Here is a 121896-nt window from a genome sequence, read left to right on the forward strand (position 1 = left end):
GAGTTTTGACTTAACCTTGATTTAATCTTGATCAGGTTTAATTTCAAAGGCTGTAAATTTCACATTTTCAACCATTGTGGTCTAACTAATTTTGATAAAACATTGTTGCAAAGTCTACTAATTATAATATAAAAACTTAGATACTTGCAAAAGAATAGTAGTAAATACTGAAAACACTCAGCAGGTCAAGCTATGGACTGAGAAACGGTTAATACTTCAGGTCTGAGACCCTCTGTCAGAACTGTGAATGAAAGAAAAACATGCAAGGTTTCAGTCAGTGTGAAAGGAGAGGAATGAACATCTGACGTTTCAGGCCAAGACCCTTCATTAAGACCTGATAAGGCCTCTGCTTTATAAATGATGTTCAGGATGGTTTACACCCGGCAAGCAGGCTGAGGTCTCCACATCTGCTTGTCATTTACTGCTGGGTGCCCGATGAAAGCTCTCTGCCCGAAACGCCGACTGCTAATTCCCCTCCATAGATGCTGCCTGACCTGCTGAGACCCTCCAGGGTAACACAACCATTTGGAGGGAGAGAGGAAATTTCGAAGAAGGGAAATTAAAACAAGGCATGTCACATGTCACCATATACTACCTATAGATTAATTTTCTTGCAGACATTTGCAGGAAAATAAAGGAAAACAAAAGAATTTATGAAAATGTATACACAAACAAAGTCTGACAAACATCCAATGTGCAAAAGAAGTCCATTTGTGCAAATAAAACTGAGAACCAGGTAGAGTCCTTGAAAGTGTAGGTTGTAGAACTGGTTCAGAGTTGAGGTGAGTGAAGGTCTGAAGGCAATTAAAGGTAATGGTGCTTTGGAGCTCAGATACTTTGAAGGGCCAGAAAGCAGCCTCCACCAGGGCCTGGTGAGAAAGGTGGGGGGGGGGGGGTGGGTGGATTAGGAGCCAGTAAAGATAAAAGTGAAAGTGAACTACAAGCTCACAGTTGACCAGTTCCATCAGAAGCAATGACTATCTTGTGCTCCATGGGAGCAACAGATACAGTACTTGTACAGCAGATGGCGCCACTTTGTATCAGGCCTACCAAACCAGGGCCTGAGTGCACAGTCAGATAGTGGGGTATGAGATCTGGTGGTCTATATCATCATTGTGGGAGTGCCACGGAGTAGTTCCTTTATTACTATTGAACTTCTGTCTTTTGTAGGTATTCCTACCAAGGAATTTTTATATTATTGGAGTCAAACTGGGCGACACAGTAGCACAGCAGTTAGCATAACACTTTATAACTCCAGCGATCGGGGTTCAATTCCTGCTGCTGTCTGTAAGGAGTTTGTATGTTCTCCCTGGGATCGTTGGTTTTCCACCCTGTCCTCCGACATACATTCCCCACTCTCCCGCGACCACTTGGTTTTCCACCTTGTGCTCTGGAGTCCTCTCACGGACATTCCAAGGACGTTCTGGGAGTGAGTTGTGGGCAGGCTACGTTGATACCAGAAATGTGGTGACACTTGCAGACTGCCCCCAGCAGAACCCCAGACTACGCTGGTCGCTGACACAAATGATGCACTTCATTGCACATTTCGATGTTCTGATGGCATCTGACAAATAAAGGCTATCTTTACTTTTATATCTAATACCGAGTTATAAATCCATACTGATAAACCTTTAAAAGTCCTCTTTACGTGCCTCATATCCTTTTATCATTTTAAGCAGAGAATGATCTTTCAGTATCTAGAAAAATATCTAACATAAAATATCGAGCAAACATAACCCTCAGAAGGAGGATAGCAAGAAATATGAGCAGTAAATGGAGGAAGATAAGTAAGGATACTATAGACCATAAGATATAGGAACAGAATCAGGCCATTTGGCCTATCAAGTCTTACTTCTCTTCTAATATTTGTGTAACTGTGCATTTCTAATGCTACTGTGACGCTGTAATTTCCTTTGGGTTCAATGAAGTATATATCTATAGCAGCAGACTCAGGCCATTTGGACCATCAAGTCTGCTCCACCATTTTATCATGGCTGATCCAATTTTTCATTCAGCCCAATCTCCTCCCTGCTCCCCGTATCCCTTCATGCCCTGACCAATCAAGAATCTATCAACCTCTGCCTTAAATATACAAACAGACTTGGCCTCCACTGCTGCCTGTGGCAACAAATTCCATAGATTCACCACTCTCTGGCTAAAGACATTCCTTCTCATCTCTGTTCTAAAAGGACGTCCCCCTGTTCTGAGGCTGTGTCCTCTGATCTTAGATTCTCCCACCACAGGAAACATCCTCTCCACATCCACTCTATCAAGACCTTTCACCATTCGATAGGTTTCAATGAGGTCACCCCTCATTCTTCTGAATTTGAGTGAATACAGGCCCAAAGCCATCAAACATTCTTCATGTGACAAGCCGTTTAATCCTGGAATCATTTTCCTGAACCTCCTTTGAACCCTCTCCAGTTTCATCGTACCCTTTCTAAGATAAGGGGCCCAAATACTCCAAATGAGGCCTTACCAGTGCTTTATAAAGTTTCAACATTGCATCCTTGTTTTTATATTCTAGTCCTCTTGAAATGAATGTTAAAATTGCATTTGCCTTCCTCAACAAGAGTCAAACTGCAAATTAACATTTAGGGAATACTACACAAAGACTCCCATGTCTCTTTGCACCTCAGCTTTTTGTATTTTCTCTCCATTTAGGAAATAGTCAATCCTTTCATTTCTTCTACCAAAGTGCATGATCATACACTTCCCAACACTGTATTCCATCTGCCGTTTCTTTGCCCATTCTCCTAATCTGTCTAAGTCCTTCATTAGCCTCTCTACTTGCCCAAAACTACGTACTCCTCCACCTGTCTTCATATCATCTGCAAACTTTGCTACAAAGCCATCAACTCCATCATCCAAATCATTGACATACAGCATAAAGAATCAGTCCCAACACAGACCCCTGTGGAACACCATTAAACACTGGCTGCCAACCAGAAAAGGCTCCCTTTATTCCCACTCTTTGCCCCCGCCAATCAGCCAATGCCTTCTCCATGCTAGATTCTCTTTCCGGTAATACCATGGGCTCGTAGCTTGTTCAACAGTCTCATGTGTGGCACCTTGTCAAAGGCCTTTTGAAAATCCAAATAAACAACATCAACTGAATCTCCTTTGTTTATCCTGCTTGTTATTTCTTCAAAGAATTCCAACAGATTCGTCAGGTAAGATTTTTCCTTGGGAAACTATGCTTTCTATGGCATATTTTATCATGTCCCTCCAAGTACCCTGAGACCGCATCCCTAATAATCAACTCCAACAACTTCCCAACCACTGAGATCAGACTAGCTGTCCTATAATTTCCTTTCTTCTGCCTCTTGAAGAGTGGAATGACATACACAATTTTCCAATCTTCCAGAACCATTCCAGAATCTAGTGATTCTTGAAAGATCATTACTATTGCCTCCACCATCCCTTCAGCCACCTCCTTCAGAACTCTGGTATGTACACCATCTAGTCCAGCTGACTTAACTACCTTCAAACCTTTCAATTTCTCAAGAACTTTCTCTCTAGTTATGGTAACTTCACACACTTCATGCCCCCTGACACCTGGAACTTCCACCATACTGCTAGTGTCTACCACAGTGAAGACTGATGCAAAATTCTTATTCAGTTCATCCGCTATTTTGTTGTCCCCTATTACTACCTCTCTGGCATCATTTTTCAGCAGTCTCATATCCACTTTTGCCCTTCTTTTACACTTTATGTATTTAAAGAAACACTTGGTATCCCCTTTAATAACATTGGCTAACTTTCATATTCCATCCTTATCTTCTTAATGACTTTTTTAGTCGCCTTCTGTTGGTTTTTAAAAGCTGCCCAATCCACGACCACTGGACTAAGTGTGTAAATGTAGGAGGGGACTATGTTGAAAAATAAATGTGCTAGGCTTTCTAAAATTGACTCCTTCTGCCCACTAATTTTTGCTCTATTATATGTCCTTTCTTTGGCTTTTATGTTGGCTTTGACTTCTCTTGATAGCCATGGTCGCCTCATCTTTCTATAAGAATACTTCTTCCCCTTTGGGATGTATATATCCTGTGCTTTCCAAATTGCTTCCAGAAATTCCAGCCATTGCTGCTCTGCCGTCATCCCTGCCAGTGTTCTTTTCCAATCAGTTCTGGCCAACTGCTCTCTCATGCCTCTGTAATTCCCTTTACTCCATTGTAATACGGATACATGCCACTTTAGCTACAAGGGGTGATTGATAATTTCGTGGCCTAAGGTAGAAGGAGTCAATTTTAGAAAGCCTAGCACATTTATTTTTCAACATAGTCCCCTCCTACATGTACACACTTAGTCCAGCGGTCATGGAGCATACAGATCCCTTCTTTGTAGAAGTCGGCGTCTTGGACCTCCAGAAAGTGGTCCACAGCAGGGGTGATTGATAAATTCGTGGCTTAAGGTAGAAGGAGATGAGTTAAAACGCAAACACGAGGAAATCTGCCGATGCTGGAATTTCAAGCAACACACATAAAAGTTACTGGTGAATGCACCAGGCTAGGCAGCATCTCCAGGAAGAGGTACAATTGACCTTTCAGACTGAGACCCTTTGTCAGGAGTGAGTTATACAGTCAGGAGATGAGTTATAGAGCTCTCGTTATGCTCACGTGCAATTCAATTTTTTGAGCGATTATGCAGAAAGTTTGAAGTTAATAACTCATCTCCTTCTACCTTAGGCCACGAATTTATCAATCACCCCTGCTGTGGACCACTTTCTGGAGGTCCAAGACGCCGACTTCTACAAGGATGGGCTCCGTATGCTCCATGATCACTGGACTAAGTGTGTAAATGTAGGAGGGGACTATGTTGAAAAATAAATGTGCTAGATTTTCTAAAATTTACTCCTTCTACCTTAGGCTATGAACTTATCAATCACCCCTCATCCTCCTTCTCAAATGTCAGGGTGAATTCAATCATATTCTGGTTCATTGCACAACACAGAATAGCTGATCCTCTAGCAAACTTACCCACAAGCTGCTCTATAAAGCCATGTCATAGGCATTCTAGAAATTCCCCTTCCCGTAATCCAGCATGATCTGATTTTCCCAATCTACCTGCATATCGAAGTCCTCCATGACTATCGTAACATTGTCCTTGTCCATGCATTTTCTATCTTCTTTTGTAATTTGTAGGCCACATCCTTACTATTGTTTGGGGGTTTGTATACAACTCCCATCAAGGCCTTTTTACCCTCGCAGTTCCTTAGCTCTAACCACAATGATTTCACACCTTCTGACCCTACGTCACCTCTTTCTAATGATTTAATTTCATTTTTTACCAACAGAGCATCTCTGCCTTCCTGCCTATCCTTTCAATACAATATGTAACCTTGGACATTAAGCTCCCAGCTATGATCTTTTTTCAGCCATGATTCAGTGAATCATACCTGCCAATCTGCAACTGTGCTGCCAGTTTGTCTACCTTATTCTGTATACTGCACGTATTCAAACACAACACTTTCGGTCCTGTATTCACCCTTTTCCATTTTATCCACCTTTTACTTGCAACTCATGTTGCTGATTTCCATTTTACCCCATCAACATCGTATCCTCACTACATATTGCCCTTGTTTGTGAACCATTTTCAGCACTATTATCCACCTTTCCTACCGTATCTCTTGCATTAAAATATATGCAGCTCAGGACACTAGTCGCACCATGCTCAACATTTTGATTCCTAACTTTGTCCAAAGCCTTGCCAACATCTGCCTCCACAAACTCTCTACAATCTGTTCTGGCATTCTGGTTCCCATCCCCCTGCATCTCTAGTTTAGACCCCACCGAGCAGCATTAATGAAGCTGCCCACTAGGATATCCGACCCCTCCAGTTCAGGTGCAAACCGTCCCCTCTGTACAGGTTTCACCATCCCTGGAAGAGAGACCAATGATTCAAAAACCTTATGCCCTCCCTCTATCACCAACTCCTTAGCCACATATTAATATGTATCATCTTCCTAGTTCTGGCCTCACTAACACGTGGCGCGGGTAGCAAACCTGAGATCACAACCCTCTAACTTAGCACCTAACTCCCTGAACTCCCTATGCAGAACCTCATCACTCGTCCTACCCATGTCATTGGTACTACACAGACCATGACTTCTGGCTGTTCACCCTCCATTTAAGGTTGCTGACGACTCGATCAGCTGTATCCTGGACCCTGGCACACGGAGGCAACATTCCATCCGGGAATCTCATTCTCACCCAAATGGATACATGGTTATAGCAGTGAGAACTGGTAAGAACATGGTCAAAGGGTAGAAGAAACCTCAGTAGGGGGGCAGTGACAGAGATCTCATGGAATTTCCATGGAGACATAGAGGTTTCCCTCTCACAAAATATCCCTGGTATTAAAATGTCTCTGTGTGTTACCCTTCTCCATTTTTGACATTTGGAAGCTGAAATTCAGAGCGACATTCAGTCAGAAATCATGTACTTGCATGTTAGCAGTGCCTGTGTGGATAAGGTCTAACCACTGGCTGCACGCTGATCTTAGTATTCATTTCCATTGATGTCAATGGATTATACTGGAGAAAAGATAATCACAACGACAATGGTGTGCAGGAAATCATAACTGACAACTCACACATATGCACTTAACAGCAGAGACTAGCAACTAATTTTTTCCCCTTGAAGTTTCACCTTTAATTAGCAGATGCAGATCTTGATTTTAAAACAGAGAACATAGAATACTACTGCACACTAACGGCCAGTCGGCCCACAACGCTGTTCCAAGATCAATCTAACACTTCCATCTTACATAGGCCTTCGGTCTTCTACTACCCATGTGACTATCTGAGAGTCTCTTAAATGGTCCTAATATAGCTGCTTCTATCACCACCCCTGGCAGGATGTTCCACACCCACCACTCTCTGTGAGCAGAACTTCCTCCTGATATCCCCACTATACCTCCCGTCTATCATCTTAAAATAATGCCCCCTTGCCATTTCTACTCTGGGAAAAGTCTTGGCCGTCCACTTGCCTCTTATCATCTTGTACGCCTCTGTTAAGTCACCTCAGTTTTGCAACGTGTTTATTAAACAGTTGATTATGAGCTGGACATCTATTTCACATTTCTATTAAATTGTATTGATCTGATGGTGGAAGGTTGTTTTTAAGCTTGAGGCCTGTGCTTAAACATGCCTCCCAGGACTCAGTGCTAGGCCCATCGCTATTTCTGATCTAAATTGATAGTTTGTACAAGGGGGAGGGAGGGAACGTCGACTCAGATGATGAGAGGCCTGCGTCGGGCATTTTCATGCCTTACAAGGCGCAGATTGGAAGTCTGTGTGGGGCGCCACTCTTCACACAGACACTAAAGCAATGTGTGGTTAAGTGCCTTGCTCAAGGACACAAACACACTGCCACAGCTGAGGCTCGAATTAGCGACCTTTAGATCACTAGACGAACACCTTAACCACTTGGCCACATGCCCAACTGTACAAGGCATGGTTAATAATTTTGCAAATGATACTAAAATGAAAGTTGACTTTGACAATAACAATGGTTTTCAGGATTTTACAGAAGGATCTTGATCATCTGGATAAGGAATGGCAAATGGAGCCTAACTTGGATAGCAAATGCAGTTTGGGAAATTAACTGAGGGTAGGACTTTCACAGTGAACAGCAGGGTGCTGGGAGCATTGTATAACAGAGGGGACCAGGAGTAAATGTACAAAGTTCCCTGAAAGTGGTGTCGCAGGTAGACAGGGTAGTGAAGAAATTTTTGGACAAGCTGTCCTTCATCAGTCAGGACAATGAGTATATAAGTTGGGATGTTATGTTGCAGACATTGGTGAGGCCACATTTGGAATATTGTGTTCAGTTTTGGTCGCCCTGCTGTAGGAAAGATGCCAGTAAGCTGGGAAGAGTTCCAAAGGATGTTGCCAGGACTCGAGGAATTGAGCAACAGATCGAGCAGGTTGAGACTTTTTCATTAGATTGTACATGTATAAAGGGTGACCTTATGAGGGATGTAGATAGGAAAAATATGCTCAGTTTTATTTCCAGGATTGGGGAATCAAGAACTAGAGGCATACTGTAAATATAAGGCCAGAGTACGGAGATTTAATAGGAAACTGAGGGACACAGGTTTCACCCAGAGAGTGGTCCATACCTGGAAAGAGCTGCCAGAGGAAGTGGTTGAAGTAGGTACAGTACATGAACAACATTGAAATGGTTTTGCACAGGTTCAGGGAAAAGAAAGATTTAACAGTGAAATGCACCATATGCAAGCAAATGGGTCTAGCTGCGATGGGAATCTTGATCAGCATGAGAGAGTTACACCAAAGGGCCAGTTTCAGTGCTGTATGATTACAGCTCTAAAATATTCACAACATTGCTAAATTTGGCCAGTTGGCTATCCAAAAATGTTAGAATTAAAAAGAATGCTATCTGAAAATGATTCCAGTAAGTAATGTGCCTGTTATAGTAACCCCCAGTCAAGTGATAAATATTGCTGTGCTGCATTCTTACATGAGTACTACTCGAGAGCTGTGAGCGCATTAAAATGTAGGTCAATGCTGAGTGAGTAGTGTCGAGTGTGTAGTGTCGTGTGGGTAGTGATGAGTGAGTGGTGTTGAGTTGTAGAATTGAGTGAGTAGTATTGAGTGTGTAGTGTCGAGTGAGTAGTGTCAAGTGAGTAGTGTCGAGTGTGTAGTGTTGTGTGGGTAGTGATGAGTGAGTAGTGTCGAGTGAGTAGTGCTGTGTGGGTAGTGATGAGTGAGTAGTGTTGAGTGTGTAGTGTCGAGTGAGTAGTGTCAAGTGAGTAGTGTTGAGTGAGTAGTGATGAGTAGTGTCGAGTGAGTAGTGCTGTGTAGTGTTGAGTCAGTAGTGTTGAGTGTGTAGTGTTGAGTGTGTAGTGTTGAGTGAGAAGTGTCGAGTGAGTAGTGTCGAGTGAGTAGTGTCGAGTGAGTAGTGTCGAGTGAGTAGTGTTGAGTGAGAAGTGTCGAGTGAGTAGTGTCGAGTGAGTAGTGTCGAGTGAGTAGTGTTGAGTGAGTAGTGTTGAGTGTGTAGTGTTGAGTGAGTAGTGATGAGTGAGTAGTGTCGAGTGAGTAGTGCTGTGTAGTGTTGAGTCAGTACTGTTGAGTGTGTAGTGATGAGTGAGTAATGTCGAGTGAGTAGTGTTGAGTGAGTAGTGTCGAGTGAGTAGTGTTGAGTGAGTAGTGATGAGTGAGTAGTGATGAGTGAGTAGTGTCGAGTGAGTAGTGCTGTGTAGTGTTGAGTGTGTAGTGTTGAGTGTGTAGTGTTGAGTGAGTAGTGTGGAGTGAGTAGTGTTGAGTGTGTAGTGTTGAGTGAGTAGTGATGAGTGTGTAGTGTTGAGTGTGTAGTGATGAGTGTGTAGTGATGAGTGTGTAGTGATGAGTGTGTAGTGTTGAGTGAGCAGTGTTGAGTGTGTAGTGATGAGTGTGTAGTGATGAGTGAGTAGTGATGAGTGTGTAGTGTCGAGTGAGTAGTGATGAGTGAGTAGTGATGAGTCAGTAGTGTTGAGAGTGTAGTGTTGAGTGTGTAGAGATGAGTGAGTAGTGTTGAGTGAGCAGTGTTGAGTGTGTAGTGTTGAGTGAGTAGTGATGAGTGTGTAGTGTTGAGTGTGTAGTGATGAGTGTGTAGTGATGAGTGTGTAGTGATGAGTGTGTAGTGTTGAGTGAGTAGTGTTGAGTGAGTAGTGTTGAGTGAGCAGTGTTGAGTGTGTAGTGTTGAGTGAGTAGTGATGAGTGTGTAGTGTTGAGTGTGTAGTGATGAGTGAGTAGTGATGAGTGTGTAGTGTTGAGTGAGTAGTGTCGAGTGAGTAGTGTTGAGTGAGTAGTGTTGAGTGAGTAGTGATGAGTGAGTAGTGATGAGTGAGTAGTGTCGAGTGAGTAGTGCTGTGTAGTGTTGAGTGTGTAGTGTTGAGTGAGTAGTGTGGAGTGAGTAGTGTTGAGTGTGTAGTGTTGAGTGAGTAGTGTTGAGTGAGCAGTGTTGAGTGTGTAGTGATGAGTGTGTAGTGATGAGTGAGTAGTGATGAGTGTGTAGTGTCGAGTGAGTAGTGATGAGTGAGTAGTGATGAGTCAGTAGTGTTGAGAGTGTAGTGTTGAGTGTGTAGAGATGAGTGAGTAGTGTCGAGTGAGTAGTGTTGATTGAGTACAGTCGAGTGAGTAGTGTCGAGTGAGTAGTGCTGTGTAGTGTTGAGTGAGTAGTGTTGAGTGAGTAGTGTCGAGAGTAATGTCGAGAGTAATGTCAAGTGAGTAGTGTCGAGTGAGTAGTGTCGAGTGAGTAGTGATGAGTGAGTAGTGTCGAGTGTGTAGAGATGAGTGAGTAGTGTTGAGTGAGTAGTGTTGAGTGAGCAGTGTTGAGTGAGTAGTGTGGAGTGAGTAGTGTTGAGTGAGTAGTGTTGAGTGAGTAGTGTTGAGTGAGTAGTGATGAGTGAGTAGTGTCGAGTGAGTAGTGCTGTGTAGTGTTGAGTGTGTAGTGTGGAGTGAGTAGTGTTGAGTGAGTAGTGTTGAGTGAGTAGTGTCGAGTGAGTACTGCTGTGTAGTGTTGAGTGTGTAGTGTTGAGTGTGTAGTGATGAGTGAGTAGTGTTGAGTGAGTAGTGTTGAGTGAGTAGTGTTGAGTTGTAGTGTTGAGTGAGTAGTATTGAGTGAGTAGTATTGAGTGTGTAGTGATGAGTGAGTAGTGTTGAGTGTGTAGTGTTGAGTGAGTAGTGTTGAGTGTGTAGTGATGAGTCAGTAGTGTTGAGTGTGTAGAGTTGAGTCAGTAGTGTTGAGTTTGTAGTGTTGAGTGAGAAGTGTCGAGTGAGTAGTGTCGAGTGAGTAGTGTCGAGTGAGTAGTGTTGAGTGAGTAGTGTCGAGTGAGTAGTGATGAGTGAGTAGTGTTGAGTGTGTAGTGATGAGTGTGTAGTGTTGAGTGAGTAGTGTGGAGTGAGTAGTGTTGAGTGTGTAGTGTTGAGTGAGTAGTGTTGAGTGAGTAGTATTGAGTGTGTAGTGATGAGTCAGTAGTGTTGAGTGTGTAGAGTTGAGTCAGTAGTGTTGAGTGAGAAGTGTCGAGTGAGCAGTGTCGAGTGAGTAGTGTCGAGTGAGTAGTGTTGAGTGAGTAGTGTCGAGTGAGTAGTGCTGTGTAGTGTTGAGTCAGTAGTGTTGAGTGTGTAGTGTTGAGTGTGTAGTGTTCAGTGAGTAGTGTTGAGTGAGTAGTGTCGAGTGAGTAGTGCTGTGTAGTGTTGAGTGAGTACTGTTGAGTGTGTAGTGATGAGTGAGTAATGTCGAGTGAGTAGTGTCGAGTGAGTAATGTCGAGTGTGTAGTGTCGAGTGAGTAGTGATGAGTGAGTAGTGTTGAGTGTGTAGTGATGAGTGTGTAGTGTTGAGTGAGTAGTGTGGAGTGAGTAGTGTTGAGTGTGTAGTGTCGAGTGAGTAGTGATGAGTGAGTAGTGTTGAGTGAGTAGTGATGAGTGAGTAGTGTCGAGTGAGTAGTGCTGTGTAGTGTTGAGTGTGTAGTGTTGAGTGTGTAGAGTTGAGTGTGTAGTGTTGAGTGTGTAGTGTTGAGTGAGTAGTGATGAGTGAGTAGTGATGAGTGTATAGTGATGAGGGAGTAGTGTTGAGTGAGCAGTGTTGAGTGTGTAGTGTTGAGTGTGTAGTGTTGAGTGAGTAGTGATGAGTGAGCAGTGTTGAGTGTGTAGTGTTGAGTGTGTAGTGTTGAGTGAGTAGTGTGGAGTGTGTAGTGTTGAGTGAGTAGTGTTGAGTGAGCAGTGTTGAGTGTGTAGTGATGAGTGTGTAGTGATGAGTGTGTAGTGATGAGTGAGTAGTGATGAGTGTGTAGTGTCGAGTGAGTAGTGATGAGTGAGTAGTGATGAGTCAGTAGTGTTGAGAGTGTAGTGTTGAGTGTGTAGAGATGAGTGAGTAGTGTCGAGTGAGTAGTGTCGAGTGAGTAGTGTTGTGTAGTGTTGAGTGAGTACTGTTGAGTGAGTAGTGTCGAGAGTAATGTCGAGTGAGTAGTGTCGAGTGAGTAGTGTCGAGTGAGTAGTGATGAGTGAGTAGTGTCGAGTGTGTAGTGTTGTGTGTAGTGTTGAGTGTGTAAAGATGAGTGAGTAGTGTCGAGTGAGTAGTGATGAGTGAGTAGTGTCGAGTGAGTACTGCTGTGTAGTGTTGAGTGTGTAGTGTTGAGTGAGTAGTGATGAGTGAGTAGTGTTGGGTGAGTAGTGTTGAGTGTGTAGTGATGAGTGAGTAGTGTTGAGTGAGTAGTGATGAGTGAGTAGTGTTGAGTGAGTAGTGTTGAGTGAGTAGTGTCGAGTGAGTACTGCTGTGTAGTGTTGAGTGTGTAGTGTTGAGTGAATAGTGATGAGTGAGTAGTGTCGAGTGAGTACTGCTGTGTAGTGTTGAGTGTGTAGTGTTGAGTGAGTAGTGATGAGTGAGTAGTGTTGAGTCAGTAGTGATGAGTGTGTAGTGATGAGTCAGTAGTGTTGAGTGAGTAGTGTTGAGTTGTGTTGAGTGAGTAGTATTGAGTGTGTAGTGATGAGTCAGTAGTGTTGAGTGAGTAGTGTTGAGTGAGAAGTGTCGAGTGAGTAGTGTCGAGTGAGTAGTGTCGAGTGAGTAGTGTTGAGTGAGTAGTGATGAGTGAGTAGTGATGAGTGAGTAGTGTTGAGTGAGTAGTGATGAGTGAGTAGTGTTGAGTGAGTAGTGCTGTGTAGTGTTGAGTCAGTACTGTTGAGTGTGTAGTGATGAGTGAGTAGTGTGGAGTGAGTAGTGCTGAGTGAGTAGTGTCGAGTGTGTAGTGTCGAGTGAGTAGTGATGAGTGAGTAGTGTCGAGTGAGTAGTGTCGAGTGAGTAGTGTTGAGTGAGTAGTGATGAGTGAGTAGTGATGAGTGAGTAGTGTCGAGTGAGTAGTGCTGTGTAGTGTTGAGTGTGTAGTGTTGAGTGTGTAGAGTTGAGTGAGTAGTGTTGAGTGAGCAGTGTTGAGTGAGTAGTGTTGAGTGAGTAGTGTCGAGTGAGTAGTGTTGAGTGAGTAGTGTTGAGTGAGTAGTGTGGAGTGAGTAGTGATGAGTGAGTAGTGTTGAGTGAGTAGTGTTGAGTGAGTAGTGTCGAGTGAGTACTGCTGTGTAGTGTTGAGTGTGTAGTGTTGAGTGTGTAGTGATGAGTGAGTAGTGTTGAGTGAGTAGTGTTGAGTGAGTAGTGTTGAGTTGTAGTGTTGAGTGAGTAGTATTGAGTGAGTAGTATTGAGTGTGTAGTGATGAGTGAGTAGTGTTGAGTGTGTAGTGTTGAGTGAGTAGTGTTGAGTGTGTAGTGATGAGTCAGTAGTGTTGAGTGTGTAGAGTTGAGTCAGTAGTGTTGAGTTTGTAGTGTTGAGTGAGAAGTGTCGAGTGAGTAGTGTCGAGTGAGTAGTGTCGAGTGAGTAGTGTTGAGTGAGTAGTGTCGAGTGAGTAGTGATGAGTGAGTAGTGTTGAGTGTGTAGTGATGAGTGTGTAGTGTTGAGTGAGTAGTGTGGAGTGAGTAGTGTTGAGTGTGTAGTGTTGAGTGAGTAGTGTTGAGTGAGTAGTATTGAGTGTGTAGTGATGAGTCAGTAGTGTTGAGTGTGTAGTTGAGTCAGTAGTGTTGAGTGAGAAGTGTCGAGTGAGCAGTGTCGAGTGAGTAGTGTCGAGTGAGTAGTGTTGAGTGAGTAGTGTCGAGTGAGTAGTGCTGTGTAGTGTTGAGTCAGTAGTGTTGAGTGTGTAGTGTTGAGTGAGTAGTGTTGAGTCAGTAGTGTTGAGTGAGTAGTGTCGAGTGAGTAGTGCTGTGTAGTGTTGAGTGAGTACTGTTGAGTGTGTAGTGATGAGTGAGTAATGTCGAGTGAGTAGTGTCGAGTGAGTAATGTCGAGTGTGTAGTGTCGAGTGAGTAGTGATGAGTGAGTAGTGTTGAGTGTGTAGTGATGAGTGTGTAGTGTTGAGTGAGTAGTGTGGAGTGAGTAGTGTTGAGTTTGTAGTGTCGAGTGAGTAGTGATGAGTGAGTAGTGTTGAGTGAGTAGTGATGAGTGAGTAGTGTCGAGTGAGTAGTGCTGTGTAGTGTTGAGTGTGTAGCGTTGAGTGTGTAGAGTTGAGTGTGTAGTGTTGAGTGTGTAGTGTTGAGTGAGTAGTGATGAGTGAGTAGTGATGAGTGTATAGTGATGAGGGAGTAGTGTTGAGTGAGCAGTGTTGAGTGTGTAGTGTTGAGTGTGTAGTGTTGAGTGAGTAGTGATGAGTGAGCAGTGTTGAGTGTGTAGTGTTGAGTGTGTAGTGTTGAGTGAGTAGTGTGAGTGTGTAGTGTTGAGTGAGTAGTGTTGAGTGAGCAGTGTTGAGTGTGTAGTGATGAGTGTGTAGTGATGAGTGTGTAGTGATGAGTGAGTAGTGATGAGTGTGTAGTGTCGAGTGAGTAGTGATGAGTGAGTAGTGATGAGTCAGTAGTGTTGAGAGTGTAGTGTTGAGTGTGTAGAGATGAGTGAGTAGTGTCGAGTGAGTAGTGTCGAGTGAGTAGTGTTGTGTAGTGTTGAGTGAGTACTGTTGAGTGAGTAGTGTCGAGAGTAATGTCGAGTGAGTAGTGTCGAGTGAGTAGTGTCGAGTGAGTAGTGTCGAGTGAGTAGTGATGAGTGAGTAGTGTCGAGTGTGTAGTGTTGAGTGTGTAGTGTTGAGTGTGTAGAGATGAGTGAGTAGTGTCGAGTGAGTAGTGATGAGTGAGTAGTGTCGAGTGAGTACTGCTGTGTAGTGTTGAGTGTGTAGTGTTGAGTGAGTAGTGATGAGTGAGTAGTGTTGGGTGAGTAGTGTTGAGTGTGTAGTGATGAGTGAGTAGTGTTGAGTGAGTAGTGATGAGTGAGTAGTGTTGAGTGAGTAGTGTTGAGTGAGTAGTGTCGAGTGAGTACTGCTGTGTAGTGTTGAGTGTGTAGTGTTGAGTGAGTAGTGATGAGTGAGTAGTGTCGAGTGAGTACTGCTGTGTAGTGTTGAGTGTGTAGTGTTGAGTGAGTAGTGATGAGTGAGTAGTGTTGAGTCAGTAGTGATGAGTGTGTAGTGATGAGTCAGTAGTGTTGAGTGAGTAGTGTTGAGTTGTGTTGAGTGAGTAGTATTGAGTGTGTAGTGATGAGTCAGTAGTGTTGAGTGAGTAGTGTTGAGTGAGAAGTGTCGAGTGAGTAGTGTCGAGTGAGTAGTGTCGAGTGAGTAGTGTTGAGTGAGTAGTGATGAGTGAGTAGTGTTGAGTGAGTAGTGATGAGTGAGTAGTGTTGAGTGAGTAGTGCTGTGTAGTGTTGAGTCAGTACTGTTGAGTGTGTAGTGATGAGTGAGTAGTGTGGAGTGAGTAGTGCTGAGTGAGTAGTGTCGAGTGTGTAGTGTCGAGTGAGTAGTGATGAGTGAGTAGTGTCGAGTGAGTAGTGTCGAGTGAGTAGTGTCGAGTGAGTAGTGTTGAGTGAGTAGTGATGAGTGAGTAGTGATGAGTGAGTAGTGTCGAGTGAGTAGTGCTGTGTAGTGTTGAGTGTGTAGTGTTGAGTGTGTAGAGTTGAGTGAGTAGTGTTGAGTGAGCAGTGTTGAGTGAGTAGTGTTGAGTGAGTAGTGTCAAGTGAGTAGTGTTGAGTGAGTAGTGTTGAGTGAGTAGTGATGAGTGTGTAGTGATGAGTGAGTAGTGTCGAGTGAGTAGTGCTGTGTAGTGTTGAGTGTGTAGAGTTGAGTGAGTAGTGTTGAGTGAGTAGTGTTGAGTGAGTAGTGTCGAGAGTAATGTCGAGTTAGTGTTGAGTGAGTAGTGTCGAGAGTAATGTCGAGTTAGTGTCGAGTGAGTAGTGTTGAGTGAGTAGTGTTGAGTGAGTGCTGTACGGATGGGGGCAATGGTATTCTGATCAGATATTGTATCAAAGCTCTGTTTGCATTTACAGGTGAACGTAAATGATCGCCTCCCAAAGGATCACAACCTTGTTTGGAGGCTTGCGTACCTCAATTACCCGGAGAGCTTTGTTGGCTGGAGTCAGGGCTTTGCTCCAAACAGGTCAAAGGGTAAAGGCCAGACTCAGAGCGGTCCACTAGTCCTCCAGGATCGCGGGGGGGGGGCGGGGGTTCAGCTCGGAACTAACAACCCTGACGGGTAAAGCAAAATAGTTACAGAAACAACAATGAAGAATCCCCATTTGAAATCAATGGTATTCCTGAGTCTCCACCGGGGACGCATGACTGACAGTAGTGAGGACTGTGAGGAAGCTACTGACACAACGAAGGAAGCCCCGAACACCACCAGAGATGAAAGACCTTCATTGCTGCCCTAAACGTCAGTGGCGTAACAGGCGGAAAGTATAAACGATCTCGCAGAGTTGTTTCAACCAAAATCCCTGTTCTCTGGTGGCCATTTGTTCCTCAAAATTATATTTTGTTAAAAACAATGCCTGTTGTGTTGGAGATGGGCGGGGTAGGTTATCCATACTGACAGTGAGCCGTCCAGTCTACTGCACACACACAGGGAAGTTTACTCAGAAACCAGAGTGGATATAAAGTCCAGAAATACATTACTTTGGTAAATGTAACTCATGTGTGTTCGCTGTTAGACGTATGTAATGCCCTGGTTCACATCTTTACTGTCATGCTGTAGGTATTTCGTTTAGCCGCTCTGTAAGAGCTGCTGTTCTGCTTTCAGCCTGTTTGGATTATTGGTGAAGATGAGGGATGATGTGGAACATGTGCCATCCAATTAGCGGGAGGTTTTCTTGGTGAGGGACAATAAGGTTGTTTTTGTTTTGTAGAAGAGGAGATGAAGAGAGAAGATGCTGGGGAGAACTAGTCGTTGCATACGATCAGTGGGATACCCGTTTGTTCGAGATGGATCGTGAGCGACATTCGGAAGGTGGATGTGCTTTCATGTTGACCGAGGGCCCAGTGCGTGAGTGACAGAGAAGTTCAAGATGAACTCCAATTTGTGCATGTTTGACTGTTTAATTAGAATGGGCCCTTTTCTTTTTGTTATTCTTTACTAACCCTTTTGTTAAGATCCATAAATACAATCTTTTAATCATATGCTGTCTGTTATTTCATGGCGTCAGTTTGTAACAGGGTAGCAAATGACACAGCATCCACACAAACCGGGGTTAGGGGTGGCATCAAGCCTGCCTCAGTCCCTTAAGTTCGGCAGGGTCAAAGGTTGTTTTCTCTGAATTTATGCAGCCAAGGAAGCCAGGGTGTTTCACCTAGCTGTTACTTTAAAGTTATTGGGTTGACCATTACCTTTTCAAACTCATATAGTGAACTATTAAAATATTGTTACCCATTTAAACTATTATATTTGTTGTTATTATTAGAAAACTGGTACAGCTGGTCGAGCCACCACCTCACAGTATCCATATTCAATCCTGACCTTGATCTGTGTGGAGTTTGCATGTCTTCCCTGTGACTGTGTGCATTTCCTCCATATCCTCCAATTTCCTCCCTCCCATCAAATACGTAGGGCCCGAGGGCACACCCTCAAAACAGCAGGACATCCCTTGAGAACAGAGATGAGGAGCAATTTCTTTAGTCAGAGGATGGTGAATCTTGTGGAATTCATTACCCCAGATGGCTGTGGAAGTCAAGTTATTGGGTAGAAATTGGTGGGTTTGGGATTAGTAAGGGCATCAGAGGTTTATTTATTTTTATTGACATACACCACAGAATAGGCCCTTCCAGCCCTTCGAGCCATTCCACCCAGTAACCTCTGATTTAATCCTATCCTAATCACAGGACAATTTATATCGGCCTGTTAACGGAGCAACCAGTACGTCTTTGGACTGTTGGAGGAAACCAGAGCACCTGGAAGAAACCCACGCAGTCACGGGGAGAACGTACAAACTCCTTACAGGCAGCTGCGGGAATTGAACCCAGGTCGCTGAAACTGTAAAGCGTTGTGCTGACCACTACACTACCCAAAAAAAAAGGGAAATGGGGTTGAGAGAGAAAATAAATCAGACATGATTTATTATGGTAGAGCAGACTCAGTAGTCCAAATGGCCTAATTCTTGTCTGATGTCTGATGGTCTTTTGGTAGGTTAGTCGGACACTGTAATTTTCATCTGTGTGTAGCTGAATGGTAGAGACTGGCAGAAGAATAAAATGGGTTTGGAATGTAACTATTGGTTATAACAGAACTACTTACACGACCCCCCCAAGGCTCTACTGCGTGGACTGTGCCTCAGGAGGGAGTTTCCTTGCCACAGTATGTTGTCATGAAGTTCCTACTTTTAATGAATTATGTACTAAGTCCTGGTCCAGTAGAAGAACTCAAAGAGACCACAAGTACAAATGACAGAATCTACAGCATCTTTCAATAAACGCAGTGAGATAGTTATAATTATGTGCAAAATATCAATCTCAGTTACTTGCTGCAAGTGATTATGAGATATGATTGATGGTATAACTGCTTGATTATTTCCACCCAGTCAGGGAATAGTGAGGTCACTACATATTTAAAAAGCTGCAATTGTTCATTCACACAATGCTGTTTGTCAAAATTGTTTGTCCACAGATTGGCTTCCAGGTTTCCTACACCAATGGGTATGTTAGAGCATTTTTGGGTTTAGGACATATTGCAAATAACTTCAGATCTGAATATGGACTGTAGATTAAATTTAAGATGCAGCTCTGGACAATGGGATCCTAGAGCTGTGAAGACAGCAGTTGATTGAAAGACCAGACAATGTTGTCTGGAGTGTTGTGGGGGGGGGGGGGCTGTGAGAGTTATGTGTGGTTCAAAGAAAGCATTGGAGATACATTATAAATATAGAATTGTCCTTTGATCTTTAGCATATAAAATGCCATGTAGTGTTGGGTCGAGCAGGTCCCTTCCTCCAAAAGGGTCTCAATATGATGTCTGCTGTGTCTTATTTTGTTGAATAAAGAGACTACTTCATACCTACCAGCTACTTCTCTCCAGCGACCTTGCTCACGCGACAAAAGGGTACACTTGTTGAGTACGCCAATGCCTTTAAAGCACTTTGAGATCTAAGACCATAAGACATAGGAGCAGAATTAGGCCATTTGTCCCATTAAGTTTGCTCCACCATTCAACCATGGCTGATTTATTATCTCTCTCAACCCCATTCTTCTGCATTCTCTCCATCCATATCAACCTCTGCTTTAAATATACCCAAAGATTTGGCCTCCACAGCCATCTGTGGCAATGAATTCCACAGATTCACCACCTACTAAGAAACACCTACTTATGTCTGTTCTAAAGGGGTGTCCTTCTATTCTAAAGCTGTGTCTTCTGGGCCTAGAATCTCCACTACAGGAAACATCCCCTCCATGTCCACTCTATCACGGCCTTTCAATATTCAATAGGTTTCATTGAGATCACTCCTGCCCCCTCTATCCTTCTAAACTCCAGTAAGGACAGGCCCAGAACCATCAAATGATGTCATGAAACAGATGTGAAAAATCACAATGTGAATGCTAATCTTCCTTCCATTAATACAACATACATTCAGGTCCCTGGGCACTAAGAGGCTGAAGGCTTTTACAACAGGGTTCTTTATATCACCTGAGGAAAGTCTACTAAACTTCACTTCATTCTCATCACCATAGGCTAGGGTGATATAATGTCATGTAATGAAACAGAACATAAAGTTCATGTGCATGGATGTAGATGAAGAGAAACTTTTCTTTTGTTGGGATAATTAATCAAAATCTTACTTAAAAGAACATACACAACACACACGGTTCATTGTTAGTGTCAGGACTGCGCCCTAATTTGGCACATTTTCCCTGTACCAATCACAAATCTTTCAGTTTGATAATTTCACTTTAAAATAAACATTCCATCTTACTTGCACAGCTAAGCGAACTTCTTGGAAACACGGTTTTAGAAGAGATTTACAATTCCTCTGCAGCTGACAATTCTGACGAAGGGTCTTGGCCTGAAACGTCGACTGCACCTCTTCCTACAGATGCTGCCTGGCCTGCTGCGTTCACCCAGCAACTTTGATGTGTGTTGCTTGAATTTCCAGCATCTGCAGAATTCCTGTTGTCAGCTGACAATTTGTTTATTTCAGGTCAGAAGATCTCTGTATTTAAGTATTCTCTGATTTGCTCTCAGTGGCCATTTTACCAGGTACAGGAGTGCAACTGGTGTGGTCCTCTACCACTGTACACCATCCACTTCAAGGTTTGAGGTGTTGTGCGTTCAGAGATGCTCTTCTGTACACCACTGTTGTAACAGTTGGCTATTTGAGTTACTGTCACCTTCCTGTCAGTTTGAACCAGTCTGGCCATTCTCCTCTGACCTCTCTCATTAAGATGTTTTCACCCACAGAACCTGCCACTCACTGATTTTTTTTGTTGTTGTTTGTCGCACCATTCTCTGTAAACTCTAGAGACTGCTGTGCACGAAAATCCCGGGAGATCAGCAGTTTCTAAGATACTCAAACCACCCCATCTGGCACCAACAATCATTCCACGGTCAAAGTCACTTAGATCACTTTTCTTCCCCATTCTGATGTTTGGTCTGAACAACAACTGAACCTCTTGACCATGTCTACGTGCTTTTATGCACATGGTCAGCTGATAAGATATTTGCATTAATGACAGCTACAGGTGTACCTAATAAAGTGAGCACTGAGGTAAATGTGATTTAAGTACAAAAATAAGTGATTTTGTAAGTTATTCACAGGAATTCATGTCAACAATGGAGTATGTAATCTTTCTATCATTTCTCTGGTTATACTTTTGATTAGCATTTATGTGGTGCCCAGAGCATCCTCTAACAACTCAATAAATATGTTTTGTGATATGGCTGCCTGGAAACCTGATGCTTTAATGCACTAAACTATATGCAGCTTAGTCCAATTGCTTAAAAGTTGTGGAATTTCTCAGAAGGTACTTTGATACAACAACCCCGACCCAAGCCCAGCCATGACAGGACAAGGGAGTAGAGCTAACAACCCCATCCACAATCCCAGAGCCACGGAGACACCAGCAGAAGCTCCGAAAACCTCATCCCTGGAGAGGAAAGATCTTTGAAAATGGGCCCACCTGGGACAACTTAAAGGACTCTGGTGAGCTGCTGTCCGTGGCTTATGCTCCTATAGGGGCGGCAGGCTAACTAACTATTTTAAAACAGCACTTTAATCCCTACATCTTTAGAACATAGAACAATACAACACAGTACAGGCCCTTCGGCCCACAATGTTGTGCCGACCCTTAAACCCTGCCTCGCATGTAACCCCCCCACCTTAAATTCCTCCATATACTTGTCTAGTAGTCTCTTAAATTTCACTAGTGTATCTGCCTCCACTACTGACTCATGCACCAACCACTCTCTGAGTAAAAAAACCTTCCTCTAATATCCTCCTTGAACTTTCCACCCCTTACATTAAAGCCATGTCCTCTTGTATTGAGCAGTGCTGCCCTGGGAAAGAGGTGCTGGCTGTCCACTCTGTCTATTCCTCTTAATATCTTATATACCTCTATCATGTCTCCTCTCATCCTCCTTCTCTCGAGAGAGTAAAGCCCTAGCTCCCTTAATCTCTGATCATAATGCATACTCTCTAAACCAGGCAGCATCCTGGTAAATCTCCTCTGTACCCTTTCCAATGTTTCCACATCCTTCCTATTGTTAGGCGACCAGAACTGGACACAGTACTCCAAGTGTGGCCTAACCAGAGTTTTACAGAGCTGCATTGTTACCCTGCGACTCTTAAACTCTACCCCTCGACTTATGAAAGCTTTCTTAACTACCCTATCTAAAAACTTCCCTGAAACAGGTCTTGTACATTTCCCAACGAGTGCTGCAATAGTCCATTGTTATTGGGGTTGTCTTTGTAAGCTGTGGGCAAAGATGGCCCACTGATCATGAAAGACCCATTTCCATCACAGCCACTGACATGCTGCATTAGAGGTTGCCATAGTGATGAGGGAAAATGCAGGGGAGTAGAGAGATGGCTGTCCTCAATGTATGTACCCGCCAATATGCACTGCCCTGATGGACTGCTGAGGGGGAGTAGCCCAATTGCACAGCACAGTATGCGATTATCAGTGAGGCCGAGATTACTGCGCAAAATACTAAAACAATGAAGGAGCATGAAAAGTGATAGGAAAATACTAGATTAGAACCTAAATTGTTATTTTTCTTGGGGTTTAACTTTCTGTCTGCTTGTGTACTCCCCTGTTGTACAATCACCTGCTGGCAAGTGTTCGGTGGACTTTCAGTAACTTATAATGTAGTTGGTTCTGTATTTTTTTGTAATGTCTTTGCAGTCTCTAACACACCATCAAACTGTTTCAGAGGCTGTTCTTACAAAGGAATTTTCTTATCGGCCTAGTTTGAGGTAGCTTGATCACAGCTCTTTTCTGATTTGTCTTTCCTTTGTCTTTGTCCATCAGTTCTTACGACAGCGGAGTAAGTTGTTCACTGTTATGAACGCTTAATAAGCAGCTTTGATGGTTATCCGTCATGTCCGACGATGACAGGAAACCTGTTGTGGGTGAGTTTCTAAAGTGGAAAAGCCGTTCTGTTGGATCGGTCCCACTCCCGTGACCTCAGAAGTCCAGGTCCAGTGGGATGAACAAGCATCACAACTGGGGTCTTCCTTGGTTGCAGTGGATAACCATGATGTCTTCTGTGCCTTGTCATGCCCTTCGGTGCCCTGCCCACGGAGCACTGTAGGACTGCTTTCCTGGCCGTGGGACCTCACTGTAGATCGCTTACGGCCAGTCCGCCGGAGCTGGCTTTGCTTGCTGGGACAGGCATGTCCCTGTCGCACCGGAGTATGAGACCACCGAACACCCTCACCTGGTGTAGCCTGCCTGCCGAAGCGGTGTACCGGGGCGTGGCCGCTGTCACCTGCAAACAGCTAATTGGAGCCACGGGAGAGAGCCGAGTGTCTGATGGGGACCAAAGGTGAGTGAGCTGCCCCAGAATGGACACAACAAGCCCCTTCACCAAAGGTGCTACACCTCCCTGGATACCCCATACACCCCTAAAAACTGTAACCTCATGGTAGACACCTCATTCTTGACATCTAAAGAACAATCTGGAAAATACTCTGGGGCAGTGCATTGCTGCAGCGGTTGCATAGAGAGCTAGCAATCCGTGTCCTGCTCCATCACTTTCTCTAAGGAGTTTGTATGTTCTCCGATGACCACATGGAGCTCTCAGTCCATCAGCCCAGTTTCTCAGGTTATCAGTAAAGTTGCTCAGAGAGTCATTGGAAAAGCCTGGAAGTGACTGAGCTCTGTGTTCCCAGTCTTTTCAGTTCTCAATGCGGCATCAACAATTCCTCTTTACTAATCCCCCACCCCCCACCCTCACATCGTCCAAGGGTGTTGCTCGACCCCCTGCGTTCCTCCAGCTGATTGCTTCTTCCAGATTGCTGCATCTCTCGTATCTTCTTTAAGATTCAATGATTCAAAGTACATTTATTATCAAAGTATGCATACGGTATGGTTCCTGAAGGTTGTTATGGCAAAGGGTGGTAATGGAGACAAGCTCCAACTGCCTATCAAATGTTCCCAATGCCGTGCGCCTCGAATAGCCTCTGACAACCAAGACCAGCTCCTAGTCTTCACATGTGGCTTAGCTATTAAGCCCCGTGGAACCATTTCAACGACTGCACAGAGTCTTGTCATCTTCAGAAGTTTTCTGATGACTCTGCCATAGTTGGATGCATCAGCAAGGGAGATGGGGCTGAGTACAGGGCTACGGTAGGAAACTTTGTCATATGGTGTGAGCAGAATTATCTGCAGCTTAATGTGAAAAAGACTAAGGAGCTGGTGGTAGACCTGAGGAGAGCTAAGGTACCGGTGACCCCTGTTTCCATCCAGGGGAGTCAGTGTGGACATGGTGGAGGATTACAAATACCTGGGGATACGAATTGACAATAAACTGGATTGGTCAAAGAACACTGAGGCTGTCTACAAGAAGGGTCAGAGCCATCTCTATTTCCTGAGGAGACTGAGGTCCTTTAACATCTGAAGGACGATGCTGTGGATGTTCTACGAGTCTGTGGTGGCCAGTGCTATCATGTTTGCTGTCGTGTGCTGGGGCAGCAGGCTGAGGTAGCAGACACCAACAGAATCAACAAACTCATTCGTAAGGCCAGTGATGTTGTGGGGATGAAATTGGACTCTCTGACGGTGGTGTCTGAAAAGAGGATGCTGTCTAAGTTGCATGCCATCTTGGACAATGTCTCCCATCCACTACATAATGTACTGGGTAGGCACAGGAGTACATTCAGCCAGAGACTCATTCCACCGAGATGCAACACTGAGCATCATAGGAAGTCATTCCTGCCTGTGGCCATCAAACTTTACAACTGCTCCCTTGGAGGGTCAGACATCCTGAGCCAATAGGCTGGTCGTGGAATTATTTCCTGGCATAATTTACATATTACTATTTAATTATTTACGGTGCAACTGTAACGAAAACCAATTTCCCTCGGGATCAATAAAGTATGACTATGACTATGATTTCTACTGACAGGAGGTAAAGAAAAGGCGGGTTACTGGCGCCTTAAAAACAGTCGCTTCAGGCAGATGGGGCCTGTCAGCTGTGGTTGGCAGCTGGTCTAGGAGAAGGAAAACTCTGATCTCAAAACTCCGCTGCTTTGTGGCTATACCCACTCACAGGGAAGGCTTTGGGTGTAAACCCTGATGGAAAAATCCAGAGCTGGAGTCCCTAAGGTAGTCCTACTTTGAGTTCAATGCTGACTGGCAACTCCTGCAACGCTGCTGATACCAAACTGTATCGGTCTCTGCCGTTCCTTGGGGTTTATCAGATCTGTGGAGAGGGAGAGCTTGCTACATGGACAACAGCTTGTTCTCCATACTGCCCAGGCTCGTGTATCTAGACAGCTAGGACACAATATCCCTGGGCAACTTTGATTAACGGAGGCTAACACAGCCTGTCTACAACCCTGAGATTCATCTTCCCACACACAGCCACAAAACAAAGAAAACCATGTAACCCATTCAAAGAAAAACATCAAACCCCCAACACACACACACACACACACACACACACACACACACACACGCACGGCAAAAAAGGAACAAAAAACACTGAATATAAAACACCAACCCCCAAAATCATTGAAAGATTTTGGGCATATTCAGTTCAGTTCAATCGAACACTGTGTCGTTCATTGTCTGCAGGCTGCCCTGATCAAAATCACACAAAAATAGCAACAAAAGTAAAGGAGTGACCAGAAACCAGAAACAAATCATAATGTGAACTGCAGAGTCCAATCCACAAGCCGCGTTGATTAAACCTTGCCGAGACCCAGGACACGGGCACCAACCTCCGACAGCATTAAGCAAGAGGGAGAGAGAGAAATCATTTGTATGCAGGTTCCTTCTCCCGGGAGCAGCAAGCAAGAGGGAGAGAGACCAGACTCACACAGGTAGACGCCGCTGAACACCTGCCTACCTTCCACTCTCATCCTCGCTGATTTCAATCTCCCTCGACGAGATCAGCAAGAAATGGAGTCGGTCACGGGCTCGCACCCCGTAGCCAGGCATCTTGGCCTCCAGACCACCACATCTCCTCTTGTTCAACGCAGCAAATAAAAGGCAAACCACTGGAAGAAATCACCAGGTCAAGCAGCATCCATGGACGTGAAGGAACAGTCAAACCTTAGGGTGAAGGCCCTGCATCAGGTGACAACTCAATACAGGAAGGCTGATCTTTCCCCTAATTGGTGCAGCAGTCGCTCCTCTGTGCACTCCTGAAAATTGTTAGACATCTTCTTGGACTCTCAAGAGCGGAAAAAAAAGTGATGTTGTCATATTTACGGAGAGAAGTGGATGTGAAAATTGCTCAGTTGACTGTTTGCAAATTAATTGGACAAGTGTTATAGAGGTTGCCCATAATTGTGTCTGACTGTATAGCGACTTAAAATTTTCACAGAACAATTTTTAGATCTGTTGCACCTTCAGAATTAAAACTGTTTTCACAGAATGCCTTTAATATTTTTCTCACACCCTGCTGTTTCTGTTCTCTGTGAATAGATTGAGCTCTCTGCCAGCCTGTTTGGCAAGGAAGGTTTGGGTAGGTGGCCGATCGTCAGTTCCAAGTTCTGAGCAATTAATTGTGTGTTTGGAGCAGATCTTACTTCCATTTTTACCCCAGTAAATGGAAGATTTCTTTTCTTGAAGTTCAAATAAGTCAATTGCAATCAGTTATAAAAACAATTCAGGTCTGCTGTTCTTGGACTGCTCAAAGGCTGTGATGTGTTTGATTACGGATTTGAATGGGTTCAGAGCAAGTATGTAGTCTGTATACTCTACAGCCACAGAGGACTTGGAGATTTCCTTCCTCAAGTACTACTGAAATTACCAGCATGACTTTGACAAATTCAAACAGCATAAAATAGTCAATGAAGTGATTGTCTGCCTCCATTTATTAGGTTACCATTGTAGTAAAATACAGATATCAATGTAATTGGGCACAATTATGGCCAATGTTTGCAACTCTTGTCAGGCTAACTTGCAAGCATTCAAACAGAACAATTTTCAGTCTCATTAATTTATGTCTCCCTCCATCTGTTTCATGTCATTATTTTGACGGTATAACTGAGCAGAGCACTGTCTTCTCTTCATGTCTTGAACATTCGCTGACTTTGCACAATATTTTAATCCTGCTGTTCATCTGTTCTGCCACCGTTGTTGGCAGAATCCCAGTGGCGACAAGGAAGCGCGCAGGGGTGAAATAGATCGGCTGACTGGGTGGCGTTGCAGCAACAACTTTGAACTCAATGTCAGTAACACCAGGGAATTAATCGTAGAGTCCTGCAACAGGAAATAGGGACAACACATACCAATTCTCCTTTAGAAGTCAGCAGTGAAAAGTGTGGGCAGCTTCAACTTCCTGGGTGCCAGCATCTCACAGCATCTATCCTGGGCCCAACATATTGATGCAATCATGAAGAAGGCTCACAGTGGTTATACTTCATCAGGAGTCTGGGAGATTTGGTGTGTCCCTAAGAACTCCAGCAAAATTCTACACATGGACTGGTTGCATCACCATCTGGTATGGAGGCTCCAATGCAAAGGATGACAAGAGGCTTCAGAAGGTTGTAGACTCAGTCAGCCCCATCACAGTCACACGCCTCCCCCCATCAAGGGCATCTTCAAAGGCCAGTCCCTCAGGAGTGCATCCATTGTTGTTAAGACCTTCACTGTCCAGGACATGCCCTCTTCTCAGTATTACCATTGTGAGAAAGTTCAGCAACTTGAAGACCTACACTCAAAGTCTCAGGAACAGCTTCTTCCCTTCTGCTATCAGATTTCTGTACTGTCCATGAACTCATGAACACTATTTCCCCTTTGCATTAGTATTTTTTTAAATTGTGGTTTATAGTAATTTGTTATGTCTGAACTGTATTGCTGCCACAAGACAAATTCCACGACTTATGTCAGTGACAATAAGCTTGATTCCAATCATTACTCCTGATTATGCCATCTTGTGTTAACAGTTACAGTACGGTGGGGGCGGGGCGGGATAACAGGACACACATTCTACAATATAGAAGCAGGGCATTTAGTGTAAATAGTGTGTGGCGGTGCTCACCTTGAATGAGAGTCAATATTCATCTTCACAGTTGTCCACTGTTCTCCTCTGGTCCTTCACAATGTAGGTCATCCCCAGATAATGAATGGGTTCTATTCTCACAGAATCCCATAAATCACTGTGGCCTATATGTTGGAAAGTGGACAAAAACACTCCATATTAAAACCAATCCTCCATAGTATTACGGCAACTGCAGTCTCTTGTATGTTCACATCAGTTACGAGGCTGTCCATTGGAGCTTTGGATTTGGTTCATTAGAGTGCGCCTTAAAACTAATATCTTTTGGCCCAGAGATAAAGCAGTTACGTTCCAGCTACAGGTGAATTAAGAAGCAATGGGTGTTGGGCAAAGCTGAACTATTTGGGTCAGGACGTTTTGGCCTGGCCTCACATCTAATCATCAAGATCTATTTATGTGAGCTTTGATTCACATGACAGACTAATTGGAAATGTTAGGACATCAATGCAGTTCCATTCTTTGAGACAAACACTTGCTTCAGCCCAGCCCTATCATCACTGAGCGGGAATTCCAAACTAGTAGTTTTATGAGTAGCGTGGTGGGGCACTGTCCTGACCAGAAAGTTGAATTCCCATATTGCTGCTTTAATTCAAAGTTCAAAGCAATGTTATTATCAAAGTCTGTATATATCACCATATACTACCATAAGGTTCATTTTCTTGCAGGCATTCACTGTAGAACAAAGAAATTCAATAGAATTAATGAAAAACTACAGACAAAGTCTGGAAAACAACCAATGTGCAAAAGAAGACAAATTGTTCAAATACAAATAAATAAATCGTTATATAGATAGGCAGGTAGGTAGATAGACAAATAATACCGAGAACGTGAGTTGTAGAGTCCTTGTAACTGCATCAATAGGTTGTGGCATCCGTTCGGAGTTCAGATGAGTGAAGTTACCGACACTGACTCGGAGCCTGATGGCTGAAGGATAATAACTGTTCCTGAGCCTGGTGGTGTGGGACCTACCTTTTTCCCAATGGCAGCAGAGAGAAGACAGCATGGCCTGGATGATAGGGGTCCTTGATGATGTATGCTGCTTTCTTGTGGCAGTGCCCCTTGGAGGTGTGCTCAAATCCCTTTGCTTTTGCCCTCCTTCACAACGTGATAAACGCTGGAAGCCCTCTAGTTGATTGGCTTGATTCTTTGATGGACTGCTGAGGCGTGTAACCCCACACTAAAGCAGAAGTGGTGGCTGGAGCTCCCTCCCTGAGCATTTCTGCCTCTCCACCTTCATCTATTCCTTAAACCCAACCCACTTCGCCAAGTTGTGGCTCACTTGCCCTCTTTTTGTGGGCTGGTTTCCATTTATCACCTCTACACTGGACTTTCTGTTGCAATGTTAAAGGTTTCCGGAGCTTTTAACCTAGAGAATAATTTCATGATTCAGACTATTTATGGGGAAATCTTGAAGATTTTATGTGCAAAAAAAAAAGAGCTACAATAACAGTTCATGCTTAAAAGACGACTCCCCTGTCAAGATAATGAATTTTGGCAGACCTTTGTGAGACTGGCCAAATGGTGAATCCATCAGTGTAAGCAGCTTGGTTTATTTCTTGCAGTAATAAATGCAAATGGTTTAAGAAATTAACAAAACCTATGAGGTTTGTTAACGACTGCTCCAACAGTTAATATAGGCAGGGGTTCCCAGCCTTTTTTCTGCCATGGACCAATACCATTAAGCAAGGGGTCTGTGGACCCAGGTGGGGAACCCCTGAAGTAGAGTAACACACAAAATGGTGGAGGAACTCTGCAGGTCAGGTAGCATCTATGAAGAAGAATAAACAGTCAACTTATTGGGCGAGTCCTGATGAAAGGTCTTGGCCCGAAGCATTGAGTGCTTATTCCTCTCCATAGATGCTGCCTGACTTGCTGAGTTCCTTCACCATTTTGTGTGTGTGTTACACTGGATGTCCAGCATCTGCAAAATCTCTTGGGTTAATATTAACTTTTTCCATCCTATGATACTGGTTCTTTTGATATTTAACTTTCTGTTTCCCTTTGGATCTACATAAAGGCATTGGAAAACTCTTTTTGGTGGGCTGCCTGGTGGTGCAATGACATCGGTGCTGGACCTGGGAGCGGAGGTTCCCGTGTTCGAAACTAGTCGGGTCCGCTCCCGAGTACACTTTCCATCCGTGCTGGGTTGAGTGTCGAGATTGCAACTCGACCTTGTAAAATAAAAAAGGAAAGATACTGTGAAAGTGTCTGTGTGAGGAGTGGTGCGCCACCCAGTCTCTCTCTCGCTCTGTGCCTTGTAAAGGCCATGAAGAAGACATCATCACGGATGCGCACATGCACGCACACGCAGGAACACATGCACAGACGCGCACGCACGCACACGCACACACACAGACGCGCACGCACGCAGGCACACACCAAAAAAAAAGGAAAACTCCTTCTGGAACCAAAGCAGCTTATGCTAATTCAAACTCTGCACACATTATGAACCCGTGTGACTTGCCAGGAAATAGACAAGTCCAGTCTGCTCCTTTAGCAAATCTCAGGCATGATTTAAAGAACAGGAGCATGGTGTGTAGTGGTTAGCACAATGCTTTACAGCACTGGTGAACAGGGTTCACTTCCCGCCACTGCCTGTAAGGAATTTGTACAGACAGACTTCCATAAGGAGTTTGTACTTTCTCCCTGTGAGCACGTGGATATCTTCAAGGCACTCCAGTTTCATTCCACATTCCAGGTTAGTAAGCTGTGGGCATGCTAATTTGACACTGGAAGCATGGCGATAATTACGGGCAGCCCCCAGCACATCCTTGGGCTGTGTTGGTCATTGACATAAATGACTCATTTCCCTGTATGTTTCGACGTTTCCATGTGGATGTGACAGACGAAGCTGATCTCATCTCACTTTATCTGGCCATCTGAATCAGATTGATTGGTTATTTATTCTATTGCTGTTTGATTTGAGCTTGCTGTGCTAAAATTAGCTGTCAACTTTCACACATTACAACTGTAACTGCTTCAAGAAGTACTTCAAGTGCTTATGAATTCAAAAAGAAACACTCTGTTTAACTATGAATCGTCTTAGCATCTGAAACAAAATTCAGAACGTTTATCATTCGAAATGCACCCAGTCTCAGAACCATCATCATCGTGCTATAAATCAAAAGTATTGGGAGTCTTCACTGAAGCCCCAACATAAGTAAGGTCAGACCAGAAGAGAAAAGAGCAGAATTAGGCCATTTCGCCCATCGAGTTTGCTCCACCATTCAATCATATCTAATTTAAGAGAATGAGACCATAAGACACAGGAGCAGAATTAGGCCATTTTGCCCATCGAGTTTGCTCCACGATTCAATCATGTCTGATTTAAGACAATAAGACCTTAAGACATAGGAGTAGAATTAGGCCATTTCGCCCATCGTCTACTATTATGTCTGCTTATTTATTTATTATCCCTCGTTAACTCATTATTAACTCATTCTCCCCTTACTAATCAAGAACATATCAACCTCCACTTTAAATGACTTGGCTTCCACAGACAACTGTGGCAATGAATTCCACAGTTTCATTAACCTCTGGCTAAAGAAATTCCTCCTCATCTTGTTCAAAAGAGATGTCCTTGTATTCTGAGGCTGTGACCACTGGTGTTAGACTCCCCCACTATAGGAAGCATCCTCTCCGTGTTCACTCTGTCTAGGCCTTTCAATATTTAGTAGGTTTCAGTAAGATGCCCTCTCTAAATTACAGTGAGTACAAGCCCTGAGCCACCAAATGTTCCTCATACAATAACCCTTTCATTACCGGGATCGTTCTCAAGAACTTCCTCTGGATCCTCTTCAATGCCAATGCCAGCACAGGTTAAATTCCCCTGCCTGACCTAAGCTAGGTTGAGAAAGGGAGTTTGCCCAGGAACACGGTGGCTTTGTAAGAAGAGACAACAGCAACAATCCAGCCTCAGCAGTAACTGACAAAGGGCAAACCCACTGATTATCACCCATCCTATCACTACCAGAGCAAAGGATCCAGAAAGTGTGACACACACAAAATGCTCGAGGTACTCAGTAAATCAGGCAGCATCTATGAAGAGAAATAAATAATTGACATTCATCAGGACCTCCAAAGGTGGAAGTAAGTTGGTATGGGCCAGAATGTGTAACAGAGCACAAACAACGCAAGCAACAAAACAAACAAGACAGAATGCTGCAAATCCAAACAACACACACACACAAAATGCTGGAGGAAGTCAGCAGGCCAAGCAGCATCTATGGAAAAGAGTACAGTCGATGTTTCGGGCCAAGGCCCTTCGGCAGGACTGGAGAAAAAAAGATGAGGAGACAGGGTTAGAAGGTGGCGGAGGGGAGGGGAGGAAGAAATACAAGGTGATAGGTGAAACTGGGAAGGGGAAGGGAGAAATAAAGGGTTGATTGGTGGAGGAGATACGGAACTGGAGAAGCGGGAATCTGATAGGACAGGACCAAAGGTCATGGAAGAAAGAAAAGGGGAAGATCACCAGAGGGAGGTGTTGGGAAGGAAAGAGAGGAAAAATGGGAATGGGGAATGGTGAAGGAGGGGGGCATTACTGGACGTTTGAGAAATCGATGTTCATGCCATCAAGTTAGAGGCTACCCAAATGGAACATAAGGTGTTGCTTCTCCAACGTGAGTGTAGCTTCATAACAAGCCATCTTTGATCTCCAGCAGACTTGGACTCACAGGCATCAGAATTTTGACTTTCCCATGGACAATTTTTAACATATTCAATATAGATATACTGGAATTGATTTAGTTATTTATTTAATTTTTCTTCTATATTATGCATAGTATTGAACTGCTGCTGCTAAGTTAACAAATTTCACGACACACGCCGGTGATAATAAACCTGATTCTGATTCTGACTTGCAAAGACTTGCAGACCCAAGCGCTTTGAGCATTGGGCCTCAACATCTGGGCCTCCGAACAACCTTTGGGCGTTGACATTTGGTATCGATATTAGGACTTGCTGGCAATGGTGAACGGGTCCCTGACCTCCAGGCCTCAAACTCCAGTCTCGCTGGCTCACATATTTAGGGGGTCACTGGCCCTCTTGCCCCCTGCATGCACAGAACTCCAATCCCGGAACCTGCTGCCAACCTTCTCACTTCTATTTGGATGTTACAAACCTATATTACAGAAAGAGGCTTGGAGCAGAATTATTAGACTTTTAAATATTGAGAAGTTATACAGTTTCAAAAGTCGAATTTATCGCCGCATGAACAAGTACATGTTTGTACAGATGCACTGAGAAACTTCATGAGCAGATAGTATCAGAGACACAACATTCACTAGAACAATATGAAGATAAATTATACAAGAAAAAGTATAATTAGCACAGAAGTAAACAAGTTCATTGTAGTCCAGTGTTCACAGTGTTGCTGCACTGAGGTGGTGATTTGGGTTGTGCAAGCTGGCTCAAGAACCGAATCGAATGGAATCGTTTATTATTGAATGACCAGGGAAAAGACCTTCTCACTGCTCGGGTAGCCACTTGTGGGGGAGTTATCTTTGTCACATGGAGAGGAAGAAAAATGATGGGAATTCATTAGTCAACAAAAGTCAGTGAGAGCACGGATCCCTCTGGAAAAGAGAACCACAGAGGTACGGGGTTAGGGTTAGGCCATTTAACCCCTTGATGCTGGTCCATCATTCAGTGATTTCTTCAGTAGCGTGTAGCCTGCTTCTGTTGTCATGTGTGACGCCAAGCAGAGCTACCGGACGGATGATGCTAATGAGAGAGATGAGGAAGACAATGGAGAAACATTCAAAATGCTAATAAGAGAGAAGAGAGGGATTAACGGGAAAGAAACACAATTCAGATATTGACAGACCGGTTGCTTTGAACCTGAACTGTTTGAAGTTTGATGGACAGGTGATACCCCAGCAGGGGGATAAAAGGAGCAGGTTTGCTAAGGCACAACACGCACCACGAGACCCTGGAAAGAGCAGTGTGCCCCCACAAGTTGGTGGGAGTTTGGAGGACCGGCTCACGGGAACTGACCAGAGGCTCACAGGGCGAAAAGGTATGATCGGTGGGAACCTGGGGCGTGTGTCCGGCCTTGCCTGGGTGCCGGGTTCACAACGGAAGAACAATCGTATCCGGAACAGAGGGGTCACAGTCGGTGACCACAGCGGGATTAGAAGATATCAAAAGGTTTGCCCGAAACCAACTGCGAAGACATCAAAAGGTCTGCCTGAAACCAAATTGCATCTCTCTCTCTCCAACGGTACAACAACAGCGATTACTTCGAACTGCACTAAACTGAACTGAACTCTGCTTCACTTAATACTGATCATTTTACCCCTAGACCGTGATAGAGCTTGACTGATTCCTATTACCCTATTTCTGTGTATATGTGTGTATTATCATTGCTAGCCTGTTACATTTATATCCTTGCGATTAGTGTACTGTATTACTTATTTCTTTAATAAAACTTCATTAGTTCCTAGTAATGGCAGACTCCGACGAGCGTTCCATTTCTGCTGGTTTGGCAACCCAGTTACGGGGTACGTAACACTGTACACTCACATTTTCCAGCAACACCCCTGCTTTCTGAGAACGATGAAGAGAGCTGGACTACGCACATTAATACTTACGTCTTTCTACAGATGTAGTATCCTAACATGCGGCACCACTGCATGGTACGGAAGCTGTGCTGTGGTGGACAGGAAGGCTGTACAATGGGTCGTCGGAACGGGCCGATGCATCATCAGCACCTGCTTAGCCACCTTCAAAGGACATATATACAGCAAGGTGCCGGGAAAGGAGTGCAACGCCATGTAGGATCCCATCCACACGGCTCACGGATTGTTAGTTCACCTCCCATCAGGGAGGAGACTGCTTAGCATTCACACCAGGACCTTCAGACTTAAAACTAATTAATTCCCCAAGTAGTAAGGATGATCAACACCTCCACCCCATAACTCACCCCCCCCACACCACCCTCACCGCTACAGAATTCCTGGTGTCTACTTTATCATTTCCTATCAGAGTCACCTATTTCAGACACTCCTGTGCCAAGTATCACTCTATGAACAGTGCACGTAATCAATCTATGTATATATAAGCCAACTTATGCATTTATGTTTATTGTGTTTTTAATTATTGTGTTCTCTCTCTTAATGGTTTTTTTTTGTGTTGCATCAGATCCATAGTAACAATCATTTTGTTCACTTTTGCATTTGTGTGCTGGAAATTACATCGAGTAGTCCACATAATACTCACCAGATCTCTTTCCCAAGTAATATTGCACACCTCAGGTAGAGTTATAGATTAATACAACACGGAAACAGGCCCTTCGGCCCGACTTGACCATGCTGACCATGGTGCCTAGCAAGCTAGTCCCTTCTGTCCACCTTCTTCTGCCTCACGTCCTTCTAAACCCCTCCCACCTGTGTACTTATCCAAATGTCTTTTGAACATTGTTATTGTCCCTGTCTCTGGCAGGTCATTCCATCCACACACCATGTGCTGTATGCTCCTCAGGTACCCTCCCAGCAGAGTTTGGTTTCCCCTCCCTGGGAACAAGGCTATGTGCATTCATTATGCCTCTGCCCCATAGGTAACCTGAGCTCTATTTTGTTTTCATCAACTGAAACATGGAACACAGAACATAACAGCACAGGATAGCCCTTTTAGTCCGCAAAGTTGCACCAACCTTATAACCTACTCTTAAGATCAATTAAATCCTTCCCTCCCACATAGCCCGTGCATAGAAGTTCGTTAAAAGTCCCATGTAAATGTACCTGCCTCTACCACATCCCTGGCAGGGTGTTCCACACACACAACATCCTCTGTGTAAAAAAAAATTATCTCTGACATCTCCCCTATACACATGAGGCTGCTTAACAAGATCAGATCCTGTGGTGGTACAGGGAAGATACTGGCATGGATATCGGAATGGCTGACAGGCAGGGGGCAGTGAGTGGGAATAAAAGGAGCCTTTTCTGGTTGGCTGCCAGTGACTAGAGGTGTTCCTCAGGGGTCAGTACTGGGACCGCTGCTTTTCACATTGTTTGTCAATGATTTAGGTAATGGAATTGATGGCTTTGGTGCAAAGTTTGCTGATGATACGAAGGTAGGTGGAGGGGATGGTAGTGCTGAGGAAGAAATACGATTGCAGCAGGATTTAGACAAATTGGAAGAATGGGCAAAATAATGGCAGATGGAATACAGTGTTGGGAAATGTATGATAATGCATTTTGGTGAAAGGAACAATAGTGCAAACTATTATCTAAATGGGAAGAAAGTTCAAACACAGAGGTACAGAGGGACTTAGGAGTCCTCGTGTAAGACTCCCAGAAGGTTAATTTACAGGTTGAATCTGTGATAAAGAAGGCAAATATAGTCCTGGCATTTATTTCAAGGGGAATCTATCTATCTATACATTACTAAAATTCTCATTCTGTTTATCCGTTTGTCGGTTTGTCTCTGTGCCCTCAAATTAGCCCAAACGATGCATTAATGCAGCACTTTTTTTTGACTAAATGGACTTAAAATGCGCTAACCTACAGAATGCATGCAAAGATCAGAGTTATATTCGTATAAAGTTGCTCACTCGTCAACAGGCCCCACTTTCCACACCTGATCCCAGCTTTCATGGAAACCATGAAACCACGACGCATGCGCACGGCCAGCCTCAGCAGCGACACCAACCGCAGCAAAAGGGCAGGGCAGCTCTATTTCCAGTGGCCACATTCTGCTAATCACCATCAGCATGTGCAGGATTGGGACAGATCAAACTGTGACCCATCAATAAGAGATAATTAAATCTTATTGTAATGACGTACTTTGAAACACCCATCAAACCCTTTGCTGCAGTCAAAGGACAGCGGTGACTATATCACGTCCATTTTGGAGAGCGCTAACCACATTATCAAGAGTAATCGGCATCCTGGAGGCTTTAGTGTTACTGCTTCATATCTTCTATCCAGCATTAGTATTAAAAAAATATGGTCAGCCTCAATACGTGATCAAGTATACCATGAAGGGGAGTGATCGGGCAGTTTTTGGAGTGAATAGAGAAGACAAAATCACACAGTATTTGACAGGCAGATATATTGGGCCCTCTGAAGCTGTCGGATCGATACTTGGATTTCCAATTCATGAGAGAGAACCAGCCGTTGTTTGCCTTCAAGTGCATCTTTCCCAACAGCATCAAGTATTCTTTCGAGATAATGCTGCTGTGCAACTGAATAACGATATGGCAAGAACCACTTTAACAGAATTCATGGATCTTTGCACTCGCGATCCATTTGCAAGAACCCTGTACTATGCGGATATTCCCAGATTCTACACTTGGACTAATAAGAGATGGGAAAGAAGGAGAATGGGGAAAAGAGTGGAGGAGTACTCCGGGATTTTTGGGGCAAATGTTCTGGGTCGAGTGTATACCGTTTCTCCATGAAGTGGTGACCTCTACTATTTGGGACTCCTTCTTCATCACATGAAGGGGTCAGTATCTTTCGAATCATTGAAAACACACGATGGAGATATTCTTCCATCATTCAGAGATGTCTGCAGAGAGACAGGATTGTTGCAAGCTGATGATCATTGGCAGCAAACTATGGAAGAAGCAGCGAGAACAAGAATGCCCAGAGCAATGAGAGATTTGTTTGTCGTCTTGCTAACGAACACTGAAATCAACAATCCACAGCAATTATGGAACCAGTTCAAGAATGCAATGTCTGAAAATTTCTTTCAAATGGAGAGGAGAACTATCAATGATCCTAATATCATGATTGATGAGAGGCATTATGGACAAGCTCGTCTATATTTCCAACAGAAACTTGAGAACTTGGGCAAACACTTGAAGAGTATAACTTGCCAACACCAAGAAACGGTACAATTACTCAAAGTGCTGGCAACCTGGAATTATTGCCTGAACTGCAATACAAAAGAGACGAACAGCAGGAATTTGTTTCACAGAAGGAGCCCCTGTTGAATAATGAGCAAAGAGAAGTATATGAAAATGCGTGTGACTGCTTGGAAAGGAATCTCTCTTCAATGATTTTAATTGATGCACCAGGAGGAATGGGCAAGACATTTATCATCAACTTGATCCTCGCTAAAGATAGGGGAGATGGAGGTGTTGCTATTGCTGTAGCATCATCCGGTATTGCAGCAACATTGATGCCTGGTGGTAGACAGCGCATTCAAGATTCAAGATACCCCTCTAAGTCAATGAAGATGCCCTTTGTAACATTGATAGAAACACCAATACTGCAAATTTACTCCGAAATGTGAGGCTTGTTGTCTGGGATGAGTGCCCCATGGTTAGGAGGGAGAGCTTTGAAGCCGTGGACTGGACTCTTCATGCTGTATGTGGCAAGAATGAGGCCTTCGGGGGTATTTTAACCATCTAGCAGTTGTGAAATGAGGAAATGATGCTGATGTGGAGAATTCATGCATAAAAAAATCCTGCTTATGGAGAAGCTTCTTCAAGTTTCAATTGAAGAGAAACATGTGATTGAGTGAGGGAGAAGGATGATATTCTGAGTTCTTATTGGATGTTGGAGAAGACAACATTAGGAAAAATGAAAATGACGAAATCGAATTACGTGAAGATATGATTCTGCCAGCAAAAAATATGGAAGACTGTAGTGATTTCATCTACCCGATATTCGACAATCCTGCAGAACTGTTCTTGAGGAATCCTATCTTGGTTCCTCTCAATGAAATGATGTGAAAAATAAACTTCACATGCATTAGACGCTTCCCTGGAATCATGAAAGAATACTGTTCCTTCAATGCCGTAAGTGAAGGAGCTAACGCCTCTCATTTTCCAACAGAATTCCTTAATTTGGTTGAACTCTCTGGATTGCCACCACATAAACTGGAATTGAAGAGGGGATCTCCCATCATTTCAATGAGGAACTTGGATCCACCCAGGCTTTGCAATGGAACGCGAGTGATGGTGGAAGAACTGCACGACAATCTCATCGTAGCAAAGATAACGTTGGTGCGTTCAAACATGACATTGTCATGATCCCAAGAATTACTCTCAGTTTATAATAAGGGGAAGATGTCCCTCTTCAGCGGAGACAGTTCCTGATACAGTCATGCTTTGCTATGACTATACACAAGGCGCAAGGCCAAACCATGGAGAATGTGTTGACTTATCTGGAGAAACCGCTATTCCAGCGTGGTCAGCTGTATGTGGCTTAAGCCGGGGAAAAAAAATGAAAACATTACACTATTCTTGAAGGGTGGCAGATCATCCAGAAATGTTGTCATCAAAACTGTCCTTCGTTAAACGAGGAGGAGCTATATTTATCTTGCTACGTGTCTTTCTTCTTTAATAAACTGAGTTTTTCTTCTTTAATTTCCAAAGCAAAGTGATAGCAATAGCACTCAGGGAAATTTAATATTCATTCTGGTCACATCAGACTGCACTACCCTTCTCTCAAAGGGTGCCCCAACAGGTCATCCAGTTGTCTAGTAGAATATAAAAACAAGTAGATAATGCTGGGTCATTATAAGACACTAGTCAGGCCGCACTTGGAGTATTGTCAATAGTTTTGGGCCCCACATCTCAGAAAGGATGTGTTGTTATTGGAGAGAGTCCAGAGGAGGTTCATGAGGATGATTCTGGGAATGAAGGGGTTAACATGTGAGGAGCATTTGGCAGCTTTGGGCCTGTATTCACTGGAACTTGGAAGAACGCATAGGGATCTCATTGAAACCTACTGAATGTTGAAAGGACTAAATAGGGTGGATGTGGAGAGGATGTTTCCTATGGTGGGGTATCCAGAACTAAAGGGCACAGCCTCAAAATTGAAGGGCGATCCTGTAGAACAGAGGTAAGGAGTACTTTTTAAGCCAGAGAGTGGTAAATCTGTGGAATGTTCTGCCACAGACTGCAGTGGAGGCCAAGTTTGTGGGTATATTTAAGGCGGAAGATGATCGTGAGAAGGCAGGCGTATGGGGTTGAGTGGGATCCGGGATCAGCCATGATGGAATGGTGGAGCAGACTCAATGGGCTGAATGGCTTAATTCTGCTCCTCTGTCTTATGGTCTTTCCTCCACTTACCTTAAAGTTATGCCCCTTTGTATTAACCGTTTCTACCCTGAGGAAAAAAGTCTCTAGCTGTCTACTCAATCTATTCCTCTTATCATCTTGTATACCTCTATCAAGTCACCTCTCATCGAATGAGAGAAGCCATCTTGTGCAACTATGGGGAGAGAGTAGAGCAGTAGAATCATTTCAAAGTTCAAAGTACATTTATTATCAAAGTACATATACGTTACCATATACTGTACAACCCTTACATAGATTTTCTTGTGGGCAATCGCAGTAAATACAAGAAACACAATAGAATCAATGAAAGACTGCACCCATCAGGCCAGACAACAACCAATGTGCGTAAAAAAAAACAATGTGCAAATACAAAAAGAATGGAAAATAATAATAATAAATAAATAAATAAGCAACAAATATCCAGAAAATGAGATTGAGAGTCCTTGAAAGTGAGTCCATAGGCTGTGGTCAAGTGAAGCCCGGAAATACCAGAAGCAAACATCTGCACAATGAGATGGACCAAATATGCTCTTTTACCTTGGAAGCATCAATGATGAAGCTGCAAGCCACTCTATGGCAGATGTTAATCTCCCAGTCCACACAGTGTGAAATTAGCATGTAGAGTCACAGGGTAAATAAATACAGAAACAAGCTCCTTTGGCTCAGAATCAGACATTCATTAGTCTTCTATTCCCATTAATCTACACTGACCCCTTTTTTTATTTTCCTCAAATCCGCACAGATCCTATTACTCACCTATACACTAAGGGCAGTGTACGATGGCACCAATTAACCTATTAATCCATACATGCCTGAGGTGTGAGGGAAAACTGGAGCACATGGTAATCGTTGAGGAACAGTTATTACCCAACAACCTTCTGGCCCCTGAACCAGCGTGGATAACTTCACTCACTTCAATGCCCAACTGACTCCACAACATATGGACTCACTTTCAAGGATTCTCAGTATTATTTGTTCACTTTTTAAATGTATTATTGACACAATTTGCCCTCCTTTTCACACCTATGTCGGTCAGTCTCTGTTATGTAAAGTTTTTCATAAACTCTATGATATTTGCTTTCCTGTAAATGCCTGCAAGAAAATGAATCTCAAAGGAGTGTAAAGCTCAAAGTTCAAAGTAACCTTATTTGCAGAGTACATATATATCATGATATACAACCCTGAGATTCAGTTTATGTGGACATACTCAATATATCCTAAAACCATAATAGAATCAGTGAAAGACCACATCAACTAGGGCGTTAACCAGTGTGCAAAAGTCAGTAAACTATGCAAATACAAAAAGAAAGAATAATAATAATAATAATAAATAAATTTATTTACTTATTATCCAACTGCCGGGAGTATTCAAGGACATTTTCAACCTCTCATTGCTACAGCGGAAGTTTCCACTTGCTTCAAAAAGGCAACAATTATACCAGTGCCTAAGAAGAATAACGTGAGCTGCCTTAATGACTATCGACTTGGTAGCACTCACATCGACAGTGATGAAATGCTTTGAGAGGTTGGTCATGACTAGACTGAACTCTTGCCTCAGCAAAGACCTGGACCCATTGCAGTTCGCCTATCGCCACAATAGGTCAATGGCAGAAGCAATCTCAACGGCTCTTCACACGGCTTTAGACCTTCTGGACAACACAAACACCTACGTCAGGATGCTGTTCATTGACTATAGCTCAGCATTTAATACCATCATTCCCACACTCCTGATTGAGAAGTCGCAGAACCTGGGCCTCTGTACCTCCCTCTGCAATTGGATCCACGAATTCCTAACCGGAAGACCACAATCTGTGCAGATTGATGATAACATATCCTCCTCGCTGACGATCAACACTGGCGCACCTCAGGAATGTGTGCTTAGACCACTTCTTTACTCTCTATATACCCATGACTGTGTGGCTAGGCATAGCTCAAATACCATCGATAAATTTGCTGACAATACAACCATTGTTGGCAGAATCTCAGGTGGTGACAAGATGGTGCACAGGAGTGAGATATGCCAATTAGTGGAATGGTGCCACAGCAACAACCTGGCACTCAACATCAGTAAAACGAAAGAGCTGATTGTGGACTTCAGGAAGGGTAAGACGAAGGAACACATACCAATCCTCATAGAGGGAACAGAAGTGGAGAGAGTGAGCAGTTTCAAGTTCCTGTGTGTCAAGATCTCTGAGAATCTAACCTGGTCCCAACATATCGATGTAGTCATAAAGAAGGCAGGACAGTGGCTATACTTTATTAGGAGTTTGAAGAGATTTGGCAAGTGAACAAATGCACTTTGAAACTTCTATAGTGGTACTGTGGAGAGCATTCTGACAGGCTGCATCACTGTCTGGGCTACTGCATGGGACCGAAAGAAGCTGCAGAAGGTTTTAAATCTAGTCAGCCTACAAAGTACCCAGGACAACTTTAGGGAGCAGTGTCTCAGAAAGGCAGCATCTATTATTAAGGACCTCCAGCACCCAGGGCATGCCCTTTTCTCACTGTTACCATCAGGTAGGAGGTACAGAAGCCTGAAGGCACACACTCAGTGATTCAGGAACAGCTTCTTCCCCTCTGCCATCTGATTCCTAAATGGACATTGAAGCTTTGGACACCACCTCACTTTTTTTTAAATATACAGTATTTCTGTTTTTGCAAGTTTTAAAAAATCTATTCAATATACATAATTGATTTACTTGTTTATTTATTATTTTTTTATTTTATTTTTTTTCTCTGCTAGATTATGTATTGCATTGAACTGCTGCTGCTAAGTTGACAAATTTCACGTCACATGCCTGTGATGATACACCTGATTCTGATCAATAATAAATTTATTATATATACATACCTTGATAATGAGATTACTTTGAAGTTTGAACAAGGTCTCAGAGATAATGTGCACAGATAGACCAGGCCAGGATTGAACTGGGATCTCAGGAGTTTTGGGGCAGCATCACAAACTGCTGCTCCACTGTCACCTTTTATTTCAGCATTTTCTGCTTTCATTTCAGACTTTCAGCATCAGTATTTCTGGTTTTGCTTTTCATCCCTTTTGAATATTGATCTATAATTGGCAAATATTATTCCACAAGAAGACTATCATGTCATGAATGCTAACACAGACATGTTTTGTCTTTCTCTCAAGGCATTTTCCTGATGAGTCAATGAGTGATAGAAGTGAGCACATCCATTTCCTTAAATCCTCAAATTTATTCCCCTTGCTAGCAGTTAACACCATTCCAAATGTCTGACTGGGGTCTGATCACATTTTTCCAAATGCCAGCAATCTGACTAACAATTTAAAAGCAAAGCTTCTGAATCTTGGCTACTTCACAAACCAAGAAATGTGCTCCTTCCTTCAGAGAAATGCACTTGATTTTCCATTATGTAATATTTACAATACACAAAAAGGAGCTTCCACTATTGGAACACAAATGTTTACCATGAATATTTAAAGGTTTATTAATCTATTTTTCAAAAGACTTTGCCTCAATTGATACTTCACTTTTGTAACAATGATCGCAGGATTGAATTCCACTGTTTTCTGGAGGAGCTCCAAAGAACTGCTACCTCGATTGGAGGGTTCAGACTGTTCGGCATTCTGAGCCCATATGAATGTTAATCTCTTTGTTCCATTACTGGACTTTTCATTCCCGTCATCCCTCCCTTAAAAAGAAAAGTCACCACAGTGAAATCAAGAACCCTGAGCTGAGCCAATTACATTTTATCATCATTTGAAAACACTGCTTCACTGAGCAGAAACCTCCTTTTAAAACTGGGCACAACTTTCTTTCTGCAAACTCGCTCTAGTTATCAGGAAATGGCCTTATCTACACAACACAGTTGCTTGGGAACACTAGATGATGGGAAAGTGTGGTTGGAGTGAGATAATTGGACTGCGTGCCAGCTTAAGTCCCGCATTTTGCGTTGACTAGTCTGGTAGATGCATGGAGCCATCACAGTAAGTATTATCACCTGAGGCATAAGCGTATTTTAGAGATTATATTCAATAAACCCTTTACAATTCAGCACCACTGAACAGTCCCTTTCAGTGGATCTGCCAAACTGTTACTTTTGGCAAACTCCTCCAGGCTGTGAGCCAACATTTTTTTTCAGGACAACAGCAAGCAAAATAAATAAGAAAAAGAACATTCTAGCCGATGTTCTTGACACAAAGCCAACGTGACTGCATTTATTTCAGGTATTGGATCCCTTCAGCCGAGGAGGGGAGCCTCAGATGCATTGGTAGCTGGTCAGATGATCAAAGGGGAGTGAATATAGGAAAAACAGATGCTTCTTTGTAACATACGGCAAAGCTATTCAACAAGCCAGGCGAAGGGCATTGGGAGTGGAGATGGCCAAGAGATAGGAGAGGGAGGAGGAATGCTCTTCAAAGAAATTCCAGCATGCCACTGTATAATATCCACAGCACAGAAGTGCTGGAAATCCTTGTGTGATGAAAGGGACACTTCATCAGAACACCAGCTTGTGTTCGTATAACTTTAACTAGAAATCACCACAAGCCACTTCCATTCAAGTAATCATACAAAACCTGACCATCCTGCAGAAGGATCTCGGCCTGAAACGTCGACTGGTTATTCATAGATGCTGCCTGGCCTGCTGAGTTCCCACAGCACCTTGTGTGTGTTGCTTTAGATTTCCATCATCTGCAGATTTTCTCATGTTTAAGAAAGTGTTTGGTCAAGTAAATAAGTTCAAGGAACTTTGAAATAGAGGTAAAAACATGGAAAGATTGAAGGAGAAAATTCTGGAGCTGAAGGTGTCCTCAGCAATGATCATCGAGCCAAACAGCATTCGGCCCAACTGGTCTGTGCCCACCAAGATTCCCATCTAAGCTTGGCATAGGTGCCCGCTTCGGCCCATATCCCTCTCAGCCTGGGGTGGCATGGTAGTGTAACAGTCAGCACAATCACTTTACAGTATCAGTGACCCGGGTTCAATTCCTACCACTGTCTGTAAGGAGCTTGTACGTTCTTCCTGTGACCACATGGCTTTCCTCCGGGTACTCCGATTTCCTCCCACATTCCAAAGATGTACAGTTAAGGTTAGGGTTAATAAGTTGTGGACACTATGTTAGCACTAGTGAGGTAGTGATCTGATGCAAGCACTCTACTCGTCATCTTTTTTTCTCCAGCCTCGCTGAGAGGCCTTGGCCTGAAACATTGACTCTGCTCTCTTCCATGGATGCCATGGATGCCATGGATTGCTCTGTAGATCCGGAACTGGCTTGCCCACACAAGGCAGAGAGTGGTTGTAGACAGGTCATATTCTGCATGGAGGCCGGTGACCAGTGGTGTGCCTCAGGGATCTGTTCTGGGACCCTTACTCTTCATGATTTTTATAAATGACCTGGATGAGGAAGTGGAGGGATGGGTTAGTTAGTTTGCTAATGACACAAAGGTTGGGTGTGTTGTGGATAGTGTGGAGGGCTGTCAGAGGTTACAGCGGGACATTGATAAGATGCAAAACTGGGTTGAGAAGTGGCAGATGGAGTTCAACCCAGATAAGTGTGAAGTGGTTCATTTTGGTAGGTCAAATATGATGGCAGAATATAGTATTAATGGTAAGACTCTTGGCAGTGTGGAGGATCAGAGGGATCTTGTGGTCTGAGTCCATAGGATGCTCAAAGCAGCTGCGCAGGATGACTCTGTGGTTAAGAAGGCGTACGGTGTATTGGCCTTCATCAATTGTGGAATTGAATTTAGAGAGCTGAGAGGTAATGTTGCAGCTATATCGGACCCTGGTCAGACCCCACTTGGAGTACTGTGCTCAGTTCTGGTCGCCTCACTACAGGAAGGATGTGAAAGCCATAGAAAGGGTGCAGAGGAGATTTACAAGGATGTTGCCTGGATTGGGGAGCATGTCTTATGAGAATAGGTTGAGTGAACTTGGCCTTTTCTCCTTGGAGCGGCAGAGGATGAGAGGTGACCTGATAGAGGTGTATAAGATGATGAGAGGCATTGATCATGCGGATAGGCAGAGGCTTTTTCCCAGGGTTGAAATGGTTCCCACAAGAGCACACAGGTTTAAGGTGCTGGGGAGTAAGTACAGAGGAGATGTCAGGGGTAAGGTTTTTACTCAGAGAGTGGTGAGTGTGTGAAATGGGCTGCCGGCAACAGTGGTGGAGGCAGATACGATAGGGTCTTTTAAGAGACATTTAGATAGTTACATGGAGCCCAGTAAAACAGAGGGCTATAGGTAAGCCTAGTAATTTCTAAGGTAGGGACATGTTCAGCATAACTTTGTAGGCTGAGGGGCCTGTATTGTGCTGTAGCTTTTCTATGTTTCTATGCTGCCTGGCCTGCTGAGTTCCTCCAGCATTTTGTGTGTGTTGCTTGCATTTCACTGTATGTCTCAATGGACATGTAACAATTATAGCTCGTCAGCTGTGGTTGCCGCTCGCCTTGGAAAAGGGAAACCCTGATCTCAAATTTCCACTGCCTTACGGTTATACCCACTCGTGGGGAAGTGTTCAGGAGTAAACCCCGAGGAAACATCTGGAGCTGAAGCCCCTAAGGCAGCCTTATGTTAAGTTCAACGCTGACTGACAACTACTGTGATGCTGTTGTATCAGTCTTTGCCATTCCTTTGGATTCATCAGCTGAGCGGAGAGGGGGAGCCTATTACATGGGCAACAGCTTGTTCCCCATATCGTGCCGCCACGCTTGTGTACTGGCTGGTGTGTGATGTAGACAGCTGGACGCCACATCCATGTTGACCCCAACCAACAGGGGGTCTCACACGTGACAAAAAAGCTAATCTTTAATCTTAATCTTTAACATTTCCTATCAATGGCCCTGTCAAATGTTGTTAATGTACCTCCTCAGCCACTTCCTCTGTGGCTCAATCCACATGTCGACCAGTCTCTGGGTGAAAAATTGTCTCTCAGGTTCCTATTAAATCTCTCCCCTCTCACCTTAAACCTAAACCCCATGATTCTTGATTCCCCAATCCTGGGAACAAGTCTGTGCACACGCACCCTATCTATGCCCCTCACAAGCCTGATATGATCACTGCTCATTCTCCTGTCCTCCAATGAAAAATGTATCAACTTGCTCAACCTCTCTCCGTAACTCAGTCCTTCCACAGTGCACAGAGATATTAAGTTCACAGCTTAAGAAGAGATGAGATACAGGCCTGGAGGAGATTGCACAGGTAGACAGAGCTGAAGTCATGGAGAACTAAGAAAATGGTGGCAAAAGGAAGATTTCATGATTGTTTAACGGAGCTGTTAATGGTCAATGAATACAGCCGTGGTGAATGTGGAGAGGTAAGGGCAGAAGATAGTTGGTTTAGCTCGAATTTACTTAGAATAAAATGCAGGAGCTTATTGAAAATTGGCAAAGACTTGATTTAACAGACAGATGGATGAAGCTCCTGCAGGGAAGAACAACAATTTTGGGGAAAGTTACAAGAAGGAGAACAGGTGATCTTAATGCTGGGTGCACTGGGTGCAGATATGAGATCCAAAACTCACCTTATAATTAAAGGTGACATTGAGAACATGAGCAGTTTTCTTCCCCTCCCTGACCTGGGTCCGTCGGACTATCACTCCAACACTTAACTTCTGGAGTCTTCTATTTCCTCCCCAAACTGGTTCCACCTGCCTAACGTCCCTCACCTTCCTAACTGATCAGGTTCAAGCTTCTGGTACTTGCTGTTATTTCCACTAATCACCTTCCAGCTTCTCTCTCAACTTTCAACCCCCTCTCCCTCACCTAGCTGCATCCACCCAATGTTTTCTCTCTCTTTCCTTACCTACCTAACGCCAGCCAATGTCTCCCGACTCCACCACTTCCCCCCCTGCCATCCTGGCTCTATCCGGCTGTCAGTTCCTCCCCCCTCCCCTGGTTACACCTATCACACCTGCCTCATGGCTCCTTCTCACCTACCTATACTGACCATTGTCCTTCTACACCCTCACTCCGAATGCACATTGACCATCGCTCTGCCTCTGAAGACACTGCTTGCCCTGCTGAATTCCTCTTGCAGTTTATTTGTCCAAGGTCATAAACTGTCTGGTTTAATGGACAATAATTGCCAAGGAGCGGGATAGAGCCAATTGTTTAGGAATGGGGTGATTAGTGTGACAGAAGGCAAAGCAATCTTCATTTCCAATTTATGGCAATAGGATCAACACACAAGATACTGGAGGAACTCAACATGCCAGGCAGCACCTCTTTATAGATGTTGAGCCACTGAGACCCTCCAACATTTCGTGTGTCGCTTCTGTTTTCAGCACCTGTACCCGTTGTGTCTCCACATTGCTGGAAAAACAATCTGATAGACTGAAGGTAATGAAAGGATCTGCAGTGGTGAGATGGAGCTGTGTGTTCAGGTGTGACTGCTAATGATACAGAGTAGGCTGAGGTAGAGGGTAGATCAATGAGGCAAGCATGTAGGAGTGTGAAAAGAAGCCACTCGAGAAGAATCTCTGCCTTTGGTTGCCTGATAAGTATCAGCCATTTTTATTTGGCCAGGATAATCCTGAGTTTAGAAGATCCAGAACTAACACACGCCACAAGACACCAGGGTTCCTTTCTTATCTGAACTGTTGCTCATTGTCAGCTCACTGGGTTCACTGCCGACCCCTGGGGGCTATTCACTTACCTGTAGCTACTCTTCCCTTCTCAGTTTGTGTCCAGAGTTGACTCCATGAATTAGGTGGGCTCTCCATAGAGACCAATTCCATCAAGTGGTTGGAGCCAAAATAACGCAACCACCAGCAAGAAATGGAAAAATGGGTGACAACCAGCGAATTGACGAATCCTGGTTTATTCAGAACCGCCATACTCTTCAAACTGTGAATATCTCTGACATTCCCAAAAGGATGAAAGCAAAGTGGAGGCTAAGGGAAAGGGAAAAGTTAGAAGGATCTTAGAGTAGGTTAAAAGCACAATATCATGGACCAAAGAGCCTGTAATGTTCTATGTTCAAAAGCTATCAAAAGCTATTCAAAACCAGTTTATTTGGTGGATATCAAGTGGGGATTGGAATGTTCGGGAGGAGAAAAGGAAAAAAAATCACTGATGACTGGATGATACAGAAGGACTGACCAGGTGGTCTCTCAGTGAAGGCACAATCAATGCTCAGGTTACCAACACTGGAGAATTCAGAAGTTAATTGTATGGACATCGTTATAAGCGACTGATAGAATATTCATAAGAATATAAGAAACAGAAACAGGAGGAGACCAGTTGGCCTCTTATACTTGTTCTGTTATTGAATAAGGCTGATCTTTTACCTCAGTGCCATTTTCTTCTCTAGCCCCATATCCCAAAACACCTGTAATATTTTATCAAAGACATCAATATTTTCACTTTCCTACCTTTTGATCATTTTAATTAATTCTGCAAATATTAGAAGTAAACTCAGATTGTGCTAATCTGGAAAAAGGTGACTGGATGCAGTTAGCCACATAAAGAAATCTCCAGGTATCAGGCCAGCCTCAGGTTGCAACACAGCTTAAGGTACAATGAGCAACAATTCAGATAAGAAAGGAACCCTGGTGTCTTGTGGCGTGTGTTAGTTCTGGATCTTCTAAACTCAGGATTAGAATCTGTATTACTTGGCCTTTTAAATCACTACACAGTGACTTATCCAAGGATTTTTCTCAATAATAATGAAAATGGGAGCCATAAAAGAGGATTTAGATGTCAAGGAAATTAATGCCAGTGTTATTTTTATATGTTTAAAAAGGAGCCAAGAACTGACAATAAATATTTTGCAGTGTTTAATTCATGAAGACTTGGTCTAGTTGGAATTGCACAGACCCCTGTTGGGACGGAGCAGTGTGAATTACAAAGGCCCATTGCACAAATCTCTGCCAAGGCGGAGTTATAGAGATAGGATAAGGGTCTTCACTAGGGAGTGAAGGTTAAGGGAATGCAACAATCGAAGTTGTCACTCCACTGAGTGATCCCCAAATGATGTGCGAACAGATTTAAACTGGTTCAGTCTTAGTTGGAACAATTTCTACAAAAGAAAGCCAAGAATGTTAAAATTCTTATGGCAGAGGAGCTGGTCTTATGGTCTTACGGCCTTATGGATATTTGTCCCATTGATGCTATAATGACCCGAACATCCCATTTTTTCCCCACGACCCTGAAGTTGAGAGTAAATGGGAGTAGGCAGTTTAAATGATTTTGGCATGGACTAGACTGGCTGAGGGGGGTTGTTTCTGTGCTGTACTTATCTATGATTATAAGATATTTTCTTTCAAATAACTATCTTGTTCCCTCCTTAAGCCATCAATTAGGTCTATCTCTGCCACAGTTATAGCTGGTGGTTAGTGGCATCAGCAACAGACTTCGAGGCAAGTGGATTCGAATTCAGATCTGGCCAGTTCCTTACACGCTTTCCATCTGTGCCGGGTTGAGTGTCGAGCTAGCAACTCGGCCTCGTAAAAAAACAACCAAATGCTACGGAAATGGCAAAAAAATGCCACAAGGTGCAAAAAGAAACCACAATTAGCAAAATGAGTTTTCCTCCTTTTGTTGTTAGCCCATGTTTTTTTTGCCTTGTCCTTCAAGCACAAGATCAGCTTACTTGTAATGACCATTTTTAAACAAGTCACAATACCTCTTAAATGCTTCTGTCCACAATTCATTGCAGCTACCACCACCTTGGAATGTCTGAAACTACCCTACTACTAATTCTAATGCTATAATGACCCCAGCATCCCATTCTTTCCCCATGACCCTGAAGATGAGAGTAAATGGGAGTAGGCAGTTTAAATGCACATTGGGTGTTCGATGGTCTTTTTTATGGACTCTTTTGGGTTTCTTTGTTTCTTGCTGGCTGGTTTAGAGACAAAGCTCGAGGTTGTACTTTATACTTTATAGTCGCCAAACAATTGGTACTAGAACGTACAATCATCACAGCGATATTTGATTCTGTGCTTCGCACTCCTTGGATTACAGATATTAAATATTAAAAATATTAACAATAGTTAAAATTAGTAAATATTAAAAATTTAAATTGTAAATCATAAACAGAAAATAGAAAAATGGGAAGTAAGGTAGTGCAAAAAAACCGAGAGGCAGGTCTGGATATTTGGAGGGTACGGCCCAGATCTGGGTCAGGATCTGTTCAGCAGTCTTATACTTTGATAATAATGTACTTTGAACTTTGAACAAATACTTCTGACACTGGAAATCTCAAATAATAGCAGAAAGCACTTAAAACGCCAAGAAAGTCAGGAATATCAGTAGCTAGAGCAAAATTTCTGATGCAAGAAAACTGACCTGAAATATTAACTCTGTTTCTGTTGATACAGATGTTGCCTGGCCTGTTGAGTGTTTCCAACATTTTGTTTTTATTTCAGATTTATGTCGCCTGCAGAATTTTATTGCCTTTTGAGTGCTATGTCTTTCTCTTTCAAAAATGCCAGTCTCAAAGAAACTCTGTGCTTCTTTCCAATGAAAAGTGTTTGTCTTGTTGAGCTTCCATGATTTCTGTTTCCATCTTGCAAAAGTGGAGAGAAATTGCTCATAACTGTAAGAATAATAGGGTTATAGTAGTGGGAGATTTTGATTTCCTCGGTATTGGCTGGGCCATGAAGAGTGTTTAGGGGCTGGACAGGGTAGAATTTCTGAAATGTGTTCCAGGAAAGTTTTTCTGAGTCCTACTCAGGACAGTCTGATACTGGCCCTCCTCCGAGGAAACATCACACTCTCCATCCCGGAGTTATTTCCTTTTTGAGCCCTCTCCTTTTGCCCATCTTTTCTTGGTTGGGGGTGGCTGGGGCTGTGAGGCCTTTACTTACAAGGCCTTGTGGAACTTCGGCATTGCAACCTGGTCCTCTTGAGGTGAGTGCTGGCATTGCATTTGCCTTCCTCGCTGTTAACTCAACCTGCAGGTTGGCCTTTGGGGGATGCTGCACAGGGACTCCCAGGTTCCTCTGCAGGTCAGATTTTTGAATTTTCTTTCCACGTAGAGGGAGGTAGACCTGTTTGTTTCTTCTGTCAGGGTGCAGGGCCGTGCACTTCCCGACACTGTATTTCCATCTGCCATGTAGAAGGATGAGGGGGATCTCATTGAAACCTATCGAATGCTAAAAGCCCTAGAGAGAGTGGATGTGGAGAGGATGTTTTCTATAGTGGGGGAGTCTAGTGCCAGAGGGCACAGCCTCAGAATAGAAAGACACCCATTTGGAAGGGAGATGAGGAGGAATTTCTTTCGCCGAAGGATGGCAAATCTGTGGAATTTGTTGCCACAGGCACCTGTGGAGGCCAAGTCAGTCACTGAGAATATTTAAAGTAGAGATTGATAGGCTCTTGATTAGTCAGGACATGAAAGGTGATGGGAAGAAGGCAAGAGATTGGGGTTGAGAGAGAAAGTGATGAAACAGCGAAGCAGACTCGATGGGCCAAATGGCCTAATTCTGTTCCGATCCCTTTTGGTCTTGTTAAGGAAGGAGGCAGGGCTAGCAACTGAAGTGGTAGTCAGGGAGCATTTTGCTCGAGTGACCATAGTTCTACTGGCTTAAAGAAAGTGGTGGAAAAGGAAAGGGTAGGTCCACAGATTAGGCTCCTAAACTGCAGCAGGGCTAATTTTGGGGGAATTGGACATAATCTTGCAGAGGTCCATTGGGTGACCTTGTCTGAAGGAAAAGGAATGAGTGACAAGTGGGAGGCTTTTAAGAGTATGATATCAACTGTCTAGGAGCAGCACGTTCCTGTTAGGGTGAAGAGTAAACCTGGCAAGCTTAAGGAGTCGTGGCTGACAAGAGATATTGAGACTCTGGTCAGGAAAAAAAAGGAAGCATACTTTGGGTTTAGGAAGCCGGGAAAGAGTGAATCCCTTGATTGCGAAAAAAAATAGAATTGCTCTGAAGAGGGAAATCAGGAGGACAGAGAGTGCCTTTGAGAAGGATCTAGCAGATAAGTTTAAGGAAAATCCCAAAGGATTTTATGGCTATATTAAGAGTAAAAGGATGGATAGGGAGGGTCTGTCCCTTTAGAGATCAGCAGGAGTTCGTATGTCTTGAGGTTCTGGAGATGATTAGGATTTTTAACAAATATTTCTCCTCAGTGTTTTGGACAACATTCATATTACCAGGGGGAAGGTATATGCAACCTTACCGTGCATTGAGGTACATAAATCCCCAGGACCTGACTGAGTGCAGCCGGGATGTTCTTGGAGGCTAGAGAGGAAATTGCAGAGACCCTTGCAAAGGTATTTGCTACATTACTTACCGGTGAAGTTCTCAAGGACCAGAAGGTGGCTAACGTTGTTCTGTTGTTTAAAAAAGAAAGCAGCGAACTGCAGGCCAGTCAGCCTGACATCAGTAGTGGGGAATGGAATTCTCAGGGACAGGGTCTACCTGCACTTGGATAGACAAAGTCTGATTAGGAGTCAAGATGGCCTTGTTCATGGGAAATCATGCCTGACAAACACTGTAGTATTTTTGTTTGATAATACAGGAAAGGTAGATGACGATGGGGCTGTGGATGTTGCGGGTTTAGATCTTAGCAAGTACTTGGACATGATGTTGCTTGATAGGCTCATCTTGAAGGTTAGGTCTCAGGGAGAGCTTGTAAGATGGGCTCAAAATTGCCTCAGAGGTAGAAAACAGAGGGTGGCAGATGAAGGCTGCTTCTCGGAATGGAGGCTGGTGACAAGTGGTGTGTCGCAGGGGACAGTGTTGGGACCCTTTGCTATTCATCATTTGGATAACTGATTTGGATGCAAATGCACAAGGCTTGAATTTGAATTTGAATTTATTTAAATCTTATATCCACCACACAACGTGACAGAGTAATAATCTTTGCATTATGACCCTGTCGCAATGTACAGACATGTGAATTTATAAGTCTAATGGATTGTAGAAAGAAGCTGTCCCGCAGCCTGTTGGTCCTGCTTTAATGCTGCGGTACCGTTTGCCAGACGGAAGCAGCTGAAACAGTTTATGATTGGGGTAACTGGTGGTCTCAATGATCTTCCAGGCCTTCTTTACACACCAGCTGCTGTAAATGTCCTCAGTGGAGGGAAGTTCACATCTACCACTCATGGCCCATTGCCCATACCACTCTCTGCAGTGCCCAGCGATCAGGTTTGGTGCAGTTCCCACACCAGGCAGTGGTACAGCCAGTCAGGATGCTCTCAATGGTGCCCCTGTAGATGATCCTGAGGATCTGGGGTCTCAGGCCGGACTTCTTCAGTCGCCTGAGGTGGAAGAGATCAGTAAATTTGCAGATGACACAAAATTAAGAAGTGGTGTTGATAGTGAAGGAAGAGATTATAAATCACACAGGGATTTGATCAGTTAGAGAAGTGAGCAAGTGGATTTCACTACAGACGAGCATAAAGGAATGCATTTTGTAAAGTCAAACCAGCCTTGGACTTATACTGTGAATGGCAGGACACAGGGAAGTGTGGGATTTAGGTGTACAAGTTCAGAGTTCTCTGAAAATGGCATCACAAGCAGACAGGATGGCGAAAAACACACACACAAGATTCTGGAGGAACTCAGCAAGCCAGGCAACATCTAGGAAACGAGTACAGTCAACGTTTTGGGCCAAAACCTTTTGGCAGGAATGGAGGGAAAAAAAACTGAGGAGGGGAGAGAGAAACACCAGGTAATAGGTGAAACCGGAAAGGGGGGTGGGTTATGAAGTAAAAAGCTGGGAAGTAAATTGGTGAAAGAGACAGAAGGCCATGGAAGAAAGGGGGGGGGGGGTGGTGGGAGCACCAGAGGGAGGCGATGGGCAGGCAAGGAAATAAGGTGAGAGAGGGAAAAGGGGATGGGGAATGGTGAAGGGTGGGGGGTATCACCTAAAGATGTGTTTCACATGCTGGCCTTCATAAGTCAGAGTGCAGGAGTTGGGACTTGGTGTTGCAGTGTAATTATTTATTTATTTAGTGATACCGTGCAGACTAGGCCTTTCCAGCTCTTCAAGCCACATCTCCCCCAACAACCCAGTTTCATCCTAACCTGACCACAGGGCAATTTACAATGACCTTACCATTATCTCTGTGGGAGGAAACCAGAGAACCACTGGTGAGGCAGCACTTGGGAGCACTAAGTTCAGTTTTGGTCACCTTGTTATAGGAAAGATGTGGTTAAACTGGGAAGAGTGCAAAGAATATTTAAGAGGACGTTGCCAAGACTGGCGGGCCTGAATTATAGGGAGAGGTTGACCAGGATTGATTTTCATTTATTAGAATATAGGAGAATATGATGCAGATTTATCTAAAAGTTTGAAATTATGAGATGGAGATAAGATGGATGATAACACCATAGTTCTTTGCTGCCACCTACTGACTGCTGAGAAAGCTCACGAACATAAAGATGACGCAAAGCTGTGATCTGTTTGCTGTCACTATAACAACCAGGGGCACCAATGTTCCAGCAAGGTTTTGCCTTCCGACCTGGACACAGCTGCTGTTAAAACAAGGGAGGAATTTACCATTTCTGCACCAATGAATTCATTATCAAGGTAAGGTCAAGGAGCCTCTGAATCCACATCCAAAAAACATTGGCTGAGAAAAGGGAAAGAAAACTAAGGTGAGAGTTAAAGTGCGCCTGTGTCAGTCATTAGTAAAAGATCATAATCCATATAGTCCTTGGCATCCATGCTGAACCCAGAATGCAACCAGTTTAAGCAGAATTTACTTTTAAATCTCACATGTCCAGGAATAAGTTGAATGAAATGCTGGAGGAACTGAGCAAGTCGGCAAGCCATGGTAGAGAATAAACAGTCAATGTTTTGGGCTGAGATCCTCCAAAACATCGACTGTTTATTCCCCTACAATACTTTGTGTGTGTTGCTCAAGATTTCCAGCATCTGCAGAATCTTTCAAGTGAAATGCCAGTCATGATGTTGTCTCTCAGAAGATCAAACTCAGCAAGTCAAGGCCTGATGAATCCTAGATTTTAATTGCTTGTGGTAGAGGGCCTACTTTCATGGAAACTCTCCATCCCTGTTCTCCGCAATGTGGAAAATGGGGATCTTTCACAACTGGGAAAGAAAACACAAAACAGTAGTGTCTTACCTTAAAGGGCATTTGTTGGCAAGCCACAACACTGGCCAGTAGTTTATGCAGTGAACTCACTGTTAATCCCACATCACTGCTGTCATCAGCACCCATTCCTGCCCTGGGAAGAATGCTGCTTCGTGTCCTGCTAGAGCAATGTCAGAGGGCACTGAAGACCTTAAAGTTCTCCTGTGAATCTGCCTGCTCAGATCAATATCTTTTCTGTATCTATTTACTTACCTTTATCCTACAATCCCCCTCTCCAGCTCTCTCTCCCTCTTCTCTCTCTCACACACAAACACATTCTCTCTCCCTCTCTTTCTTTCTCTCTCACCCCCTCTTGCATCTTCCCCCTCTCTCTTTTCCCCTTCTCTCCCCTTTCTTTCTCTCTCTTTCTCCCCTTTCTCTTTTCTCCCCCCACTCCCTTTCTCTCTCCCTTTCTCTTTTTCTCCCTTTCGCTTCCTCTCTCTCATATACCCACACACATACACTCTCTCACACACTCTCTCTCTTGTCATGTGATTTCAAGTGGGCACCAAAATAACAACCAAGAATAATACCCAGGATATGAACAGATGACAAGGACACCATGTCAATAGTTTCTGAGTTTCTGACCTCAGATTCTGTACTCCCTCACTCAGTGAAAAATCCTCTCCATGTCCACTCCATCCAGGCCTTTCCGTATCCAGTAGGTTTCAATCAGATAGCAAATAAATTGCTTCTGTGATGTCCGCACATTTGACGCACTTCCTAACTCACGCAAAATGCTATTCTCCATGCTCACGGCTCCTGTCCCAGCAGAGATGAAGAAGAATGATTGCTAATCCAATTGAAGTGTTTGAGGTCCTAAGGGGGCATAACATAATAGTTGTCGAGATGTTTCTACTAGTGAGAAAATCTCGGTCAACAGGGAAGTGCAAGGCCACAAGGAAACAAGAATGAACATTTTATAATGGAAGCATTTTATAACAAAGCAGGAGTAGGCCACTTGGCCCCTCAAACCTGGCCCACATCTCAACCCCTCTTGTATGCTGCTTTCCCCATAGCACTTTATTCCCCGATCTTTTAAAATTTTACCTTCCTCTTTGGTAGGGCAAATGCAAGGAGACAAAACCCCCAACTGTGCTGCTGAGCAAAGAGATCTTGGGGTCCAATTTCATAGCCCCTTGAAAGTGGCCACATAGGATGATAGGGTGTTTAAGAAGGATTATGGAATGCTTGCTTTTACTAGTCGAGGCAATGAGTTCAAAAGTCAAGAAGTTATGTTGCAACTTTATAAAACTCTGGTTAGGCCACATCTGGAGTGTTGCCTACATTTCTGCTCACCCTACTATAGGAAGGTTGCAGAAGAGGTTTTCCGGGATGCTGCCTGGTTTAGAGGGCATGTTTTATCACGAGAGGTTGGACAAACTTGGGTTGTGTTCTGTGGAGCACTGGAGGCTGAGGGGAGATCTGATAGAGGTTTATACAATGTCGCATACCAGAGGGCATGAATTGAAGTTGAGGGGGGTAATTTTTTTACTCAGAGAGTCATGGATGCCTGCATTCTTCTGTCTGGTATGGTGTAAAGGCAAATACATCAGAGGCTTTTAAGAGACATTTGAATAGGCACATGAACATGAGGAAGATGGAGGGATAGGGACATGGTGTAGGTAGGAGGGATGAGCTTTGGGAGCTTTTCAGATTGACTTTTTTAAGCTGGTTAAGCACGTTGTTAGCTGAAGGGCCTGTTTCTGTGTGCTGTACCGTTCTATATTCTAATTGTCCTCAGTGATCCGGCCTCACAACATCTGAGGTTAGAGAATTCCAGAGATTTGTCTCGCTCAGTTCCAGTCTTAAATGACTGCCACTTAAAGACAACAGTTTGTTGTAAAGTTTTGTTTTAAAGATTAATTTTATTTGTCACACCGAAATTGAAACATTACAGTGAAATATACTATCTGCATTAAATCAGTGAGGTTGTGCTGGGGACAGTCCCCAAGTGTCACCATGCTTCTGGCACCAACGTAGCACGCCCACGACTCACTAACTCTAACCATACATCTTTGGTATGTGAGAGGAAACCAGAGGACCTGGAGGAAACCCACGGGGTCATGGGGAGAACATGCAAACTCCTTACGGACAGCGGTGGGAATTGAACCCTGAATGCTGACACTGTGAGGTGGGATATTAGCCGCGACACTACATCACCACACTTACCTGTGCAGGTGAAGAGTATTCCATTGTCCAGACTGAACCAAACTGAGCCACAGTTGCAATATCTAATAGCAGAGGGCATGCACCTAAAGTGTAAGGAGAAAAGGTTCAGAGGAGATGCACAGGACGAGTTCTTTTTTTTAACGGAAAGGTGGGTGCCTGGGTTGGTGGTGGAGAGAGATATGATGGAGACTCTCAGATAGACAACTGGCCTCTTGTGCTGGGACTGGAGAAGGTCCAGAGGAAGTTCACGTGAATGATCCTGGGAATTAAAAGTTTAATGTACGATGGGGTTTGGTGCCACTGGCAGGATCTGGCATTGTAAAGTGTTGCACCACTATGCCATCCTTGAAAACTGGCTTAATTCCCAGTAAAGCAATGTTGGGCCATTTGTTGGGTACGTTTGCTTCCTTCACAAACCTCTGTGGGATTCTTATTTGCCCAACACTATTCTGGGCTGGTGGTGTGTAGATATGTCTCCACCAGAGGAGGTGTAAGGCACTCCTTCCTTCTACTAGCCTGCAGGTTACCCTTGGGCAAGGTGTAGCACCTGCTTAGCACCCCCTCCCCCACCCCCTATCAGGGACACGTGAAGCCATGGGAGCAGGTGGTGGACGGTTGTATGAGCTAGGGCATATCACATGTCCTGATTATGCGACCACTGGCGCCAGGTAGAAGATCTTAGTTGAGTATTGACAATGGCTGGGATTACCCATCTTATAGAGACACAGCCCAGAAGAAGGCAATAGCAAACAACTTCTGTAGAAAAATATACCAAGAACAGTCATGGGAAGACCATGATCATTCATGTCATAGGTCACGACACGTAACAAACAGACAAACTATTCCGCAGCATCAGAATTTTCCCCAAGGATACTACTGTACTTTCATTGCAACCAGCAGAGTTGGAGTTTCATGGAAGTTTTAGTGATAGGAAGTCAATAGAAAACCGCCCACTTTCTCTGGACTCCACAGGGCTTCCAGTTTACAGGAGTAAAAGGAAATTCTCAAGAATTAACATTGTAGAAGTTCAAGACTTCAATATCTGTGTGCGACTCTGCAGATGTGGAGTTAAATGATAGCAGTTCTCAAAATTGCTCAACTTTTGCGATGCCTCAGAAAGATGGCGACCATCATTAATCACTCCCATCTCCCAGGACAAGCTCTTTTGTTATTATTACCATCAGAGAGAAGATACAGGAGCCTGAAGACACACGCTCTACATTCTAGAAACAGCTTCTTCCCCTCTGCCATTGAACAGACAATGAACCAACCCATGAACACTACCTCACTATATTTGCTCTCTTTTGCACTACTTATTTAATTTATTATATACTGCATACTTATTATTGTAATTTATAGAATTTTTAATGTATTACTCTGTACTGCTCCTGTAAAACGACGAATTTCATAACATACCTCACAATGACATTATACCTGATTTTAATTCTGGAATATTCAGGTAATTCTGTTGAAGAAATGTTAATTGAAGAATAAATATTGGCCAGGACTTTGGAGCCAACTGTTTTTGTAGTAAAAACAAGGTAGGCTTGTTAACTAAATGGAAGAGTGGACATAACTTGGTGTGTGATTCCAGTTCCATCACAATGAATACACGAGGCCACCTGAAAGGTGAGTAGACAATGAAAAAGTGAAGGATTGTCCCAATCTGAAATTTACACTAATAGAGAGAGGTGACGACTGCTGTAAAGTCAGAAAGAAATCACTGTCTTTTCAGCCTGGTGTAAGCACAGAAATGATTGGATCTGGCCCAACACAATTCCACTTACAATGTTGGAACTTGGCTGGTTTTCCATCCAGAGTTTTATTCATATATAGCTGGTCTTTGTTTGCCTGGATTTCTCACGGTAACATCAGAAATTACTGTCTGTTTTTTGAGATACAGTGCAGAACTTGCCCTTCCGGCCCTTTGAGCCCCCAGCCCATTAACCCACCGATTCATCACAGGACAATTTACAATGACCAATTAATCTCTTCACCAGTATGTCTTTTGACTGCCCTCTTTTAATTTAATGTTTGTTTTGAAAAGGGATGCTCAGGTCAAGATCATGGAAGGAACGGTGGCCAATGCTGAGAAGTACCTTGGCCAGTTTTGCACGCTGCTGGCTTCTTACACCCGGAAGACAGCCAGACTGAGAGACAAAGTTGACCTCCTGATAAGACAGATCATGGACTTTGCAAACACAGAGAACCGAGAGATGCAAATGTGCCTTAAGGGCTTAGGAGAAGAGTTGTCCAAAGTTCAGGACTATCGCCAGGCACAGGTAAAAGTTCCCTTTCAAACAAAATTTATTTGATGATCCACAACTGCAAATTATTTGCGGGGGCAAAGGAATATAGACACAAGAGAATATGAAGATGGTAAAAATCCAGAGCAACTTAAATCACAAAGAAAAGAAAATGTGCAGATGCTGGAAATCCGAGCAACACACACAAAAGGCTGGAGGAACTCAGCAGGCCAGGCAGCATCTACAGAAATGAGTACAGTCAACGTTTCAGGCCGAAATCCTTCGGCAGGACTGGAGAAAAAAAAGCTGAGGAATAGATTTAAAAGGTGGGGGAGGGGAGGGAGAAACACCAGGCATTAGGTGAAACCTGGAGGGGGAGGGATGAAGTAAAGGGCTGGGAAGTTGATTGATGAAAGAGACAGAAGGCCATGGAAGAAAGAAAAGGGTAGAAGGAGCACCAGAGACAGGCAATGGGCGGGCAAGGAGGTAAGGTATGAGAGGGAAAAGGGGATGGGAAATGGAGGGGGCGGGGGGGAACTGGGAATATTAACAGAACTTTGAGAAGTCGATGTTCATGCCATCAGGTTGGAGGCTACCCAAAAGGAATATAAGGTATTGTTGCTCCAACCTGAGTGTGGCCTCATCACAACAGTGGAGGAAGCCGTGGATGGACATATCGGAACAGGAATAGGAAGTGGAATTAAAATGGGTGGCCACTGGGTGGTCCCGCTTGCTCTAGAGAACAGAGCGTAGATGCTCGGCGAAGCGGTCTCCCAATCTACATTGGGTCTCGCCAATATACAGGAGGCCACACCGGGAGCACCGGACACAGTGCATGACCCCAAAGTGTCGCCTCACTTGAAGGGACTGTTTGGGGCCCTAAATGGTAGTGAGGGAGGAGGCATAGGGGCAGGTGTAGCACTTGTTCCACTTGCAAGGATAAGTATCAGGAGGGAAATCAGTGGGGAAGGATGAATAGACAAAGGAGTCACATAGGGAGAGTTCCCTGGAGAAAATAGAAAAGTGGTAGGGAGGGAAAGATGTGTTTGGTGATGAGATCCCGTTGGAGCTGGCAGAAGTTTTGGAAAATTATGTGCTGGACGTGGAGGCTGGTGGGGTGGTAGGCGAGGACAAGAGGAACCCTATCCCTGGTAGGATAGCGGGAGGATGGGCTAAGAGCAGATGTGTGTGAAATGGAACAGGTGCAGTTGAGGGCAGCATCAATGGTGGAAGAAGGGGAAGCTCTTACTCTGAAAAAGGACTACTCCTTCATTCAAGAATGAAAAGCCTCATCTTGAGAGCAGATGTGGTAGAGATGGAAGAATTGAGAAAAGGGCATGGCGTTTTTACAAGTAGCAGGGTGGGACGAGATGTAGTTCCAGGTAGCTGTGAGAGTCTGTGGGCTTGTAATTGACATGGATGGATAATCTGTCTCCAGACATAGAGACAGAGAGATCAAGGAAGGGGAGGGAGGTGTCAGAAATGGAACAGGTAAATTTGAGGGCAGGGTAGAAGCTGGAGGCAAAGTAGATGAAGTTGACGAGTTCAGCATGGATGCAGGAAGCAACACCAAAGCAGTCGTCGATGTAACGTAGGAAAAGTGCGGGACAGTCACGAGTGTAGGCTTGGAACACAGACTGTTCCACGTAGCCAACAAAAAGGCAGGCACAGCTGAGAGCCATGCGAGTGCTCATGGCTACACCTTTTGTTTGAAGGAAGTGGGAGGTGCCAAAAGAGAACCTTATTCACCAATGTCTATTCTCACTGTCTCTGTCTCTGGAGACAGCATATCTACTGATGTCTTTTACCTTGCCGAGGCCCAGTGCCAACTCTCAGACACCTCCTCTTAACCCTCGAACAGGACCCCACTAAGGAACACCAGGCCATTGTCGCCCACACTATCTCCCAACCACCGCCACCAATCTCATAGTTCCCTCACCCGCACTGCCCGTTTCTACCTCCTACCCAAGATTCACAAACCCACCTGTCCAGGTAGACTCATTGTTTCATCTTGTTCCTGCCCCACTGAACTCATATCAGGGTACCTCAACTCTGTTTTATCCCCCCTAGTTCAGTCCCTTCCTACCTACATCTGTGACACTTCACACACTCTTGATCTTTTCAAGGATTTCCAGTTCCCTGGTCCCCATCATCTTATTTTTAGTATTGATGTCCAGTCCCTATACACCTCCATCCCCCACTAGGAAGGTCTCAAAGCTCTCCGTTTCTTTCTGGACACCAGACCTAACCAGTTCCCTTCCACCACCACTTTCCTCCTTGGAGAAACAACACCTTATATTCTATTTGGGTAGTCTCCAACCTGATGGCATGAACATCAATTTCTCAAACTTTCAGTAATGCCCCCTTCTGAATTTTCCATCCCCTTTCCCTCTCTCACCTTATCTCCATGCCTGCCCATCGCCTCCCTCTGGTGCTCCTTCCTCCTTTTGCTTTCTTCCACGGCCTTCTGTCTCTTTCACCAATCAGTTTCCCAGCCCCTTAATTCATCTCTCCCCTTCCAGGTTTCACCTATCACCTGGTGGGTCTATCTCCCCTCCCCCTACCTTTTAAATCTACTCCTCAGCTTTTTTCTCTCCAGTCCTGTCAAAGGGGTTTGGCCCAAAACATCGACTGTACTTTTTTCCATAGATGCTCCAGCATTTTGTGTGTGTCAGTAGCGTGGCTAAAGGTCATCTCAAGAAGGTCACATACCTCTGTGATGTCAGTCTTGTAAACATCGCACATCACCCAATCTGATGCGTCTAAAGATTTCGTGTGCATAATGTCTTCACCAATAGAAATTTAGATACCCATTGCCCTTGCAGTTCTCGACCTTCTCTCAATAGGTTTCTATGCCTTTCTCAAAGCTCCAGTAATACCAGTAATTTTACTACTGAGGAGCCCTACCAATTGCATGAGGAGCTCAGTAGCTAAATGCTGGGACATCAATCCAATCAGTTATAACCAGCATCATAAAATTGGGAAATAACTCCAATAATGCCAACAGTGTTACTACTGAGACACCAGTTGCATGAGGAGCTCAGGAGCTACTGTGGGGTGGCACTGTAGAGTAGTGGTTAGCACAACGCTTTACAATACAGGCGACCCTGGTTCAATTCCCACCACTGCCTGTAATGAGTTTGTACTTTTTCTCCATGACCATGTGGGTTTCTTCCAGGTGCTCTGATTTCCTCCCACAGTCAAAAGACAAACCGGATAGAAGGTTAATTGGTCATTGTAAATTGTCCTGTGATTAGGCTCGGGTAAAATCGGGGTTTGCTGGGCGGCGTGGCTCAGAGGGCCAGAAGGGCCTGTTCTGCATTGTGTACATACAGTGGCATGTAAACGTTTGGGCACCCCGGTCAAAATTTCTGTTACTGTGAATAGCTAAGCGAGTAAAAGATGACCTGATTTCCAAAAGGCATAAAGTTAAAGATGACACATTTCTTTAATATTTTAAGCCAGAAAATATTTCCATCTTTTACAGTTTCAAAATAACAAAAAAGGAAAAGGGCCCAAAGCAAAAGTTTGGGCACCCTGCATGGTCAGTACATAGCAACACCCCCTTTGGCAAGTATCACAGCTTGTTCACACTTTTTGTAGCCAGCTAAGAGTCTTTCAATTCTTGTTTGGGGGATTTTTGCTCATTCTTCCTTGCAAAAGGCATCTGGTTCTGTGAGATTCTTGGGCCGTCTTGCATGCACTGCTCTTTTGAGGTCTATTCACAGATTCTAGATGACGTTTAGGTCAGGGGACTGTGAGGGCCATGGCAAAACCTTCAGCTTGTGCCTCTTGAGGTAGTCCATTGTGGATTTTGAGGTGTGTTTAGGTTCATTATCCTGTTGTAGAAGCCATCCTCTTGTCATCTTCGGCTTTTTTACAGACAGTGTGATGTTTGCTTCCAGAATTTGCTGGTATTTAATTGAATTCATTCTTCCCTCTACCAGTAAATGTTCCCTGTGCCACTGGCTGCAACACAAGCCCAAAGCATGATCGATCCACCCCTGTGCTTAACAGTTGGAGAGGTGTTCTTTTCATGAAATTCTGCACCCTTTTCTCTGCAAACATACCTTTCCTCATTGCAGCCAAAACGTTCTATTTTAACTTCATCAGTCCACAGGACTTGTTTCCAAAATGTATCAGGCTTGTTCAGATGTTCCTTTGAATCTTTTGAATAGAATTTTTTGGCCGCAATGAGGAAAGGTATGTTTGGAGAAAAAAGGGTGCAGAATTTCATGAAAAGAACCCCTCTCCAACTGTTAAGCACAGGGGGTGGATCGATCATGCTTTGGGCTTGTGTTGCAGCCAGTGGCACAGGGAACATTTCACTGGGAGAGGGAAGAATGAATTCAATTAAATACCAGCAAATTCTGGAAGCAAACATCACACTGTCTGTAAAAAAGCTGAAGATGAAAAGAGGATGGCTTCTACAACAGGATAATGATCCTAAACACACCTCAAAATCCACAATGGACTACCTCAAGAGGCACAAGCTGAAGGTTTTGCCATGGCCCTCACAGTCTCCCAATCTAAACATCATCGAGAATCTGTGGATAGACCTCAAAAGAGCAATGCATGCAAGATGGCCCAAGAATCTCACAGAACTAGAAGCCTTTTGCAAGGAAGAATGGGCAAAAATCCCCCAAACAAGAATTGAAAGACTCTTCACTGGCTACAGAAAGCATTGACAAGCTGTGATACTTGTCAAAGGGGGTGTTACTAAGTACTGACCATGCAGGGTGCCCAAACTTTTGCATACCACTGTATATATATACACACACACACACGCACGCACACACAAATAAGTAAGTAAGTAACTAAGTAAATGCTGCAACAGAAAAAAGCTTCCTGTAAGTTATAATACGTGTCACAAACTTTGGAAGTTGTTTGAGCAGTATGCAGCCAATTCAGAGGCTGCCCAGTCAGGTAACCAAATCCCAACACCAGCTCCCTTTAAACTGTAAGAATGCAACTACAGAGTGGTCCTGGTTCATTTCATATTTCTTGTTTAGTAACTTCTCAATTAGGCTTGTTGCAGTAATTTCTCAGCCAGAACGCATTGGTCTAATTGCTTATTTGCCTTCCATACTGAATTATTTTAGGTGGAGAGATTGGATGTTAAAGTTGTCGGACCACTCAAGGCTTATGGTCCACTGACAAAATCCAAACGGGTATGTTATTTCCTGATTTGTATTACTGTACTTTTATCTAAGTAGATGCTGAGTTAAGGAAAATTTTCCCATTCAGACATAAAAGGCCATTCATAAGATGCATTTATATAGCACCTTTACCGCAGTAGAATAGAGTCAGAATCATAAAGTTGTTCAAAATGGAATAGGTCTTTTGGCACAGCATTATCATTGCCGACCAAGATGTCTCTCTGAGCTAGTCCCAATTGCTTGCATTTGGCCCATATCCCTTTCGATCCTTTCCATCCAAAATAATTCCCATATCTTTGAAGTGGATAGCACAGCCGCACAAAGAAGAGAGGAATTAGATTGCCATGCTGACACATTTAGCAGAGGGAAGACAGAATAAAGTCAACTGGCCTATGGACTGAATGGTCTGTTTCTGGGTCATGGAAGGGAGGTTGTGTCAAGCAGGATTGGGGGCAAGGGGTGCCACATGAAGTAAGCAAAATAAAGGGTTGTGTTAATCACTGTTAGAGTGAAAATACCTATTGAAGAATAGAGATCTCTGAAGCTCTGAAGAAGAAAATCAAACCATCAGAGCAGAGCAGAGGTGCAGAAAATGAAGAGGGTCTTTATACCACAAAGGACCCAACAATATGATCCAGGGAAGGAGTGGTCCAGATGAAGGGTTTCAACTCAAAACATCAACTGTCCATTTCCCTCCACGGATGCTGTCTGATCAGTTGAGTTCTTCCAGCATTTTTGCCGTTCATCCAGGGAATCGATGGGTTTCCAATAGATTCCCATGGGCTTCCCAAAATCACAAGGTTTATACAAATTAATGTTCTTAATACAATAAAAGGCTAAATTAACAAATTACAAGCTAGGCAGTTAATGTTTCTACATTTTAATGTGTTGAAGAAGTGCTAACCTCTTCTCTTTTCTTGTTACTTTTTAACCTAAATCAGGCTGATATCAAAAAATTCAACAGTGTCAGAAATCGTGAAATTAAAGAACTAGAGCTTCTGCAAAAGGTGAGACAAAAGAACCCCTCGGACAGGCAAGGAATTGTATCCTTTTGACATTCAAAAAATTATATAATCTTCATTCATTCAGCTGCTGAAATAATGATGAAATTCTTCACTTAATTCTGGGGCAATTTTTGGGCAGGGTCATCTTGGCTGGACCAAATCCCAAGGAAGCCTCACAGCAGTGTACCACCGAACACCAAGGATTCAAAGTACATTTATTATCAAAGTATGCACGTAGTTTCCAACCCTGAGATTTGTCTTCCCACAGATAGCCACGAAACAAAAATCACCATGGAACTCACTTAAAGAGAACATCAAACACCCAACGTGGAAAAGAAAATTAGCACAAATGGCAATATACGAGTGAAAAAGGTACAGAATATAAAACATCGAACCACAGACTCCTTGAAACAGTCTAGGAATGTTCAGTTCAATGATGTCTAAAATCATAGACAGACAGGTGTATAGAATTATGAGGGGCAAAGACAGGGTGAATACAGTCTTTTTCCCCAAGGAAAGGGAACCCAAAAACTAGAGAGCACACTGTATGTTCAAGGGCAGAAGGGAAAGGTAGGACCTGAGGAACAACTTCTTCATGCAAAGATTTATATATGGATCAAGCTGCCAGGGAAAGTAGTTGAAGCAGGTATAATTACATCTAAAATTCATTTGGATCAGTTCAAGAATAAGAGGGGGTTAGAGGAATATGGCCTAAATGCGGCAAATGGTACTAACTTTGGTTGGCATGGATGAATTGGGCTGTAATGCCTATCTCCATTCACTATTACTCTACAAATCTATGACCAGTTGTTTCCTCATTCCCACTGTTCCAAACTCCACCACTTTATAATACTCAGATCTTCTAACTATGGAGATCACCTGATCAACACTTCCTTGATTTATTCTATTACCTTTTCACTCTTTCTCAATCTTTATGCTCACAGATTTCAAACATCACTTGTACATTTTATTGAAAAAAATATTCTAAACTAGCTACTTAAAAGAATGTGAGAGTGGCCACTTTATTTGGTACAACCTACACCTAAATAAGTGGCCACTGAGTGTATGTTCATAGCCCACCAACTCCAAAGTTTGATATGCTGGGCGTTCAGAGATGTCCTTCTACGCACCACTGTTGTAATGCAATTTGTAATGCTACTGTCAGTCTGGCCATTTTCCTCTTACCTTTCTCATTCACAAGGCATTTTTGCCTATGGAGCTACTGCTTACTGGATGTTGTTGCTTTTTTTTCCCCACTCCATTCTCTATAAACTCTCGAGACAGTTGTGCATGAAAAATATATTAGATTCGCAGTTTCCCCATTTGGCACCAACAATTATTCCACGGTCAAAGTCACTTAGATCACATTTCTTCCCCATTCTGATGTTTGGTTTGAACAACATTGAACCTCTTGACCATGTCTGCATGCTTTCATGCACTGAGGGTCTGCCACATGAATGGCTGATTGGATATCTACATTAATGAGCGGGTGTACAGGTGTACCTAATAAAGCGGCCACTGTGTGTTTCAGATACAAGAATCAGAATCAAGTTTATCACCAGCCTGTGACACGAAATTTAACTTAGCAGCAGAAGTTCAATGCAATACATAATATAGAAGAAAAAACATAAAATAATAATAAATAAGTAAAACAATTACCATATACATACTGCATATTGAACAGATTAAAAATCGTGCAAAAAACAGAAATAATATATATTTAAAAAGTGAGGTAGTGTCCAAGGATTCAATGTCCATTGAGGAATCGGATGGCAGAGGGGAAGAAGCTGTTCCTGAATCACTGAGTGTGTGCCTTCAGGCTTCTGTACCTCCTACCTGATGGTAACAGTGAGAAAAGGGCATACCCTGGGTGCTGGAGGTCTTTAATAATGGACGCTGTCTTTCTGAGACACCGCTCCCTGAAGATGTCCTGGGTACTTTTGTAGGTTAGTGCCTAAGATGGAGCCGAATAAATCTGCAGATTCTTTCGGACCCGTGCAGTAGCCCCCCCGCCCCCCCACAGCAGACAGTGATGCAGCCTGTCAGAATGTTTTCCCCTGTACTTCTGTAGAAGGTAAAAGCCATAGATAGAATGGACCAGACGGCACCTTTTTCCCAGGGTAGATATAGCTCATACTGGAGGGCATAATTTTATAGTGATTGGAGGAAGTATAGAGGGGACATCAGAGGTAAGTTTTTTTACATGGAAAGTTGTAAGTGCGTGGAACACACTAGTGGTACATGAGGGACATTAAGAGACCCTTGTGAAGGCATATGGATGAAGAGCTATGAGAGCTATGAGGAAGGGAAGGGTTAGATTGACACGGGAGTAGATTAAAAAGTTGTGGGCCAAAGGCCCTGTATTGAGCTGTACTGTTCCATGATTGACATTCCACATTGGATCTCATTTAATCAGCAGCTCAATTTTAACATTCTCCACCTTCTGAATCAGATTTAATATCACAGGGATATGTTGTGAAATTTGCTACTTTGCTGCAGAGATACATTGTAATACATAATAAAAAAGGTATAAATTACAATTTTATATATAAAGTAGTGCAAAACAAGAAAATAGGGAGATAGTGTACGGGGGTTTAGTGCCCATTCAGAAATCTGATGGTGAAGGGAAAAAAGCTGTTCCCAAAACGTTGAGCGTGTGTCTTCAGGCTCCTGTACCTTCTCCTTCAGAGCTCTTCATTGTCTCATTCCTCCCTGTCACTGAAATCTCCTACAACCTGGCAATGCGCCAAGATTCTATGCTGCTCCAAATACCCAAAGCATCCCTTATTTTAATCCCTTTACCATCAAAAGCTCTGTCTTTTCAACTGCCAAACTCCTTGGACCTGGGCTTCCCTCCCTTACAAATTCTACCTCCTTCTTGTTCTTAAGACTCTCCTTAAATCCCACCTCTTTGGCCATGCTGTGTAAATTATTTGTTAGCACTCCATTTGGGACAATTTCCTTCATTATAAAGTTACTTTATTAATACTAGTTTTCCTCTATCCACTGATTTTACATTAGAAAATAGAACAAATAAATGTGCATTATTCAATGTTGTGGTTATATCCTCATTAATAAGCCTTCAATGGTGACAGCACTATAAATGCATAAAAACAGTGGAGACCAATAACATTTGCTCAAGTACATTTGCAAATATATTGCACCGATCTGTTAAATTCACAGTGAGTACATTTACAGTGACTTTAACAATATAATGAGCAATTTAGTGTGCAAAATTAAGCACTATTTGTCAGATTATGAGCCATTGTGAACATAACAGAAACAGATGGCATTTCTGGGAAAGGAGCCCATTCCTAGTTGAGAAGGTGATAGAAAGTTATTTTTTCCAATAGTTTAATTCGTTTTTACTGACCAGTTGAAAGTTAAATATATTGCCGGTGGGATTGAAGTTACATTAAGGCCAGGCCCATGAGATTAATTTTTGCCAGGACAACTGAATGACTTTTTTATCTATAGCTTCACAATGACTTTTACTCATTCAGAGTTTTTATTTCCATATATTTTAACCAAACAAATTCACATTAAGATTATTGATCCAGGCCTCTGGTCTACTGAATGAATATCATAGGCAGTCCATTACTATATCTATACTAGTCCACAAGTGCTCTCTTTCAAATCCTTTTATTATTCAAAAATAACACGAGTACGTCGAAGTAAACAACACTTACAATGTCTCAAGAAAAAAATCCATTTTAAGGATTGAAACATTTTGGTGATAATAAAAAACCTACTAAGCAGAAAAAGTGGGGAGGGGGGGTCAACTTGGAGTCATGCATCATACAAAACGCTTCTAAAGATAAACATCAAACCGCCAGCAAGAAAAAAAACAAGAATTTACAATCAGATCGTGGAGGAAATCTACCAATTAACTCAAATGATAATAACAAGCAAATGAACCCCATCTTTTCTCAAAATCAAATAAAGATTCAAAGGTTCAACTTCTAATTTTCTCCAAACTAAGACATAGCATCACTTGAGAGAACCATTGTGACAAAGTGGGAGCAGATGTATCCTTCCACTTCAACAAAATGGCCCTCCTAGCTATCAATGTAACAAATGCAATAACATGTTGGTCAGACATAGAGATACCATGGATATTTTGAGGAATTATTCCAAAAAGCACAGTTAATTTGTTAGGTTGTAAATTAATTTTAAGTGTTTTAGAAATTGTCGCAAAAACTGACTTCCAGAACTGTTTTCAGTATAGAACAAGACCAAAACATGTGTCAGTATAGCTGTCTCAGTTTTACATCTATCACGATAACTATCAACATTAGGGAATATTTTAGACAGTCTCTCCTTCGTCAAATGGTAACGATAGTCCACAAGTTCTTTGAAACCCTTGCTTAAAAATTGTATCTGACTCTGTTTTCCAGAGGTTGGCCAGGTTAACAGAGAATCCCAAAGGGAGACATTCCCAAGCATGGCACAGAGCTCAAATATTCTCTCAAGTATTTCCTTTTCAAAATATCACAATTGCACCTCATTGACTACTAACACAGGTCACATGGACGTTTTACCAGTAAAGGGAACATATTCCAATGCAAGAAGTAATAAAAAGCTTCAGTTGATAATGTTTTAAAACCTGTTCAAATGCCCAGCTGCTCCTCTGGTACTTTTCATGGATCTGCATGGATTTCTGTAATTAGCTCCTTGGAGTGGAACTTGAACTCTCATCAGTTTGACTCCAAGATGAGTGTGCTACTGACTGAGTCCCCAAGCTAACACTTGACATGGCAAATAAACTAAAATTAACCCAATGAGTTCCTGAGTCAAATGCACCAGGCTGAATTCCTATCCTGAGCTGAGTCAGCTGAGCTTAACCAGGGTTAAATTAGTACTGATTCGGAAGCTGCAGAGAGGGACATGGAGAGAGTATGCAGTTCTGAATCTAGGGAGGATGTGGTGAAGCTGACTGGGGTTACAGAAAGGACTAAGCCTGCTGTTGGGAGTTCTCTCTCAGGCAAGAGTTGGGTAGAGATGGCAGGAAGCACTGGAGAAGAAAGAGGTAGCGAACGGGAAGTGATATTGGGTAATAGAACTTGTATGGAGGAAGGTTCAATGGCAGGCTTCCGGGAAATGGAAAAATCAGCAGCCATTTGAAGACTGTAGTGGCATATCCAGTGATGAAGGTAGAAGATGCAATTTAAACAAAAGAAGGAAGGAAGAGTTTAAGGTTTTGTTGAGTTTTGAATGTGGTCCTGTTTCTGAAAGCAATCCAATTAGACTAAATAAGGATCTTTAAAAAGCATTAGGAGATATTGTGGGTTTCAAGCCTTAAAGAGATGGGGTAATCTTAGCAGTTTGTAAAGATAGTAAGCAACGTAAGAAAGCTTTGGGGTTAAAAGCTGCAGGAGGAAAGAAAGTAACACCAGGGAATTTTATTGAATGGCAGTGGCTTTGGGGAGTAATCTCTGCAGTGCCTCTAGATGCAGCCATGGACCAAGTTAAAAATAATTCAGTTGGGGAAAAATTGGTGGACACCAAGTGATGGGTTTCGTAATTGAGTTAGAACAGATAGCTTATTGGTGTTGATTAAATTTGATGGAAAAAAATTGCTGCATAGGGTTAATTTAGATGATATGGGTTATATGGTTTGAGTCTATGTGCCACCCCCTCTGAGATGCTTAGAGGGTCAGAAGTTTGGTCGTGTAGCAACTGTGTAAGGGTAAAAAATGGTGTGGTAAATGTGGAGACCATGATTATCACAATTGTGGAAAAGGTATTAGGCCAAATTGTAGCAACTGTGGAGGAGAATATAGCGCTGATTATGCAGGGTGTCCTGTATATAAGAAAGCTATGGAAGTGCAGTGTGTTTATACAGAGGCTCAGCAGAAAGTACAGAAGACAGTGCCAATGAGACATATTAATAACCAGAATACTGATAGTTTAAAGATAGTGCGTAAAGTGCATGACTGTATATCAAAGAATTCGTTAATTGTTCATAAACTAAAGTTTGTCACTTTCATGGCAGATGTGGTAAATTGTACAGCACAAACTAAAAGTAGTTCAGAAAAAATATAAATTTTATTGAAAGCTGCAGAAAAAAACATCCAGAGATAAAAGACTTAACTTGAAAAGTTATTAATGATGTCTTACAAGGAAGAGTAAGTAACGTTCAGACTTCAAAGGAGAGTTGTTAATGTTTTTCTAATCTTACAGTGGAATGCTAGAAGCCTGTTAGCTAATGGTCAAGAGATTAAAAATGTTATTGAAGATTTAACAAATAAACCTGATGTTATAAGTGTATGGAAAACCTGTTTGAAATCTTGTCTAGGTTTTAAGATACAAGGTTATTCTGATGTCAGACGTGATTGGAAAATGGGCAATGGAGGAGGAGAGTTTTTACCTTTGCCAAAAATGGGATAGCACACAGAGTTTTGGGGACTGGGGCTGTTTATGAGTCAATTGTGGTTGAAATTTGGGGAAAGAATATTAAAGTATAGATAATAAATTCATACACCCTTGTGAAAGTTTAACACTTGATATATTGGGGTCAATAACTCTACTGGATGGTTTTTATAGACCACAGAGACATTGAGGAGCAGATAAGTAGACAGATTCTGGAAAGGTGTAATAATAACAGGGTTGTCATGGAGGGAGATTTTAATTTCCCAAATATTAGAAACATAGAAAATCTACAGCACAATACAGGCCCTTCGGCCCACAAAGCTGTGCCGAACATGACCTTACCTTAGAAATTACCTGCGGTTATCCATAGACCTCTATTTTTCTGAGCTCCACATACCTGTCCAGGAGTTTCTTAAAAGACCCTATCATATCTGCTTCCACCACCGTCACTGGCAGCCCATTCCACGCACTCACCACTCTCCTTACACCTGACATCTCCTCTGTACCTACTTCCAAGCACCTTAAAATTGTGCCTTCTCGTGCTAGCCATTTGAACCCTGGGAAAAAGCCTCTGACTATCCACATGATCAATGCCTCTCATCATCTTATACATCTCTATCAGGTCACCTCTCATCCTCTGTCACTATTGATTGGCATCTCCCTACAGCAAGGGGTTTAGATGGGGTGGAGTTTGTTAGGTGTGTTTGGGAAGGTTTCCTGACACAATATGTAATTAATCCTACAAGAGGAGAAGCTGTACTAGATCTGGTATTGGAAAATGAACCTGGTCAGGTGTCAGGTCTCTCAGTGGGAGAGCATTTTGGAGATAGTGATCAAAATTCTATCTCCTTTACCATAGCATTGGAGAGGGATAGGAACAGACAAGTTAGGAAAGTGTTTAATTTGAGTAAGGGGAAATATGAAGCTATCAGGCAGGAACTTGGAAGCATAAATTGGGAACGGATGTTCTCAGGGAAATGTATGGCAGAAGTGTGACAAATCTTCAGGGGATATTTGCATGGCGTTCTGCATAGGTATCTTCCAAAGAGACAGGGAAAGGATGGTAGGGTACAGGAACCATGGTGTACAAAGGCTGTTGAAAATCTAGTCAAGAAGAAAACAAAAGCTTACGAAAGATTCCAAAAACTAGGTAATGATAGAGATCTAGAAGGTTATAAGGCTAGCAGGAAGGAGCTTAAGAATGAAATTAGGAGAGCCAGAAGGGCCATGAGAAGGCCTTGGCAAGCAGGGTTAAGGAAAACCCCAAGGAATCTACAAGAATGTGAAGAGCAAGAAGATAAGATGTGAGAGAATCACCAATCAAGTATGATAATGGACAAGTGTGTATGGAAACAGAGGAGATAGCAGAGGTACTTAATGAATACTTTGCTTCAGTATTCACTATGGAAAAGGATCTTGGTGATTGCAGGGATGGCTTACAGCAGATTAAAAAGCTTGAGCATAAAGACATTAAGGATGAGGATGCGCTGGAGCTTTTGAAAAGCATCAAGTTGGATAAGTCTCTGGGGACCAGACGAGATGTACCCCAGGCTACTGTGGGAGGAGATTGCTGAGCCTCTGGCAATGATCTTTGCATCATCAATGGGGACGGGAGAGGTTCCAGAGGATTGGAGGGTTGCAGATGTTGTTTCCTTATTCAAGAAAGGGAGTAAAGATAGCCCAGGAAATTATAGACCAGTGAGTGGTAAGCTGATGGAGAAAATTCTGAGAGGCAGGATTTATGAACATTTGGAGAGGCATAATATGATTTGTCAAGGGTAGGTTGTGCCTATTAAGACCATAAGACAAAGGAGCAGAAGTCGGCCATTCGGCCCATTGAGTCTGCTCCGCCATTTTATCATGAGCTGATCCATTCTCCTATTTAGTCCCACTCCCCCGCCTTTTCACCATAACCTTTGATGCCCTGGCTACTCAGATATCTATCAATCTATAAGACTGATTGAATTTTTTGAGGATGTGACTAAACACAATGATGAAGGTAGAGCAGTAGCTGTAGGGTATATGGATTTCAGCAAGGCATTTAATAAGGTATCCCATGCATGGCATATTCAGAAAGTAAGGAGGAATAGGATCCAAGGGGACCTTGCTTTGTGGATCCAGAATTGACTTGACCACAGAAGGCAAAGAGTGGTTGTAGATGGGTCATATTCTGCACAGAGGTCAGTGACCAGTGGTGTGCCCTAGGGATCTGTTCTAGGACCCCTTCTCTTCATGATTTTTATAAATGACCTGGATGAGGAAGTGGAGGGATGGGTTAGTATATTTGCAAAACTGGATGCAAAACTGGGCTGAGAAGCGGCAGATGGAGCTCAACCCAGATAAGTGTGAGGTGGTTCATTCTGGTAGGTCAAATATGATGGCAGAATACAGCATTAATGGTAAGACTTGGCAGTGTGGAGGATCAGAGAGATCTTGGGGTCCGAGTCCATTGGACGCTTGAAGCTGCTGCGCAAGTTGACCGTATCGTTAAGAAGGCAGACATTGCATTGGCCTTCCTCGACCATGGGATTGAGTTTAAGAGCTGAGAGGTAATGTTACAGTTATATAGGACCCTGGTCAGACCCCACTTAGCGTACTGCGCTCAGTTCTGGTCACCTCACTACATAAGGTGTGGAAACCACAGAAAGGGTGTAGAGGAGATTTACAAGGATGTTTCCTGGATTGGGGAGCATGCCTTATGAGAGTAGGTTGGGTGAATTTGGCCAGTTTTATCCTTGGAGTGGTGCTGGATGAGAGGTGACCTGATAGAGGTGTATAATGATGAGAGTCATTGATCATGTGGATAGTAAGAGGCTTTTCCCCAGAGCTGAAATGGCTAGCATGAGAGGGCACAGTTTTAAGATGCTTGGAAGCAGGTACAGAGGAGATGTCAGGGGTAAGTCTTTTATGCAGAGAGTGGTGAGTGTGTGGAATGGGCTGTGGCAACAGTGGTGGAGGCAGATACGATAGGGTCTTTTAAGAGACTCCTGGACAGGTACATGGAGCTTAGAAAAATAGAGGGTTATGGGTAACCCTAGGTAATTTCTAAAGTAAGTACATGTTCAGCACAGCATTGTGGGCTGAAGGGCCTGTATTGTGCTGTAGGTTTTCTATGTTTCTATTGGAAAGTGTGGGTAGAAATGGAAAAATAACATATGGTGTAAGGATTCATAGTACTATGTGGGGTTCAGTGACACACGTGAATGGAATGATGGTAGAAGACTTTCTGGAGGAAGTGTGTGATGTGCTTGAATGATGGTAGGCGTACAAGGATAACAACACGGTGTCTGCTGTAGATCTCTCACTGGTATCTACAGTATATGTAACTGGGAAGTGTATGAAGATACAACAGTGAGGGGGGATCACTTCTCTATTATCTGTACATTGCCTATAGATGGGTATCAGAGGAAAGGATCTCATATCCCCAGGTGGATGTTAAAAAGGCAGTTTGAGATATATTCGATGATTTTATGTGAAAGTAGGTTTCCTGACCATTTGGTTCCGGAGGATATTGAGCTCATTAAGTAAGGAATCAATTCCCAGATCATTGAGAATGAAAAAAGGAGCTGTTCCCTGGTGGACAGATGAGTGTAAAAGAGTTATGAAGGAATAAAGCTTTTAGGTAAGTTATGCAGTGTTACTCCTATTCATCTTTCATAAAATATAAAAGAATTGAAGCTATAATTAGTAGTGAGAAGGGTAAAGAAAATATATTGGAGAACATACTGTGATAGCATTGGGAAAGAGATCCAGGTGGGGGAGTTTGCTACAGAAAATTGGGGGAGTTAGGAAACTTGATGCATTACCGGTTTTGTATGGTGGGGAGAAGGTTACAGTAACTGACTCTGAAAAAAGCCAAATTATTAGCAAAATCATAAGTCAGTGTACATAGTTTGGCCACTTTAAGTAAAGAAAAAAAGCTTTATCGAGAAACAGTTTTGGCAAGCAATCCTCAGATTGCTGAGAAGAAAGAATGTTCCAGTTCCTGCTTGGATGTTGAATTTACATTGTCTGAATTTAAAAGGGCTATTAATAGTACTGGTCAGATATCACCTGGGAAAGATGATATTTACATGGTTATCAGAGATGGGACTCTCTCAGGGACACTGTCCACAGCACTGCACTCAAGGCCTTCGGGAAGAAACAGGGCAAGACACAGGACTGGTTTGAAGCGAGCTCAAGTAAGCTCACCGCTGTCATTGAGGTGAAGCGTGTTGCACTACTAGAGCACAAATGCCACCCCACCCAGGCAACACTGCAAGCACTAAGGACAGCAAGAAACAAGGCCCAGGAAACAGCCAGACGCTGTGCAAATGACTACTGGCTACAACTATGCGAAAGCATTCAGTCATCATTTGACACAGGCAACATCCATGGAGTGTACGAGGGGATCATCAAGAAAGCCATCGGGCCAACCCTGAGCAAGACAGCACCATTGAAAACTATAACAGGCGAGACCATCAATGACAAAGGCAACCAGATGGAGAGATGGGTGGAGCATTACTCTGAACTCTTCTCCAGAGAAAAAAGCATCTCGGACAGCACGCTAGACGCCGTGGAATGCCTGCCTGTCATGGAGGAACTGGATGCATTGCTGACTGCCGAAGAGCTGAGTAAAGCCATCGACAGCCTGCCCACTGGGAAGGCACCAGGATTGGATGGTATTCCACCAGAGGCCATCAAATGCGCAAAGGGCGTCCTGCTAAACCACCTGCATGAACTACTGTGCCAGTGCTGGATAGAGGGAGCAGTGCCGCAAGACATGAGAGACTGCAACATTGTCACCATATATAAGAACGAAGGGGACAGAAGCGACTGTAACAGCTACAGGGGAATCTCCTTGCTGAGCATCGTTGGGAAGGTCTTCGCCCGCGTGGTCCTGAACAGACTGCAGAAAATAGCCGAAAGGGTATATCCCAAGTCTCAGTGCGGTTTCAGGTCGGAACGCTCCACAATCAACATGATCTTCTCCCTTCAACAGCTACAAGAGAAATGCAGAGAGCAAAGACAACCACTCTACATCGCTTTCATTGACCTTACGAAGGCCTTCAACAGTGTGAGCAGAGACGGCCTGTTCAAAATCCTCACTAGGATTGGTTGTCCCCTGAGGTTACTGAGGATAGTTCAGTCATTCCACACAGACACGAAGGGCGTCGTTCAGTTTGACGGCTCTTCTCCGGAGGCCTTCAGCATCCACAGCGGTGTGAAGCAGGGCTGTGTGCTTGCCCCCACCCTGTTCGGTATCTTCTTCGCAGTCATGCTGAAGCACGCCTTTGGAACATCAACTAATGGTGTCTACCCCCACACCAGATCGGACGGGAGGCTGTTCAGTCTGTCCCGGCTGAGGGCGAAAACCAAAGTTTGTGAAGTACTCATCAGGGACATGTTGTTTGCTGACAAAGCAGCACTGGCAACACATTCTGAAGAGCAACTGCAACGCCTCAGGGACAGCTTCTCAAGAGCCTGCCAGGACTTCAGCTTGACCATCAGCCTGAAGAAGACCAACGTGTTGGACCAAAGCGTTGAGCACCCCCTGGATGGCAAGCTCCAGGAGTCAGGTATTTCAAGCACCAACCGGGATTTCCTCGAGAGGTGGAAGTGGGATAGTATTGGCGCAGCATGCGAGCCAAAATGCGGGGGTTGCCACTGCGGAAACTGCCAGCCGAGCGGCAAAGGAATAACTCTCGCTGAGGAGCGGGAACTTGAAGTTGTAAGAAGAGGCCTCACCTATGTCATAGGTGACCACCGCAGCAAGGAACCACACTGGCACACCAGATATCCTTGGTTAGAAGAACCAGTTTCTTTGCCAAACAGTAAAAGGACAGTCGAGGCTACATTTCCCAGGACGGAGAGGCAACTAACCAAAGAACCCGAGTGGAAAGCTCCCTACACTGCTCAAGTGCATGACATGGTCGATCAAAAGGCTGCAATGAAATTGTCCAAAGACACAATCATCAACTGGAATGGGCCAGTCTGGTACGTGAGTACCTTATTGCTCCAAACCCGCACTCTGTCACGACCCCAGTGAGACTCTGTGGAACAGCAGCCAAAAGTTCAGAGGCATGAGCTTGAACGACCTGCTAATGAAAGGTCCAGATGCCCTCAACCAGATTCGCACTGTCCTACTCAGATTCAGGGGTAGAGTATACGCTGCTCTGGGTGACATAAAAAAGATGTACAGTTCGGTTTGGTTGGAAGACCGAGAAGTGCATCGATTCCTCTGGCGAGAGTCCGAGGATGAGGAGCTGGTGGAATATGCAATCACAAGAGTGAACATCGGAGATAAACCAGCAGGGTGCGTTGTGCAGCTAGCAATGCGCGAAACTGCTAACCTCCCTCCTTTCACCCACCTCAAAGAGGAGTGGCAGGTGCTCCAACACGACAGCTGTGTTGATGGCATTCTCACATCCCACAACAACCTTGGCCAGCTGAAATCCATCACAGCAAATGTGGAGCAGATCCTGAAGGCCGGAGATTTCGAGCTCAAGCCTTGGATCTTTTCTGGGCAAAATGGGAGGAAAGAGTGTAATTACAAGCTGGAGAAGTCCAAGGCAGAAACCATGGTCTTGCCAAACCAAATGTGCGATGATGACAACAAGGCACTTGGCCTGGGCTACATAGTAGAAGAGGACAAGCCCCCATGTCATGATTGCAATCAATTTCTCGAAGGGAAATAGAAAATGGAGACTTGGTCAAGACCTTCTACAAGAGCAAATCAGAGACCAGACGCCAAACCCCCTGACACAAAGAGAACTGCTCAGCCAAGTATCAGAGCTGCATGACCCAGTTGGCCTGGTAACTCCTGCTAAGCAGAAGGGAGCTATTCTGGTACAAAGGGCATTCCAAGAGGCAAAGGGCGAAAGGTGTCCAGTCAAAGACACATGGGACATAGCACTCTCAGATGCAATTAAGCTCTTTGAGGAGTACGTTCAACTTGGCAAGGTAAAGTTCACCAGGGCACTGACTCCCCCATGCTTCACTGAGGAACCCTGGGCAATCACGTTCTCTGATGGAAGCAAGCAGTGATGTACCTAAGGTGGAACTTGGACCAGGGCTCAGTCGTCAGGTTGGTGAAATCTAAAGCCAAATTAACTCTCTTGGATCACAAAGGTGATGCTGTCAAAGCAGAGGTGTGTGGAGCAGAGTTTGCCTCACGCCTGAGAAAGTACTTTGGGCTGCATAGCTGAATCCAAGTTGGGAGGTGGTACCATTTCGTTGATAGCCAAACAGTCCTTGGTGCAGTACAATGAGGAAGCTATGACTATCAAACATTCTTTGCAAATAGGATCGGAGAGATTCAAAACAGCACAGGGATCCAGGACTGGCGGTGGACTCCTGGTCCACAAAATATTGCTGATGTAATCACCAGAGGAGCCAGTCCTCAAGACCTGGATGAAGACTCAGAGTGGGAAAATGGGCCAAAGTTTTTGAGTTTGCTGATGAAATCAGCCAAAGAAAGCATTAACAAGTTGCAAAAGAAGGCATTTGTTGCTGCCTTGACTAGGGCCAAGACAAAGAAACAGGAACCAGCACAAAAACAGTACCAGGTCAAAACAGAACAATGGAGACCGCCTGCAGTGTTGGCCATCCGAAGCCTTGTGGACACCAAGTGGTTCAGTGTTCTAACTCGACTAGTCAAAACAGTTGCATGGATCTGGAGAGCAGCAAAACAGTTCATTGGACAAAATCAAGCTGTGGACAGTTCAGAGTGGGAGGCAGTTTCTTTGACAGGAATCATCCCAGTAAGGGAACGAGAAGATGCTCGAAGAGACATTTTTCTAGCAGCACAAGAGGGCGCAACCTTCCCAAACACCATTACAGACAGGCTGGTAGTCTACAAAAACCAAGACTCTGGGCTGTTGGTTTGGTGTCCCCATCTTGCCCTTTGATGCCTGGGTGTCCACACTGTTAACGCAGGAGGCCCACAATGAGGCCGGAACCTTGCTCAAGATGAGAAGGGCATGGGTCATAAGGGGAAGGAAAGTTGCCCAAAAAGTTGTCGATGGCTGCATGCTCTGCAGGAAGGCAAATGCAAGGAAGTGTCAACAAGTAATAGGTGACTTGCGGTCAGAAAGAACTGAACCTGCTGCACCGTTCCAGTTCACAACGGTGGACCTCTTCGGACCCTACCAAGTAAAAGATGACGTCAAGAAAAGAGTAACACTGAAAGTCTGGGGAGTGGTCTTTTGCTGCATGGCCAGCAGAGCCATCCACACAGAGTTGGTAAACACCCTATCAACCGAAGGATTCCTGATGGCCTATCAGAGGTTCACAGCAATCAGGGGGCATCCAAGAAAGATCTGGTCAGATCCAGGCACCAATTTCATTGGAGCAAAACCAGTCTTGGAGGAGCTGTACAGATTCTTGGACAGCCTGAGCGAAGCAGCCCTGCAGGAGACCACGGCAAAAAATGGAACAGAGTGGATGTGGAAAATCCATCTGCCTGATTCTCCACACAGGAATGGTGCTGCAGAAGCCGCTGTACACATTGTAAAGACAGCACTCCAGAGTCTTGGGAAGGAGTCTGGACTCAGTTACAGTGAGTTCCAGACAACTCTTCACATAGCAGCCAACCTTGCCAATGAGCACCCAATTAACGCCAGGGTACAGAGCCGGGAAGACTGTATTCAGTATATCACACCCAACACCCTTCTACTCGGTCGAGCATCTCAAAGCGGGGATTTCAAAACCTTTGAATTTTCCAGCTTCCCCTACAAAAGACTCTGAGCAATGCAGTCAGAGGTGACCAAGTTCTGGAGGTGCTGGAGCCAACTTGCTGGTCCTAATTTGTTTGTCAGGAGCAAGTGGCATACTGCACGGAGAAACGTCTCTGTTGGGGACATCGTCTGGTTAAGCGACCAAAATGCACTGAGAGGACATTTCAAGCTTGGCAGAGTCATCAGTACTAATCCAGACAGCAAAGGCATCGTGAGGGACGTCAGCATCAGGATCTTCCCAAGCTACAAAAGCTCTGAAAGTAACAACAAGGCATCCAATCTCTGATGGGAAAAAAGACAGGATCCAAGTCACCATCCCTCACAGGGACGTTAGGCGGCTGGTTGTCTTACCACCTGCTGGGGAACAGATGGAAAGTCAAGTCAACAATATATCGTAAGAACACCGAACTGGGACCACCAAGTTTGCCTTTGAAGCTGGCGATCTCCTCAGTGTTTCCATGGGAAGATCGAGTGGGAGGTGTCAAGTCAAACTAGAGTTTCTAGAAAGTATTGGGACCTAGAGGAAAAAGAAAATAAAATTTAAAAGAAATAGCAAGAATCCACTGATAGACCGGATGGAACCCGCTGCCTGAGTGCGGTTTCTACCCGGAACATCGGGAGGACCAGGCAGCATCACAGCGGCAGTCCGGGAGCAGCATTGGAATCTGCAGTAAGATGCTGAACTTTAAATAACTTGAGAGACTGTTCCATGAAAAAGAGCACTGCTGTCACTGCGTTTTGGGTTAGCGCTAGCTTCACGTCACGGGGATCATCACTCGCAGGCGCTTCTGGGAAATGGGGCGAAGTTTAAGAAGAGCTCGGGAAGCTTCGGGAAGGGTCGCCCGGTTTGAAAACATAATGGTCTATGAGGGAGCGGAGAGGTGCAGGTCAGAATCCGTCTACAAAGTCCGGAGAGGTAGCCAGTTTTTTCACCTAATAACTAATAACTTATGACTAGTGACTAGTGACTAATGACTAATGTCTAATGGTTGATGGAACTATCAAATTGCCGCACTTGCAAAAAATAAAAGGAGGGAAAAGGAAAAGTTGTTTGGTCATTGAGTGGAATCTAGTTAAAAAACCTTCGGGTAGACACGTTCAATCACTTTCAAGTGGGGAAGCTGCACATGTTCAAAGAAGAAAAAGAAATCCAATTTGACAGTAGTAATTTTCTTTGATGTAGAGAAGCTTCTGAAAGGTTAGGGACACAAGGGTTTAAACTAGAAAGGACAGGAATAAGCAATAAATGTTCAATTGGTTTCAAGTTTTTTTATGTGATAGAAAGTTACAAGTTAGGGTGGGAACAACGTTCTCTAAGGAGTACGAGAAGGAGAATGGGATTTGACAGGGGAATGTTATGTAGCCCACTCCTTTTTAATATTTTGATTAATGATACTTCCTTATAAGTTGGCTCAGCCATTTCGATATGGTTATATGCTGCTAATGATGATGACAGTGTGGAAGAGAGGTAGGAATGTAAATTATATCATTAAGAAAATGCAGGCAGCTATTAATGAAGTTGAGGAATGGGGACGTCGGAGGAGGTTTAAATTTTCTGTTGCTAAGGCTCAATTTATTTATTTTTCAAAAAGGAACATTACACCCACAATTGATCTCAAGTGATATGATAAATCTCTTTAACAAGAGTCAGTGGTAAAGCTTCTAAGTATGTTGGTGGACACAAGGCTAACACGGAAGGTGCATGTGAATAAAATTCTAGAGAAGTGTGAAAAGGCCCCTAATGTGCTTAGGTGCTTAATTGGGTGTGATTGGGGTGCGAGTAGGGGGCCAATAAAACAAATGCATATTGCTTCAATAAGATCTGTCTTTGATGTGTTGCTTATGGGTCAGTCTCACAAGTAGTCTTAAAGCCCCCAGATACAGTTCAAGCTCAAACATTGAGGTTATATTGTAGTGCTATTAAATCATCCCCAATTTTGACATTACTGTTAGAAGTGGGTGAAATACCTTTACATCCACGCAGGTTACATACAGTTAGCAAAGGTTCATTGGGTTAATGTAAGAGGACATAAAGCTGATTGTCCAATATTGGCAACAATAGTAGAATGTTGGGAGTGCTGGATTCTTAAGCTCTTCAGTTTTGGGTGGATGGGTAATGAATAGGTACAAGATCTCAGGTTGTCTAATGTGGATTATGGTGCCAGTTTACCCCTTTCTGTCACTCCTCCATGGTTTTTCCCTTTGCCTGAGGTTGATTTGGGTCATCAGGAAAAGATCAAGATGGAGGGTGATTCTTTATCAGCGGCACAGAAAATTCAGCAACGTAAGCAAGGCAGATATTATGGATTCTTGCACATCTACATGATGGTTCAAGAGATCCAGTGACAGGTCGTACAGGTGTTTCTGTTTATGTTCCAAAGTTTTAGGTGACTATTAAGAAAAAATGATCAAGCAAAGTATTGGTATTCATGTCTGAGAAGGTTGCTTTCATTTTAGCCTCAGAATGGGTCAAAGAAGTACGCACTGATTATACACTTCAGTGCTCTGATTGATTCTCAGTCTTGATACCTACAGTATTGAAAGAGGTACCTCAAATTGTAGACCGGACATTCTTCTTGAAATTGGATAACATCTGTTGAAGTTGCAGGGTCTAGGCCTGTGTATACATTTCATATGGGTTCCTGCCCATGTTGGGGTTGAAGAAAATGAGGTGGCAGAAGTTCCTGCCAAGCAATCACTTAAAATTAAGGATAACAGATGTGGTGGTGCCTTTGTACAAAGCGGTGATGAAGCCATAATTAAAACATCTACTCAATCACTGCGGCAACAAAGTAGGGTTAAGGAAAAGAAAGGACGGCACATATCAAATACAGAGGATGGTGCGAACTCAACTGGGAGATGGATATAAAAGGGGAAGAAGTTATACTTACATATCATTCATATAGATCACTTCATTACCATAATGCATTGAAGTAGTATAAACAATAATGGAATGTGGAATAAAGTGTTACTATTACAGAAAAAGTGCAGTGCAGATAGACAATAAGTTGCAAGGTCATAACAAGGTAGGTTTAATCAGAATCAGGTTCATTATCACTGAGATATGTTGTGAAGTTTGTTGCTTTGTGGCAGAAGTACAGCGCAAGAGGTCAAGAGCCCATCTCATCATACTAGGGAATCGTACAGCAGTGTTGTAACCGCAGGGCAGAACCTGTTCTTCAGCCTGGTGGAACATGCTTTAGGCTTTTATTTATCTTCACTACAGTGAGAGGCTGCTCCAGGCTCCATGTACTGAGCTGAGCCTGAGGCTGTGGGCCTGGTCTGGGCTTCGTGCCTGTGGACTCACTTTCATTCTAAATGCTATTTGCTTACTTTTACTGTTTGCACAATTTGTTTTTTTTTTCCTCTCTCTGCACATTGGGTGTTTTTTTAATGGGATCTTTTGGGTTTCTGTAAGGACACCTATCTCAAGGTTGTATAATGTATACATACTTTGATAATAAATATACTTCAAATTTTGAACTCCGGAAGCAAAGCGGGTAGCCTGGGTGGGTGGATTTTGATTATGAAATAGAGACGGAGCCCATAGAGGGGAGACTTGTTTCTGTGATGTGCTGAACTGTGTCCACAATTCTCTGTGGTTTCCTGCAGTCACATACAGAGCAGCTGCCGTACCAAACAGTGATGTATCTGGATAGGATGCTCCCTATGGAACATCGATAAAAATCGGAGAGGTTCAAAGAGGACAAGCCAATTTTCTTTAGCCTCCTGAGGAAGTAGAAGTGCCGGGGAACCTTCTAGGCCGAGTAATGTGGTTGTACTCCGAAAGACTATTGGTGATGTTCACTCCTAGGAACCTGAAACTCTCAACACTCTCCACCTCATCACCATGGCTGAAAACTGGGGCATGTGCACAGCATCCTCCCTCCTCACAGAGTCAGTGAGCAGCTCAATTCTTTGGCTAATGTTGAGGAAATGGCTGTTGTCATCACTCCCTTTCACCAGGCTCTCCGGCCCCACCCTATTCTCTGATTTGTCATTATTTGAGATACGGCCCATTAAGGTGGTTTCATCTGCAAACTTGTAGATTTACCAGTTTACCAATTTTTAACAGATGGTGTGTATTTGGCTGCAGTTGTAGAAAGAAATTAAACATTCCACATTTTGTGTACATGTCACAGTTTTTGAAATTTAAAATGCAACTGAGATAAGATATTGCTATATAATGTTGCTGTTTTCTTCCTTAATCGATGATCCTAGTCATTGGTACGTGTGCTCCTTTCAGATCTGTATAAAGCTTCCAAAAGAGCTTGGAAACTGAAGTTTCCCAAGGATTGACTAATGGCACTAATGATGTAATTTGCCACATTTAAGCTTGAAACTGATTGCTTTGCTAGTTGTGAGTGGTAATTAAGGTATTCAATATTGATCAAAGCCCATTGGGGAGAAATTAATCTCTAATTATTGCACTGAAGTGTAGGGAAGTGCATCTAATCACCACTTGTTATTGCAAAAAACATTGCAACGTTTAGCACTACAGACCAAAGGTCAGTTTTTCTCCATCCTTATCCATCTACTGAATTCCCAGTCAACAGAACTGCTGCCCAAAATGGTGTTGACTGATGCAGGTGACAAAGATTGTTGAAGCTTGGATTGAACAGATGGACCTTGGCACTATTGCATAGGACTCAAAATGACCTTGGGTTAGAAAGTTGCAGCTAGGAATCTCATTGATAATCATTATCCAGTGATAACCTTTTTTAATGACCAAGTGGTCAGTCAATTGAGTGAAAAGCTTAACGAATGAGAGGAGTTTGGGCTGTACTTGATAGAGTTCTGAAGGATGAGGAGGGATCTCATTGAAACTTTTTAAATACTGAAAAGCCTGTATAGCGGGGATGTGGGGGGGATGTTTCCATTAGTGAGAGCCAAAATCCAAGGGCACAGCCTCAGAATTAATTGAAAACTGAGATTGGGAGAAATTTTTCAGCCAGTGGGCGGTGAATCTGTGGAATTATTTGCCACACATAGCTGTGGATCCAAGTCACTGTAATGTATTTAAGTCAAAGGGTGCTAGTTTCTTGACTGACAAGGGGATTATACTCTATACTTTATTGTCGCCAAACAATTGGTACTAGAACGTACAATCATCACAGCGATATTTGATTCTGCGCTTCACGCTCCCTGGATTACAAATATTAAATATTAAAAATATTAAAAATAGTTATAATTAGTAAATATTAAAAATTTAAATTATAATTCATAAATAGGAAATAGAAAAATGGGAAGTAAGGTAGTGCAAAAAAACCGAGAGGCAGGTCTGGATATTTGGAGGGTACAGCCCAGATCCAGGTCAGGATCCGTTCAGCAGTCTTATCACAGTTGGATGAGGGTTGCTGGAAAAGGGGAGGATATTGGGAATGAAAGATTGAATGGCGGAGCAAACACAGCAAAATAATTGGCCTATTTCAGCTCCTTTATCTTCAATTCACTTCAAGTTTAATTGTTAGTGAACTATATATGAATACTCATGAATACAGCCAAATGAGAGAGTGTTACTCTGAGGTCAACGTGCAAAGTGCACATTACCAACAGTCACACACAAGATCACAATCTCTAAGTAAAAGTCCTGAGGCCCCCCTTCCTTCCCCAATCCGTGACACTGCGGCTTGATGCGTACAAATCTGGATTTATATATATATTAGTCCAGACACCCCAGCCCACTAATATCATCTAAAGACCAGCCCTCGATGCTCACTAGGTGACACCATGGCTTTGACCCCCAGTCCTCCCCCTGATGCCCGACTCCTGTTAGGTGAATCCGTGGCTTTGAGGCCCAGTCCGTGCACATATAGAATATTAGTAAGAACACAACCAGACAAACATCTACATATATAGTCCTGACCCCCTCAGTCTGTTTCAAATCTTCATTTGCCACAACTGCACTACACTTCCCCCGGTAGAGCACGATGGCTCGGATGTCTCACCTCCGGCGGCTGAAAAGTTAGCGGCTCCGCAGCTTGAGGCCCGAGTCCGTTCAGTGCCGCTGCAAATCTGTAGTCGGCCATAACAGAGCTTGTCTTTTGCCGAGTGAAACCCTGGGGAGGGGGGGGCAGCTCCAACTCCGTTCTGGACGCCATGCCACACCACCCCCGGTGAAGCACAACAGCTTCGTCTCTCTCACTCGGCGGGGGGGGGGGGGGGCTACAAACAGGGGACACCACAGCTTCAGGGCTACTCCTCACTGCGACCGAGGACTAGGCCTCCACCAACCACCCCTGCTCACATCCAATAAATCAGCAAATCGAACTCACGGTGTACCAGATTAACAATGTCCAATGGGGCCTTGCAAACACAAGAAAAGCAACCACGTTGGCCACTTGCTATTTGACAGTAAGCCTCCAAACACAAGCAGCAGCACATTGTGCAACTCCTTCTTTACCTCCGCCAGCAAGCAACTCGCTGATAGTGTTGGCCTGCAGTCCTTTGAGATCTTAACGTTTAGCAGGATCTTGCGGTCATTAGATACACATTTAAGTACAACAGTTGCACCTTTTGTTGACCCCGTAGAAGCCTCTGCGACCAGTCGCGCCGCCATCTTGCCGGATGATCTTCTGGTCAGGATTGTGCCAGAACAAGATTACCATCAGGCCTGGTCTGACCCACATCCACTGAGACTGGTCACCAAAGTAACACAGCATCTAACCTAGTCCATAGAAAGAGCTGAAGTCAGTGATGGCTAAGAGCACTTTTGGAAACTTAATTCACTGTGGATAGCAAACTACATGCTAATATGAAAGTGCTTCAGGAATACTCCAAGAGCATTGTCAATGTCTGATTGGATGACCACAATAGCAACCAGCCTTGATTTCAAGCAGAAACACTGTACTTTCCACCACTTAATGTTTCTCATCAAATGAAAGCTAGAAACGTTCTGAAATATTTTCCTGGGGTATTCCTTCAATTAGTTGTGAGATCAGTAAATAATACATCGTTTTTCTGATCAATTGCTGTAGCCGGCCTTGGTGAAGGTAAGTGACATCTTCGTGGAGTATGTGGTGTGATGTGACCTGTGCTCGGTCTGGCAGGCCTCCCGTTCTGTTGCCTGGGGTGGGAAAGGGAAGGTGCGGGAAGTAGGTACGTTACTGACAGGAAGTTGCTGAAAAGGTAAGTGGCAGAGAGTAGGGACATTCCTGAGAGGAAGTGTAATCTTTATTTGTTTTTATTTTAATGTTTATTTCATGATACAGCACGGTAACAGGCCCTTCTGGCCCAACGAGCCCAATTACACCATTGACCAATTAGCCTACTGGCCTGCATGTCTTTAGAATGTGGGAGGAAACTGGAGCACCCGCACGGTGGTCACGAGGAGAGCGTACAAATTCTGCACAGGCAGTGGCAGGGGTTGAATCTAGGTTGCCAGCACTATAACAGCATTGCATTCAGTGCTATGCTCTTCTTGCAGGATGCGAAGGAAAGAATTTGCCTCTCTCCTAAGAGGAATCTTAGAATCCTCTAAGATTCTGGGGAGAAGGTCACTCACTCTCAGGGCCAACAACTAACGCCCAAACAGGCTGCCTCTTGAAAGCACAGTTTGGAGTTGCCTTCTTGAGGTGCAAGTAGTACCAGGGTGAATGTTTGCCATTGTACTGAAAACGGGAGGGTCCTGCATAGTAACCCTGCCACACAACCAATAAACAAGAAAAAGTTATTTTGCACCACCCAGCTGGGATCAAACACGGGTGCGAGCTCTAGAATTTAGCACAACACACACATCAAAATGTTGGAGACCTCAGTAGGTCAGATGGCATCTATGGGGTGGAATAAAGAAATAACGTTTCAGGCAGAGACTATTCATCCGGAGTCCTTAGTTCCTCCAGCATTTTGTGTGTGTTCCTGTTGAGTTCCTGCACCTACAGTACCCCTCACTTAACCTGTCTCTCCATTCCTTCATTAATGCTGTTTGCTTGACCACTCCATTTTCACTGAGGCTGCTTGCATTGTGATGGATCATTCAGCATCCACAGCTTGAGTATTATAGTGACAAGAACTTCGAAACGGGGTTCAGCCGTCAAATTAGATTTGTTCAGGATGTCGCTGGTCATGCAGGCATTTACTGGCCATTTCTAATTCCCCTCCAACTGAACAGACAGTTAATCATGGTACTGGGCCTGGACTCACACAGAAGTCAGGTGAAGTAGATGCAGCATATTTCCTTCCCTGCTGGGCATTGGTAAACAGGATGGGTCTTTACAACTCTCTGGTGGTTTCACGGCCACCGTTAGAGAGATTAGTTTTATTTAAATACCCAACTTTACTTGAGTATAAATTCCCCGGCTGCTGCCACAGTAGGGTTTGAACTGACATCTTTGCGTCAGTGTTTCAGTTGGTATTTCAGGTCAAAGACCCTTTGTCTGACCTAGAAACAGGGAGACACCTCTCTGATTCTCATGGGTTCTGCTATCAAATTAGACCCCTTCAGGATGCAATGTTTTCCACAGATGATGCCTCTCCTGCTGAGTGTTTCCAGCATCTACAGTTTCCGTAATGAACATTTCTGTATCAATGGTCCTGATGATTTGCTGCTGCGACACTTTTGAAACCAGGGGAACAAGGATGCACTAAGACGAGAACATCTGCAGATGCCGGAAATCTGAGCAACACACACAAAATGCTGGAGGAACTCTGCAGGCCAGGCAGCATCTATGGAAAACGTCAATCAGCCAAAACGTTCATTGGCCCAAAACGTCAACTATTTACCCTTTTCCGTAGATGCTGTCTGGCCTGCTGAGTTCCTCCAGCATTTTGTGTGTGAACAAGGATGCAGATCATTGTCCAGTCAATCCAGCAATTAAGGACATGAGAAAGGCATATCCTTTGTTAAAGACCCTTCTTCCTGTCTAGATATTTTATTCTATGGTATAATTCACCAGAAATAGTTTCAAAAACTAAATGGAACAAGATATCAGCCCAAATAGAGGAGATACTCTAAAATGCAGATATCAAAAAATGCATGTTTCTTTTTGCTGTTAGGAAATATCAAGGCAAACTGTTTGATCTCAGAGAAATGTGTGCTTCATTCTGCGTGCCATCCTCTTTCCTGCAGCTTGGAGTGCACTGTGTGTTTCAGACAATGGTGAATCTGTACCAGGGTTATGTGTTGCTTCCATATTAATGAGTCTGACTGAACAAGAGTGTTGGCTTTTTTACCCTAGGCTGAAGCCAACGTGCAGAAGGCTTCAGTCGATGTCAACCACACAACACACCAGCTGGAAGAGATCATTTTCAAATTTCAGAAGCAGAAACTCAAGGACCTGAAGGTATGAAGACAGCTATTCATTGTTAAAGATTGGTTTCCTACACTGCTTGAAGACTTTTCTTGCCACACTCTTCCCAGGTTCAGAGGGCTCTGCATATCACTACTCGGTCTCTCTGTACCTTCATTATGCATCAGACTATGATCTTTACATATGAGCAGCACCTGTTTCTCAAGTGACTTACTCTTTTTTTCAGTCTCAGTCCATTCCGTCTTTTATGAGCACCAGCTTGGGCCCGGCTTTCTCTGGAACAAGAAATGCATTTCTCAAACCATCACCAAGACAGGGATCTTGAGCGAGGCCAGAGAAAGGACGATTAACTCCTCCAAGACAGCTTATTGATCACCACATCAGGAACACTTTTGCCGGAGATTAAATCATTGTGTTTTGTTTTTCTCCTCATAGGATATCTTCACCAACTTTGTGACAATTGAGATGATATTCCATGCCAAGGCCCTTGAGGTGTACACAAATGCCTTCCAGTGTTTGAACAACTTGGATGAAGGGAAGGACCTTGAGGTACAGTATGAGTGAGAGTAACTGAGTTCAGTTCCTGTAACAGATCAAGGCCTGAATTTTTCCTTTCCAAAAATGAACTGATGAAATAAAGCACAATACTTTTCAGCATGGCATCATCAAGGCTGACAGACCAGCAGCTGGAGAAGAGACAAAGAATGGCAAAGTGTGGAGCTCTCCATCCTGTCTGACTTCACCTGAGTTTCAGGAATGTTGGAAGAAGTCACATTTATGAAAGTAGCACCATTGTCTGAAACACTAGTCTAACATATTTATAGAAATGCTGCAAGTTTTATAGGCTTTAGAACCTTCAGAGTTGAATACTGCATCAACATATGAATAATGGCAGATTGAAAGAGAGGAAATGAACTCTCCACTTCAACCAATTTGCCATACATAGTTATCACACCTCTGAACATCACAATAAATACCCATTCAAAGTCAATTGCCCAAAAGAAGTAAAGAATGATTTGGGGAAAAAAAATGGGAATTATTTTCTCTAGAATCCCAAGGCAACCAAAATTAGTTCAGAATATCAGGATGGACAGAATTCCTTGTAGTGTCTATCTGCTAAATTAACAAATGATGATTACCTCATTCCAGATCATATCTAGCTTGAAGGAACAGCGGGTTAGTACTGTGGGAAGAACAGTGAGGTGTTCCAGAGGCCCTCTGCTCTTTTGAAAAGAAAACACTTCCTCTCAATATCCAGTTCCAGCAAACTGAAATCGTGAGTTCCTGTCCTAATTCAACTAGAACAAACCGTCAACTGGAACACAATAGTCATCCTTCATAACACTGTTATATGTAAATAGATGATCTCCGAGCCCTCTCAAAAGTGTAAGTAAGATTCCAAGGCCTAAAAACTACTTGGCTGAAAGTAGTTCGACCCAGGATTATCTTGTTTGCTCTTCACCTTTTCCAAAATCAGCTGATCACCCACAATCAGCATTACTGAATCAGTCATAAGCTTCAAAATTCCAACTGCCCACAAGGCTGATTGCATTTTCCAGTGAACAGCTCACCGTCTGGCTATCTGCAAGATGAGCTGAAGTCTGAAAGCGAGGTACGAACAAATGAAAGCCAATGACTGAAAAATTGGATTATTTTTTAATTGATTAATATTCTGAATCAGATTAAATTAAGGCACTAGAGATTTAAAAGGACATCCAAAAAAAATATATTAAAAAGGCCAGATCTGGACATGCTGAGTTCCGACCAGGCTTTGTACAAAGGCAAAATCATTTTCCTTTGCTCACGGTCAACCTAGAAATCATTTCTCAACAATTTTATGCTCTAAGGGCCTCAGATCTCCTTGGGCTCAAACCTGTACATGAGATCCCAATATCAGCTCTGCATTCATGTTCTGACCTTCATGTCTTGTATGCACCCCCACCCCATGCATTCCAGGACACAGGGGAGGCCTCCACTGGCTGTGTTCACTGTGACGCTGGTGGCTCTTGTGCTGTTTGCAGCCTGAAAAACTCTCAGGTCCCTCTGACCAGAGCAATTCCTAATTTTGCCAGGCTTCCTGATTTCTTCCTGAATGTCGAGCAACTGACCTATTTGGGTGCTTGGCACTACAACTTGCTCACTAAGTATTGGTCAGGAGCACACTCCCAGATCACGATCTCTCAAACCATTCACACACCACCCGCAGTCGCAGCATGATATCACCAGCATGGTTGTGGAGCTTTAAGCAGCAGCAGTGTCTCAGCGAGTAGGGTCTTTGCCTCACAAATCTAGTGCTGTCTGTGTGGAGTGTGCACGTTTTCCCTCTGACGATGTGGGCTTCCTCAATGTGCTCTGATGTTCTCCCAAATAGAAAGGTTAAATGCAAGCAGGCTTTTTCCACCGAGGCTGGGTGAGACTAGAACTAAAGGTCAAAGTTTAAGGGCGGAAGGCGAAATATTTAAGGGGAATCTGGTGGGGGGTTCTTCCCTCAGAAGGTGGTGCGAGTGTGGACCGAGTGGTGGATGTGAGTTTGATTGTACCATTAAGAAAATTTTCGTTAAATTACGTGGATGAGAGGGCTGTGGACCATGTGATAATTGATGGGACTAGGCAGGATTACAGTTCAGCATGGACAAAATGGGCCGAAGGCCATGCTTCTGTGCGTAGTGCTCTATGACTCTTCCAAAAATGTTCAAATTGGTAGGTTAATCAGCCACTCCTGGTGGTTCAAAGTACATTTATTGTTGAAGTATGTATAAATTATACAACCTCGAGATTCATCTGCTTACAAGCAGCCACAAAGCAAGAAATCCAAAAGAACCCAGTAAAAAAAGACTAACAAACACTCAATGCACAGAGGAAGAGGGAAAAAAAACACACATCATGCAAGCAATAGAAGCAAGCAACAGCATTCCAAACCAGATTGAGTCCACAGACCCGGAGCCTGGAGCAGCTGGAGTACGCCCACAGCCGAGGTCTCAGTTCATCATAGAGTGAGGCAAGCCGGCATGAAGCTCGCAGACACAAAGCACGTAGCAGTTGGAGCAGTCTCACAGCCTCAGCCTCAGCGCGGAGAGGAGCTGAGTAAAATGTCGCAGAGCAGAACTGACTCGACCCTCGCCTTCGGTCCCAACACCCTGCCTTTTCAGTCCATCTGGCCCAGTGTTTAAATTGTCCAAGCACCTGGACCCTGCCACAGCGATATGCTCAGGGCCTGCTTCTGGCCTGTACTTGGACTTTCCAAATTGGCGTGGTGCTTCAATGGATCAAACCTTGTTCTCGGTTTAGGTGGACGGGCTCCGAAACAACTTTGCTTCAGTTTTTCTCCACTCCACCCGCTCCAACTTTGTCTCCAAAATTTCAACATCTCCACTTCTCTCCGAATTCTCCTGGAACAGGCCTTGACCTCGCTCCCGCACACCTCGACACTCGGATCAGCCCCACTTCCGCTCGCCTCCTCATTGTTTGCGGTGATCGTTTACCACAATTTTCCACACAAAAAGTCTTATTAATAGGGTACTTGGTCGAATTTCTTGCTTTTGAAAACCACCAGTAAGCTGTTGCCCACATTGAGTAGCGCCATCTTAATCCAGGTGTTAGAATTTGGGGGAGGGGGTTGTTGGAATGTGAGGAGAACGCTGTGGGCTTAGTGCTGATGGTCAGTGTGAACTCAATGTTCTGAGGAGCCCTTTTCTATGCTGTACGACTCTATGAAAATATTGCCCCAATAGGCACATCAGATCATAAACAAAGCTTCTCTTGCAATTAGGCCTCTCTGGTAACACCAGTGAAGATAGTGTTCCCCTGTCATCAACTTATCTTGCCTTAAACATTTAGCAAGTATAAAGTAAGCTGCACTCTAATCTTGATGTGGGGTGGAGGGTCAAGCTTCTCTTCCCCATGTACTCTGGGGCCCTGAAGAGCAAATGGGCAGGTGACCAAATGAAATAGCTCAAAAAGGTGGCAGTACAGCTACAAACCCTCAATTTTTTCCCTCTGTTCATTAGAATTCATTTCTCATTGCTACAGAACACCTGTTTCAGAACATTACAACACAGTACATGCCCTTCCACCCATGGTGTGGTGTTGACTTTTTAACCTGCTCTAAAATCAATCTAACCCTTCCTTTCCATATAGCCTTCCATTTTTCTTTTATCCCTCTATCTAAGGGTCTCTAAAAAGTCCCTAATCTACCTGTTCCACCTCTATGCTTGGCTGCACGTTCCACGTGTCTACCACACTCCATGGAAAAACTTAACCTCTGACATCCCCACCCTATATTTTCCTCCAATCACCTTAAAATTATTTCCCTTTGTATTAGACATTTCTGCCCTGGGAAATAGTCTCTGGCTGTCCACTTGATCTCTGCCTCTTATCGTCTTATACACATTTATCAAGTCACCTTTGTTCCATAGAGAAAAGCCCTAGCTTGTTCAACTTTTCTTCATAACACATGCTCTCTTAATCCAAGCAGCTTTCTGGTAAATCTCCTCTGAACCCTCTCCAAAGCTTCCACACATCCTTCCTATAATGAGGCGACCAGAACTCAACACAATACTCTAAGTGTGGACGTGCCTTTTCTCTTCTGCAGGTGTTTAGGTCAAAGATCTCCATTGGTGAACTTGAGAGTGATGCACGTCCACCTCAGGCTCACAGCACCTTGGCTGCTCGGCACTCTGCAGGCCGACAGGTAATGCCGAATATTTCAATTATCGCCTCAACGGACAGTGGGATGTTGCAAACTGGTAGAATGCAAACATAGGGCAGAGAAGATAGATGGGCAGGAGAAGACCATATAGTCCATCAAATTTGCACCACTTCACGATGGACTTTTAAAGATGAGCTTTATTTGTCACATGTACATTGAAACGTGTGTTGTATGTATCAATCACCTGGAGGCGGTCAGCAAGTGCAATGTTGCAATGCTTCTGACACCAATAGAGCATGCCCACAACTTAATAACCTTATCCTGTATGCTTTTGGAAGGTGGGAGGAAACTGGAGTACCCAGGGGAAACCCATACTGTCACAAGGAGAGCTCTTTACAGACAGTGGCAGGAACTGAACACAAGCCTTTGGCACTGAAATAGTGTTACACCACCGCTCTGCATTCAGAGCTGAGTAACACCCAGAGAGATCACTTTTCATAGAGACAAGGAGATTAGTGTGCAAACTTAAAGCACACGGTATTGGGGGTATGGTATTGATGTGGATAGAGAATTGGTTGGCAGACAGGAAGCAAAGAGTGGGAATAAACGGGACCTTTTCAGAATGGCAGGCAGTGACTAGTGGGGTACCGCAAGGCTCAGTGCTGGGACCCCAGTTGTTTACAATATATATTAATGACTTGGATGAGGGAATTAAATGCAGCATCTCCAAGTTTGCGGATGACATGAAGCTGGGCGGCAGTGTTAGCTGTGAGGAGGATGCTAAGAGGATGCAGGGTGACTTGGATAGGTTAGGTGAGTGGGCAAATTCATGGCAGATGCAATTTAATGTGGATAAATGTGAGGTTATCCACTTTGGTGGCAAGAACAGGAAAATAGATTATTATCTGAATGGTGGCTGATTCGGAAAAGGGGAGGTGCAATGAGACCTGGGTGTCATTATACACCAGTCATCGAAAGTGGGCATGCAAGTACAGCAGGCGGTGAAAAAGGCGAATGGTATGCTGGCATTCATAGCAAAACGATTCGAGTACGGGAGCAGGGAGGTACTACTGCAGTTGTACAAGGCCTTGGTGAGACCACACCTGGAGTATTGTGTGCAGTTTTGGTCCCCTAATCTGAAGAAAGACATTCTTGCCATAGAGGGAGTACAAAGAAGGTTCACCAGATTGATTCCTGGGATGGCAGGACTTTCATATGATGAAAGACTGGATTGACTAGGCTTATACTCTCTGGAATTTAGAAGATTGAGGGGGGGATCTTATTGAAACGCATAAAATTCTAAAGGGATTGGACAGGCTAGATGCAGGAAGATTGTTCCCGATGTTGGGGAAGTCCAGAACAAGGGGTCACAGTTTGAGGATAAAAGGGAAGCCTTTTAGGACCGAGATGAGGAAAAACTTCTTCACACAGAGTGGTGAATCTGTGGAATTCTCTGCCACAGGAAACAGTTGAGGCCAGTTCATTGGCTATATTTAAGAGGGAGTTAGATATGGCCCTTGTGGCTAAAGGGATCAGGGGGTATGGAGGGAAGGCTGGTACAGGGTTCTGAGTTGGATGATCAGCCATGATCGTACTGAATGGCGGTGCAGGCTCGAAGGGCCAAATGGCCTACTCCTGCACCTATTTTCCATGTTTCTAGGTAACACATGCACCATTGTTATTCGGCAGTCATACCACCAAATCCATTTAGTATTTTCTTGTTGCATTGAAAAACAATCCCTCACTTTCTCCTTTTCCTAATTCCCTGGAATACTTTTCCCCTTCAGCTGTGGATCTCCTTCCTGTTTAATGACTACTGTTGAACCTGCTCCTGTCACTCCCTCAGGGCTGCGATTTGGGAAGTAACCAATGAGAGTTTCCTGCCAGAAAAGGATCAATTAATCGTGACGTTTGCTGCCACTCACAGCATTTAGATTCACCGTGTGTTATTGACAAATATACTCAGTGGCCACTTTATTAGATACACGTGGTCTCTTGTTTGTAAATATCTAATCAGCCAATCATGTAGCAGCAATTCAATGTATAAAAGCACATAGACATGACCAAGAGGTTCAGTTGTTGTTCAGACCAAACGTGAGAATGGGGAAGAAAAGTGATCTAAGTGACTTTGACTGTGGAATGATTGTTGGAGATGGGGTGGTTTGAGTATCTCAGAAACTGTTGATCTCTTAGGATTTTCATGCACAACAGTGTCAGGAGTTTACAGAGAATGGTGGGAAAAAACAAAAGCTTCAGCGGTTCTGATGTGAAAATGCTTTGTTAATGACAGAGGTCAGAGGAGAATGGCCAGACTGGTTCAAGCTGACAGGAAGACGACAGTAACTCAAATGTCCTCACATTACAACAGTGGCACCAGGCGCATATATATAGCTAGGATGCTTAAGACTTTAGCACAGTACTGTAGTAATTTTATATATTGCACTGTGCTGCTGCCACAAACAAAAATTTATGACATATGTGAGTGATGATAAATTTGATTCTGATATGGGTCTCTATTGTGGACTGAGAGTGGGAATGGGGCAGGGAGAGGGGAATCATGGTTGGAAAAAGGGGAAGGGACGAGGGGAGGGAGTAGAGGGCATCAGAGAGACATTCTGAAATGATCAATTAACCAATTGTTTGGAATCAAATTCCCTTGCCTGGTATCTCAGGGCTGGATGAGTATGCATCCATACCATTGCCCCCCTCTCAGCCCTGGCACTCCTCCTCTGCCCCCTGCCCCACACCCCTTCTGCAGCGCTGCACCCTCGCCATTCCCAACAACCTTTGCTCCCTGCCAGATTTACAAACTCATTCTCCATGTTGAGAAATACAAATACTGTACTGTGCAAAAGTCTTAGGCACATATATAAAGCTAGGGTGCCTAAGACTTTTGCACAGTATGGCAGAGTAGTTGCTTTTAAATCTATTGAGATGTTGCAGAATGCTAGTGGAGGGTGGGTATCAGACAGGAAGGCTGTGACCAAGGTGAACATTCAAGACGTTTTTATAGGGTTGTTACAACCTTTTGACTGAGGCAAGCACTCTATCATTAAAGTAAGTGACCTCCTGTACCACTCCCAGTTGGTGATCAGTTGCATTGAGTCAGGGGACTGCAGCCTCACTCTTTTATATACTTATCCCTTCTTTGCCTCTCCCACATTCCCTGTGAAAACCAGCAAGTGATTCAGCAGAAAAGAGACTCAGGCAGATGGAACAGCAGGTACTGATACCCCCTCTGTGTCCAAAGCGCTGCACACTCACTTTCCACTTTCTGCTGAGATTATGAACGCTGGCTCTGGAACAGAAATTGAAGCAGAGCAATTGATTATATTTCTTTTATCCTGACATTCACAAAGTTTTCCAGAAAAGGGGCAGAGCTAATATTAAGAATGAGAGATGTTAAAATAAGCCTAATATTAAAGCTAAAATAGAAGTCTCACAAAATGGAATGAAGGAAAGATGACAGACCTGGATTCAATTTTAATGCATTCAATTAACAATGCTTTCAAAATAATCACTCCCACAGCACACAGCTGTGAAAAGGCTAATTTCCTCAGCAGGCGGTCAAAATCAGGACTTGAAGTAATTGGTAGAAGGAATGAAAATGAGGAAACATGTGGCATGGGTCTGGATTCTGGAAAACACTTATGAAGGGAAGAAATCTTCTTCACATTTAAATAGTACCCGGACGAGCTCTTGAAGAGCCATGATAAACCCAACAAGATGGGCTGAAAGGCCTCATACTATGTCATAAATTTTCTGAGATTTTGCAGATACGTTTCAAATGAGAATACTTTGACTGATGACTAAAGACTTTATTTTGCCTGGGTAAAGCAATCCTGGTAACGGGTAAAGTAGCGCAGTGACGTAGCGGTTAGCACAACAGTATTACTGCACCACAGGTAGGGGTTCAATATCCACTGCTGCCTGGAAGGAGTTTGAACCTTCTCCCCGTGACAGCACTGTGTTCCTCTGGCTGCTTCCGTTTCCTCCCACATTCTAAAGACGTATAGGTTTGGGCTAGTGAGTTGTTGGCTGGTATCGGAAGCATAGTGACACTTGTGGTCCGCCGGCACAATTCTCGCTGATATGATTTGGCGCAAACAACACATTTTTTCACTATATATTTCTATGTATTGTACATGTGATACATAAAGCTAATTTAATCTTTATTTGCAAGCTCATTCGGAAAGACATTCCTTTACTCTGATTTCTCTATCAGTAAGGTACTTTAGTGACTCCAGTACTTCAGTGAAGTCCAAAGACTCTGGGCTTGAGATTACATTCTGGATAAATTAACATATAAAAGTTAAAAGCTTCTGTGTATTATTATTTTTAGAAGTTTAAAAGAACTGACCTTGTAATTTAAAATGATCCCTTTCAAGTTATATTTATCCGTATTTACAGAATGCTATTTTAAATGGGCAAAGTACAAGCCCATCCTGCCGCAATCATCCCACCATCCCCTAACCCGAATTATAACTCAGTCCCATGCCCAGTCCAAACGGCGCTCCCATATCATAAAGCACAGCCCCAAGCCAAATCACACCCGAATTCTAAATCACACCCATACCCCAAATCAGAAAGTCTTCTCCATCCCAAGTCACCCTCTTCCCACCTAGATTGCACGTCAATAAGAGTATAAGACATAGGAGAAGAATTAGGCCATTTCACCCCTCGAGACTGCTCCACCATTGATCGTGGCTGATTCACTTCCCCCTCACCCCTGCTCTCCTGCCTTCTCCCTATAACTTTTGATGCCCTTATTAATCAAAAACCTATCAACCTCTACTTTAAATATATCCAGCGACTTGGCCACCGCAGCCATCTGTTGCAATGGATTCCACAGATTCACTGCCATCTGGCTAAAGAAATTGCTCCTCATCTCTTTTCTAAAGGGATGTCTTTGTATCCTGAGGAGGTGTCCTCTGGATACCCAACTATTGGAAACATCCTCTCCACATCATTTCTATCTAGGTCTTTCAATCTTCAATGTTTCACTACGAACATCCCCACAACCTTCTAAAGGCCAGTAAATACAAGGCCAGATCCATCAAACGCTCTTCATATGTTAGCCCTTTCATTCCCAGGATCAATCTTGTGAACCTCTTCCAGCCCTAGTTTACCCAAATCACTGATATGGACCATAAGACAAAGGAGCAGAACTCGACCTTTTGGCCCATCAAGTCTGCTCTGCCGTTCAGTCATGGCTGATCATTTTTTAATCTCCCAATGAGATCAGCTGCCAACCCACACCCCACTCCCTATCCCGAGTTATCTCCCAATCAGATCAGCAGCCAACCCAAAATTCCGTTCCTCATCCCAAGTTATCTCCATCCTCCAAATTACTTCACCACCCAGAGGAAATGACTGAAACAGGTACATTAACAATATTTAAAATAAACTTGGGCAGGAGAATGGATAGAAAGTGTTTAGAGCAGGGGTTCCTAACCTTTTTATGCCATGGAACCTGACCATTAACTGAGAGATCCATGGCCCCAGGTTGGGAACCCCTGGTTTAGAGATATAGGAGCCAAATGTGGGCAAATGGGACTAGCGTAAGATGGGAGTGTTGGTCATCATGGACCAGTTGGGCCAAAGGGCCTGTATGACTCTATGGCTCTGTCAGTTACACCAATAGTTACACCCTCTCCTCAAAACACCCCACTCCTGCTCCCTCTCTTCAGGCTGCGCCACCCTCTCTACAACATACTTGCAGCATTAAGCTCTGGATATCTTCAAACTCCCTCAAGCATTCTTCGCATTTATTTTCAGGAAAAGGTTTCTGAAGATGAGCAGGACGAAGAAGAGGATGAGGCGGATGAAGTGGAGGAAGTTGAGGAGTTGCAGGAAATCAGTGATGAAGAATATGATCAACAGACAAAGATTAGAAAATGAGACATTTATCACTGACGGCTCCTCCATTCCCTTCCCAAGAATAGTTGTTTATCCAGAAAAACATTTCTTTACACTGCTCTCACACCAGGTAATTCCAATATTTCAAATTCAAGTTAACTGTCATTCAACCATACATATGTATACAGCAAAACAAAACATCGTTCCCCTGGGGTCAAGGTGAAAAATACAGTAAAGTCACACACAGCACATAGAGTTATGATCCAGTATATACAGTCACAAAATAATATCAGTACAAATCCCTGTGTGGCATGGCCTGAAGCTTGATAGTTTGACATAAATTGTGAGGTGCATGTTGATGTAAAGGCTGATTTATACTGGTGGGTTAAATGTACGCCGTAGGTACGGCGTAGCTGCGAACCCTACGCAGTATCTACGCTGAACCCTACGCCGTAGCCTAACGCGCACCTCTCACAAAATGTAACTACGCGTCGCGGCGTCGCAGACTGCAACAACTGTGATTGGTCCGCTTGGTAGCATCGCATTTCCTCCTACACTGCAATAGCTTGCCATTGGGCGACTGAAGGGCAGGGAAGGAACTCTGGCTGCAATGCTTTCCATAAAGCTTTACAGACCTCCGAAATTATGGAGGACCCTGTGCTTGACGCCAGTTTGTAGCCAGCTGCTACAGCCTGTTGATTTCCACCTGAAGCTAAAACTCGAATGGTGATCGCCAGTCTCTGAGTATGCTGTGTGTACACGGATGCAAAATATTTGGTTGGAGACGATGAACCAAATCATCAAATCTACCTGCCTACATCCTGTCTTCATTTCCTCGTCCATGTCTCTCAGTGGCCGGACAAGTACAGAAAATTCACCCTCCTTCAGTTTCAGTCGCCATTGTATGAAGTTTGAGTTTCTTCGTGTTGAGTTTCAACATGAAGAAACTCAACGCAGTGGCATAGAAACCCCACCGCCAACTAGCGTTTTGGCGGTGAATTGCAGAGCGACGCAGACACACCAACGCACAATTATAAATAATCACAATGGCATAGCCCACTTGCGTAGGCTGTGGCATAAGCTAGTAAGCACAAGTATAAATCAACCTTAAGATAGCATAATGTTACTGGCACTATCATGATGAAACAAGCAGTCCTATAAATATGCAAAACAGCAGCAATAACAGCTTCAGGTTCCATTGAGAATCTGCAAAGCATTTTACATTATTAGTTTGTTTTGTATTGCTAGTTTCCAAATTATTGTTTCTGAGAGTCAGATGAGTAAATTGGATTTTTTACAAACCATTTGGTAAGGTAAAAATCAAAAGAACACCTGCAGATGATGTAAATTTGGAATAAAATCTGAAGATGTTGGAAACACACAACAGACCATTCAGCATCCGTGGAGACCTCTGATGGTTTCCATAGTGTTTCTTTGTTTCATGACTGTCTGCAGGATGAATCGCTGGGTTCTGTACTGCATACATATTTTGATAATAACTGTACTTTGAATTTTTGAAGCTCTGAGAGGAGCAGAATTAAAGAGTTGTTAGAGCTGGTAAAGTAGGAAGACAAGTTTTAAGTTGCAAAGCAAGCGGGAGAGGGATGGAGAGGACAAAGGGAATATCTGCAATAGACCAATGCCAGGATAACTGAGGAGATTTCCATGCTGACAGAACCATCTGGTTCAGAGGTTAATGAAGGAAGATAGAGATAAAAGAAGGACTATGTTAGAGTTGTGAAATGCAGGTCAGAACAGTTGCTGAATCTGAAGCCAATGTGAGAATGTTGGAAATGGCCAGGACATTAACAAGTATCTGTGGAGCAAGAGACCAAGCTCATATTAAGAAAGAAGATACAGGTACTCTACAGAAGAACTGCTACCTGACTAAAGTTATTGAATTTGATATAGAATTCCAATATCTGCAATCTCCCAGATAGAGAATGAAGTACTATTCCCCAGACTTGGTTGTTCTTGTTGACTGGTATTGGAGGTCACGGACAGGTGGATCAGAACAAGAGTTAAGGCAGTTGTAGCCAACTGAAAGTTTAGCGTCTCTCTTGTGGACTAATCAGAAATGTTCTGCAAAGTGGTCACCCAGATGGTATTTGGCTTTCTCTGACATGTTGTAAGTATTAAATGCATTTTTACATTCTTATAATTGTTTAATAAAACTGTTGAATGAGTTCTTAATAAACTATTGAAGAGAAGTAAGTGAATCACTTCTTCACCTGCTAGGACTGCTGGGGTATCTGGATGGTGGGAAGGGATGGGTTAAAAGAGAAGTGTTGTGTGAAGGAGTTTGGTTCATAGAGATGGAAAATCAGACCAGAGAGTCAAAAAGGGAATGGTGCAGTTGAAAGGGGGAAGGGTGGAAGATGTATCCAGTGGTGAAAGATTCTTAAAGGTGACAGGAAGCATAAAGATAATCCATTGAAAATTGAGTCAGGTAGGGTAAAATGACTCCAGCCAGAGAAGAGCTGGAAGTATATCTCATGTACATTTTGGAAACCAAATGGAGATTGGGAGACAGCTTTGTGTAATGCCTTCGTTCAGTCCATAAGAATGGCTGTCACTGTAATTCCCCACCCCAGTTCTATTCTGGTCTCCAACATGATTCCAGCAAAGTCCAGCCTAACCTCAAGAGATATCAGTTCATTTTCCAATTAGACCCGTTACAACTTACAAGACTTTGAGTTCACTAATTGCAGATTATCAATCTTCACAGCTTTATATGTTACATTTCCAACATTCAGTTCCACCACTTTCTTACTTCTTCTGCTGCTAATTATGTATTCATCTCTTCACAGATTGACCTCTTGTTATCTACTCAAGGCCTTTACCAGCCTCTCTCACCACATCTATTATTATTTTCGTAATATCTCCACACCCAGCCAATCAAAAACCTTGCTTTTGTTCACTTCTCTCCTCCCCCTGCCGCTGCACCTAACTCCAACCTTTCCCAGTTCTGGTGAAGGTTCATTAAGCCGAAACACAGCTTCTGTTCCTCTCTCTACAGAGGCTGCCTGATCTGCTGAACATTTCCAACATCTATGAAAAAGAGTAGCCGATGTTTCGAGCCGAAATCCTACAGCAGGATTGTAAGAAAAAGCTGAGGAGTAGATTTAAAAGGTGGGGGAGGGGAGAGAGAAACACAAAGTGATAGGTGAAACCTGGGGGGAGGGGTGAAATGAAGTAGAGAGCTGGGAAGTTGATTGGTGAAAGAGACAGAAGGCCACCAATCTCTTTCGCCAATCAACTTCCCAGCTCCTTATTTCATCCCTCCCCCTCCAGGTTTCACCTATCACCTGGTGGTTCTCTCACCACAAGGGTTTTGGCCCAAAACATTGACTGTACTCTTTTCCATGGATGCTGCCTGTCCAGCATTTTGTGTATGTTGCTCGGATTCCCAGCATCTGCAGATTTTCTCTTGTTGATGATTTCCAAAATTTTCTGTTTTACTTTAGGCATCTGTTGTTATTTGCATTTTCATAGAAAACGATGGAGTATTTTATCACTCTGGCAGTCGTAATATGTTTAATAAAGGTTTAGTTTGGTTCAAGTATTTGCTCGAGTCAAATTCAAGTTGAACTTTAATTATCATTCATCCATACATGAATATAGCTAAACGAAACAGCATTCCTCCAGGGACACAGGGCCACATACATTACCAACAGCACATACCATATAGCACAAATAGCACATATGGTTATGAGTTCAGAAAAACACACAGAGCAAAACACATAAAAATAACAGACCGGAGTGACATGACTGTAGTCCTAGTCCAGCTTGTTCTTCCACTGAGCAAACACTGGAGGGCAGCACCAGTGGGAGGGCCAGGTCCCAACCCAGTACAATTTCCAGCACACCCCACAGAGGCTTTCCTACAGTGCCTCAGTGTCTCCCCTCTTGGGCGACCACAACAGGCAAGCCAGCTGCTCCAGCCTAGTCCTCGTCACAACCGAGGCAACGCAGCTCCCCCGCCATCGGTCCAACCAATGATCCAGTGAATCGGACTCACAATTCATTCCCCATCAATGATTCGTCAGCCTCTCAACATTTTCCAAATTTTTCCCTGTTGTTGGAATGCTCACCCACCCTTCATCTGAAGTTTCTTTGACTAAACAGAGAGGGGATACTGGGTTTGATTCACAGAGAGTCAAAAAAATCAGAGAACAGGGAAAAAATGCCCATTGGCTCATCAGGTCTATGCTGACCATCCAGGACTAATCTTCACATTTCCATCAACTCCCCTCTGGATTCTACCCCCAGGAGACACATTATGGGCAGCAGCCAATTAAACTACCAACCCAAATGCCTTTCGGATGGTGGGGGGCACTGGAGAAACCCCACATAGTCCTTGATTTGTTTTACTGTCATCAAACTGAGAAAGTGTGACAGAATCCTCCGTTTTTTTGTGAACACCCGAAAGAGTTAAGTCAATGTGGTCAACTGTATTGATTATTGACTACCCCATCCCATCTCCTCTGTGGTAAGCAGTCTTGGAGAGCTGCCAGCATTGTATTCTCCATCTGCGGGGCTCCTTGAGCATAGAAAACAAACAGGGAACTGAGGTAGCAGTTAACTGGAGGAAACATGCTGAAGCAAGTCCATCACAGCCACACTACCCATCAGATGCACAGGAGTAGAGTGGCAGATGCTTACTCTGCAACGCCACTCAGAGATTGCAAATATTTAATAGTCGGATGGAGCCGGATCTTTGTGTATTGAGAGAAGGGTAAGTCTCACAAAGCAAGGGCCATTTCTCTCTGTTGCCACAGTAGATGGATGATTCTGTTAAAAGGGTACTGCTATCAATATAAAAAGGTGGAATAACCTTCTGACTTGACTGGTCAGAACAAAGAAGAAATGCCCTATTTACTTGGAGTATTGTGTTTGGTTCTAGCCACCGCATTATAGAAAGGATGTTGAAGCTTTAGAGAGGGCGCAGAGGAGATTTACCAGGATGCTGCCCTGGTTAGAGTACACTTGTGTACTGGATAAGATATTAAACCATGTTGAATCTTGAATGTCATACAAGGAAAGGCTGAGCAAGCTGGGTCTTTCTCTTTGGAGCGAAAGAGGATGAGAAGTGACTTGATAGATGAAAAGAGGCATAGATAGAGTGAGTAGCCAGAGACCTTTTTCCCTAGGGTGGAAATGGCTAATATGAGGGGACATACTTTTAAGTGGGTGGTGGGATGGATATACATCTCTACCAAAAGAAGTGTAACAGGAATTTCCTGTTGGCAGTGGATGGAATAACAGCAATTTACAGCCGCTCCTAGTTTACTTTACTTTTCTTACTTTCCAACCTGATCTGACACTATGACTACGAGAACCGCTAAAGGTAAAAAAGAAGATTCTTCTACATCTTTGGATTCTATTATTGAATTGATGCAAAAGCACAGAAAGGAAGCGTCCGAGGAATTGCAGCGAATCAGGAAAGAATCCTCTGAGGAACTACAGAGATTTAGAAAGGAGTCCTCCGAAGAGTTTCAACAACTTGGCTCCGAAATTAAACAATTAAGTACAAAACTGGATTATATTCAAGAAATCCTAACTGAGCATGATAAACGGATAAAAGAGAATGAAGAAATCCTGCCGATTCTGGATGAGGAAATGGACGACCTGCAAAAGCGTTATGAAAAACAATCCAAGATTAACGACAAACTAAGACAGAAGATTATTGATTGAGAAGACAGAAGTAGAAGGAATAATGTACGAATTCTTGGTCTTGAAGAGTTAACTGAAGGTGATCGTCCTACAGAATTTCTTGCAAACTTTCTGGTTCAGTTATTTCTTGATATTCTAAAATCGACACCAATGATCAACTGAATGCACAGAATACCTGGGAACAGAATGTTTGCAAGCAAACCTCGTTCAGTGGTAATCGCTTTTCATGAGTTTCAAACAAAGGACCGCATAATTTGTAAATCTCATTGGAAAGGTATGATTGATTTTAATGGAAAAAAGATTAGAATCGTTGTAAGATTTCTCAGCAGAGATTATGAGGGAACGTGCCAAAAGTTCAAAAGCGTCACGTCAGAGTTCTACAAAAAAGATTTTAAACCTTCTCTATGGTATCCGGCGAAGCTCAGAATTACACTGCAGGACGGATCGCAAAAATGGTTCCGTTCCAGTCTCCAGGCTCAGGAATATTTAAAGTCAGTAAAGTGATTGCTTATTATTTGTTACATGAATAACTGTTTATTTTACCTTTGCTAAACTTTGTACTTAGCTCTTTCTTTCTGAACTTTTTAAGGATTTATTTTGAGATTAAGGCTTTAATGTGCTATTACTTTGTCTGCTGAGTTTAAAAGTGTCATGTTAGAGCGGCTTAACAAAAACTTACAGGAATAATTGTCCTGACGAAGGGTCTCGGCCTGAAACGTCGACTGCACATCTTCCTACAGATGCTGCTTGGCCTGCTGCGCTCACCAGCAACTTTGATGTGTGTTGCTTGAATTTCCAGCATCTGCAGAATTCCTGTTGTTTAGGAATAATTGTGTATTTTGCCTCTGGTGAATCTTGTAGTCAATTTTCTTTTAGAACCTCAAGGTTTTACTTTGAGATTAAAATTTTAATCAGCCAATATTCTGTGTGTCCATATTATTTTATATTATACTTACTTTTCTAGAGTTTTTTTGATACCCGAATTAACTGTCTCTTTATTATCTGTTGTTTTGACTAGGTTGGAATATTCTAACCTCGTAATTTATTTGGAGGTAAACCAGCAGGATTTTTTGGGGGAGATGTCATTACTAGTTGTAGGCGTCGACTTTCTTTGGTTGACTTTCTCTCTTTGGGGGGGTGGGGGGAAGAGGGTGTTTGGGTTTTTTTTTCCCTTGGAAGCTGTTTGGGATTTTTTAGTCAAACCTGTTGTTTGGTTTTCTTATCTTATAGGTTATTGTTGTTTTATTAATCTTAAGGATTATCCTTTTAATTTCTTTTTTCTTTTCTTTTTCAGTATTTTTATTTATTTTGATTTCTTTATATAGAAGAATACAGAGTTCAAGAGAATACATATTATAAAACAAAAGACAAAATATAATACCAGATACAGTATATTGAATCACATTAATGAACTCCTTACTCTATATTCATATGGATTAGATGAGTTTGTATATTAGAATATAAACAATTTTATTAAGAAAAAAAAAAGATCCACACCCACTACCAAAGCTGAAGCTGTTTGGGAAAAAAAAAGAAAAAAGAAACTTATCAGATAATAAAATATACTATTGACTAACTTCTGTACTTTAACAAGAAGTCAAAGATTCTGAAAATAATTTAAAAACAGCCCCCACAAATTTTGAAAATCTTGGTTAGATTCAGAAATTGAACAATGAATGTTTTCTAAATTTAGGCATGCCATAACATCCCATAACCACTGAGCATGATTAGACGGAACAGCATCCTTCCATTTAAACAAAACGTCCTTCTAGCCATAAGAGAGATAAGAGCCAAAATATGCAGATCAGATATCTTCACTTCCAACAATACCAAACAAAGCAGTCAAAGGATTAGGCTTAAAATTTACTTTAAAGAGTACGGAAAATGTTTGAAATATTTCCTTCCAATATTTTCCAAGACTTGGGGAAGTCCAAAACATATGAATAAGTGAAGCTTCTCCATTGCTACACCTATCACAATAGGTAAATATATCTCTATAAAAACGAGATAATTTATCCTTGGTCATATAAGCCCTATGAACCACTTTAAATTGTAGGAGGGAATGACGAGCACAGAGCAATGAACTGTTAAACAATTTAAAAATCTCATTCCAAGTTTCTTATGAAATTGAGGTCTGTAAATCTTGTTCCCAAAGATTTTTAATCTTCTCTAAAGAATGATTTCTTATTCCCAACAACATATCATAAATATTGGATATTGAACCATTATAGAATAGTTTCATATTAAGAATTTCATCTACTATGTTCTTACCAGGTCTATTAGGAAATGTATATAACTGAGATCGCAGAAAATCTCTAATTTGTAAGTACCGAAAAAAATGGGTTTTTGGTAAACTATATTTAGTTGACAATTGTTCAAACGAAGAAAGACTTTGTCCCACAAACAGATCCCGGAAACATATAATGCCCAATCCTTCCCAAAACTTAAAGACTACATCATTCATAGAAGGCTTAAAAACATAATTTTAAAAAAATGGGACTAGAAGGGGAGACTCTCAATAAGCCAAGGTGTTTTCTAAATTGCATCCAAGTCCTTAAGGTATATTTGACTACCACATTTCCAGTTATCTTACTTGAGGATAAAGGAAGTGAAGATCCCAAAAGGGAGATAATAGAAAATTTATTAACCGAGTTAGCTTCTAAAGAAACCCACCCGGGACAGTCCTCGTGGTTAATATAATATATCCAAAACATGAGATTCCGTATATTAGCTGCCCAGTAATAAAATCTAAAATTTGGTAAGGCTAACCCTCCATTCTTTTTAACTTTCTGGAGATGGACTTTATTCAGTCAAGGACGTTTATTTTTCCATATGTAGGAAGATAAAAGAGAGTCCAGTCAAAAAAGGATTTAGGAATAAAAACGGGTAATGCCTGAAAGAGGTATATAAATTTAGGTAAAACATTCATTTTAATAGAATTAATTTGGCCAATCAATGATAACGAAAAAGGCAACCAATTTGATAATGTTCTTTTTATATAATTTAAATTGTAGGAGGGAAATTTTTCTTTAAATAAGTATTTATAATTCTCAGTAAATGTTACACCCAAATAAGTGAATTGGTTTCTTACAATTTTAAAGGGATGGTTAATATCAGTTAATGGCAAATTATTCAAAGGAAAAAGTTCACTCTTGTGTAGGTTCAGTTTATGTCCAGAAAACTGACTAAAACAAGATAGTAAAGAAAGCACAGAAGGTAATGAAGTTTTGACATTAGAAATGTAAAGCAGTAAATCATCTGCATAAAGTGAAACTTTGTTGATAGTAGCCTTCTGTAAAATACCAGTGATATCGTTAGGTTCTCGAAAAGCAATAGCTAAAGGTTCTAAAGCCAGGTCAAAGAGCAAAGGTTCAAATGGCAACCTTGTCTGGTTCCACATTGAAGTTTGAATGGTTTAGAATTCTGAGAATTAGTAAGAACCCGAGCAAAAGGGGATAAATATAGTAGTTTAATCCATTGAATAAAGTTGGACCAGCAATAGGTCTAACCAGCAATTCAAGTCTCCTGCCATCACCAATGAACACACACACAGATCAGGCAAAAACGGGGGGAAAAAAAATCACTCAAAAATACTGGATCATCTATATTTGGGGCATAAACACTGGCAAATACCAACAATTATTCTCTAGTTTCCCCGATACTATAACAAATCATCCGTTAATATCAGAAACAACCTTGTGTTGAACAAAAGGAATTGTATTTTCTATAAAAATTGAGACACCTCTAGCTTTGGCCTGAAAACCTGAGTGATAGTACAAACCTCTCCATTGGCTAAAAAGGCGTGAATTATCAGAATTATGTACGTGTGTTTCCTTTTCCTTTGAATATTTTGCCATTAACTGATATCAACCTTCCTTTTGAAATTGTAAGAAACCAATTCACTTATTTGGGTGTAACAATTACTATGAATTATAAATACTTATTTCAAGAAAATTTTCTAACTTTATTAAATTATATAAAAAGAACATTATCAAATTGGTCACCCCTTTCGTTATCATTGATTGGTCGAATTAATTTTATTTATATACCTGTTACCTGTTTTTATTCCTAAATTCTTTTTTGACTCTCTGGACTCTATTTTATCCTCCTACATATGGAAAAATAAATGTCCTCGATTGAATAAAGTCCATCTCCAGAAAGTTAAAAAGAACGGAGGTTTAGCTTTACCAAATTGTAGGTTTTATTACCAGGCAGCTAATATACGGAATCTCATGTTTTGGTTATACTGTAGCGATGTGCTACACACAGAGCTAGAAATAATGACACGCAGTCTGTAAGTCGCACTCGAGACTCGTTTATTCAAACTTTGCGGCACTGGCTTTTAAGCAGTTCCCTTCCAGCCCTCTCCGGGCGGAAATGACGTCAGAGGTGCATTACAAAAGTCTCTCCCCGCGTGCGGGCTATTTTGTGAGCCGGTTCAGTTGTGTAGAAAGTGGGTCGCCACAATACTATATTGATCATGAGGACTGTCCTGGGTGGGTTTCTTTGGAAGCTAACTTGGTTAATAAATTTTCTATTATCTCCCTTTTGGGATCTTCACTTCCTTTATCCTTAAGTAAGATAACTGAAAATGTGGTAGTCAAACATACTTTGAGGATGTGGATACAATTTAGAAAACACTTTGGTTTATTGAGATTCTCCCTTTCTAGTCCCATTTTTAAAACTTTTTTTAAGCCTTCTATGACTGATGTAGTTTTTAAACAATGGGAAAGATTGGGCATTACATGTTTCCAGGATCTGTTTGTGGGAGGAAGTCTTTCTTCGTTTGAACAATTGTCAACTAAATATAGTTCACCAAAAACCCCATTTTTTTTCGTACTTACAAATTAGAGATTTTCTGTGATCTCAATTATATACATTTCCTAATAGTCCTGATAAGAACGTATTAGATCAAATTCTTAGTATGAAATCATTCTATAATGGTTCAATATCCAATATTTATGATATGTTGTTTGGAATGAGAAATGATTCTGTAGACAAAATTAAAAATCTTTGGGAACAAGATTTACAGACCTCAATTTCAGAAGAAACTTGGAATAAAATTTTTAAATTGGTTAATACTTCATCGTTATGTGCTCGTCATTCCCTCCTACAATTTAAAGTGGTTCATAGGGCTTATATGACCAAGGATAAGTTATCTCATTTTTATAGGGATATATCTCCCTAATGTGATAGGTGTAACAATGGAGAAGCTTCACTTATTCATATGTTTTGGCCGTGGCCAAGTCTTGGAAAATATTGGAAGGAAATATTTCAAACATTTTCTGTACTCCTTAAAGTAAATTTTAAGCCTAATCCTTTGACTGCCCTATTTGGTATTGTTGGAAGGAAAGATATCATTTTGAAGACATCTGATCTGATCTGCACATTCTGGCTGTTTGTTAATGTGATTCAATATACTGTATCTGGTATTATTATATTTTTTCTTTTGTTTTATAACATGTATTCTCTTGGACTTTATTCTTCTATATAGAATTCAATAAAAATTTTGGAAAAAAAAGAGGTGTAACATGTTTCTTTCACCCCAGCTAGCCTGCAGCTCACCCTTGGGCAAGGTGTAGCACCTGCTTAGCCCGCTGATCAGGGTCACATGAGGCCATAGGAGCAGATGGTGGATGGTCGTATGAGCAGCTGGTGCATAATCACATATCCTGGTCACGTGACCACAGATGGCAGGCAGACAATCTCTGAAGAGTACGGAGAATGGCTGGGGTCACCCATCTTGTAAAGACACCGGTAATGGCAAGCAACTTCTGTAGAAAAGTTTGTCAAGAACAATCATGGTGATGAGAACATGATCACCCACATCATTCAACCCAGCACATAATGCTGATTGTGGTGCTTTTAAGGTGATTGAAGTACAAGGGTGGAGTCAGAGGAGTGAATTTTTTTACAGATAGAGGGTGAAGAGTGCATGGAATGTACTGCTGGTGTCATAAAGGGGGTGGCACTGGGAGCAGACCCAAATGCAGGACACAGACCCTGAAGTACTAGGAACTGGACTAGAGTAGGGATGGGACTGGATGCAGACTTGGGCTAGGACTTGACTAGGAAAGTGGGACCTGGACGAGGAACTAGGAACTTGGAACCTGGACAAGGACTCTGAGCCAGAGACTGGACAAGGACCCAAAACCTGGGTCTTGACTAAGGCTTGGACCCCGGATCTAGGCGAGGACATGATGTGGCTACAAGATTGGATGGGGCTGGGGTGCCTCGAGGCGAGGACAAGACGAGGCTTGGGTTCCTCGAGGCGAGGACAAGACGAGGCTTGGGTTCGGACTCCAAGCCAGAGACTGGACAAGGGCACAGAACCTGGGTCTTGACTCGGAGTCGGACTCCGGAACTAGGCGAAGACATGACATGGTCTTGGGAAACAGGAACCTTGGAACACAAAGCCGGAAGCCTAGCCTTGGTCGAGGGAGAGACAGGAACGCGGAGCCTTGGTCGAGAGAGAGACAGGAACGCAGGGACATGGAACACAGAGCCGGGACCCCTCCTTGGGAACAGGACATAGGGCCAGGACTCATACACAGAATGCTGAACATGACGAGACAGTTCCCAACACTAGGCAGCGGCAAACAGCCGGACCTACCTGACAAAGGCGTGGACACAGAGTCGGTTCCCAACACTAGGTAGCGGCAAATGGCCAAACCTACCTAGCGAAGGCGTGGACACAGAGAGACAGTTCCCAACACTAGGTAGTGGCAAACAGTCGGACCTATGTAGTGAAGGCATGGACACAGAGACAGTTCAAAACAACAATAGACAGTTCCTTATCTTGCTCCGGCTGTTGAACTTGACAGCGGTGCAGGCAAGGGGTGGGGCCAGGCCTGGGGCAGGGCTCCGGGAGGAAGGTGAAGGGAAGGGAAGGGAAGAGTTCAGCAAATGAAGCTCAACCCAGGAGCTATTTATGTAGCAGCCCAAAATCAGAATCATGTGTTTCAATTAAGACACACAACAGGGCAAGGGAAAACCGGAAAACCTGGAATACGGATCGATGGACCGGACCATGAACTGGAATACGGACATCACGGACCGGACCATGACAGCTGGGTTTGGTTGAAGAGGCAGACACATTAGTGACATTTAAGATACTCTTAGAAAAGTGGATGGCCTTGTGGGAGGGAAGGTCAGCACAACATTCTGGGGTGAAGGACTTGCACTGGGCTGTACTGTCCTATAACTTCTCCAGGGAGTATTGGTGAAGGAATGGACATGGAGATTATGGAACTTCCTTCTGTTTAGGAAGACCAGAGATGTCAGGCAATATTTCTTCCCATAAATATCTCACCCAGCCTTGTGGTTCAACACCCCATATATCACAACGGTGCCTGCAGCAAACTCCTGATTAACCACAGGTTGATCTAGTGGCTCATACATTAACCATACAATGATTGATTTACCATCAATGATTCAGAGGTCTCTGCCTTGTTGGTTTAAATAAGTCTGCACACCCTGTCTTTAAATGCACTTCCAGAGAGCATCTAGAGAATGCAAGAATACATCAAATAGATGCACTATATACAATCAATAGTGTATTAGCTACAGTTAAACTCCAGCACAAGTATATTAAAATGTGATTAAACTTTCAAGCTTATTTGTACAGCCATGCTCTGTCATAGAGAGTCAGGTCGTACTGTAAAACGATCTTCAAATCCCTCTAAATAGTAACAGGTGTTTCTGGCCAATGAACAGAAACTTAGCAGTGCTTGAAAATTTGAAATTGGTACCACCATAAACGATCCCCAAGCTGCATACTTTTAAGGAATAATGAAGACAAAGATAATTACTACATTTTGATGTTGCATTATCTGCGTCTTTGCATCGTCTGTGGAAATTATCCCCTCTTGTACTCATGTCAATTCAGTCAATTGTACTTGTTTAAGAACAAAATGAATAGGTTTGTCTATTTTTTGTGCAGCTGCATCACATCAGGGGATTTTACAGGCATGCCAACTGTCTTGTTTATTTACTTACAGAAGCACCAATATTTATTCATTATTAAATACCTTTGATTTTTATTTATGTCATTTTGAGATTCAGCATGCTAACAGGCCCTTCCAACCCATCTAGCCTATGCAGCCCAATTACACCATGTGACAAATTAACCACTGACCTGTACGTCTTTGGACTGTGGGAGGAAACCAGATCACCCGGAGGAAATCCATGCGATCACAGGGAGAGCGTACAAACTCCTTACAGGCAGTGGCGGGAATTGAACCCGGGTTGTTGGCCCTGTGGTAGGGTTACGCTAACTGCTATGCTACCGTGCTGCTCCAGATGTATGTCAGCAGGGGACTTGATTCCTTGTGATAGAATATAAAACACTGTCACACAGTACAGGGACGTCAGCCCACGATGCTCTGGTGACCTTCTAACCCGCTCAAAGATCACTCCAAACCTTCCCCCCAAATATAACCCTCCATTTCTCTGTCATCTAAGAGTTTCTCAAATGCCCCTACCATTGCCTCTGACAGGGTGTTCCATACACCCACTATTCTCTGTGTGAAGAACCTACCTCTGACATCTACTCTATACTTTCCTGCAATCACCTTAAAACTATGGACTCTTGTATTAGCAATTTCTACCCTGGAAAAATTGAAGCTTCTTATCCTCTTATACCCCTCTGTCAAGTCTGTATTCATCCTCCAAAGAGAACAGCTCCACTTCGCTCAACCTTTCCTCATCAGAGATGCTCTCTAATCCTGGCAGCATCCTGGTAAATCTCCTCTGCACCCACCCTAAAGCTTGTGATGTTGAGACAATAATTACTCTGAGTAGTCACAGGTTGACTATACTAAGGAGACATGTCTCTTCTCCTGGAAGGTATTGTACCTTCTTCTGTGAATCAAGGGATTTCCGAAGTTTAATCCATGCTACAGCCATAATTGGGTGGCAAGGTGGAGATATGTCTCCACCAAAGGAGGTGTAAGGCTCTCCTTCCCTCTGCAGCCTGCAGTCACCCTTGGGCGAGGTGTAGCACCTGCCCCCCCCCACCCCGATCAGGGTCACGTGAACCACAGGAGCAGGTGGTGGATGGATGCATATCCCAACCCCTGGTTATGCGACCACTGACACCAAGCAGACAATCTCTGAAGAGTTTTGGTAGTGGCTGGGGTCACCCGTCTTGTAAAGACACTGCCCAGAAGAAGGCACTCCCAAACCCTGTCTGTGGGAAATATTTGTCACGAACAACCATGGTCATGAGACCATGATTGCCTATGTCATTTGACATGGCACATAATGATTTATATTTATTTATTGAGCTACAGCAGGGTTCCCCAAATAGTTTTCCACAAGGGCCACATAATGTCAAGCATGCCAAGCCAAGGGCCAAAATGTCCAGGGTTTTTTTCATTGCACAAGTTCTTTTATGGGCAGATGTTGTTGTTGCTGCTAGTACTATTATTAGTAGTAGTAGCTGTGGTAACTTCTACTTTGAAAAAGGCACACTTGACAACTTCATACCCAAAGAAACAACTTTATCTCAAACGCCAAAACCGTTACGTATAAACAAAGGCTTTTACAACCCGTATGGCATGGCAGGGACACTATATATAGAGCACACCGAAAGAGAAAAGAACGGAAGTAACCCCCCTCCCCCCATTATCCTAATTAGTATTAACTTACTTTTAATAATGCTCACATTACAACACTTCTCCTCCTTTAAAATCCAACATTCCCCAAATGTAAAAAACTAGGAAATAAAATCAGTGGTGTTATTAACTTGCGTATCCCTGAAAACTAATATTTCATCAACAGTTTATCAATACAAAACATCTGGAAAACATGACAGATTCAACATTCAATCTAACAACAAAAAAACTGTCCCGTCAAAGATTCAGTCTGTCAGGAGGTTTACGAATGCGCTGTGATCTGCGCACTACCCCCGGTGACCCTTCAGGCACCAGTGGTGATGGTGTTTTGGGTGTATCTGGTGTTGGGGGCATGAGAGGGGTCTGTGTGTCTACGTGAGAATGTCCATCCTCCTCAGGGGACTCCGACCCCTCTGCCAGCGTCTCACCCTCTGGCAAAGTCACTGGTGGACATGCTTCCACCGTAGTCTGTCTCACAAAGGGAAACTCCATGGAACTGTCTGCCTCTGAGCTGGTATCATGACACAGGCGCACATGGTCCTGATGTCTGTGGAAAACACGCCCATCAGTCAGCTTAACAACATAGGAAACAGGACCACTCTACTTAAGAATAACCCCAGGCAGCCATTGCTGATTGTTTCTCACATAGGCATTGTCATTCGGTTTTAACTGCCTCTCTCGCACATGTTGATCATGTCCCTCCTTCTGCTTTTCCTGCTTTCTCTTCACTTTCCCCTTCATATCCAGGCACAGCTGGTCCAATCTTGACTTGGTCCTACGCCCCATCAGCATCTCTGCTGGAGTGTGGGCAGTCATAGTCTGTGGCGTGAGGCAGTATTTAAACAGGAAACGTGAAAGCCGAACGCTAAGAGAGTCCCCTGTCATCCACTTCAGGCCTTCCTCCACTGTCTGAACAACCTGCTCAGCCAAACCATTGGAGGCTGGTTGGAAAGGGGCCGTCTGAATGTGATGAATGCCATTCTGCTGCATGAACTCACTGGTGAACGTCGGGCCATTATCATTGACCAGAGTGTCAGGCAACCCGTGGACTGCAAACACTTGCCTGAGTTTGCCTATGGTTGAGGAGGCTGTGATGTTGCTCATGATGTGAGCTACAATCTATTTGGAATGCACATCTACCATTACAAGAAACATCTGCCCCATAAAAGGGCCAGCAAAGTCCAAATGTAGCTTGGACCAGGGGTGGTCTGGCCACTCCCATGGGTGCAAAGGAGCTGATGGTGGCATATTCTGATTAGTCTGACATTGCGTGCATGATTTTACCTTGTTCTCCAAATCCTGATCCATTCTTGGTTACCAAATGTAGGATCTCGCAAGGCTTTTCATTCAAGACACTCCTGGGTAAGCCTCATGAATTCCCTTCACAATCTGTGAACGGTCAGGGGGAGGCACGATGACCCTCGTCCCCCAGAAAATGCAGCCATCCTGCAGACTGAGTTCTGACTTGCGTTTGGCCTCAGGCCTCAGTTCCTCTCCTTCCACAACTCTGGGCCAATCTTGTAAAAGAAAAGTCTTGACTTGGGACAGGACTGGGTCCCTCTCTGTCCACTGCCTGATCTGGGTCACCTTTACAGGTGTCTCTGACAGCCTCTCCAATGAAAACACAGTCTCTGGAGGCACATATGTAGTAACAGGCATCTCAGGTAAAGGTAGTCGACTCAGTGAATCAGCATTTGCATTATTCCCACCCGCTCTGTACACTATAGTGTACCGGTAGGCTGACAATGTAAGAGCCCAAAGCTGTATCCTGGCTGAGGCTGGCAGGGGGATGCATCTAGTCTCACTAAACAGTCTCATCAGTGGTTTATGGTCCATATAAATTGTAAATACGCGTCCATAAAGGTACTGATGAAAGCTTTTGACCACAAAAACAATGGCCAGACCTTCTTTGTCTAGCTGTGAATATCCCTTCTCAGCAGCTGTCAGGGTACGTGAAGCAAAACCAATAGGCTTCTCTGAACGGTCCTCCATTACATGTGAGAGAACTGCCCCGACTCCATAAGGCGAGGCATCGCATGCAAGGGTGATCTCCTTGTCTGGGTCATAGTGAACAAGCAGCTTCGCTGAGTGGAGGAGTTCTTTCACTTCCTTGAAAGCTTTCTCCTGCTCGTCACCCCACTGTCACTTAGTGTCATTGTGAAGCAGCTTACACAGTGGGGTCCAAACCCTTGGGAGGTCAGGAAGAAACTTGCCGTAATAATTCACAATCCCAAAAATAATCTGAGTTCCGGGATGGTTTTAGGGCTTGGGGCCTCCTTAATAGCTCTCACTTTGTCTTCCACGGGACAAAGCCCCTCAGCTGTGATCATGTATCCCAGGTAAGTCACATTCGATGCCAGGAACACGCCATTTTCTGCGTTTCAACCGCAGCCCTGCGTCTGAGAGCCTCTTTTGCACCTGTTCTAATAAGCCAGATGCTCCGTCTCTGTAGCACCCGCGATCAAAATATCATCCAGGTACACTGCTACGTGCGGAGTCCCTTTGGAAAATGGCAGGGCTGATCGCCACTCCAAACACCAGGCGATTGTACTTGAATAATCCCTTGTGCGTATTAATTGTAACGTACTCCTTTGAATCCTCGTTGAGCAGCAGCTGTTGGTAGGCATGACTCTTGTCCAGCTTTGTGAACAGCTTACCCCCTGACAGGGTCGCAAACAGGTCATCCACCCGTGGCAATGGGTACTCCTCCAGCCTAGAGACCTGATTCACCGTAAGCTTATAATCCCCATATATCCTCACCGTATTGTCTGCCTTCAAAACTGGAATAATGGGAGCCGCCCACCTTGAAAACTGGACGGGCTCAATAATCCCCAGCCTCTGTAAACGTCCCAGCTCCTCCTCACCTTTGCCTTTCATGGCATAGGGCACCGACCTGGGCTTAAAAAAACGTGGTGTAGCCTCAGGGTCGACATGGAGTTTCACTGTCACACCTTTCAGTGTTCCTGGCTCGTCCCTGAAAACGTCACTGTACCGCTGCAGAATGTCCTCCACTTAATTTCATGTCTGTTTAGCCGGATTTTGCGAAGCCAATCACGACCCAAGAGACTGGGCCCCCTGCTCTTAGCTATCATTAGCCTGGCCTCAGCCTTCTGACCCCCGGCTGAAATGTCCACATATAACACCCCTAAATGAGGTATGGGTTGCCCCATATAGGTCCTAAGTTTGAGCTTTGACGGTCTAATGGGAGGCAGGTTGGACCCCCATGTCCTCCTGTAGGTCTCCTCACTAATGACCGATGCAGTAGCCCCTGAATCAATCTCAAACTTAATGTCCTTTCCCCTGACAGTGACTGTGGCATAATATGGTTCAGGTGGTTCCTCATCTGTTTCCACTCCAAACATGTTGTAGGCACACGCTGCCTCTTCATCTGCTTCTTCTAGATGATCTGTGGCTGCCCGAGCCTGTTGAGCTATCCCCTGCCCAGGCTTAATCTTACCCTTTGAATTTCTGCACATTTTACGTTTGTAGATAAATGTCCCTTTTTGCTACAAGCATGGCAGACAGTGTCTTTAAATTTGCAATCATTTGCATAGTGTGTCCCTCCACACCAGAAACATTCCACCCGCTTTGTCTGTTTACCAGTCTCCCTCCTGTCTTGGTGCACTGCTGCCGACTGCGACCCCCCATGTCCTTTCTGGATATCCTTGACATTATTAGCAGCCATCTCCATGCCTTGGACAATCTCTAAGGCTTTCTTAAAAGTCAACAGTGGGGTTTCCCCTAACAGACGGCGTTGTATGCTGTTATTATTAATGCCACATACCAATCGATCACGGAGCATGTCATCCAACACCGCTCCAAAATCACAATGCTCCGACAGCTGCCGAAGCTCGGCCACGAAATTGGCCACAGACTGACCTGGCTTCCTGAAATGGCTGTGAAACTTACACAGTTGGACTATCACAGATGGTTTTGGATTGTAGTGGTTCCCCACGAGCTTGACCAGTTCGTCATATGGAATTTCCCCCGGTTTCCGCGGTGTGGCTAAATTTCTTATTAGCCTGTAAGTCTTTACCCCACTCACACTCAGGAGAATAGAGCGCTTCTTAGCCTCTTCAGTAATTCCATTAGCACAGAAAGTGTCCCAACCTTTCCTCACACTCTGGCCAGTCCTCCGTTAACTCCACAAATTCAATGATAGTCCCAAACGTAGCCATCTGAATGCAAGGCCCCTTATCGACTGCTCCCGCTTGAAACGTGCCGACACGTCCACAAAACCAGTTCACCTCATCGCCAAAAATATGTGGTAACTTCTACTTTGAAAAAGGCACACTCAGCAACTTCATGCCCAAAGAAACAACTGTATCTCGAACATCAAATCCGTTATGTATATACAGAGGCTTTTACAACCCATACGGCATGGCAGGAACACTATATACAAAGTTCCAAGTTGCATGCCATCTTGGATAATGTCTCCCATCCACTACATAATGTACTGGTTGGGCACAGGAGTACATTCAGCCAGAGACTCATTCCACCAAGATGCAACACAGAGTGTTATAGGAAGTCATTCCTGCCTGTGGCCATCAAACTTTACAACTCCTCCCTTGGAGGGTCAGACACCCTGAGCCAATAGGCTGGTCCTGGACTTATTTCATAATTTACTGGCATAATTTACATATTACTATTTAACTATTTATGGTTTTATTACTATTTTATTTATGGTGCAACTGTAACAAAAACCAATTTCCCCCCGGATCAATAAAGTATGACTATGACTAAAGCACCGGAAGAGAAAAGAATGGAAGTAAAAACCCCCATTATCCTAATTAGTATTAACTTACTTTTAATAATGCTCACATTACAACAGCAGTGGTAGTAGTAATAATTTCGGCCTGGGATTCTCAAAGCCTGTGTTGTGGGTCACACAAGGAAAAAAATGCACTCTTGAAACTAAATAAGTCCAAAACCAACCATTTAGTTATGACTCTAGCTATCACAACGAGAACTCATCTGGGACTTAAAATACACACACACACACACACACACACACTGTAAACATGGTAGTCTTCACCACTTCTCTTCCACACAAAGAGTTTTAGTAGTACTGCTTTTCCACTGTTTCTGTTCTCTCATTTAATCTACTTGTTCGTTTTAATTAAGCTATGTAGCATCTGAAGTATGAAGTGTAGCTATAAATAATATACCACAATAAGATTGACAAATGGACAAAAATAAATTGATTCACTCACCAATCGGTGAGAGACGTGACCGCGACGGGATGGGGCAATCCTTCTGATGTCGGGCCTGTATTCTGTTGTGGCAATCCTGAGGCACTGGCCCAGATGTGCATTGGAGAGTCTGTTTCTGTCCTGGTTCTTGATAGAGTTCATTGAAGAAAACGATGACTCACATTATGTACGTGGAGGGGAAAAGTGTGAGTAGGAGCATTGCAATAGCTCTTGTGTTTTTGAATTGAGCGTGGGGAACCACGTTGATCCATAAGTCACTCTCCCCAACGTCCTTGTGTTGGGCTTTGAGCAAATCAAATGTTCCCATTTCCAAGACCTCCATCTGAAGAGTTGCCTGATCTATGGAAGGCTCCAGCCTTTTGGCCTCTGCAGTCCACTGTCTGTCAGCCGAAATGGAGAACGGCTGTCTCAGGAAGAGG

General features: G+C 43.4%; 1 protein-coding gene across 1 annotated transcript; it reads left to right on the forward strand.

Annotated features, from left to right (window-relative positions):
* Positions 1-54937: 54937 nt before the first annotated feature.
* LOC134356541 (CBY1-interacting BAR domain-containing protein 2-like) lies at positions 54938-104082 on the forward strand. Its single transcript, XM_063067503.1, has 8 exons — positions 54938-54981; positions 59766-60000; positions 65067-65135; positions 66065-66130; positions 90393-90497; positions 90900-91013; positions 95056-95154; positions 100891-104082. Exons 1-8 carry the CDS (start codon positions 54965-54967, stop codon positions 101011-101013), a joined length of 828 nt encoding a protein of 275 aa, XP_062923573.1. The 5' UTR covers positions 54938-54964; the 3' UTR covers positions 101014-104082.
* The last annotated feature ends 17814 nt before the right edge of the window (positions 104083-121896 follow it).

Source organism: Mobula hypostoma, chromosome 14 (genome assembly GCF_963921235.1).
Source record: "Mobula hypostoma chromosome 14, sMobHyp1.1, whole genome shotgun sequence".
Classification (NCBI taxonomy): domain Eukaryota; kingdom Metazoa; phylum Chordata; class Chondrichthyes; order Myliobatiformes; family Myliobatidae; genus Mobula; species Mobula hypostoma.

Coding starts and splice junctions, on each gene's coding strand:
- LOC134356541 (XM_063067503.1), top strand. Junction 60,001..65,066: donor AGGACTATCGCCAGGCACAG/GTAAAAGTTCCC, acceptor GAATTATTTTAG/GTGGAGAGATTGGATGTTAA. Junction 90,498..90,899: donor AGAAACTCAAGGACCTGAAG/GTATGAAGACAG, acceptor TTCTCCTCATAG/GATATCTTCACCAACTTTGT.